The sequence below is a fragment of the Cervus canadensis genome, chromosome 3 (assembly GCF_019320065.1).
Source record: "Cervus canadensis isolate Bull #8, Minnesota chromosome 3, ASM1932006v1, whole genome shotgun sequence".
Taxonomy (NCBI): Eukaryota; Metazoa; Chordata; class Mammalia; order Artiodactyla; family Cervidae; genus Cervus; species Cervus canadensis.
This window is the reverse complement of record NC_057388.1, coordinates 48,067,313-48,171,207: the sequence shown is the minus strand read 5'-3', so window position 1 is coordinate 48,171,207 and position 103,895 is coordinate 48,067,313. Positions and strand designations below refer to the sequence as shown.

General features: G+C 36.2%; 1 protein-coding gene across 4 annotated transcripts; it reads right to left on the bottom strand.

The window, feature by feature from the left end:
• Positions 1-23,392: 23,392 nt before the first annotated feature.
• ASZ1 (ankyrin repeat, SAM and basic leucine zipper domain containing 1) lies at positions 23,393-96,247 on the bottom strand. Of its 4 annotated transcripts, none has more exons than XM_043463111.1 (13): positions 96,090-96,247; positions 95,567-95,666; positions 85,672-85,794; positions 83,727-83,838; positions 43,317-43,365; positions 42,579-42,713; positions 41,123-41,247; positions 39,188-39,263; positions 38,122-38,178; positions 36,846-36,955; positions 30,606-30,711; positions 29,674-29,787; positions 23,393-26,071 (listed from the first exon to the last, which is right to left on the bottom strand). In XM_043463111.1, exons 1-13 carry the CDS (start codon positions 96,192-96,194, stop codon positions 25,919-25,921), a joined length of 1,365 nt encoding a protein of 454 aa, XP_043319046.1. In that variant the 5' UTR covers positions 96,195-96,247; the 3' UTR covers positions 23,393-25,918. The 4 variants fall into 4 exon arrangements, with proteins under 4 accessions (XP_043319046.1, XP_043319047.1, XP_043319045.1 ...); XM_043463110.1 differs by having other exon boundaries at positions 23,396-26,071; positions 43,254-43,365; XM_043463112.1 differs by lacking the exon at positions 29,674-29,787 and having other exon boundaries at positions 23,394-26,071; positions 43,254-43,365.
• Between the last annotated feature and the right edge of the window lie 7,648 nt (positions 96,248-103,895).

Below are 103,895 nucleotides of genomic sequence, written 5' to 3'. Positions count from 1 at the left end.
AAAGGCTAAAAAAGTTCAAGAAAAGCTAAATCCAGATGTGAGAAAGGTTCACATAGACACTTCTTCCTGTCCTATCTAGAAGCAGTCTGGACCAGGTGACTTGCCCCTTCCAGGCCTGTGATTCTGTCTCTAACATTCTCCACCCCTATTCTCTTATGATCAACTGTTAGCCCTGTACAAATTCTCTTCCTGCCCAGCTGGTCTGACTTTCCTCCCACCTCCTCTGTACTGAGATGGAGTGCTCACTACTAGAAGCTGGGAAATGTTCAAGAAAATTAGGAGGAAAGAAAGTTATTACAAACCTCACCTCTCTTCCAATGAAAACTACCATTCTAAGGAGGAGTTAAGTAAATTGCACATGATTTCCACCTTGCTATAGCAGATGATGAGTTAGGAAAGACAGAGTTAAGAGTGCCTTTAGATCTGTGTATTTAGTATCCCATTTTTCACTTCTCATTGAATTGATTGTAAAATTCATTTACTGTATACAGAACCCGATTCTCTTTCTGGATATTAATGTTACTTTGCTTGTAACTTTAGTATAGCATTGTAGCCAAATGAGTCAGTCTATTTTCTTAGTTAGATCCATTGTTTGTCTAATCTCCCAGGGCAGAGAGAAAACTAATTTACTAGCAAACCATCTCCACCCATTAAAAATGGACAGTTACTTCTTTAACCAAATAGTCATTTGTGTTTCAGTCTGAACTGGCTTCTTCCTAAGGCAGTGACCCCGATTTAGCTACTCACTAACCAGTGATTCAAAAGTCTAGTATTTCCAACTTAGAATCAATGATCTTAAAAGAGAACATTGTGTATTAACAGAGCAGATCAAGGAGGGGAAAGAAAAACTGTATTTATTTTGCTTTCTAAATCTAGTATTATTGTATATATGTAATGATACAAATAATGTATCAAATAAAAACACAGAATATGTGTCATTAAACCTTTTTCCTTGCTAAATCTGTGCGTCTAAGAGAATCATATGCATAACAAATTTATTAATAAACTTTATTAATAAAGAATCTAGGAGTGACTAAAGGGAAAGGGAACAAGCCCTTAAGGGCAATGAAAACACTCTTCAAATTTCAAACTTAACCTTTATTTTTATGTATATGATTCTCTTAGATGGATACAGTTAGCAGGAAAAAAAAGTTTTAATGATATATATTCTTTGTTTTTATTTGATATACTCTCTGCATTCATAGGACTTCCCTGGTGGCTCAGACAGTAAAGAATCCACCTGCAGTGCAGGAGACCTGGGTTTGATCCCTGGGTCAGGAAGATCCCCTGGAGAAAGGAATGGCTACCCACTCCAGGATTGTTGCCTGGAGAATTCCACAGACAGAGGAGCCTAGCGAGCTCCAGACCATGGGGTCGCAAAGAGCTGGACACGACAGAGCGACTAACTTTCACTTTTACCTATTCTTTGTCAGAAATTGCTTTTATGAAAATTTCTAATATCAATCATTTAAATCTCAATGTGCATTTAAATTAATGGGCACCAAAGACTTGCCTATTACTTACCTATTACTTGCCTATTATTTAGAAAGTAATAGGTACCTGACTTGTTCTCCTACTGAAAAAAACTATAAGACCTGGACAAAATGATAAGGCAGATCTTTTCAAGCACTGGGTAATAGTCAGCACACAGCTATGATCTTTGACAGACAGAAAACACATGAAGTGTGCTCCATGAACATCTCATAACTGTCCTGGTTTTTGCTGAAGGACACTTTTGGGGGAGGGGGTGGTGCAAGTAGAGCAGTGGTCTTAGTAAGAAGGGTTTGGAGGTCTGGGCTGTTGAAGTGCCTGAAATGGGCAGGGTAGAATATCTGAAATATCTGAATATAGGTATCTATAGATATCTGAATATCTGAAAATATGTAGCTGTGAAAAAGAGGGCCCAAGAAATCTGCATGGAAATTAACCCCGAGTCCTTGGCCAAGAGCTGAGCTGAATGTAGCTGTGACAAGATGATGCAAGGCCTAGCAGAAATTGCTTGCTGCATGTCATGCAATGTTGTGAGGCATTGGAGTTCCAGCTCAGTGAGGTAGAGAGAACTAAACACTTCCTTGAGATGCGACAAAGACCATCCTTTAAGGGTCATACCTTAGTTAAAAAGTATGTTTTAGAACAAAACTCAAAATTTTGTTTCCCCGTATTACAAACAGTACAAAGAATAAAAGTCAGACAGGCCAAGGGGAATTTACAAGGACAGCACCGACACCCACTGAAGGAAGACAACAGTGATCTTACAATGTTAATACAATAAAAAAAAACAATAGGCAAGTGAAAAACCAGAAAAAACGTGATCCATACTTAAGAAAAACTAGTCAAAAGAAAATTCCTTTGAGATAGCCCAGTTGTACAAACTGACAGGAAAGAAATTTTACAGTAACTCTTAAAGCTATGTTGAAGTATTAAAGGTCACAATGAACAACTAATTGGAGAATCTCAGTAGAGAAATGGAAGCCATTAGAAATAAATGAAAATCTAGAACAAAAGTACAATGTTTGAAGTGAAAAAGTCACTGAATGGGCATCACAGTGGAATGGAATTGACAGAACAAAGGGACAGTAAACTTAGAGGTTGTTGTTTAGTTGCTAAGTCATGTCAGACTCCTTTGCTACCCCATGGACTGTAGCCCACCAGGCTCTTCTGTCCATGGGGTTTTTCCAGTGAAGAATACTGCTAGAAGTTACCTAATCTGAAAAACATAAAGAAAAGACATTGGAAATTAAAGCAATAAAACATTAAATAACTGTGGAATAAGACCAAGCAGTCTAAATACTTGGGCAAGTGGAGTTACAGAAAGAAAGGAGAGGAAAAAAATGTGACAAAAATATTTGAAGCTATGTTACATCAGATTTGTCTAGTATCATAAAACATATCAATTTACAGACCCCAAAACACCAAGCAACATAAGTATACAAAGCATATTACACCTTCGTACATCATGATCAAACAATTTAAACTCAAAAAAGGAGGACAAAAGTCTTTAAAGCAGCCAGAGGGGAAAGATACTTTAAATATAGAGGAACAAGAATACGTGTCATAAACTGACTTTTTACTAGCAATAATGGAAGCCAGAAGACAGTTCAGCAACATCTTTAAAATGCTGAAAACAAAAAATGGTTCACACTGAGTTCTATAATCAGTGAAAATATCTTTCAAAATTGAAAGAGGAGGTCTTCTTTTGTTCTTTCCCTTACCTTGGGAAGAGGCTACAATTCACGAGCAGAACTGAGACAGGGCAGCCCAGTGAGGTCTAAAACCAGCTTCTGACAGGACCAAACCGGTCATGGCTTCTCTGTTTGCAAGACAAAAGAAAATGCAGCCCTGCTCGGAGGAACATAATTTCATTCTGGGTCTCTACAAATTTTTATCTATTATATCTAGCATCAAATTTAAAAGTTACAAAAAGCAAAATAAAACCCCATAAGCAAATCAACAGGAAATAGGGATAGACCCACAAATAATTTAGTTTTGATTTATCTGGGGACTGCAAAATAACTAAAGTTTAAAAGTTCAAAAAATAACAGATAATTTTAACAGAGAGCTGGAACCCATGTTAGAAGACTTAAATGAAATATCCTAGAACTGAGGGTGGGGGTGGGGGGGAAGTTAAGACTGAAATTGAGAATGGGTGGGTTGAAGAACTATCTAGAACCAGCAGAACAGTGGACTGGTAAAGAAGAGAAATGAATAAAAAGTATTCAGGTTAATGCACAGAGAAAGAGAGTTAAAAGGGTATAAAAATACAGAACATAAGATATAGCATAAGAATGTCTAACCTAGTTGTAATTCAAGATCTAGAAGAGTAAGAGGAGAGAGAGAATAGGACTAAGAAAATATTTCCAAATAAGATTTTCCAAATTGCTGAAAGAAATCAAACCACATATTCAAGAAATCTATCAACTTCAAGCAGAATAAAGACAGGGAAAACCATATTTAAGCAAATCACACAAATGACTGACAAAGACAGGGAAAATATTAAAGCTGCATCAAAAGACAGACACAATGGCTTCATGAGAGAAATCCTAATATATGACTGGCTTTTCAACAGAACCTACTGAAATCAACAGAAATTAGAAGACGTAGAATGATATCATAAAAAGGAAAGATGAAGGACTGCCAAACTGGAATTCTATAATCATTGTAAAGATCCTTCAAAAATGAAGACAAAGATGGTTTCAAACAAAAGCTAAGGAAATAAGTATTAAGTCTGTTCTTTAAGCTGAAGGAAAATTATACCAGATGGTATTATGAAATTGCAGAAAAGAATGAACACCGGGAAGGGTAAGTCTATGGGAAAATATAAAATAATATTGACTATTGAAACAACTATAATATCTTACAATGTTTAAACCATGTAGAAGGAAAACATATAACATTATCACAAAACACAGGGAGGGACTCTTGATTCCAGGTAAGATGGAATAAGTACAATCTGTTCTGTTTCTCCCACTGAGTACTGCTAGAAAACGTGCAAGGAATGCAGAGGGAAGCTATTCGAGGACTCTGAAAAGTGAATGGTAGCAGTGAAGCATTCACTTTGAAAAGTGAATGGATTAAGAAACACTGCCATTTTAAGTTGACTAAGTGATGATAAGTTTCTTATTTTGTATCTCCTCTGGTATCATGCAGCCTGGACCCAAAGCACCCAAAAGCTGGAGTAGGATGGAGAGATCTACAGGGACAGTCTCTGGAATTTTGATTCAAGGAGCCTAAAAGGAACTCCTAACATACTCAGAGAGAGTGGGGGAAATCCCCTCATTTCCCCCCCAGCCCCCAATATCTCTCATACCTCATGCCCTAGAAAAGTTGATGTTGGCAGTAATGGCGTTAGCAGCAGTAAGGACCCACATGTGCCTAAAACTCTTAAGAGATGGGAAAATTCCTCTCCACACTGAAGAACTTGGTACCAAGAAGGTGGGACAAAACTTCTTTGCTTTTCTCCCCTTTTTCTTTCTCTCCTGCTGTGTGGCTCCAGAGGGTATAGTCATAGGAAGCATATGACAGAGTGAAACAACTAAAACCACAGTTTCTGGACAGAGGACCCAAAAGTATCTAGAAAATCACATACAGAATGAAGAAAGTAATCCCACAAAGTTATATGTGAACTCCTATGCTTACCTCCCAGGGTATGCACATGTGGATCTGACTCTAAAAATCATACTTTGAGAAAAGAAAAATGGGTTATACCCCCGTCAGGTCCCAGATAAACCACTGGGTTTTACACATGGGAGGCAGGCATGAAAACAGCATTACAAAACTTTGAAAACTGAAATGTTAATAATACCAGAGCAAGAACCCACAGAAAGGTAAGGTGGTCAGATTTTTGGCCTGAACCCAACTTGCTTGATTATGTGCTACAACAGGAATATCAACATTCTTCATAGGATTTAAACAAGACCTAGAGTCCCAACATTCTATTCAAAATGTCCAGGATGCCAAAAAATTACTTGACATACAAGGAACCTGTAACATTCCAACTTGACTAGAAAAGACAATGGACAGACACTGTTTCATAGGTGACACAGATGTTGAAGTTATCATAGACTTTTGAAGCAGCTATGATGAAAATGTTCCAAGAAGTAAAGATGAATACTTTGGAAACAAATGGACAATAGGAAACATCAGGAAAGAAACATAAAATGGAAAAAGGAACCACACAGAAGTTTTAGAACTGAAAAAATATGTACCGTCTTCCACAGTGAGACAGCGAAATATCTCACTGAATAAGGGCAGTAGCAATATTGGGATCCAGAAAAATGTGAGTGAACTTGAAGTCATATCAGTAGAAATAATCTAGTCCTAACAGAAGGGGGGGAAAAAAGTGAAAAGAAATGAATAAAGTTTCAGGAATGTCTGAAACAATTCAGAAAGGTATAATGTGTCATGGGTCCTAGAAGGAAATGAGAAACAGTCCATTGCAACAAAAAATATTTGCAGAACTAATGGCTAAAAATTTCATAAATTTGGTCACAGGCATAATAAACCTTGAGATTCAAAAACCCCAAACAGGACAAACCCAAAGAAATCCATGCCATGGCACATAACAACAAAGCTACCAAAACCTAAAGACAAAGACAAAATCTTGTATGACAATAGAGACAAGTGATAACATTACTTATGAGGAACAAAGGAAAATGATCATTTGAATGACTGTAGATTTCTCATGAAAAATTGTGAAAGCAGAAGGAAATGAAACAGTCTTTTTTTAAAGCTCTGAGAGAAAAGAGCTCAGTCCAGAATTCTATATCCAGTGAAAATACATTCATGAATGAAAATGAAATAAAGATACTCTCAAATGAAGGAAAACAGAAAATTGTCAGCAGACTTGTTTTTAAAAGAAATGGCCAAAGGAAATTTTTAAGTTAAAAGGAAAATGATCCAAGAAGGAAATTTGGAAAAACTGCTATGAAAAAAAAAAAGGCCAAGAAATGGTAAATAGATGGATATATATTATAAACTTCTGCTTCTCTCCACTTCTTTAAAATATGTTTGATGGTTGAAAGCAAAAATAATAACATTGTGTGATAGTGGTTTCACTATCACACAAATTTACGTGTGGGGTTATGTGTGGAATTTATGATAGGGATTTATGATATAAATTTATGTGTGGAAATTATGATAGGGATTGCATTGAATGTATTGATTTAGGTTTGTGTTGTTGTGTTCAGTTGCTCAACCGTATCAAACTCTTTGTGACTCCATGGACTGTAGTCCTCCAGGCTCCTCTGTCCATGAATTTCTTCAGGCAATAAAATTGGAGTGGGTTGCCATTTCCTTCTCCAGAGGATCTTCCTAACTCAGGGATTGAACCCACATCTCCTGTGTTTCCTGCATTGCAGGTGTATTCCTTACCACTGAGCAACCAGGGAAGCCTGTTTTGGGTAGTATAGGCATTATAACAACGTTATAACGCCCATTTATTTATGTTTTCCTCTAATTCATTCATCCGTGACAGCTTTCATTGTATATGTATCTCATCTCCTTTGTTAAATTTATTCCTAGGTATTTTATTATTTTATGCAATTTAAAATGTAACTTTTCTTATTTTCCCTTTTTGATATTTCATTATTAGTATTTAGAAATGCAACTAACTTTTGTATATTGATTTTATATCCTTCAAGTGCATGGAATTCATTTATTAGTTATAGTTCTTTTGGTGGAGTTTTTAGCTTTTTTAATATATGATATCATGTCATCTGCAAATAGATGCAAATTTCATCTTCCTTTTCAATTTGGATGGCATTTTTTTCTTTTTTTCTTGACTATTACTCTGGCTAGCACTTCCAATGTTGAATAAAAGTGGTGAGAGTGGGAATTTTTGTCTTTTTCCTGATCTTAGAAGAAAAGCTTTCTTTTTTAAAAAAAAAAAAACCCATTGAGTAAAGTGTTTGCTGTAGGCTTATAATATGTGGCCTTTATTGTGGTAAGGTATTATACATTGTGTCTAAACCCACTTGGTTGAGTATTTTTATGAGGGATGGATGTCAAATTTTGTCAAGTTCTTTTCCTGTGTCTGTTGAGAGGATTATATGATTTTATCCTTCATTTTGTTAATGCAGTATATCACACACTGGTTTGTAGGCATTGATTGAACCATCACTGCATGCCTGGAATAAATCCTACTTGATTATGGTATAAGTTTATGGTAACAATATGGTTAATCATGTATTGTTGAGTTTGGTTAGCTAGTATTTTGTTGAGGATTTTTGCCTCTGTGTTTATCAAGAATATTGGACTATAATTTCTTTTCTTGTCATGTTCTTGTCTAGTTTTAGACATTAGGTATCGGAGTAATACTGGTCTTATGCAATGAGTTTGGAAGTGTTCTTTCTTCTATCTTCTGGGAAAAGTTTGAGAGGGATTGTTATTAATTCTATTTAAAATGTTTCATAGAATTGACCAGTAAAGCCATCTGTCCCTGACTTTTGTTTGTTGGGAAATTTTTTTTTTTATTACTAATTCCATCTCCTTCCTAGTAATAGATCTGCTCAGATTTTCTGTTTCTTCATGTTTTAGCCTTGGTATGTTGTATGCTTCTAGGAATTTATGTATTTCTTCTAAGTTGTTCAATGTTTTGGTGTATGTGCGCTAAGTTGCTTTGGTCATTTCTGACTCTTTATGACCCCATGGACTGTAGCCCGCTGGGTTCCCCTGCTCATGGGGATTCTCCAGGCAAGAATATTGGATTGGGTAGCCATTCCCTTCTCCAGGGGATCCTCCTGACCCAGGGATTGAACCCATGTCTCCTGCGGCTCCTGTGTTACAGGTGGATTCTTTACCACTGAGCCATTGGGTAAGCCCATTTTGGTGTATAATTCTTCATAGTGGTTTTTATGATTTTTTGTATTTCTGTGGTATAAATTATGTTGTCTCCTCTTTCATTTCTGATTTTGTTTGAGTTCTCTCTTTTATTTTTGGTGAGTCCAGATGAAGGTTTGTCAATTTTGTTTATCTTTTCAAAAAACCATTTCTTAGATTCGTTGATCTTTTCTTCTTGTTGTTGTTGAGTCGCTCAGTCATGTCCACCTCTTTGCTACCCCATGGACTGCAGCACACCAGGCGTCTCACCATCTCCCAAAGTTTGCTCAAGTTTATGTCCATTGCATTGGTGATCTTTTATATTATCTTTTAAATCTTTAATTCATTTATTTCCACTTTGATCTTTGTTATTTCCTTCTACTAACTTTGCGTTTAATTTGTTCTATTTCTAGTTTCTTGAGGTATAAAATTATATTGTTTATTTGAGATCTTTATTGTTTCTTAATGTAGTCATTTATCACCATGAATTTTTCTCTCAGAACTGCTTTTGTTGCATCCCATTAGTTTTGATATATTTCCATTTTCATTTGTCTCAAAATGTAGATAGCTAGGTTGCTTCCACATCTTGGCTATTGTAACTGCTATGTAAATGCTGCTATGAACACTGAATGTTTTACAATTGAATGAATTACATGAATCTTTTCAAATTAGTGTTTTTGTTTTCTTCAGATGTATATGCAGGACTAGAATTCCTGAATCATATGATAGTTCTATTTTTCAGTTTTTTGAGAAACACCCATACTTCCTTTCCACAGTGGCTGTATCAATTTACATTTCTACCAACAGGGACCTAGGCCTCCTTTTTCTCCCCATACTCACCAACGTTGACTACTTGTTGTCTTTTGATTATAGTCATTCTGACAGGTGTTAGAGGATACCTCACTGTGGTTTTATCTGTATTTTCCTGATGTAGTGACGTGAAGCATCTTTTCCTGTGTCTTTTGGCCATCTAGCTGTAGGTCCTGGGGTCTCAGGTCTAACGACTGTGCCCTGGTGAGTGGGGCCAGGTCCTGGGCCACTGATGGCCAGGGCCATGTCCGGGCTCGGCTGTGAGCTCGGGTGGTGGGAAGGCAGCCTATCTGCTGATAGATGGGCCTGTGTCCCCACCCAGTTAATTGGTCTGAGATACCCTAGCACTGCTGCCTACAGGCTGGTGATCTGCAGCAGGACTGGGTCCTAGGGTTATAAGGTAGAGGAAGGGTTCCAAACTTGCCAGCCCCTGTGTCCATGTAGTAGAAGGAGCCCCCCAGAATGGCTGCTGCCACTGTCTGTGTCCCCAGGGTGAGCTTCAGTTGCCTACTGCCTTTTTGGAAAACTCTCTCAGTCATCAGGTTTCACCAAGCTCCTTTCAAATTAGTGCTTCTGCCCTGGGTCCCAGAGCATGTTAGGTACTGTGTGCTCTGCTTAAGAGTGGAGTCTCTATTTCCCACAGCCCCCTGGGTCTCCTGGAAGTAAGTCCCACTGGCCTTCAAAGCCAGGCATTCTGGGGGCTTGTCTTCCCAGCATGGGCTCTCCACTCTGAGGGTCCCAATGTGGGCTCGTACCCCGCACTCCTTGGGGAGAACCTATGCGATTGTAATGATTCTCTAGATGGTGCGTCACCCACCTGGGGTACAGGTCTTTACACTGTGCTTCTGAGACCCCTACCCATCCCCTACCCATTTCTTTGCAGTTCCTTCTTTTTCTCTTTAGTTGCATAAAATCTCTTCTGGAAGTTCTGGTCTTTTTCACTGATATTAGTTACGTAAATACTTGTAATTTTGGTGTGCCCACGAGAGGAGGTCAACCTCAGGGTCTTTCTACTCTGTTGCCTTGGCAGTGTCCCTCTTTTGCTGCTTTTAAGAATCTCTCCTTATCTTTTAACTTTTGACAGTTTAGTTATAATGTGTCTTGATGTGAGTCTTTTTGGATTCCATTTGAAATGTTCTTAGGCTTCCTTGATCTTGATGTCTGTTTCCATCCCGAGGTTAGGCAAATTTTCAGTAAATATTTCGTCAAAAAAACATTCTGTCCCTTCCTCATTTCTCCTTCTTGGTTTCCCATAATGTGAACATTGTTCCTCTTGATGTTGTCCCACAAGTCCTTTAAGCTGTCTCCATTCTCTTTCATTCTATTTTTCCTTTATGTTCCTCTCACTGGATAAGAAGCCTGTCCCTCAAGCTGAAGGTTTTAAAATAAGCAAATAAGCCTCTTTTCATGAAGGAATGGTGTTTCAGTCTACTGCCTGTGCTGTATGCTCTGAGAAGAAGCCAGTGAGTCTGTGTGAGCCTGTTAATAACTGTCTCTCCATTCACTATAGTCTTGTAGATATCATGGATGCAAACCTGTTGGCTTTCAAAGCTAGATGTTTCAAGGACCCATTTTGAGTGTAGGAAGGTAAAGCAGAAGAACATGTAATATAGGAGATACTGTTGTGGCTGTCGCTGAAAAATACAACCTTCCACACCCTTCTCTCTGGCAGAAGTATTTCACATTATTTTGCATGCACAAAACCTTCACTCTCTCCCACTCTTGTTGTATTGAAATATAGTATTGGTTTGAAGTCTAAGACCTTGTTATCTAAATTAGTTGTAGTACAGATAAGTCTCTTCAGGTAGTGATTCTAAAATGTATATGAAAATGCAGCAAGCTTAGAACAGTCTAATACATTTGAAGAAGGACCAAGTTGGGCTGTGGGCTCTCAAATTTACTTAATAAAAACTATAATAATTAGGGTCAAGTGATAATTGCAAGAATAGTCAAGTAGAAACAAATTAAAAATAACAGAGTCCCTAAATGGGGCCCTACATACAGAGTCAACTTGTTTTTCAGCAAAAGTGCAAAGCAATTTAATGGGAAAGAAAGTTTCTTTCAAAATTTGGCACTAGAGCAAATGGATAGCTGCATGAGAAAAATTAATCTTTAACCCTACCTCCTATAATACCAAAAATAAGTATTTTTTTACATGGATCATATTTATGACATGGATCATAAATCTTGATATGAAAACTAAACAACTAAACACAATCAAGCTTCAAGAATAAAACATAGGACAACACCTTAAAGACCTTTGTATGAGCAGATATTTCTTAAACAGAACATTAAAAGCAGTGTGAGGGAAAAGAGAAACATGTTGAACTTAATTAAGAACTTCTGTTCATCAAAATTCACCATTAAGAAAGTTTGAAAAGCAAACCTCAGACTAAGAGAAGATATTTGCAATATATATATATATATATATATATATATATATATATATATATATATATATATATATAGGACTTTTCCCTTGAATATTGTAAGAATTCCTGCCAGTCAAAAAGAAAAAGGTAGACGATCCAATTATAAAATGGGCAAAACCTTGGATAGTCATTTCACAAAGAACATATTCAAATGTCTAACAAATATAAGAACAAGAGCAAGTAAAACAAAAGGAGAATGGTCAGAGTTAAAGTTTTCTGGGTTATAATTTTAAGAGGAAGGCAGAGTTACTGGTTCTCCTTAGATTTTCGATCTGTTGTTATGTTAAAAATTTAAGGATAATCACTAAAAAGAATATGTAATTTACAATATGGTTGAAAAAAGAGGTGGACTTAAAAAACTCCACAGGGAATTCCCTGGTAGTCCAGTGGTTAGGATTCTGTGCTTTCACTGCCAAGGGCCCGAGTTCATTCCCTGGTCAAGAAACTAAGATCCCACAAGCCCTGCAGTGCAGCCAAAATAAACAAAAAAACAAACAACAAGAACAAAAAACACCAACTTCATAAATCAGTGAGAAGTAGGAAAGAAGAAAAGCTTAATAAAAGCCAACGGGATGGTGAAGATAAATATAAATACACCAATAATCACAAGAAATGTAAATTAACTAAACTTTCCATTTCTTCTTTTTTTTTTTTAATTCAGAACTGATTTCCTTTATTTTTTTTTTTTCCAGTGGGTTTTGTCATACATTGATATGAATCAGCCATAGATTTACACGTATTCCCCATCCCGATCCCCTCTCCCACCTCCCTCTCCACCCGATTCCTCTGGGTCTTCCCAGGGCACCAGGCCTGAGCACTTGTCTCATGCATCCCACCTGGGCTGGTGATCTGTTTCACCATAGATAGTATACATGCTGTTCTTTCCGACATTCCCACAGAGTTCAAAAGTTCTGTATTTCTGTGTCTCTTTTTCTGTTTTGCATATAGGGTTATCGTTACCATCTTTCTAAATTCCATATATATGTGTTAGTATGCTGTAATGTTCTTTATCTTTCTGGCTTACTTCACTCTGTATAATGGGCTCCAGTTTCATCCATCTCAGAACTGATTCAAATGAATTCTTTTTAACGGCTGAGTAATATGCCATGGTGTATATGTACCACAGCTTCCTTATCCATTCATCTGCTGATGGGCATCTAGGTTGCTTCCATGTCCTGGCTATTATAAACAGTGCTGCGATGAACATTGGGGTGCACGTGTCTCTTTCAGATCTGGTTTCCTCAGTGTGTATGCCCAGAAGTGGGATTGCTGGGTCATATGGCAGTTCTATTTCCAGTTTTTTAAGAAATCTCCACACTGTTCTCCATAGTGGCTGTACTAGTTTGCATTCCCACCAACAGTGTAAGAGGGTCCCCTTTTCTCCACACCCTCTCCAGCATTTATTGCTTGTAGACTTTTGGATAGCAGCCATCCTGACTGGTGTGTAATGGTACCTCATTGTGGTTTTGATTTGCATTTCTCTAATAATGAGTGATGTTGAGCATCTTTTCATGTGTTTGTTAGCCATCTGTATGTCTTCTTTGGAGAAATGTCTGTTTAGTTCTTTGGCCCATTTTTTGATTGGGTCATTTATTTTTCTGGAATTGAGCTGCAGGAGTTGCTTGTATATTTTTGAGATTAATCCTTTGTCTGTTGCTTCATTTGCTATTATTTTCTCCCAATCTGAGGGCTGTCTTTTCACCTTACTTATAGTTTCCTTTGTAGTGCAAAAGCTTTTAAGTTTCATTAGGTCCCATTTGTTTAGTTTTGCTTTTATCTCCAATATTCTGGGAGGTGGGTCATAGAGGATCTTGCTGTGATTTATGTCGGAGAGTGTTTTGCCTATGTTCTCCTCTAGGAGTTTTATAGTTTCTGGCCTTACATTTAGATCTTTAATCCATTTTGAGTTTATTTTTGTGTATGGTGTTAGAAAGTGTTCTAGTTTCATTCTTTTACAAGTGGCTGACCAGTTTTCCCAGCACCACTTGTTAAAGAGGTTGTCTTTTTTCCATTGTATATCCTTGCCTCCTTTGTCAAAGATAAGGTGTCCATAGGTTCGTGGATTTATCTCTGGGCTTTCTATTTCCATTTCTTTTTAAGGATAGGATTGGCAAATTTATTTCCTTTTAGGACACAGGAAAAAATGAAAGTATAAGAATAGTAAAGGACATATCAGGAAAATAATAGTTTCTTAAAAAGTATACCTTTACTAGTATCAGAAAAAAATAGATTTTAAGGCAGAAACATTAGTTAGGGATAAAAAAAAGTTGATCATGTGATGATAAAAGATAAAATCCACCTGTAAGACAAAAATAATTTCAAGTTTAATTCATGTAATATTACAGTCTCAAATCTTCATATAAAGATGATCAGAAATACTAGGTTAAATTTAAAATCTTAGTGAGAGATTTTTAACCCATTGCTGTCATTAACTGACTATATCATTTTTTTTTTTGCCATTTAACACATAATTTAAAACAACCAAAATTTTGATGCTTATGCTTAAAATAATAGCCATGTATTAGCTATTTTGTGAAGCAGAAACGTAAACAGGTTTGAGCTGGGCACTTTTTCTACCAATTTCAAATGGGGCCACGCGTTTGATGGCCTCACTGTCATGTCGGTGAGTTTGCTAGAGTGAAGGATAATGGGACCATGGTTATTTCATTATATTAAGCTATCCTGAACTTGATGTGATGGAGGATCAGAAAAGCAACAAGAGTGGAAAGCCTGAGGCACACCTAAAGCAAAGCCTGAAGCCTTTGTTTCCATCCTTTTTGCTAATGTCCCACTGGCCAAAAAAAGTCAAATGGCCAATGTGGATGCTGAGGGTTATGAAAGAGACTCCACATGCTGTCCCATTTCCAAGGCATAAATACAGGGAAGAAATACTAGGAAGTATTAGAAATAGTCCCCAAATTAACAAGAACATCCATTTTGACTGCTATTATTAACCCTGGGACTGAGGTTCTAAAATGTTCTAAGGTAAAGAAATAAGTATAAGAAATAGAAAGAGGTCAAAATTTCATTATTTGCAAATCTCTATATAGAAAACCTGAAGCAATCAGTGGACAAAATTATTAAGATGAGTAAGACAGTTCAGAATCTTGATTTGAATTTAAGATCAAGCACATAATTATGTTTCTCAGTCAGCAATAAACAAATTAAAATGCAGTAGTAAATTACTGTTGTGCTACTAGATATTAAGATATATTATAAAGTCTTGGTACTTAAAACAGTATGATATTGGCAGCAAACAGATGCATGGAATAAAATATAAAACTCAGATCCATAAGTCATTAGAAATTAGGCATAGAAATAAGTACTATTTCAAATCAAGGAGGAAAAGATTATTTTAAAATGGCGATGTGAAAATTAGCTCACTATAAGGAAAGAAATGTTACTGGATTTGTGTTTCACAGTGTGCACAAAAATAATTTTCAGCTCTGTTAAGGTCCAAAACATAAAAATTAAAACTTTAAAACACAAAAAATATAGGTAAGATTTTTTAAATGTTTGGGCCACAAAGAACATCATAAACAAAAGATAAGCAGTAGGTAGAAATCCAGTACATGTTACAGATAAATGACTGATATTTCAAATATTTGAAGGAGTAAAAGCCAGTAAGAAACAGTTCAGTAGAAAGATAAGCAAATGATAGTAGAAAACAATTTATAGGGAGAAAATGGCCTGTAAATCTAAGAAATGCTCTGTTACACTAGTAATCACAGCACAAAATAAAAAACAATGAATTTTATTGAATCCATCAGGTAGGAGAAAAGGAAGTTAATGTTAAGCATTGGTATGGCTGTGTGGGAAAGAACACTCTGGTGCATGCATGGCTGGTAGGTCTGTAAATTAACAGACTCCTGGAAGAGTGCAGAACAGCAGTGATGCAGTCAGGCTCTCACCTGGAAACAGATGGCATGATAATTCAAGGGGATTTGATTTGCAAAGAGACTATTTTTGAGAGTGTGGGCAGAGAAGCTGTTACCACCCCCAGACCAGAATGGATGTGGAAGGAAGAAAAGTTTCCAGGAACCCAGGAGTGAATCTTGAGGTTGTCTTGAGACAAAGCCTTCAGTTGAGGGCACAGGTAGTAATCTCGCAGGAAGTACTGCCAAGTGAATAAATATCTACACCTTACTCTCCTTCAGATATTCTGCCACTGGATAAATTCCATCAGGAGTTGAAGGGTCCTTTGATGTATTTCATAGATTCAGCTTTCCAGGGTGGAGTGAGGTGGAGAGAGGATCTCAAGGGGGCAAACAGAAACACCCAGCAATATCAACAATTAATGAAATAGAAATTGAAGATTTTTGTACCCGACAACTAGCTATTCCACTGTTAAATGTAGTTAAAGAAACTTTGTCATATTTACACAAGGACACATGTACAGTATATATGATATGATACTGTTGAGAAGAGTAAGTCCAAAATAACTCAAAATTTTATCAGTGGGGGAACAAGTAGGTAAAGTGTGGGATGGAATATTATATAATGGAATATTGTTGAGCAGTTAAAAGGAATTCATTAATCTTCACTTTTTAACATGGATGTATCTGAAAATAGTGTTTATGGAAAAAGCAAATTGGGGGATGAGGTACCATAGGTATAACCCTGTATCAGTTGGGATGCCTTTGACACCGTTAATAGAAAACCCCAAAAGCTGGGTTAACTTTTCTCATAATGTAGAGGTCAGCAATTCAGAGCTGGAGCAGCTGCTCCAGGATCTATATACTAGGACGGTTCCTGCGCTGTTCTTAGTGTGGGGCTCCATCTATGGCTTTCAGGTGTGTGGGAGCAGCCTCAGATCTGTGCTTAAAATGAGATCATTTCACATTATCATTTCAGTTGGCCCAGATTTTACCATGTCTTTTGTACTCATTTTCAAGTAGACATGAAGTAGGTAAACATTTTAAAAATCAAGTGAAGTTAATAAATAGCTGAAAAAATGTGTCCTCCTCAGGTGGACAAACTGGTGGTCCTCATGATGTGTAAATCATTTCTGGGAGAACAGGTCCTCTTTCTGGCTTGAGGTGAAAGTGTATTAGGGTGTTATTCTCAAGCTGACAGTCTGACCAGGACTGAATTACACACCTCAGTTTTCATCTATGGGATGATAAGAATGCAAATTCTAGCTCTCACCATCATCAAAAGAGGGCTTAATAAACTTGGCTTTATAGACAAATGGTTTCTGCTTTTGAGCATAGTACCACCTGTTAAAAGGGAAGAGGGGAAATGGAATCTTAAATAATTTATCTGCTTGGTTTATTAAATATTGTCTTGTGGATTGTGAATGTATCTGTGTTAGCTTAGATAATTTAAGTATTTTTAATTCTATGTCACTATTTTTAATTATATGTCACAAAAATCTGGTCCTGGCAATTATAAAGATCTGATTTTTGGTATAAATCACTTGTAGTGAATGCTTTGTGATAAATTTTAACAGAAATTATACTGGCTACCATTTATTTGGTGTATGCTATATACCATGCATTGTAGAAAACTCTTTATAGTGCCTTACTTCATTAGTCCTTATAACAACCTTATAGGTTTAGTTAAATATGTCTGTTAAAATATAGGTTTTTTAAAATTAGCCAAATGACTGGCATATAGTAAACACCCAATTAAATCAGTTATTTTTAATTTGATTATTACTGTTATTCTTATGTTATGGATGAGGATCAGAGAGTTGGAGATATTTGGTAGTGTTCTAAAAGTTGTACGGGTAGTAAGAGGCAGAGCTGAAACTGGAACTCACTGTTTAGCCACAAGTCTGCATTAACTATAAACTCTACAGTCACTTGTATGTTACTCCATTTAACATTTCAACAACAACTCTAGTTTAGAATGAGCTTTATTTTTCAGATTAGGAAACTATGTTCTGGAGAAGAAGTTATTAACAATGATCATACATTTCATGATTTATGCAAAGCTCTGCTGGTCAGTTGACAGAACTGGGTTCCCTGGAAAGCAAACACTGAAGTGAATGAAGATTAGCATACAGGACATTTATTAGGGAAAGCTCTGGAGAGGAAAACCTGTGCAAGAGAAGGGAAGGAAGCAGGACTGGGTAGAGGGAGAAGACGGATTATGATAATCTTTAAAAATAAATTATTTATTTAGGTGTGCTGTGTCTTGGTTGTTGCATGTGGGATCTAGTTCCCTGACCAGGAACTGAACCCAGGCCCCCTGCATTAGGAGCGCAGAGTCTTAGCCACTGGACCACCAGGCAAGTCCCTGTGATGTTGTGTTGATGAAGGCCTCAGCCAGCCCCACCAGGAGCTCTGAAAGTGGGATGGTACTTTGGAGTTCATCTTGATTGGGGCTGAGGGTCCTTGAAATTGGGGCTTTTAAAGCCCTATGTTAAAAAAAAAAAAAAGCCCTATGTTGATTAGTCTTTGCTGGGAGTAGGACATGCTTTTGGGAAGGCGTCTTTCATTAGCGGAGAAAACTTCTAAAGAGACCTTTCTGCTAGCTGCATTCCCAGCAGCTGTGGGAATAAGTTCTTTATTCCTAAAGAGCAATCTGGGAGTTATATCACAGCATATACTTCAGGAAACTAAACCTTATTAACAACAAAATACATAATTTTTCTTTCATTCTATGATGCTATTCCTATTTTATCTAAAACTGACTGAACTTTCTACTAACTCTTTCATTTCTACATTTTAAGTCCAATTTTCATTCGCCACAGCTAACCCCAGTGTTAATGTAATATTGCCACTAACATGACAATTGTAGTTCTACCACTAACTATAGTTAATTGTTATATTACCAGTAACTGGATAGTTAATAGTACTACTACTGAATATTCTAGGTGTCTGATTTTAATACTTCATACTGACGGCACAGGAAATTGTATATATGCAACTCCAAAAATTGGTTTAGCACAATGAATCTTGAATCCATGATAAGTAGAAGCTTACTTTATCAGTACTGTTATTTTAATATTTACTTATTTATTTGGCTGTGCTGGGTCTCAGCTGAGGCACACGGGATCTTTAGCTGTGGCACGTGAATTCTGAATTGCGGCATGTGGGATCTAGTTCCTGACCAGGGACTGAACCTGGGCCCCTTGCACTGGCAGCATGGAGTTTAGCCACTTAATGCTAGGGAAGTCCCGCTTGCTTTAAACATGGTCTAAATCTCTTCTAGAAGATTTCACACACTGGCACTTAACCAATTTTCCCTTTGTTGCTGTTTTTTTTTTTGTTTGTTTGTAGGAAAGCACTGATTGAGGTTGAGTGAGCCCTTCTCCCATAAGATAAGTGAATCTGTCACTGCATTCTCAACTGTGGAAATTAAAAACAAAATGCTCAACCATACCCTTTCCATGAAAGAGTTTACAAAGTGGCTTTTTATTTTTTTAAGTTTATGTCCTTAAGACAGTATCCTCATTGTCTCTCTTAATAATAGCAAAAGTATTTGAGTTTTCTATCTCATATAAAACATGTAATATATGGGTATATTAATGTCTTATACATACTAAGCACTCAATAATTGTTTAATGAATTGAAATGTAATTACTAGTAATTTCCCCCAAATTTATTATAAAATATTGGCAACAACCAAATGTTAAGATCAATTCTCTTATCAGATCTCTGGATGTGAAATCAAAAGCAAAACCACTTATGAGGGGTTCAGTGTGTCTAGGAAGCATTGATTCTCTTACATAAAGTCCCTATGATTTTATTCTAATTTCAGAACTCCAAACTGGCCCTATTAACAAGGAGGCATTATTCTTATTCATTTGGTCTTTAGAACCTATTTTACAGATGAGGAAACCAAGGCTGAGAATGTACAAGGTAATGCAACAGGGCTAGGAACCTAGGCTACCTTCTGCTTTACCTCCTTGTCAACAGAAAAGTGAAGGCTTGAGAGGAAAGAGGCGGCATGTAACAGTAGGCAGACTTCAAAAGGAAAGAAAAGAAAGATGGATAAAGTGTTAGAAAGATTCCAGGAAGGAAGAAAATTCATGGAAACAATTATGAAAGATTAGTTGCAAAGAGAAAAGGGGAATAATACTGCCTTCTAGAGATAAGTCCAGAGATGGTGACACTTTCAAAAATGGCATTTACTCTCTCCCCAAAATTGTTATGCAGTATTAAAAATTTGTTCACTTTGTTTAGACTATTGATAGGATAATATGAATTTATAGGTAGAGAAATATAATAGAGCATTGCTCAAATAGTTTAGAATTACTTTCTTTAATAACTAACAAATGTGTCACATAAGTCCAGTATAACATTTTTATTGGCACTTGAAATAAATGTATTACTCACTAGTGGATGTGCCAGAAAGAAAATCCCCACCCTATTTCCACCCCCACAGAGCTACAAATGATTATTTATTAAGCAGTGACAGAGTGACTTGGAGTGCAAATCAGAAGTCATCGTGGTTATCTGTGTTCTTAAAGATTAACTTTTGAATAATGTTAGGATAAATAAAAAAGGTTGTCAGTGTAAAAAGTCACATTAAAAAACAAACTCAATTCTGGTGCTTGAAATTGTAGCTGGCTTCATTAGACTTTTATATATCCTGTTTCCTATATTTAATGCATATAATTAATTTAGGTATTAGCTTAAATACCTTCCACAGGAAAGATTTCAAAATTGAGAGTTAGCCTTGCTTTACCCATCATTTATCTACTCATAATGTTTCCTAGTCAAACCAAAGTGGTCTCTTTCTTTTGCTTCCAACAGAAGTACTTTTTAGGTGCTCTTAGAATTTTAAGCATCCTGTGATACTAACCTGGAGGGAGGTAAAGCTTACATGAAAGTATTTAGCTGTTTCTGGCTTAAAAAAATTCTTTCATACTATTCTGGGCCAAGTACTATGTTAAAGGACGTAGCAGATACCCTAGAAATACCGGTGTAGGAGTTTCACTGCCAGGGCAGAAGTGTAAAGAGCAGCATGGACATACTCTCCAAAGAAGCAAAGCTAGAGAAAGCTATAAACACACAACTTTACTAAAAATCCTTGCAAAGAGTCCTAAGGGCTCAGAACAAATGGAAAAATATTTATTCAAAGAAACCTACTACAACTCTGTATGAACACTGATCTATTTTCTCCCTTACTACCTGCCTCCTGGCAACCCAGTCAGGTCAGCTTGGCAAAAGGTCCACCCTGAGTAGATGTGGCTAACAAGATGGGGTTCCGTCTCCCCTCAGCTCCCAAATAAGGGTTACCACATCTCATCTCATCTCAAGGGCAGTCCTCCAGCTTTTCTAAGGCCTTCTGACTCTAAGCTTAAGCAGCTAAATTCTGATGAGTGTGACTGAGAGGTGGAGGGCTCTCTCCTTTCATTGAGCTCATGGGATGAGGGCTTTACCCCAAGAATGGCAAGGCCAGACACTAAGGCCCCATCTTCCTTATGCCAGCTCACTCATAGGACTGGAAGAACAGAATCTAAGAAACAAACCCAAAAGACCAGAGGCTACTGCCCCACCCAGCACTCAGAGGAGTGGCTCAGAGATTTTGTCCAGGGAAAGAAGCAGTCCATATGAAAGGAGAGTTTCATTCTTCTCCCCAAAGGAACTGACTTCATTTGAAAGAGAATGTGGAGAAAATCAAGCCCAATGGCACTCTTGAAGAAAACATTTCCTCTTAATTAGGAGCAACAAGCTAAACTGTAGGCCAACTAGTTCACTGGAGAACCAGGGAGAGATAGCTGAGAAGGACTGTGCCCTGGTCAGAATATGCCTCAAAAGCTGGCCTCAAAAACTATCCCATCCAAATGTAATTCTATCAGACTGCTGAGCAATGCATGCTCCAGGGCATGTCAAAAACAATCAAGCAATCGACCAGTAGTTGGTGGAACCTAAGGGCTGGGTGTCCTGGCAGAGGGCATGACAACCCACTCCAGTATTCTTGCCTGGAGAATCATCGTGGACAGAGGAGCCTGCAGGGTTATAACCGAGTGGGTTATACAGAGGGTTGCAGAGTGCAATACGGCTGAGCGACTCCACACAGCACAGCAAAGCAAGCGCTGGGTGTGATACCAAATGAGGCAGCCAGCCTGTTAAGAGAGATTAGAAAAAGAGACAGTCAAAAAGAGCCCTGCTAAAACCACTGCCATACCAGGGTGAGTGTGTACATGCCTAAGACTGCACTCTCTGAAAAGTGACATCAGGGGCCACTTTGGGGGAAGCAGGTTCAGTAAAACAGACCAGCCAAGTCACTAAACAAAAAAGCAAAGAGCAACAACAGCAGCTCCTTGTGGGGAGGGAGAGAGGAATCCCTTTCCAAAATAGCCAGTCTTTAACAAAAAATTATGAGACATGCAAAGAAATGGGCAAGTGTGACCCATACATAGGAAAAAAGAGGAGGCAACAGAAACCGAGAGGGGCCAGATGTTATTTTTAATAAATACTTTCAAAGATGCCACTATAAATATGTTTAAAGAACTAAAGGAAGGTATGAAGAAAATGTTTCATCATAGAGAATGTCAATAAAGAGGCAGAAATCATAAAAAAAAGAACCAAACAAATTATGAAATTTAAAAAGCACAATAATTGCAATAAAAATTATAGTAACTAAACAGTCGACTTGAACTATAAAAAGAATCAGTGAAGATAAATGGATGAACATTATGCAACCTGAAGAAGACAGAAAAAAGAATGAAGAGAAACAGAAAAAAATGTTGGATACTTTTGGATCCACCAATATAGGTGCAATGGGAATACCAGAGACTGAGAAGAAAGAAAAAGAAATAGAAAAAACATTCAAAGAAATCACGGCTGAACATTTCCCAAATTTGATGAAAAACATTACACATCAAAGCTCAATGAACTCCCCCCAAGTACTATAAATAAAGAAACTCAAACACATACATATCATAGTAAGAATGCTAAAAGACAAAGAGGAAATCTTGAAAACTTATACAAGGAAGCCCCCAAAGTTCAAAAGCTGACTTATCATTTTAAAAAACGATGAAAACTAGAAAGCAGTGAGACAGCATATTCAAAGTTCTAAAAGAAAAAAAATCCCTGGCAGCCTAGAATCTTGTATCTAGAAAAACTTTCTTTTAAAAATAAAGGCAAAACTTAAAAGAGAACTGCTAGCAATCCACCTTATAAGAAATACTAAATAAAGTTCTTCAGAGTGAAAACAAGTAAACTCAAACAGGAATCTAAATCTTTAAGAAAAAACAAAATGCAGTAGTAAAGGTAATTATACAATTATAAAAGACAATATCCTTCTTCTCCTTTCTTTTATGATTTAAAAAGCAGTTGTTTGAAGAAATATGTACATAACTGTACCATTGGGTTTGTAACTTATAGAAATGTACTATATTTGACAATAACAGCACAAAGGAGGTGGGTGCGCAGAGCTGTAGTGGAGTAAGGAAGTAATACCAGATGGTAACTTGAACCCACAGGAACAAATGAAGAGAACCAGAAATAAGAAAGTTAATGACACATTCTATAAACTTGATGGTCTTCTTTTCTGTTTCTTTAGTAGACACAGAATTACATAAAACAATAATTAAACACTATATTGTTGGGTTTATGATATATATAGATGTAATATGCATAACAATAACAGTATAAAAATGGAAGACAATGAAATAGAGCTCTACAAGGATGTTTCCGTATCTCACTGAAATTAAGTTAGTGTAAATCAGAAGTAGATTCTTGTAGGTTAAAATGTATATGGTAAGCCCTAGAGAAACTGAAAAAATAACTCAAAAATGTGAAAAATCATTAATTTTTTAATGATATATAAAAAATTAAAATAACAGATATTTCTAATATTCTAATAATAAACCAGTAACACTGAATGTGAGTAAATGATTCAATCAAAAGGCAGATTGTCAGGCTTGATATTATTTTTATTTTTAATTCATATTTGTAACTGTATGACATTAGACTGAGGTTGGCAATCAATAGCTTGGTGGGCTAATTCCAGGAAATCACCTGTATTTGTAAAGTTTTATTGTAGCACAGCCACATCTATTAATTTATGTACTGTCTGCAATGCACTACAGTGGCGATGTTAAAAAGCTGTGACACAGACCATATGGCCTGCAAAAGCTAAAATATTTAGTATCTGGTCCTTTACAAAAAGAATTTGCTGACATAACTAAAGGAAACCCAGTGTGGAAGTTCCTCTTTAACTGATTCTGTTTCCCAGGACATTAAGAAGCAAGGCCATTATTTAAGAATGAGATCAAGAGAAAGAGGTCTTAGAAGTCTGATTGAGAAATAAAAAGGTGAGTGAATAGACCAGGGACGTGGAATAGAACTGCTGGAGGGCCCTAAGCATGGTGCTGGAGGAGAGTGGCAAGCAAGCATCCTTTTTTTTTTGAAAGATACCTGCATTCTAACCAGTGCTTATAATGAGTTATTTGAGCTTCAAAGTTGATTCCAAAGGTACAGGAACATTTTCTGATCCTAACTAACTACCAATTAATAAAAAATAAAGTTTTATTTTTTTCAAGTACGTAGAATTAAAATTAGGTTTACACCACTTCTGTCTGTGGTTTTAGGAAGGTTCTCCACTGAGTTTGTTCTATAAAAGGAAGATAAATGATTTTTACTGAGCTATCTTATAGAAGAATGAATATTCCAGAAGTTATACCGTGCCTCCCTCATAGTGAAGCACTGTAATTAAGTCAAATAATCAGAGTAAAAAGGGACTTAAACACAAGATAAAATAACTAACTTTAAACCAGGAGAAAAAGTTTATCTTACCCAGGAAGAAACAATTTAACTAATCACAACAAATGCTGCCCTACTTATTCTCAGTCTGTAATTTGAAAATTATATTTGTCAAGGAAATGAAAATACTCAGAAAATGCAGATACAATGGACTTTACAGTACTTCTTTTCCCTGAATGGCTAATTATATTTGACATATACTGGGACAGATTATTATTACCACCGCTACTACTAAAACATCAATATTTTAAGGAATTGTGCTATATATCCTTATGGAAAGCAAATATTTTATCAATCTGCATTTTCATAGTTTGTCTATTTAAGAGATGCATAGTTTGGTTTGGTTAGGGAAAAAATTTAGCAATGCATCTAGCCAACTGATGGTCTTTAAAGATGAACTGATGTAAGAGATACTGTAAATAAACAGGTAGTATGTCTGTCACTTTCCTACAGGTTTCTTTTTTTTTTTTTTAAAGGAAAGTAAAAGTAACATTTATTAAACACCTCTGTTTGCCTGAGCACTGGGCTGGTAGTGAAACATGATCTGTGTTAAAAGAAGTACCTATTATCCATTCTCTACTTTAGTTCTAAGACTTGAAGCCTTAAATTTAAATGAGGGATATCAGAAAAAAAATGTCTTGCTGTGGCACTTAGGTTAAAATGTCGGACACCAATTCCTTCCAAAAATGTATGGTTGAGTAATTCTCAGAAAAAAAAAATGACCTTGCTGCTTTGGTATAACCAAGAGCTACTAGTGCTACTAATAATATTCCTCATGCTGTTCTTTTCCACAATTTTCTTCTTCTTTGTTTGATGTTTACCTTTCAATAACTGTGTATAAACTGCATCTAAGTGGTACTAAATAAAGCTAGATTTAACTACTATACTTCTGCTAAATTAGGCCTGCCTTTTCACTTTTATAATCTGAATATTATTTTTGATTTTGAAAAAAAAACTCATAAAGAAATCATGCATTACTTCTTTAGATTGGTATGAGAAATTATATGCCAAATGCCATTCACTTTCATACCATCCCCAAGAATGTTACACGCAGTACATGTCATATGTTCCCAAAAGTACACTACATAAAAAATTCTAATGTGCTTTGGGCTTTCCACACTACTCTCTAAATTTTCTGCTTTTTAAAATTTACATTTAAAATATTTTTCCTGTTTTTAATAAATGATTAAAAATTTTCACCTTTTATCTATACTCTGCATTCTCTAAAATATTCTCAAATTAATAATTTCTACATAATGATATATAACTAAAAAAACTAAATAAGAAAGTCCTTACTACATAATAACGGAAAGGGAAGACACAGACTAAGAGAAAGCTACTGTTTATGAACACTTTACACATTCTGTAGATTCACTGTAACAAACGAACATACTTTTTTAAATGTCAAAGAATATTAGATAAAACTTTTATTTTGAATGTGATTTACAGTCATAGGATAGGATTAAACTTAAAAATCACTTATAATTTACTGCTTGATCAAAATGAACATAAAAATTTAACAAGTTATATTTTCAATTCAAACCGACAAACAGAAGACCATCCTGCTCTACACTATCATAATTCTTCCTACAGAGTTCCAGCAAAGAATGTAGTTACAGTGTGACAAATAGTTAAAAGCAACATTTTTAGGTAATTTAAATAACACATAAGTTATAAAAACAAATATTAGGGTTATTTTCTCTGAAAAGTTAGCTTGCAGATGAAAAGAAGAAACCCAAATCCGCATACTGTAATAGCTGTCCTCTTCAAAATTCTACTATTCCATGTAGATACTTCTTCCATTAACGGTATATGAGTTGGATCATTTTCTCGTTCATTTTGTAACTAATGTTTAGTATGGAAAAAAGAAGAGTTAATGTACAGTACACTGAAAATAAAAATATCTTTGATTTAAAAAGTATCAAAATATCCATGTTAATTCACTTGATTTAGATGTAACCTAAATGCAAGATTCCCGCGGAAGATTTAAAGTCTTAAAAGATAGTCTTTCCTTCAGCCAGGATCCGATTATAGTAGATTATTAGTTTTATATTAAAAATAAATGCTTCTACAGATGACTACATTTTAAAATCACATTTTTATGTCAGGAGATAAAGTTCCTTTAATGTCAAAGCTTCTACCTTTAAGGAATGACAATCATTTTTTTTCCTTCTGTATTAAATATCAACTGATTTCTTACAAAAAAAGCAAACCATTCTTATAGAATACCTACAATACATGAAGTTCAACAAAAACTAGAAGGTTCGATGCTAATGCTAGAAGTATAACTCTTTATTTAAATACAGTTGCAGGAACAAATGTTAACGAAAATTTCAGTGGTTCTTTTAGCACTTTCCAGCAATGAAATTACACGACTCAGTCAGTTTCTAAATCCCCATATTAGAACTTTCTTGCTAAAGAAGTCCCTCATCTTGAGTGTGTGTGTGGTGGGGGGGAGGGCAGTGAGGAGAAGATAGTTTAGTTGTTGGGGGAGAGGCAGAAGAGGGAGAACAAGCAGAAACCAGAAGATCCTTAAAAGATAAAAAGAATCAGGCACATTTATAGAGTGATATTTACTGGAAACATCCTGTGCCGGAGTGGTGACATAAATACTTTGAACCTTAGAAAAAATAACTACTTCTAAAATCTACAGTGTAAATATTTAATTAAAGAACCCTGCAAAATTAATTTTAAATTTATAGTAGAAGATGGACTTCAGTGCCAATCTCATTAATACTGTATTCTTGGTCTAGCTTCCAAATGGCTTCATTCAGCAACAGATTCCTTTTTGACACTGATGCTCCATTTACTGAATCCTGAGACAGTCATTCCTTTTATTAACCAATTACTTAGAATGACCCTTTCTGACAAGAGCCTGTCCGTGTGTTGGTTTGAAAGAGAATGATGTGGTGTGAGTCTGGCCTTGACCTCTCCCACCCTCTCTCTGTTACCTCCATATACTTATCTATGATAGCTCATATGTTTCTTTTTTTAAAAAAAATCCTTTGTTATTATTGGTAAACTCTTAAAATATTGTAAGTTTGACAGGCATGATAGCATACTCCCAAACCTGGAAGTCCTCACAGTTTTTTAAATAAAATCTTTCTTTGGTGATTATTGCTTGTTTAAGACTAATTAAAAAAAAACAACAATGCACTAGCTTGCTGCAGAATTAAGACTTTCCTGCCCAAATAATTACATCTATTGTTATTATGAACCAATAAATATGTTTTCAAGGCTAGTCCTTATATAGAAATGTATAGATTCAATGTAGAAAAGACCAAAGAAAAAGGACCTTCCATTTAGCTAAAGAAAGCTGAAAAAGCTCTCTATAGGTATACATTATTAAAATAAACATTATTGTACCTGACTCAATTGTTTGTGTTTTAGAATCAGAGTTACACTTGAAAGCAGTAACTTTTTCATCCCTTCAGGAAAAATTGGATCTCTCTCTCTAATTTCATCTTACTCCTCTATTTACTCTCCCTCCAAATGTTTTTAGTTCCTCTTGGAGAAATCAAATAATTACCAATCCTGAGACAAAGATGTCTTAGGGAATATCTTACACTAAACATGAAAAGTTGATGCTTTGCAGAAAGTTTTACATAAATCCTTCCAAACTTCCCTTGGACCCCATGAAAAACACCATGCTAATAAGTAAAATCAATACCATTTCTCTTCAATTTTTCTGGATGATGGATATAGTGAAGATGAATGGTGCTATAATTTTCATGTTGTCATCAAGTTCAGAAAGTATAAAATCATATTTTTGCATGAGAAAGTTTATTTGGGGAGTGGAGTGGATTAAAGAAACACAAAAGTTGAAGTAGAGAGCATGATTAGAAAAGTAATGTGTAGCACAGTTGCCCGACATACAACAGGCACTCAAGTTTGTTGAATGAATAATGTCAGAGATAACACAACTTCTAAGATGACTTTCTCTGGGCAGGAGTTATTGTCTACAAAAACTTTGAACTATATTTTTCATTTGCCCTATTTTACATGTCTTTATTCTCCTATAATTTTGCAGAATGTGCTTCAATTTTCTGCTCAGTTTTTAACTAGACTCCTTTTGACTGAACATATGTTAATAGCTAGAATGACAAATTATCTGGAATATATATAAAGTTATTTTGAGGAAAATAACCTTTTTGATAAAATATTAATGAAAATATTAAATGATTATGGGATGAAACTATTAAAATTTAATGCATAATCTGATGTTCACATCAAATATTTCACAAAAACTTTTTAGATACCAAATATATTTATTAGACTTAGAGAACTCAAAGTGAGTTCTTTAGTAAAGTGAAAGTGTTTTCCTTTATTATCTACCTTCAACAATTATCTATTTTACCAGCTTGGATTTTGTTATACTCAATTTTCTTAAACATGGGGAAAATCACCTGTCCTTAAACCAAGATATATACTTCTACATGAGTACAGAAACAAGAACCAAAAAAAGCCCATACTCTTTTAAAAAGTAAAATTTAAAAGATACTGGGTTGGCAAAAAAATCCGTGTGGGTTTTCAGTTACATCATATGGAAAAACATCATATGGAACGAGTCTTTCTGCCAACCCAATATTATAAAAAGTCTAGAAAATAGAAGGAATATTTCATCTACAACCCTACCTCATTAACAGAGCTAATGAACATTTAATTTTTGGTAATTTTTTTATATTTACACATAAATAAAAATTAGAAATACAACATTTTGTCTTTAACAAGTTGATATTTGCTTTTCATTATATTTTTCAACTGGCTGCATACCATTATGACAAATGGCCATACATACCATAATTTATTAAATCATTTTTATAGTATACTATACTTCCAGTACAAACAATTTTGCAATCATTAGACTAGTATTATTGAAAGATAAAAACATTTTTATAGTCCTTGCCACATCCTGCTAAATTGTTATTGAAAGCTGTTTTAACATCAGTCTTACATGAAAATATTAGTTTGGTGAACTATAACCAGTAATGAGTAGGGTAATACATTCCCTGCTAATTTATAGGATGAAAATGATATATCATTATTCTTTCAGTATGCATTTCATTAATGACCAACAAAGTGTCTTTCCTATGTAAATTTCTTTCTTTGGAAAGGGTCCTTTTCCCATCTGTCTAGTGAGAACTTAAGTTGCTCTTGTCAGAACTGCTTCATTGTCTAACATGTGCTTAGTTGCTCAGTGGTGTCTGACTCTTTGCAACCCCATGGACAGTAGCCCGCCAGGCTCCTCTGTCCATGGGGATTCTCCAGGAGAGAATACTGGAGTGGGTTGCCATGCTCTCCTCCAAGGGATCTTCCCAACCCAGGGATCAAACCCAGGTCTCCTGCACTGTAGGCATTCTTTACCATCTGAGCCATCATGGAAGCCCTCATTGTCTAACATACTGTGCTGTAAATAATTTTCCCCCTTTTAAATTTTAAATAGATACCTTCTGAATTAAGTCTTTTAGTTTGCAGACCTCTTCACTCAAATCTTCAACATTACTAACAAGTTCTTCACAAACTGAAGTAAAATTCCGGGGAGAAGCCCATTCTAGTACTATCTGTTAATATTTTCAAAAGTTACATTTTAAACAATAGGAAACAACTTTTCACAACTTTATATCCACAAAAGTTATACAATACTATGAAACATTAAATTATATAACTGAAAAGCATTTTTTTAATCAGGGTAAATCCTGACACCAAAAGAACTGAGTAATTTTATACAAATAATTGAATCAGTTTCCTGAATGCATTTATTAAATACATGTATATGTAACTATGGAAACTAATATTAGTGATAATATTTATGGTGAATAAATAAAGTCATGGAGGTTTGAAGAATGACATGATTTCCATATCAGTATTATACAAAAATCATTGGAAAACAAATGCATTAATTATTTTTGATTACATACAAATAGCTAAAATTAAATCACATGAAAAAAACAACAAGTTTGCTTTAACGGGTCACTTACACTTTCTCTATTTAAAATTTCTTTCATTAAAAAATCCTTATATTGATATGATTTTTAATAACACTCAACACACTGTTTTGTTTCAACTTTCACTTGGGTCTCCTGTCACTTTATATTTTAAACAATTAAATTCCCTTTAAGAACAAATGATGAGTTCAGTATACAAATCAGTTTAATTTTTGGTCTGACTCATTTTTTTTCTTGAGGGCTGGAACATTTGTTTTTCAATTATTTCATATAAAAAGAAGTAATATTAAATAAATTGACTTATTTAGGTCTTATGTGATTTTGTAGAATATACAGTTTTACTGGATCATTATTATTTACTGAATTATCATTAACTTATCTGTAATGTTATTTGCATTTATACTTTTCTTCACTTAATAATTTTTGTAGAATACCTTGTGAGAATTTACAGGCAACTCGGTAATAATGTTCTGTACAGCTGTTATTAAATGGCCACACTGTTTGTTTAATTTCAGAAGAAAGTTGAGGAACTCATCACCACTAAAGAGAGGAAATAAACAAACAGGAATCACTGATATGAACAATTTACTCCATTTTACTTAACTAGTTATTTACTGTTGAGTCATACGATTTATTATATTCTTTAAAAAATACCTGTAGAATAATAAATTTGTATTAGCAGATGAAGTAGACATTAAGCATACAAAGGAAACCAAGTATCCAATCTTGAAGATCTCAAAGTTCAGGATGAGAGGCAGACGTACTATTATAACCTAATTATTCACAGGGATATAGGAGGAACATAGGAACATATATAAGAAGGAACACAGAAGTCCCAGTATTTGAGTGTCTATTATGTGAAGTCACTGCATTTGATTTCACATTTATTATTTTAAAAATTCCTTCCAACAGCTCCTGTAAGGTATATGTTATTAACAGTAGTTTATAGTTGAGATATCTAAAACTCAAGAGATAATGAACCTAGCATAAGTTGGAGTGAGGCATCTTCCCTGGTGGTTCAATGGTAAAGAATCCGCCGGCCAATGCAGGAGATGTAGGATATGTGGGTTTGATCCTTGGGTCAGGAAGATCAGATCCCCTGGAGAAGGAAATGGTAGCCCACTCCAATACTCTTGCCTGAGAAATCCTGTGTACACAGGAGACCAGAGGGCTAAAGTCCACAGGGTTCCAACAACAACATAACTGGGAATAGGGATTTAGTAACGTTTCAGAGAGTTCATACTTGAACTGAGTCTGGAGCTTAAAAATAAGCTTGTCAAGTACATAGGAAGAGAAGAGATTCTGGATGGAGAGAATAGCAGGTGTGGAGGTACGGGGTTAGGAGGTCTCCAAAGTACAACTAAAGCACAATCGTGAAAGTTGTAAGAAAAGAGGTTATATGGATCATTTATTTAAGGAACTTTTGTGACATGCTAAGGAATGGAATATTATCTTCTGGATAATGTATAGTTACTAAGGGACTTTAAACAGGGAAGTAGAAAATCAGACTTTTGTATGAGAGTTTATTTGGGGTATGGTGTGGATTAAAAGGAAAACAAAAGTGGAAGTATAGAGAATAATTAGGAGATAGTTTAAGAAATGTTCAGGAGATTAAGCTGAAAAACTTGGTGATGGACTGCATTAATAGGAAAGGAAAGGTCTAGGGTGATTCTAACTTCGTTGGTTTCAGTGGAAAATGGCACTACCGAGCAGGGAAGTGAATTTGGGGGTGGGTGGTAAAGAAATAAGTGGGTAAAGAGAAAACAATATAGCATAATAATTAAGAAAATAGACTCTAGCATCAGGAAACCCTAAGTTTGAATTCAGTTTCCACAGCTTTATGATCTTAGGCAAACCTAAGCTTCAGCCGAATGTTGCCTTATCTCTAGAACTGAGATAACAGGACTGTCAGGAGGACTGAAAAGTGAAAGTCGCTCAGTTGTGTCTGACTCTTTGCAACCCCACGGACTATACAGTCCATGGAATGCTCCAGGCCAGAACATTGGAATGGGTAGTCTATTCCTTCTCCAGGGGATCTTCCCAATCCAGGAATTGAACCAGGGTCTCCTGCATTGCAGGTGGATTCTTTACTAGCTGAGCACCAGGGAAGGAGGACTTAGGAGATACTATATGAAAAGCACATAGTATTTAATCTAGTACATAGATGGCATTCAAACAAACATAATAATGTTGATGATGGCAACGATATGAGTCATGTAGGTGCACTGATCAGTAAGTAGTAGAAAATGTCAGTCTTGTAGGTACTTATCCTGGGGTCCACAGACTGACTCATGAGGCTGCAAAGAATTCAGGGATCTGGTGAACTTATATGGGGAAAAATTACATCTTTATTTTCACTAACCTCTAAAAGAATTTCAGTATTACCTTCAACAGTGAATATAGGCACAAACAACAGCAGTATTAGAAGTGCCTATAATTTGCTAACCAATAGAAATCAAAACAATGATCATGGAGAAGGCCACCAAGAAAAAAGATACATATTGTGAAGAGGGGCAAATTGATAGGGGTATAAGAAAGAAAGCTATCAAAGTAAAAGTAGCCTAAGAAAAAGAAAATCAGGAGCAATATCTTTTATGAAAGGTAAAGAATGGAATAGATTCAAGATGGAGGGAAAAAGTCAAGCATGTTAAATAATCAGAATTAATCCACTAATTCTGACAATGAAGAGACACTGATGATTAGTTTCAAAGACAGAAGCCAACTTATTGTGAAACCTACAAAGAAACTAACACAAGCTAACAGAAAGGATAATAGGTAACTCAAAGAAAAAGAAAAAATGAAAATTTAAATGGATAATAAACATGGAATTATAATAAAATAAGATGTTATGTTCCAGTGAAATGACAAAAATTAGGAAGATGATTAATATCAAGAGTTGACAAATTTGCAAGATGACCTTTCTGGAGTGTTACTTAGTGGTATCTGTTATGATAAAAACTCACACAAATTCTAATACAATAGGACCACAGTTCAAATAAGCAAATGCTATTATAAACAAAATTACATAGTCTTAATGAATGAAAGACAAATATATACCTTTCTTGTGATGTATACTTTTCAGGCTACTGAATATGGATAGGCAAGTTATAAAAACACAGCTCAAGAGTATGCCTTTTATCATCACTGTGTGAATGGATGCCCAGCCCTCACCCTAGAGCTGTAGAACCTACATACCTTTCCATGGAATGCCTGATAATTCTGTACTTATTTAAAGAGTTCCAGAGAAGCAGATATGGCATAGGTATGGTAGACTATATTATTTGATCAAATTGTCATGTCTCTTTCTACTGAGCCAGATACTACCAGGCCTCTCTCTGCCAGAGGATTACATTTCATGTCCCAAAGACATGAGGCTTGGCCAATGACTTGCTTTGGCAAATAAAATATGACTGGAAGTGATTGTGTCATTTTTGAACAGATGCTCTAAGAGCCACTGACTGGTTCTGCCACCTCTCTTTTCCCTTTGCCACAAGAGCGGCATGTCTGAGGTGGGGCTGTTTCTCCAGCCTATTCGCAGAATAATAAGGAAGAGATTCACTGCAGCTAATCCATGATATAGATGGATCATATCATATTTCTGATCAAGAAATAAATTTTGTTACTATAAGTCAATTCAGATTTAGAAGTTGTTTGTTACTGCAACACAAAAAGTGTAAGTTGACTGAAACAATAGGCCACATTTAAAAATTTTGAAGTTAAGGATGAGGACAAAATTTATATTTTATACATTTTATTTTGTATTTGGGTATAGTCGATTAACAAACAGTGTTGTGATAGTTTCAGATGAACAGTGAAGGGAATCAGCCATACATAAAACTTGTATCCATTTTCTCCCAAAATATAGGTACTCCAAATGGAAGAGCCCTGTGTTCACTGTAGACTGTCTGGAAAAATTAAGATAACCAATACTTTAGTCACACAGATATAATGACTGGTATTATTTTCTTCCAGAATATTATAAGGGAACTAAGTATTTCTCATACGCATACATACAACTGGCATTATAACACACTCCATTTTATACTTGCCTTTTCTATTACTATGAGTGTTTTTCCATGACATTAAGTCTCAAAATAATTTAAGTGACAGAATAAAATAATTATATTGATGTAATGTAATCCAACCATCCACTTAAAGTTAAATATTTGTAGTTTCCAAGTTTAGAATAGTTATAAATCGTAGATGTGAACAATATTTTTATGTGAAAATTTGTGTCTATACAGTTTTTTTTTTTTTGGAAGAAGAAATCAGTTTCTAAGTAGGCATAATTTTGAGATGCCTTTGATACATTCAAGTAGATATCAGGCTTGGAGAAAATGTTTGGGCAGAACGGCTGAAAATGTCAAGACATGGGTGAAACTTAGTTATTTCTGTTCAAAAAAATATCTCAAAGTAGTAATGAAATGATGATCACTATTTTTAAATTGCATTCTCTAATTCTGAAAACATACTAAGGCTAACTGTAGAAGAAAGTAAATGTACTGTGCATGGGTACTCTTGTAACAGACTATTTTATAAAATTGAACACATAGAAGAAAAGTATTTTAAAACAAATCAGTAGCTAAATTGTTGAAGTCACATTACCAGAAGATTATAATCAATCAGTTCAACTTTTCCTGCTGTTAGTTTTCTTATGACTTGATGACTAATTTCTTCTTTAAAGAATGACTTTGAACAAATGGAAAGTAAAACCTTTTCCATAACAGCATGTAAACAAAGTCTGTGATTTAATAACAAGGTCAAATTCCTGAAATATATGTCTGCTAGTTTTATTTTTTAAAAAATTTAGCAGCTGTAATAAGTGAACCATTCAGGATTCTATACATTCTTTAAATCTATTAAGCCTCACAGTGAAAATTCATAGAGGCAACTCTGACATCCTATAAACAAGTTATATTAAAAATTTAATTTGCAATTCAGTCATGTAGAACTTAAAACATTCCTTTATAGAAGCAATACATTAAAAAGTAAAGACAGTGAACAGAAAGATGCACGGTTTTCTGATTTAAGTCATCATCGCAACTGAAATCCTTTACAATGTACTTACATAGTTAAGAGTTGTGGTTATTTTGAAACAGTGATGAGACATTATTTTGAATATAGATCATCTTGTTATAAGGAGGTATAGTTAGAAAAAGGGAAACAATTTTGCAATAACATTTTTAAAGAAATCTGGATCATCTAAATTATTCCCTAGAAGACTTCTCTGAATTCTAAAATGGTATGGAAACTTACTATTCCTGTGTTTAATTAATGTTTCTCATAGTTACAATGTTAGTTTTAGGCAGGCTACACCAGTGATGCTACTTTTATGCATTTTTATGCATTTTATGCATTTGATGCACTTTTATGTGTTATATTTTATAGCATAGAATCTGGATGAACCTCAGGGACATTAGGCTGATAGAAAAAAAGACAAACAAAAATGGAAAAATACTCCAGGTGCGATGCATGAGGCAGGGTGCTCAGGGCTGGTGCACTGGGAATGCCCTGAGAGATGGGATGGGAAGGGAAGTGGGAGGGAGGGTCAGGATGGGGAACACATGTACACCCATGGCTAATTCATGTGAGTGTGTGGCAAAAACCACCACAATACTGTAAAGTAATTAGCCTCCAAATAAAATAAAAATTTTAAGAAAAATGGAAAAATACTATATGACTGCATTTACATTTATATAACATTTGTGATATAACATCTTTAGAAAGATAGATAAAAATTATTGATTGCTAGGAGTTTTAGGGATGGGGAGAGGTGGTGGGAGTTATGAAGAGGTAGTATGAGGTAGCCTTGTGGTGATGGTATGTTAAGTATATTGATTGCGGCAGTGGTTATGTGAAGCTACACACATGATAAAATTGCAGAGCTACACACACACACACACACACACATGAGCACAAGTATAACTAGTGAAATACAAATAAGCTGTGTAAATTATGTCAATGTCAGTTTTCTGGTTTTGTTAGTGTACTGTAGTTAGGCAAGATATTAGGACCAGGTAAGAAGGGTGAAGAAGGGTGCAGAGAACATTCCTATACTTCTCTGCAATTTCTTGTGAATCTATAATTAATTCAAATGGAAAGTTTAAAAAAATAATTTAATATTGTGCAATATGTTTAAAAAATCAAACACTATTATTTTCAAGGCAATTTTAATTACTAATATTACTAATAATCAGTGCTTCACAAGTTTATAATATTAAAAATGAACTTTATATATTGATAACCTAATTTCATGAATCATTAACGCTGAAAATAGAGCTGAGCTACATGAGAAACACTTCTTTACTGCCATAAGCAAAAATAGTACCTTTAAATTTTCAACTTGACACTTAAATGATTTAAAGGGAGTAAGAGCTACACTATGAAAAATGTGAGATCTTTTAAGTAACTTGTTTAACAAAATGCAATGAAAAAATAAGACAAAAATGTTTCTATGTGAATTAAGAAAATGCACTGTTTTGCTTCTTGGTATTGGTAAAACCTGCCTTGTAAAGTACTTTCTATCTCAGAACACAGTATACAGCAAAATGAACTACCCATATCTCTGGAAAAATGATGGTATCAAGTAAAATAACTCAGACATTATCAAAATTCAACTAAAAAGAAAAGGTGGTTCTAAACAGTATTAATGTAAACCAATAAGTTAACTTTACCTGATTTCCAACTTTGCCACTTCAGGTAATTCTCCAAATTTTATCTCTTCTACTTCCAGTTCTTTAAGGGCAGCCATAATTTTCTGCTGATCTCTACTGGTAATTCCATTCTAAGCAGAAATGATTTCAAGGTGCAGTAAGGTAGTCATGAAGAAGTGAAGTGAAAGTTGCTCAGTTGAGTCCGACTCTGCAACCCCATAGACTATATAGTCCATGGAATTCTCTAGGCCAGAATACTGGAGTGGGTAGCCTTTCCCTTCTCCAGGGGGATCTTCCCAACCCAGGGATCAAACCCAGGTCTCCAGCATTGCAGGCGGATTCTTTAACCAGCTGAGCCACAAGGGAAGCCTCAATGTAGTCATACTTGTATAAAATTTGAAATTACTGAACAAGATCTACCTGATTAATTCTCATCTTGAAAAAAATGCATATTGAAAAAAAATCATACTGAAAGATACACAAATTTGCTTGTAATTGGACTGACAAAGTTACATCAGTAAAATATTTAGATACATAGTGACTACAGTCAATTTTTTACATTACATAACAATGTGATGGATTCTAAAAACAAATGACTAGATTTTAATATATAATATAATCTTTCCAGAAAATCACAATAAAATAATTTTTCCTACAAAATATTATCAGTGATTAAGTAAGAATTAAGTCTTCCTTTTGCCTGTGTTCTACCTTTAGTACTAACTAAATTTTCTATCCTGGATTTAGCTATGTAGTATGGTTTGATTTTCAGTGATGCTGAAGATTTCAAGTTTCCAATGTGTTCATACAGGAAGATCATTCCTTTTTATTAGCCTATGTATTAAAGTGTCTTTGATGTTTCCCACAGCTACTTTCAAATTGTTACTAAGAATACTTGATGGCAAAATAACTGATCATTTGAGAAGCTAGCAAAAGGCAATATTTGAACAATACATTTTTATACCCACATGTATAAAAAAACCACCTCTTATTTCTGAGTAATTTGTTTTCTATGGTTTTATAAATCTATTTCATATTTAGAAACACAGCACCAGTTTTAGTTGAGATGTCATAACTAATATGAAGGAAAAAAATACCAACTTTATGTCTTCAAATATTGAGGCAACTTAATACTATAATAGAAAATTTTAGATATGGTTATCCATATCTAATGAGGAACCTAGCAAAAGAAAACTCACAGTCTACAGCTGTAAGATTTTTAAAATAGAAAATGAAAAGATCCAAAAGATGAAAACTATGAAAGATAATGTCTGGGGTTTTTGAAATTGATACTAACCTTTGCAAGCTCATCTTTCCTCATGGTCAAAAGGTGTCTTAAAGTTATTTCCCTTTCCTGTAGAAAAGGAAAAAAATGCCACCTTCAGTATAAATGAAATAGTGGCAGGGGAAGTAGGCAAGTATACACATGAGTTAGCCAGTTCTATGCTGCCCTCCAAACACCTTTCAACTTTCTAGAGGAGACAGCATATGCGGGTGTGCAGCTCTATTACTGGGGAGATAGTAGGAAGTGTGATAATACGTATAATGACCTAAAAAGCATACGTATAGCTAGTTTTCCAGAGTAAAAAAAACTGTTACAATGTTTACCTGCTTACATAAAAAACAGCTCTATAAAATTTGATAGAAATTGTGTTTTATGAGTAGTCAAAATTTATAATTGTATAAGATTTAACAATCAGTAACACTTATTTTATTAAATAATTCTCAAATAGGAAGTTTCAAGATTGTACAATGAAAACCAATTCTAAACAACAAACAACCTAATTGAATGTGCATATTCGTAGGGAAAGCCTATCTAAAACAGTGCTTTACTGCGGCAGCATCAGCTAAATGGCTGAGAACTGTTATCGACACAAACTCCATAATACATGCTTAAAATACCTACAAAAGTGCTTGTCATATGATCTAATTTAATATTTATGACACTCCTACACTAGGCATTACCATTCTTATGGGAAAAAAAGAGATTTAAGTAACATATTTTAGTTAATAATCATTAGAGCAAGAATCCCATACCAGGTTTATTTGGTTTAAAATCTTGCTGCTCCTAATATTCTATACAGGAAGATCGGCAATTTCAAAAACACACTAAGGGTGTAGAAGTACACGGAGTTCTGCAAAGCTACAAGCAGTGGGTAAGAGCCTGATACTAATTTCTGTAACTTTTTATAATAAATTTTCAAAATGCTTCCAAGTTTAAAATGGGATGTACTATAAGTTATGGAGAGAAGTGCATCTGTCACTCTTTCATAAGCATGCTTATGAATTAATGTTAATTTAATGTTATGTTAATCAATAAATAAACACGCATACAGTTCATTGTAGTTCATACAAAATCTTACCTTCAATAAATCTGTCATATGTTCAAGTCCAAGACCATGTAAAAATAATTCCAGATCTCCAAATGCTGTATATGAACTATACATATTGATAGCAATGTCAATTTCAGAACAGACTATAAGTGTACAAATAATAAACATATATTTTAATGCACAAAAGAGAGTAATAATGATTGAGTCTATGTAGAATATACAGGTACACCTTGTTTTATTGTGCTTTACTGCTTTACTTGCAAACATTTATTTTTTATAAATTGAAGGTTTATGGCAACCTTCTGTCAATCAAGTCTATTGGTGCCATTTCTTCAAAGACATTTGCTCATTTTGTGTATCTGTGTCACACTTTTGTAATACATGAAATATTTCAAACTTTCTCACTATTATTATGTTTGTTATGGTGATCTTTGATATTGCTATTACAACTTGCTGAAGGCTCAGATGATGGTTACCATTTTTTAGAAATAAAGCATTTTAAATTAATACATGTACATTGTTTTTGTGGGGCCCTGGTAGCTCAGATGGTAAAGAATCTGCTTGCACTGCAGGAAACCCGGGTTCAAACCCTGAGACAGGAAGATCCCCTGGAGAAGGGAATGGCTACCCACTCCAGTATTTCTGTCTGGAGAATTCCACGGACTGAGGAGCCTAGCAGGCTGCGGTCCACAGGGTCACAAAGAGTCAGACACCACTGAGTGACTGACACTTTCACTTTTTCACATTGTTTTTGTAGACAGAATGCTACTGCACACTTTAATAGGCTACGTGCATGTGTGCTAAGTCGCTTTAGTCGTGTCCAACTCTTTGCGACCCTATGGACTGTACCCGCCAGGCTCCCCGTCCATGGGATTCTCCAGGCAAGAGTACTGGAGTGGGTTGCTGTGCCGTGCCCTCCTCCAGGGGGTTTTCCCAACCCAGGGACTGAACCCACATCTCTTAGGTCTCCTGCGCTGGCAGGTGGATTCTTTACCACTGGTGCCACCTGGGCTACAGTATAGTGTAAACATGACTTGTAAATCTGTGTAACTCACTTTATTATGATATTTGCTTTATTGTGGTAGTCTGGAACTGTACACCAATATCTCTGAAATATGCCTATATTTGCAAATTTGATCTATGTTATACAAAGGAATAAGAAATGTTTCTTGAATGAAGATTTAAGTAAACAGAGAAAATGGTGATAGTAAAATGAAACTCATCTTTCCTAAGAAGGAAAATATTTGCCAATATTTATATGATGAACCCTGGAACAACACGGCTTGGACTGGGCAGGCCCATTTACACATGGATCTTTCTCAGCAGTAAACACTACAGCCGCATACAGTCCTGGATGTGAATTCATGGATGTGCAACTGCAGACACGGAGGAGCCTTGGATACAGACTTTCCAAGGGGGAGGGTCAGCATCCCCAACCCCCAGAATGTTCATGGGGAAACTGTATTCCTTATAAGAGCTCTGGACGTGAAAATCTCTTTAATTGCAGGAAGTAAAAATTTACTAACAATTTTAAAATGTAGGTAAGTAGAGAATAATGTTGTAGCCATGTATTGAACAACTGTGTTTGGGGGGGGTGGGGAACGTATTTTTATTTTTAGCTTATAAAATCAGAAATCTGCTGTAAAGAATTAGAAAGCAAAGTACAATCTAGTTTGAACACTAACAAAACTATAACCTTAGAGCCTTTTAGAAATAAACTGTATTGTTGATATTTTATTTAAAGTAAAAAATAATTCTCTTTGCTGTTAATACATAGATATAAAACTATTCTAAAATTCTGGAGAACCAAACATTTAAAATTTATACATTTCTAAGTAGTAGTTTAAAATACTCATAAAAGTTTAAAATATTGTACATTTTAAATGTCATCACATTTACTATAAGTAATAAAAACACACAATTTTTACTCATTTATAGGTATTGAACAAAAGCATGCTATGTTACCTAAATAAGTGATCTTTTTCTTTATCAGAATCTGTTCTCAATAGTTTACAAATAGACTCTTCTTTAGTTATCTGGTGAAACTTTCCTTCCAAAGAATTTAAAGTCAAGGAAAGCAAATTGAAGATCTGAAAAAGTTATAAGAATTAAAGCAAGATAGTAATTAATAATATTTTCAACAAAATATAAAACAAAACTAAAAGTTCAATCTTGGTAAGTAAGTCAGAAAGACTAAGTACTCAGGTAGTATTTTAAATATATTATTAAACAGAGAGAAAGTAAGAAGCATGACTAAGGTACATAAACCTCAACTGTACACCTAAAAGATGTGAAATTCCTTAGTTTTTGAAAACTTCTTAGTTCTAACTTTTTAGTAAGTCAAGGTTAAGTAATATTATCAGTCAAGATACAAAATCAAATCTCACTTCAGGAAACAATTTATGACTCAAAATAATCTTTGATATTCATAGATTTCTCAGTATGTCAAATTCAGTACCATCCACCCTAAATTTAATAATGCAGTATATTAATGAAAAGTTTTCAAATTTTCAAAGATTAGGAGAAAAACTGTAAATTTCTTTTTAAAGTCTCACAGGGCTTCAGTGATTAGCACTTACACCAGAATAATACTGGAAATGTAGATATGAATTATAAAATGATAGGCATGTTTATAGGCTGCTTAAAAATAGAGGAAATTATTTTACATGCAATAAAAATGATATGGTCTGATTACTGTATGGTGGCAACTTTGGAATATCATAAGCTTCCAAAATCAGAAACTCAGTTTTAGAAGATCTTGAACTATATAACTTAGATTTAGAGTTGTACTATATTTGATCCTTGCTTAGAAAGTACAGACCTTTGGCTGAAAGCTTTCATATTTAGACCAAAAGTTTATATCAATAAAATTATTTAATGTATGGCAAATATTTACTATTGACTTTATTATCTGAATGACAGTAAATCATACACCAAAATATGTTAATACTTTACTATATACCTTGTCAAATGTATAGGAGTAAATGTAGTTCAAAGGATTTAATTTTTAAATTGTCTAACATGTGTTAATTAAAATTTAAAAACAATAGTTTACATGTGCAAATTTTGAAATTTTACTAGCTATGTCAATACACTAATTTTTGAAAATTAATTACTTTTTGAAAATCAGCTGAACTGTTTAAATAAATAGTCTGTTACAATTTTATTTCTAGGGCCAGATAAGACTTTATCATCCCTTTATATAGCTTTAAAATTACCACATTATAAATGCCTCTTATTTAGTAAAAAGATAAATACTCTAGTAAACTAAAGTTTTCATTACCTGGCGGGGAGAAAATTACATACTGAAACATTTAATAATAGATAAATTATTATTATAGTAGTGAGTTCTAACAAAATCATACAAAAGTTTTACAAACAGTAATGTAAACTAAGAAAAATCAGCTAAATAACAGGATACCTCTAGATGTTTATTTCTTTTTGCAATTTCGCTTGGTGTCTTTCCATCTTTGGTTTGTATCATTTTATTAGCTCCAAGTTCAAGCAACTTCAAAACTACATTTTTATGACCCTGACGTGCTGCCCATGTTAAAGCCTGTAAGTGGGGGGAAGAAAAGATTGTTTAAAGAGAGGGAGTATATATGACATAGAGAAGAAAACTTCTCAACAGTATTTATGGCACAATAAAAAAGTGAACATGGTTAATTAATGGAATGATGCAATCTTATCATTTCACAATATAATGTAAACATATTTCCAATGTTGTAATTGCAAAGCAGACTGCCAGTGTTCACTGATTTTGTAAAACCAAATAATGTCTTACTCAGTCAAGTGGAGTTATAGAGTAAAATGATTTATCTCCCAATCAGAGAACTGTTTTCTATAAAAAGGAATTCTATTTGTATTCTAATAGAATCCAGGCTTTGCTATGTGTTACAGTTTCTTTTGTCAAGGGTGCCGACCAACAGGGGCAGATAATTTCTTTTTTCTCATTGAAACTGTTGCTTTTCTTTACTGAACAGCAATTACATCCCAGCCCTTCTGTAATTTTTACTTCTTAAAACCTTTCTGCGAACTACTGACAGTAAGATGTCAACGGCCTAGAGATAAAGAACACTGTAGGGTCGGGTCTCACGGTATAGCCGTTCTCATCCTGGGCATTAACGTCTGCCCCACGAGCAACAAGGAGAGCAGCCACCTGAGGACGGCCGTCACGGGCAGCGTACATGATCGGCGTCATACGTCTCCTGAGGGGGAAGGAAAGGAACACTGTGTCAGTGCTGCCCTTAACAGCTCTTCAAAGGCTGAACTTTACCATCAGTACTGTTCTGAGAGCAAAGAAATGGGAAAGCCTTTCACAAATCAGGGGGGAAAAAACCCAAAAGTCCAGTTTACCAGCAAATAAATAAAATATGAAGGAGATTACACTCTTAAAAAAGTATTGAATGCTTACATAGCACCCTCTAGTGAAGACATGTGTCTTCAAAAAAATCACTAAATGAGCCCATACTTTTTAATATAAGGCTTCATTAATTTACCTATTCACATAACAAGGTATCAGAGTGCCTCACTATGCTTATGCTGGGAAAATAGTGATGAATGACAGAAACAAGTCCCCCACGACCCCATGTTCTCAAAATTGCTCATTTTATTTATTTTTTTCATTTATTTTTATTAGTTGGAGGCTAATTACTTTACAATATTGTAGTGGTTTTTGCCATACAGTGACATGAATTAGCCATGGATTTACATGTGTTCCCCATCCCGATCCCCCCTCCCACCTCCCTCCCCATCCCATCCCTCTGGGTCATCCCAGTGCACCAGCCCCGAGCACTTGTCCCATGCTTCCAACCTGGACTGGTGATCTGTTTCACACTTGATAATATATATGTTTCAATGCTATTCTCTTAGATCATCCCACCCTTGCCTTCTCCCATAGAGTCCAAAAGTCTGTCCTATACATCTGTGTCTCTTTTTCTGTCTTGCATATAGGGTTATCATTACCATCTTTCTAAAATTCTAAAATTGCTCATTTTATTTATTTTTATTTTTTTATTTTTTATTAGTTGGAGACTAATTACTTCACAACATTTCAGTGGGTTTTGTCATACATTGATATGAATCAGCCATAGAGTTACACGCATTCCCCATCCCGATCCCCCCTCCCACCTCCCTCTCCACCCGATTCCTCTGGGTCTTCCCAGTGCACCAGGCCCGAGCACTTGTCTCATGCATCCCACCTGGGCTGGTGATCTGTTTCACCATAGATAGTATACATGCTGTTCTTTTGAAACATCCCACCCTCACCTTCTCCCACAGAGTTCAAAAGTCTGTTCTGTATTTCTGTGTCTCTTTTTCTGTTTTGCATATAGGGTTATCGTTACCATCTTTCTAAATTCCATATATATGTGTTAGTATGCTGTAATGTCTTTATCTTTCTGGCTTACTTCACTCTGTATAATGGGCTCCAGTTTCATCCATCTCATTAGAACTGATTCAAATGAATTCTTTTTAATGGCTGAGTAATATTCCATGGTGTATATGTACCACAGCTTCCTTATCCATTCATCTGCTGATGGGCATCTAGGTTGCTTCCATGTCCTGGCTATTATAAACAGTGCTGCGATGAACATTGGGGTGCACGTGTCTCTTTCAGATCTGGTTTCCTCAGTGTGTATGCCCAGAAGTGGGATTGCTGGGTCATATGGCAGTTCTATTTCCAGTTTTTTAAGAAATCTCCACACTGTTCTCCATAGCGGCTGTACTAGTTTGCATTCCCACCAACAGTGTAAGAGGGTTCCCTTTTCTCCACACCCTCTCCAGCATTTATTGCTTGTAGACTTTTGGATAGCAGCCATCCTGACTGGCGTGTAATGGTACCTCATTGTGGTTTTGATTTGCATTTCTCTAATAATGAGTGATGTTGAGCATCTTTTCATGTGTTTGTTAGCCATCTGTATGTCTTCTTTGGAGAAATGTCTGTTTAGTTCTTTGGCCCATTTTTTGATTGGGTCATTTATTTTTCTGGAATTGAGCTGCAGGAGTTGCTTGTATATTTTTGAAATTAATCCTTTGTCTGTTTCTTCATTTGCTATTATTTTCTCCCAATCTGAGGGCTGTCTTTTCACCTTACTTATAGTTTCCTTTGTAGTGCAAAAGCTTTTAAGTTTCATTAGGTCCCATTTGTTTAGTTTTGCTTTTATCTCCAGTATTCTGGGAGGTGGGTCATAGAGGATCCTGCTGTGATTCATGTCAGAGAGTGTTTTGCCTATGTTCTCCTCTAGGAGTTTTATAGTTTCTGGTCTTACATTTAGATCTTTAATCCATTTTGAGTTTATTTTTGTGTATGGTGTTAGAAAGTGTTCTAGTTTCATTCTTTTACAAGTGGCTGACCAGTTTTCCCAGCACCACTTGTTAAAGAGGTTGTCTTTTTTCCATTGTATATCCTTGCCTCCTTTGTCAAAGATAAGGTGTCCATAGGTTCGTGGATTTACCTCTGGGCTTTTTATTCTGTTCCGTTGATCTATATTTCTGTCTTTGTGCCAGTACCATACTGTCTTGATGACTGTGGCTTTGTAGTAGAGTCTGAAGTCAGGCAGGTTGATTCCTCCAGTTCCATTCTTCTTTCTCAAGATTACTTTGGCTATTCGAGGCTTTTTGTTAAAATTGCTCATTTTAAATGCTTATTACACTTTAAAAATTGTATTTTATTTAGTAAAAATGTTTAAATCTCTTACTTTTTAATGTGTTCTATTATAATTCTACTTGAAGACTAAGAGAATTTTACCCTGAGGCTTATTTTAATAAAGAAAGACATCAGTCCAACAGTTTTGCCAGACTCAGACTATGTTCTGGGAAAACACAGTAGTTTCCCTCTAGGGGATCATTTCCCCAAATTAGAGATTCAATCCCTCGACTCCTAGAAGTCATTCAGCTTCTGAACCTAATTACAAAGGATGCCAGAAAGGTTCTATTACTTCTACTTGGGTTGAACTTAGCATCAGAGTCTGTTGTAAGGAGATCTAGGGTTCTGGGCTCAATCTTCCTGAGTCACCACCAGTATCTGATCTACATACAAAGACCTTCACAAAAGAACAATAAATTAAATAATTTCGCAATGCTCGGTTTTGATCTCATTAAGGAAGTCCGTCTTGATTACTCACATTATATATACTACATATAAACAATATTTCTCTGTAAGATTTGCTGACATAGAGTAAACCCTTAATCTGGTCACTTCACACCAGTGTCTTCACACAGGAAGTTTCACGCACTTACCTGTCCCTTCTATTCTCTAGTATGCTACAGTTTCAGTTTTTTATTAGAACTACATGCTAAGGTAGTTTGTCAAGCACTGCCTTCTCTACCTTGAATTTCTCCTACATAGTGGCTTTATTAGACAATCTTTACAAAGTGAAGTGTGAATTTCTGGATAGCTTAAGCAAATAGGGAGAATATATACAGTAGAATGAGCTTGTTTGAGTAAACTGGTTATTCAAATTCTTTCCTAAGTCTAACTCAGACTGCTTGATGCTTCTCTTCCCACCTTCCTGACAAGAGCTCAAATCTGCTCCTTCCAAGGTTCCCTATTTCCCAGAGCTTCCATTAACCAAATAACTCAGCCTAAAACTAAGCATCATTCATGACTTTTCTCCAGCACTCCATATACAAGTCATCAGAAGGTCCTGTTCCCTATTTTCCTATCATATTTTGAATCAAATCATGTCTCATCAACTTGTTAGCCACTGTAAGCAGTCCAAGATTTGTATTTTTGCAGTAGCCTCATAACTGCTCTCCATGCTTCTATTCTAGCCACTTATTCTTTTTGAAAATGCCAAGTTCTTCCCCTTTTAGAGACTGTGCAAGTGCTGTTCCTTCCACCTTTCCCTTGACCTTCATACTGTACACTCCTTCATCTTTTCCAGGGAATGTAACATGAAAGTCTGAGGGTCCTATCTCCTTGAAACTTACTACTGAAATTTTCTGAATCTGTACTGAAATTGTATTGAAAATTGAGGTTCTTCTAAATATCAATTTTTCTTAAAATCTTGGAAACCAGCAGGGATATAATTTTCAGTCTGCAAATTAACAGACATAAAATGGCTTTTATAAATGCTTATGTCATCCTAGATAATAAAACTACTAGACTAGTGTAGTTTGCACACTAAGATGCTTCAGATCATAACTGAATATGTGTTATACTAAAACTTCATTGATTTCTAACTTCTAAGTTGAATTTACTGAATGGGATCGCAAACTCCTATAATGGAGTCTAGACTATCTAGAAGGTGTATTTGTTGTTCAGTCGCTAAGTCATGTCCAACCCTTTACGACCCCACAAACTGCAGCACATCAGGCTTCTCTGTCCATCACTATCTCCCTGAGTTTGCTCAAACTCATGTCCATTGAGTCAGTGATGCCATCCAACCACCTCATCCTCTGTTGCCCCCTTCTCCTCTTGCCCTCAATTTTCCCCAGCACAAGGGTCTTTTCCAGTGAGTCAGCTCTTCCCATCATGTGGCCAAAGTACTGGAGCATCCACTTCAATATTCAGTATTTCAGTGTGTTACTTAGCTTCTGAAAGTTATTAGAGTTATTGGTACTATCAATAATGTTGCATGACCATTTTGAGAGGGGACAGAACAATTCTTACAGTGGTTTTATATCTATAGAAACTTCTAACATCTATTGTTTCCTGCCTGTCACAGATTAATGAAATCTAAATTAAGTCTTCAATCTTACAGATACTTATGAACTTATAAATGGTCTTATTATAAACTCTTCAGGGAAGTTATAAAACTTTTAACTGGTTTAATCAAATGACATGATAACTATTTGTGCTGATAACCTTACTTTCAATATTAATTTCTATCTTATTTATTTCCTGAGATTTAATACTTTAATTCTTTACTTCCCCTTCTGTTTTGTTCTGCCTGCTCCTTTCAATACATAACTGCTTTGGCAAAGGTCAGCAGTTACTTGAACTCCTTTTTTTTCCTAGCATTTAAAGGTATGTATTTCAAGAGGTTACTGACCTCAACGTTCTTCCCTTTCCACTACCTACACAACATACCCGTATGGTCTCACCTACTCTCATGACTACTGTTAATGCGCTGGTGGCTGCTGAATCTCTATCTCTAGCCCAGGCTTTGCTCTTGTGCTCCAGATCATATCTGTCATTTCCACCTGGGTACCCCAACAAAATTCAGAATCAACATATACCTAAATTTGAAGTCACCACCTTCCCTCCAACACACAGGACTCTCTGTTATTACTTACCTCCGTGAACAGCATCACAGGTCAAGCATGACCCAACCCAGAAGCCTGAATGAATTTATCTATGACTCCTCATGTCCTCATAGCTAATCCAGCTTTCCTGCCAGTTTTACCTCCTTCCCATCATTTGTACCTGTACTTTACACTCACCTCCTTCCTTGTCTTCAAGTCCTCATCACTTCTTACAAGGATTACTTACTGCATGCAACAGAATCACAACTGGCCTCCTTGTCTCCAATCTTTCCTCTACATTTGTAAACCTCATCAAATAAATTCAGTTTCAGCTTTTCAGTGCTGCACCTATGAGGCTCTTCGGAAGTCCCCTGGCTACCTCTCTACCTTTCAGTACCCGTCACCCTATTCCATCCCAGGAGAAGGCTTCAGTTCTGCAGGCATGGATTCATCTCTCTCCTCTGCCTATTTTCAGAGCACTTCTGGTCGAAATGTCCCTTTGCTTTTCAATAAATGTATTTATAATCTACCTCCGGGGTTAATCTTAGAAGCCAGCATGCTCCACCCCCCCCCCCCAATTTTTTGATGATCTGCCTCATCTTAGATAGCAACCCCACTCTCCTCTATGTTCTCATAGCACTCTGTGCTTATTTTAATCAGGTCACCTTTCATGTCAAAGTATTTGTTCAATTCATCTGATTTCTCAACCAGAGTATCAGTTCTTTGAGGATAATGATCCTGAAAGTGTGAAAGTGAAAGTCGCTCAGCTGTGTCCGACTCGTTGTGACCCCATGGAATACAGTCCATTGACTTCTCCAGGCCAGAATACTGGAGTGGGTAGCCTTTCCCTTCTCCAGGGGATCTTCCCAACCCAGGGATTGAACTCAGGTCTCCCGCATTGCAGGCGGATTCCTTACCAGCTGAGCCACAAGGGAAGCCATGATGGCCCTGACTCGTCTCTGTATCCACCACCCGGCAAACCATGCAGTAACTAGTATAAGGGGCTGCTTCTCTGGTGTGTCGTGTGTATGCTTAACACAGGCAGGGTCTTCTTATCTATTACATCATCTCATGTCTACTGATTGTGTCAGTCAGCTCGTCTATATCCTTACTCAATTTACATATATTAGATTTGTGTAATGAGATAAACACTGAAATTTCTTCCTATCACTGTATTTTGATCTACTTCTTGAATTTTAATAGGTTTAAATTTATGGGTTTAGCAGTCATGTAGTGGTGTGTACAGGTCTGTGTTTGTTATATTTTCATTGATTTTTTTTTTACTATAGTACAAAATTTGTTCTGTTTACTGTATATAATATTAGTAATATCTGATATCGATAATCCTGATTTCCACAGGTTTACCTCCACCTGTAATGGGATATTTCATACCCATTTTCTTCTAATTTTCTTGTAATAGCATTTAGCCGTCTTTTGTTTTTAAGCCAATATTCAGTTGAAAAATTCAGTCCATCCTCATTTAGCATAATGACTGTTAGAACTGACAATACTTCTCTTCTGTTTTGTTGGTGCAACAAAACCACCATTCACTACATTTCGCCCCTTGAAAATCTGATTCTGCTTTTCCTTTTTAAAAAATGCCATTAAACATTATCCTAGTAAAACACTCTTATAGGTAAGCAAGATGAGACTTGTTTCTCCTAATAAGATTATGGTTTCCTCGTCCACCAGGACACATTCTCCCTACTTGTATTCAAACAGAATAAAGCCTCCTGCATACTCTTAATTCCCTTTCTTCTCCTGGGTACCCCCCAACTCACTGCAAACTATAGCTCTTACAATCTGTTGGCATAATCTAGTAATTATTAGAATTTTACTTGCATTTTGTCTTGCCATTCCCAGAATCCTTATTTAGCACTCACAGTTCACGTTCCCAGTCTAATACTATCTATTAAATACACATTTATCAAAATTCATCCCTCTTCAATGCTTTCTCTTTATCCTCCACCTTCATGAGGTCTCTGGTTCTTTTTGGTTTGGCTAGTTTTTTTACAGGCATTTTCCTTAGCTGGGGTGCTTAGGTAATGCATTTTCTGAGTTCTTGCATATCTTTGACAATCTTTTCTTTCGCCCTGAGAGGCACAGCTTGGTTGAGAATAAGATCTTTAGGCTGTATACCTTCATCTAAGTGAAAATGTAACTTCATTCTTTTCTAGTTTCAGCTGTGCTCATAAGAAGTCAGAAGCCACTCTAATCTTTCTACTTTCCATTGTTAAAAACCTAATTCTTTCTGCCTGGAAACTTGTAAAAATTTCTTCTTTGTCTTTAGAGTTTACACATTCTAATCAGAATTTATGCCTAGGAATGTCTTTTTTTCCCCCTCCTATCAGTCCAAACTAAAGCTTGAGAACTGTTCCAAAATGTAGGGTTTTTTTTTTCTGTTTGTTTGTCTTGATATGCATTTATGATAGTTTTTCAGCTTAAGAACAATTTCTTTTTACTAGAATGTGTTTTATTATTACCAGTCTTCCATGTTCCTTTTTCTTTCCTGAACTTTGAATTGAAATGCCACAATTTTTAAGTTTCAAGAGATCTGTCTTCATGCTGCATTTAGATCTCCTTATGTGCTCATAATTTTTAATTCAGGTTTTTGTCTTTTTCTGTCAGCAGTTTTATGGTACTAGGCAAATATTTTAATTGTCAGTCTTTTCACTAGCTGCTGGGAAATTTGTTTTTTTTGTATTGGCTCTTTAGGGCTCAGGTCTAGCAGTTGTAGTATTTTTAAAGGCAAAAATCCTTATAGATATTGAAAATCAAAGAAGTTTCTTATGCAGTGGGTCTATAGTTTAAGGTTGTTAGCTCCCTCCAGAAGTACCTACAATATTGCTCTGCTTTCCTATCTTCCAGAACGTTCCCAACCTCTGGGATAACTAAGCCCACTTGTTTAAGTGGCTAAGAGATAACTTAGCCCACTTGTCTAGCTCCAAGTCTTTAATAAGAGTCCGGAAACCTAAGACATTCATGCAGGATCAGCTCTACTCCAGGTCCCAGATGTCCTAACGTCAAACTTTTGTGAGGTCAGCTGCTCTCCATCTAAGCTTACGCATAATAACTTCCTGCCCTTGGGGAGTGGAGCTTTTATGTTTTGCAGGGATAGGAACATAAGCCTGAGTCCTCATCAGCACCCAGCTCCCTTAAGGTCTTATCAGCCCAAGGCCTGGGAAAGGCACAGCTTGGAGTTGAGAACATAGAGGAAGAGAACGACGTTCCGGTAGCCAAGTTTCCAGATATCCTGCGTCATGCTTATAAAGACCACTGCCAAACCAACATATGTTCACCCACATTTTCATCTAGTAATTTTATTAAGCATTTGTGTGACTTTGTTATTTTTTAATTTTTAAATACTTTGAGGCATATGAAACTACTCTGGCACGAGACTGGAGCCCTGCATTTTTTTTGGCCGTACCATATGGGATCTTAGTTCTCTGACCAGGTATTGGACCAATGTCCCCTGCACTGGAAGTGTGGGGTCTTAACCACTGGACCGCCAAAGAAGTCCTCTTGCATTTTTTTTTTTTATTCTTCTCCTACCCCCTTGGCAACCACCAATCTATTCTCTATATTTGTGATTCTTGTTACTGTTTCATAGATAGGTTCATTTGTGTCATACTTCAGATTCCACATATAAGTGATAATATATGGTATTTGTTTTTCTGATGTATTTCAATTAATATGATAATCTCTAGTTGCATCCATATTACTACAAATAGCATTATTCATTCCTTTTTATGGCTGAGTAGAATTCCATTGTATATATGCACCACATCTTTATCCATCCATCTGCTGATGGACTTTTGTTTTCATGTTTTGACTATTGTGAACAGTGCTGCTATGAACATCGGGGTGCATGTGTCTTTTTGGACTAGAGTTTTGTTTGGATATATGCCAAGGAGTGGAATTGTTGGTTCATATGGTAATTCTATTTTTACTTTTCTGAGGAACCTCCATACTCTTTTCCACAGTGGCTGTACCAACTTACATTCCCACCAACAGGTAGGAGGGAACGTAAGTTTTCCCCACATCCTCTCCGGCATTTGTTATTTGCAGACTTTTTAATGATGGCCATTCTGACCAGTGTGAGGTGGCAGCTCAGTGTAATCCAGACCTGCATTTCTCTAATAATTAGCACTGTTGAGCATCTTTGCATTCACCTATTGGCAATCTATATTTCTTCTTTGGAGAAATGTCTCTTTAGGTCTTCTGCTCATTTTCCAATCGCATTGGTTTTTTTTGCTTTTGTTTTGTTGTTGTTGAGTTATATGAACTGTTTGTATATTTTTGGAAATTAAGCCCTTGTCAGTCTTGGATCATTTTTTCTTCCATTCTGTAGGTTGTGTTTTCATTTTTGTTTATGGTTTCCTTTGCTGTGCAAAAGCTTGTACGATTGATTAGGTCCCATTTGTTTATATTTGTTTTTATTTCCATTATCTTGGGAGACTGACCTAAGAAAACATCAGTATGAGTTAAACTTACCAGAGAATGTTTTGATATCATATGATCTCTTATTGGAGTTTTACGGTGTCATGTCTTAAGTCTTTAAGCCATTTAGAGTTTAGTTTGTGTATGGTGTGAGGGTGTGTTCACATGCAGGTGTCCAACTTTCCCAACACCACTTGCTGAAAAGACTATCTTCTTCCCATTGTATAATCTTGCCTCCTTTATTGAAAATTAACTGACCAAAGGTATGTGAGTTTATTTCTGGGCTCTCTATTCTGTTCCACTGACCATATGTCTATTTTTGTGTCAGTACCATAAAGTTTTTGATTACTATAGTTTTGGAGTATTGTCTGAAGTCTGAGATGGGTTACTTCTCCTGCTTTGTTCTTCTTCTTCAGCATTGCTTCGGTAATTCTGAGTTTGTAATCATTCCATATGAATTTTAGGATTATTTGTTCTAGTTATGTGAAAAATGTCATGGGTAATTTGATAGGGATCATGTTAAATTTGTAGACTGCTTTGGACAGTGTGGCCATTTTAACAATATTAATTCTTCCAATTCAAGAACATGGGATATCTTTTCATTTCTTTGAATCATCTATCAGTTCAGTTCAGTTGAGTTGCTCAGTCGTGTCCGACTCTGCGACCCCATGAATCACAAACACGCTAGGCCTCCCTGTCCATCACCAACTCCCAGAGTTTACTCAAACTCATGTCCATCGAGTCAGTGATGCCATCTAGCCATTTCATCCTCTGTCGTCCCCTTCTTCTCCTGCCCCCAATCTATAGTTCCCTTTATTAATGTTTTATAGTTCTCAGTATATAAGTCTTTCATCTCCTTGGTCAGGTTTATCCTTAAGTATTTTATTTTGGGAGATAAGATTTTAAAACATATATATATATATATATATATGTTACATTCTCTTTCTGATATTTCATCACTGGTATAGAGAAATGCAACCAACTTCTGTATGTTAATCTTGTATCCTATTACCTTGCTGAATTCATTTATCAGTTCTGGTAGTTTTTGTGTGGAGTCTTTAGAATTTTCTCTATATAATTATCATATCATCTGCATATAATACAATTTTATCTCTTCCCTTCCAATTTGGATACCTTTTATTTCTTGTCTGATTTCTGTGACTAGAACTTCCAATACTATGTTGAATAGAAGAGGTAAGAACAGGCATCTTTTGTCTTGTCTCCTATTTCAGTGGGAAGGTTTTCAGTTTTTCACCATGAGTATGGTTATATTGGCAATGGGGAAACCAGCATTTTTCACTCCTTCAAATAGCTGTCTAAATCCCCAGCACCAAAATGATGATCCACTTTCTCCCCACTGGTCTGAATGCCACATTAATAATTTAATAATTTCATGTATTTGTGGATTTCATCCCAGATTTTCTTTACTGTTTTACTTTTAGGGATTAGCAATCGAGTTTTCCATTAATAACACACATTTTAATTATCGTGATTTAAAAATACAAGGCAAATTACATACTACTCTTCCTTTTTAAATGACATATTGATTTCTAAAAATTATTTAACTTACACATATGTACTTTTCCCTTAGAATACTAGAGATAATTACTGATAAGTGTTGGGTATCTTTCCAGATCTCAGCAAACAAAAAGAACAAATTTTACATATATAAATATGTGCAAGAAAAAAAGACATTTTAAAATATAAATAATATCATGCTGTTTATGTAGTGTTTTGACTTGCCAATAACTGATTTTAAAACTCTTAAGTTCCCTTTGAATTTGCTTTGTGTGACTCACACAGGTTTTGATATCAATGTGATATAATTGTTGTTCAATTATCACTTTTCTTTAAAGTCCTTCTTAATCTAGAAGTTATTAAAATATGTAATTTAAATACATGTTTTTATGCATTAAGGAGGCTTTTGGTTGTTAAATTCTAAGTTCGTTACATTTTGATTAGTGAAAGTGTTCTACATAACTTTTTAAAAGGGAATTTACTAAGGCTTCTTATATGGCCTGGGACACTACTATAAAAATAATCCATATGTATTTGAAAATAATCTATATAAATTATGTTGGAGTCAGAATTCTAGACAAATATGAATTAGACATGCTTGTTAAATGTTACCTGAATCTCCTATATCTTTACTTTTTGTCTTAATACATTTATACTAAAGACTCAAATACAGATTTTCTATTTCCTTTCCAGTTCTATAATTTTCATTTCATATATTTTAAAGCCATTTATATTAAAACTGTCTTGTTAAATTTTTTGCTTTTATCAAAATGAACACTTCCTCTTTGTTCCTGTAAATAATTTATTATCCCAGAGAGTTTCTGGTTTTTTTGGTCTTGGTATCCACCAGGGATAGGTACTTTCTAAATGAATATTTTTTTATCATTTTATTTTCAACCTTTATGTATTATTGTATTTTAGTTGTGATTTCATTGGCTTTTGGTTTTAGCCATGGGCTTCCCTGGTCGCTCAGCTGGTAAAGAATCTGCCTGCAATGCAGAAGACCCTGGCTTGATCTCTGCGTTGGAAAGATTCCTGGAGAAGGGAATGGCTACCCACTCTAGTATTCTTGCCTAGAGAATTCCATGGATAGAGGAGCCTGGCGGGCTATAGTCCTTAGGGTTACAAAGAGTCAGACATGACTAAACACAGCACAACAACCCAACACAGCACAACAACCAAATACAGCCAATTATCTTTGTTAAAGAGCCGGACACAACTGAGTGACTTTCACTTCACTTCACTTTAGGCATGTGTGAGTTAATATTATATTTTAATCAGTGAGCTTTACCAACTAGTCTTTTTATTAATAGAGTTAAACTTATTTTTGACATTATATTTTTGCACTTTTTATTTATCACGTTTCCATGATAAACATGTACATTTAAGTTTCCTTCTAAGTCTTGTTGGACTGAATCAAGTTCTGTATGTTCTATCCACCCTCTAGCGCCACTGCTGCCCCCTGATCTGAACACTTTTAACAATCCTTCTTTTCTTCTAGTACAAGAATCCCTCCTTATCCACAGGGGATACGCTCTAAAACCCCCAGTGGATACCTGAACAGTGGATAGTATCAAACCCTATATATACTATGTTTTTTTCTATACTAACGGGAGGGCAGCATACACAGTGTGGATATGCAGGACAAGGCGATGATTCATGTCCTGGGTGGGACAGTGAGATATTTAATCACATTACACGGAACGGCATGCAATTTAAAACTTATGAACTGTTATTACTGCAATCTTACATTTAATATTTTCAGACTGTAGTTGACTACAGGTAAGTGAAACTACACAAAGCAAAACAGCAGATAAGGGGGGAACTACTGTGCTTATTACTTTTAAATCCTTTTCACCTTTTTCCTAACACCCTTCACCTTACCATTTAACAACAACTAAAGTGAATAACTTTGGTCTCATCTGAAGGGAGAAGTTTACCTTTATTTTGCTTCATTCTTTTATCAGCCACCCACATTCCAAACTTGTTATTATGAAAATTTAGTATACCACATACTCTTTTTCTCTCTCTCTTTTTTTTTATGGTCAATAGCAATAGATTTACTAATATATTTACTGATATCTCTGTTCAACATTATATCTTATATCTCACTACCTCTGAGTTTATTTTCCTTTTTGTAATTAACTTTCAAGATTTATTTTTAAGAGTCAGTTGAACACAATTCTTGATTGGTAGCACTTTTCTTTGAAATATGTGGGAGGTATTTTAGTTTATCAAATGACTGGAATCACCTATTGGCATTTAATGAGTGAGGGCAAGGGTTACTAAATATCTTGTAATAAACAGTATAATCCCACTCAAAATGTCACTTGTCAGTTGTACCTTTGCTTAAGATGATAACTTTAAGTTTTTGTAGATAAGAAAATGTCTTTATTTTTTCCTTCACTCTTGAATGACAGAATGGCTAAACAAACAATTATAGTTCCAAGTTTATTCCTCAGACCATTTGTCTTCTCCCATATATAATTGTTATTAAGAATTCTAGTGTCAGATGGTCATTTCTTGATAAGAACTGTCTACTAACTGTCTTTTCTATAGAAAAGGCATTTTGCCTTTATTCTTGATATTTTAAAGTTTATTATGATGTGTCTCTGTGTGTGTGCTCAGTTGTGGCCGACTCTCTGTGAGCCCGTGGACTGTAGCCCACCAGACTCCTCTGTCCAAGCGATTTCCCAGGCAAGAGAGTTGGAGTGGGTTGCTACTGGAGTGGGTTGCCATGCCCTCTTCCAAAGGCTCTTCCCAATCCATGGATCAAAGCCATGTCTCTCCCATCTCCTGCATTGGTAGGCAGGTTCTTTACTACTGTACCATCTGGGAAGCCATGATGTGTGTCTATATATTTTAAGTTAAAATATAAGTTAAATATCTTCATCATTATGTGTATAAATTTTAGTTTGCACTTGGTAGATCTTTCAATCCTAAGGATTTGTGTGTTCAGTTTGGGAACATTCTAGGCCATGACTACTTCAAATATAGTTTATCTTCCATTTCCTCCTTCTGGAACTCTTATTAGGGTAGATGTTGTAATTTCTGGTGAGGTTCTCCATGTCTCTTACCTTTTCCTTTGTAACTTTTTGTGTTGTATAATGCTGGAGATTTCCTCACATCTATCTTCCAGTCTCCTCATTAGCTCTTCAGCTGAGTGTCATCTGCTATTCTTTACACATACTTAGGTTAATATTCAGTAACAGTTTGTTTTTCATAATTCACTCTATTTGTTTCATAATTCCTGTTTGTTATTTTGTGGAAGAAAATCCCTCTTTTATTCCTCAGAGGAATATAGTCCTTTTTAGATTCTCTTGTTTTTTCCACAGTATCTAATCTAAGTGAATCTTTTGTTAGATTCGTTGCCCTTGTTTTGCGATGCTTACATTCTCTAGGTTTTGATGCTTTGTGGTTATGATCTTCTCGGCTTCTGGGTGGTACAGTGGTAAAGAATCTGCGTGCCAATGCAGCAGATGCAAGAGATGCAGGTTGATCCCTGGGTCAGGAAGATTCCCTGGAGTAGGAAATGGCAACCCACTGCAGTATTTGTGCCTGGAAAATTCCATGGACAGAGAAGCCTGGCAGGCTATAGTCCATAGGGTCAAACATGACTGAGCAACTGAGCACACCCATCTTCTGGCCTAAAAAGACCCCTTCAGCATGGAAATTTCAAGCCAACAACCCTGGCCTGAGCTATCAGTAATGCAGTTCTTAGGGATTACCAGAGAGGGTTCCCATTTGTTTCTTTCTTTAGGGAGTGACTCCTTTTCCATTCCAGAGATAACTCCCTTTCTTGTTTCAAGCAGAAGTTTATTAAAACTTTAAGGATGTCTAAAGTTTGCCTTGGAAGGGCAAAACTTTAACATATGTTCAGTTTAACATCTTGAAGTCATAAAATTATTTTTCAGAAAATTCCTGGTCTTTTATTGGTCATGTTTTTCTTTCAGAATTTTTAGAATCATTTCATCAAGTTAAAACAATTCCCCTGGCACTCTGAATAAGATGTTTAATTTTATAAACTAATTTACATTTAAAAAATGTATTTTTTAATGCTGAATCACCCAGCCAAGGACATGACATGGCTGTTTATTCAATCTCTTTTTTTTTTAAAGTCAGTATAGTTTTAAACTTCTCTTCATTTGAATCCTTCACATTTCTTTTTACATTTACCTTTAGATATTTATGGTTTTTATTTTCTTTCTGCTTGTGAGACTTGGATCTATTCTCCAATTCTTCTAAAGCTGGCTCTTATTTGCAAATTGGAAGCTGATTGAATTTTGCATATTAGGTAAAAGAAAACTATCTGACTTTATGACTATTATTTCGAACAGTTTCTGAGTTCATGCTTGGGTTTACCAAGTATATATTCATATAATCTAAACTATAAATGTGTCTCCTCTTTCCTAATAAAAAAGACCCTCACAGTTTGATCAAAGGTAAGATAGTTCAATGGCTTAGAACAGTGGCTGGCAATTTTTCCTGTAAAGGGTATGAGAGTAAATTATTTTAGGCTTAATGGGGCATATAGGGCTGTGTCAAAACCACTCAACTGCTACTGCAGCACAAAAGTGGTCACAGACAATACATAAAGGAATGAGCATGGCTCTGTTCCAATCACACTTTAAAGGACTGCGGAAATCCTAGTTTAGAGTATAAGAAGTATATCTAAAAGTAAAGTCGATCAGCCAAAGTTAAAATCTAGTCTTCAGTATTTATTGGCCATGTATCCTTAGACAAATATCTTAAACTGTCATTGTCTCAGATTCTACAACCTTACATAGTATAAAAAATAGTTTCTACATTTGTGGCACCTATTGGTGATATTATCATAATCTGTGATAATGAAATAATAATGTTCAATAATCAGAACAGTACTAGGCATAAAATAAATGCTCTGTCATTATTAGCTATTTCTACTACTATTTGTATCTCTTGTTTTCTTCTCTTACATGGCTAAATTACCTTATAGTTCCCACAACACTGTAAGACAAAAAGCTTATAATAAGCATCCTCGAAGAACTATTCATCTAATCAAATTTTACTAAGGTTACAAAAATCTGAATAAGATTTTAAGTTTTATAAAAACACCATTCTGGCATCTATTATAATGATTACCTCCTTTTTAAAAAGCTCTTGACATATTTATAAAATTTATTTTCCTAATATTGAAACATTTTCCTATGAAATAGAAATTCTGACATGAATCCAACTTGATAATTATATATTAATTTATTGTGCAGATAACATTCACCTTGCTGACATTTCATTAAGGAATTCTTGTATTTATAATCATAAATGAGATTGATTTATAAAGTCTATTGGAGTGGATAATTTTTTTACTGGATTTCAAAATTAGAATTATGTTTGTTTTTTTAAAAAAACTGAAAGGCTTCTCTTTTTATACTCTGGAATTATTCAAGTTGTATTAGTGTAATCTATTCCTTAGAAGTTTAAGAAATGACCTGTTAAACTCTGAGTCCAGGACTTTTTTGGGAAGTTAGCTTTATGACAGTTTTTCTCAAAAGACAGATAAAAATCACAGCATAAAATCAGAAAAAACAGAAGCAGATAAAAAACCAAACTATAAATAGCACCTTCAACACATGTAATAAACTAAAAGATTCAATATACAAAAAGGTCTTATAAATCAATAACACATATGTGGACCATTAAATAGAAAAATGGTCAAAAAAGGTGAGACACAATTAATAGGAAAAGAAATACCTATAAGTCACTAACAAAAATGTGGAAGACTAATCAACTATTATTGAAAAGCATACAGATGATAATGAAGTATTATTTACAAATCATACTGGAAAATCTAGAATATCAAAATATCCAGTGATATCATTATGTAGGTTCTTTCAGATACTGTGGGAGGTAGTATGATTCCATTTTTCAGAAGACAATTTGGCAGTCTATCACAATTCTAAATATACATATATCTTTTAGTCAGAAATTCAATTTTAGGAATATATTCTATAGAAAACCTACCCGAGTTGACAAGAGATGTTCACTGTAGCGTTTTTATAATATTAAAAACCTGAAAATAACCCAAATGTTCTTCAATAAAATATTAGGTTAAGTAAGGATGTCACATCCATATAGTAAAATATAATGCAGTCATTATAAAGAGAACTATATCTATACATACTGGCAGGTATAGGGTCCATGAAACACTGTTTAAATAAACCAGTTGAAATATAGTACATAGGATAAAATCCCATTTAAAAACAAAGGAAAACAAAAGAAAAATGCTAACACATAGAAAAAGTTCTGTAAGAATATATAACAACCAACTACATTATATGGAAAACAGAAGACTTTTCACCTAAGTTAAATATTGTTTAAAAAATGTAATAGGGATCTTTTATGACCAGAATTTTAAATCAAAATAAAATTTGAGAACTATCTGGAGGTATACTGGAACTAATCTTCAAATTCAGGCAAAATTACTGGCTAATTTTAATTCTTTGGTAAGAGCAAGTCTTTTAGCTGGACCTCCTGGCTCCAATTCATCCTCAACTGCTGACAAAATAACCTTTATAAAATACTAATATGTTCAGTCTTAAAGTTGTTCAATAGCTTTCAGGATGAAATTCATATATTTCAGCATGGATCACACAGGTTACAGGTTATATCTAGCCACTGCTAAATTTTGATTTATTTTCTACTCTTATGTGGTCTGCTTACGTAACTTAAAATTGCCCAAATGAATTATGCTCTTGCGTCCTTCTGTCTGTACATGCACCGTCTTCTACAGTGAATATTCCATTCTACCATCTTCAGCTGGCCAAATCCCACTCATTCTTCAAATCTCAGTTCAAAAGATAAAGCTTCAGAGAGCTTTTACTTGTCTTCTACATCTCAGTTAAATTCTAATTTCTATTCTCAGAAACACTCTTAATCATCTCTAATCTTACAATGTTGTAAATTGCTATAGTATTATAATATCTTCTATTATATTATCAAATACAGTAGAGGCAGGGACTGAGTCTTTTATCTTGTATCTCCTAGTACTTAGCACATATTGCTTAACAAAACCTAGTTGAATTTACTAGTGATACAAAGTTTGTTAATTCAACTACCAAATGTCCTCAGAACTGTTAGTAATCAAGAGTTGGTTAAAAAGAATAAAAATTATGCAGAATTTTTTTAGTGGATGATAGAGCCTTTTATACATCTTTCTAGTTATTTCTTTTCAATAAAACCTCCACTAGAGGGCATACAAAGAAAAGCAGAACCAAAATGCTCAAGTCTGACAGCAGGAAAAAAGTACCTTCTTAGTGGTACCTTTATTACTTCTCTGCACCAAGGGAAAAACAGCTAGTTTGTCTTCCTGTCACATCTTTTACTGTACAGATCAATGTTACCTACTATTTTTAGTCCCAGCTTTTAGTTGGGAGATTAATGAAATAACTATGATAAAGGAGATTTTGAAAATCATAAAAATCTCTGAATTGAACATTCATTTCCAGTTATTACAGTAGTTTTATGGCATCAATGTTTCCACTAACCAAGGCTATTAAAGCTGATAAAATACAAAATATGTCTGAAGGCACTGTAGTAGATCGAGGCAGCTAAAATATGAAAAGTCAGGACCCTGGAGAGAAAAGAAGCATTTACTAAATTGAATCCTACATTCTCTGACAGGTTTTCCCTTGTGACATTTGCCAATTCCTGGGTGGCATAAGTAGGCCTTATTTTAGCTAGAGACAGTCTGGAATAAAGGGAATAGCAGAAAAGTGGCCCTGCAGAGAAGGGATCTTCTGCTGGGCTTTTACCTTCAAGGCATTTTGAGATTCTTAAACCACACAAAGTATGTGTAGGGAGGGAGAAAGGCAGACCACAAATGAGATGCTAAAAGGCTGAAAAGCTGAGAAGGGCTTTCAGAGAAGTCACTCAGTCTTGTCTGACTCTTTGCGATCCCACGGACTGTAGCCCATCAGGCTCCTCTGTCCATGGGATTTTCCAGGCAAGAGTACTGGAGTAGGTTGCCATTTCCTTCTCCAGAGGATCTTCCCGACCCAGGGATTGAACCCAGGTCTCCCGCATTGCAGGCAGACGCTTTACCATCTGAGCCACAGCACTCATAAAATTGAGGTGACAAAATCCAGCACTCATGACCCTCAAAGGGAGAGGGTGCTCGAGTAAACCCCTAAACTTGAGTTGAGACCACTGAAGGAGTATGGGAAAACAGACTAAACCCAATACCCAGACATGAACCAATGTGGAACCCTGATCTAATCAGGGATTAACTGCCAATCAGGAAAAAACTAAGTATTTTCTAGAAGCAGACAGACCTATACAAATATTCATACATTATTCAATCAAAAATAAACAGGCATATTAACAGACAACCAAGTGACCAAAAGAAAGAAATGATAAAAACAGACCCACAGAAATTATGAGAAACACACTTTAAAAATTAGTGTGATTAATAAGCTTCAGAAATAAAAGGCAAGTGAAAATTTTAATTGGAAACCCGAATTTCAGGGAAAAAAGAGAGGAGAGCAGAAATTTTGGACGGAAAATAGGATTACTGAAATTAAGAAGGTAACACATGGGTTTAATACAAGAAGAGCTATAGGAGAAGAGGATTAGTCACCTAGAAACTAGTCCAGGAGAAAATACCTAGGAAACTACTGTAGTAAATGGAGAGGAAAAAGATGGAAAGTAAGGAAGAGACACATACATGATATGGGTGTAATGGTCTAAATCCCAGAAAGAGAGGAGAGGGAGCATGAAACAAAAGCAGTTTCTTAATAATAAAAATATGATGAAATATACCAAGCAACAGATTCAAGTTCTATGAATCTCAAGCTAGACAAATTCAAAGGAAAAACCTAGGGATATCATACATAGCAAAGGTGCACAAAACAAGAGACAAATAGAAAATCTTAAAATCTATCCTAAAGTCAACACATTCAAAGCATCAATAAGACTAACAGCTAGCTGGCTTTTCAATGGAAACAATGGAGGCCAGGAGACAACTGTAATAGCTTTAAAATACCAAAAGGAAACTAACTCCTAACCTAGGAATCTATGCTCAATGAAAATAACTTTCCAAATTAAAGTGAAATAAAAAGGTTTTCAAACAAAAAGACTTTATCACCAGCAAATCAACTAAAGAAGGTTTTCAGAAGAAAATGACCCCTGATTAAAACGTGAAAATAAAGGGATGACATGAAGAGCACCAGAAAAGATGATTACGGGAGTAAATCTAAGTAAAAGTAGATAATAATGACAACACAGTTGAAAACAATAAAATGATGATAATAATATATTGTGAGGCTTAAAAATACAGATAGATTTGGAATACATGACAACAGCACAAAGCGGTGGGATGGGCAAATTATATGGAACAGATACATTAGTATGTACCTTAAATGCGAATGGACTAAATATTAAAAGTTAAAAGTAAACTATTATTAAGCAATCTGGATTTAAAATGAACTATACTGCTTACTTTATATAAAAATACATAGAAAGGATGAAAGCAAAACAGTGGAAGAAGATACATTATACACACACTAACTAAAAAAGCTGACATAACCACACTAGCATTACAGCACTAGATATTATAATAAAGAATTCCTAGACATACAGAGGAGTACACTTCAAAAGAGTAAAAATGTTAATGCATCAGGAATATGATGGCCTTAAGAACATAAAAGCAAAAGTTCAACAAAATACAAATCACAGTAACTGGTAGAGAAAGCAAGTAAAAATATCAGCAGTCATTTAGAAGATCTGAGCAATAAAACTAACAAATGTTGCCTAATTAATACACATAGACCATTTATATCCAACTATTACCAAATTACATTCTTTGCTAGTGTACACGAAACATTTGCAAAAACTTCCATAGGCTGGGCCATAAAGAAAGTCTCAACAGATTTCAAAGATCTGAAACCATACAGAATATGTTTTCTGACAACTGTGGAATTTGGCTAGAAATCAATTTAAAACATTAAAAAAAAAACCCAGGAGAATAAAAAAAGTGGATATATGAAATATTTCTCAGCAATAAAAACACATGAACTATTGTTAAGGGTATTAATTTTAACATGGATGTATCTAAAAACTGTTAAGCTGAGTTAAAGAATTCAGACACAAATGCAAAATTAAAAAAAATTTCTAAAAAGAATTCAGGTATTAAGAATTTATAATGTGTGAGGTACTAATCAAAAACACTAAACCAGCGCAGAGAAGAAAAAACAAGAGTGGGTGCCTCTAGGGTTCAGGAGACTCTCTCAGAAAGCACTTTAAGGAACTTCCGAGGGTGATGGAAAAATATTCTCCACTTGAAAGGGATGTGAGCTACACTGGTATATACATTCATCATAATTCAAATTTACACTTAAGATTTATGTATTTCACTTTGTAAATCAGATGTCAATCAAAAAATGGAATTAAAATTATGCAAAATTTTACTATATGATGTATACAGATGGATGGATGGATGGATGATTATATCTATATACATGTGGATAGATAATTTTATATTTTATCTATCTATATAATTTAACATGGGCAGGAAATATGCACACAAATTATAATACTGGTTGCCTCTGGGAAAGAAAGAAGAAGTGAGTATGACTGGGGAGGATACAAAGGGGCCTTTGTTGTTGTTCAGTCATTAGGTCATGTCCAACTCTTTGAAACACCATGGACAGCGGTACACCAGGCTCCTCTGTCCTCCACCAACTCCCAGAGTTTGTTCAAATTCATGTTCATTGAGTTGGTGATGCTATCTAACCATTTAGTCCTCTGCCATCCCCTTCTCCTTTTGCCTTCAGTCTTACCCAGCATCAGGTCTTTTCCTATGAGTCGGCTCTTTGCATCAGGTGGCCCAAGTATTGGAGCTTCAGTTTGAGCAAGTCCTTCCAACAGATATTCAGGGTTGATTTCCTTTCAGATTGACTGGTTTGATCTCCTTGCTTCCAAGGAACTCTCAAGAGTCTTCTCCAGAACCACAATTTGAAAGCATCAATTCTTTGGCACTCAATCTTCTTTATGGTCCAGTTCTCAAATCCGGACATGACTACTGAAAAAACCATATAGCTTTGACTACACAGACACCTGTCGGCAAAGTGATGTCACTGCTTTCTAACAGTCTGTCTACATTTGTCATAGCTTTCTTTCCAAGGAACAAGCATCTTTTATTTTCCTGGCTGCAATGACTGCCTTCAGTGACTTTGGAGCCCAAGAAAATAAAATTTGTCACTGTTTCCACTTCTTCCTCTTCTATTTGCCATAAAGTGATGAGACCAGATACCATGACCTTAACTTTTTAAATACTAAGTTTCAAGCCAGTTTTTTCACTCTCCTCTTTCACCCTCATCAAGAGGGTCATTTGTTCCTCTTCCCTTTCTGCCATGACATCTGCATATCTGAGGCTGATATTTCTCTCGTCAATCTTGACTCCAGCTTGTGTTTCATCCAGCCTGGCATTTTGCATGATGTACTCTCTGCACAGAAGGTAAATAAGCAGGGTGACAATATACAGTCTTGTTGTATTCCTTTCCAAAATTTGAATGTCAGCTGCTCCATGTCTGTTGACTGTTGCTTCTTGACCCACACAGGTTTCTCAGAAGACAGGTAAAATGGTCTGTTACTCTCATCTCTCTAAGAACTTTCTACAGTTTGTTGTGCTCCACAGAGTCACAAGCTTCAGTGTTAATGAAGCAGAAGTAGATTTTTTTTCTGGAACTCCCTTGCTTTCTCCATGATCCAAAGAATATTGGCAATTTGATTTCTGGTTCCTCTGCCTTTTCAAAACCCAGTTTGTACATGTAGAAATTCTCAGTTCACATACTACTGAAGCCTGGTTTGAAGGATTCTGAGCATAGCATTGCTAATGTGAAATGAGCTCAGTTGTGGGGTAGTTTGAACATTCTTTGGCATTGCCCTTTTTTGGGACTGGAATGGAAACTGACCTTTTCCAGTCTTGGGGCTACTGCTGAGTTTTCCAAATTTGCTGACATATTAAGTCTATACTTAACACTTTAACAGCACTTTAACAGCATCATCTAGAATTTGAAATAGCTCAGCTGGAATTCCATCACCTCCACTAGCTTTCTTTGTAGTAACGCTTCCTAAGGCCCACTTGACTTCGAACTCCAGGATGTCTGGTTCTAGGTGAGTGACCACACCATCATGGTTATCTGGGTCATGAAGATCTTTCTTGTACAGTTCTTCTGTGTAGTCTTGCCACCTCTTCTTAATATCTTCTGCTTCTGTTTGGTCCTTATTTCTTCTGTCCTTTATTGCGCCTATCTTTACCTGAAATGTTCTCTTGATATCTCTAATTTTTTTGAAGAGATCTCTAGTCTTTCCCATTCTATTGTTTTCCTCTATTTCTTTGCATTATTCACTTAAAAGGGTTTCTTATCTCTCTTTGCTATTCTCCGGAACTCTGCATTCAGATGGGTATATCTTTCCCTTTCTCCTTTGCCTTTCACTTCTCTTCTTTCCTCAGCTATTTGGAAGGCCTCCTCAGACAACCACTTTGCCGTCTTGCATTTCTTCCTTTGTAGAGTTCTGGTCACTGCCTCCTGTATAGTGTTATGGACCCCTGTCCATAGGTCGTCAGGCACTGTCTACCAGATCCAATTCCTTGAATCTACTTGTCACTACCACTGTATAATCATAAGGGGTTTGATTTAGGACATACCTGAATGATCTAGTGGTTTTCTCTACTTTCTTCAATTGAAGCCTAAATTTTGCAATGCTCTGAGTCACAGTTAGCTCCAGGTCTTGTTTTTGCTGACTGAACAGAGCTTCTCCATCTTCAGCTACAAATAACATAATGAATCTGATTTTAGTATTGACCATCTGGTGATGTCCATGTGTAGAGTCATCTCTTGGGTTGTTGGAAAAGGGTGTTTGCTGAGAGCAGTGTGTTCTTTTGACAAAATTCTGTTAGCTTTTTCCCTGCTTCATTTTGTACTCCAAGGACAAACTTGCCTGTTACTCTCTTGACTTCCTACTTTTTCATTACAATCCCCTATGATGAAAAGGACATCTTTTTTTGGTGCTAGTTCTAGAAGGTGTTGTTAAGTCATCACAAAACTGGGCAATTTGAGCTTTTTTGGCATCAGTGGTTAGAGGACAGATTTGGATTACTGTGATGCTGAACGCCTTGCCTTGGAAACAAACTGAGATTTAATTAATCTATATTATTTTATTTAAAACATACTTAAAGCAAAATTAGAATCACTGGGCAAAACATGGCTTTTCAGAGATGATATGAATTATAGTTTTGATATATAGAAGTTTTATATGATTTTTCTTAATTTTTAATGTCTATTAGCTTTAATAAGTACTACTGGATATTAAAAATGAATATCTTTAAAGATTAAGATCCAGTAAATTCTTCACTAAACAAAGGTCCTAATAATTGCACAGTTCCACACAGACACATTAAGAGCAGATATTAAGCTTTCCTGGCAAAAATGGACTTACTTCTGTGTATTTGTGGACTTACTGCTGTAACACTGGAATGTGGGAAGACTTTCCACATGAAAATAAAATCGTAGCACCGTTCTTTCCATTAATGAATATGTCATCTATATGTGTGTACAAGGTAGTATAATGAAAAATATATTAATTCTTTATGTCTTATGCTTCACTTGCATCAGCAACCATCCTTCTAACATTCTTTAGCACAGACCATTAACATACAAAGTTAACCTATTCTGCTGAGAAAATGCTGAAATGGAGTATATTTAAATAAAAAATTTTACTTTTTGAAAGCTAAGAAATATGAGAGTAAATTTTAAATGTTATTTTTATACCATTCACTTTTCCCAGGACTTCTAATATCACTGGCTATTCCTGAATACAAAAGTTCAAACTAAGATAAGACTACTAAAATAGGTGAGTAACAAGTTATTATATTTTATTAGATCTAAGACATCATCAATATTAGGATGCATACCAATTTCGGAAATGCTAATATGTGAAAAAAAGTGTCATAAAACATGAAATATGGTTGGGTTTTATTTCAAATTAATTTTTGTGAAAATATATCTGGTGACATAAGTACAATCATTACCAAGGTTCAAAAAGAGACTTCTGAAGAAGATGGATTAGAATTTCTACTTACAAAGCATCTGAAATAATTATATTCACTACTTGGGTAATCTTTTTGAGGCATGTGAGGCAAACTCCTGATTAACTTAATTCATTTTTTTTAACAGAACAGAGTTAAAAGACTGTTAAAATCAGTACCCATTTAGACAGTATCCTGTATCTCTTCACTCTCTCTCAGTCAGCTACCAGAAAGGTAGTTTACATTTGTTCTTTCCACATCCCCCACTCTCATTTATTGTCTTCCCTGGGCTTCCCTGGTGGCTCAGATGGTAAAGCGTCTGCCTGCAATGCGGGAGACCCGGGTTCAATCAGTCCATGGGGTCCCAAAGAGTCGGACATGACTGAGCAACTTCTCTTTCTTTACCTCGAAAAGACTCCAGATTTTTTTTTCACATCAAAATAATCATTTCAATGTTTTATCATAACAGATTGGAACACATGCGTTTATGTATATTTTATTAAAATAATAAATGTTTAAAGAAAAATAGTACTTATTTGTTTTAAAATCAATCAAAACAAACATCTTAGAAATCATGGTGCTTATAACACAAAATAGCAAGTACTCCCAACTTAGGTAAAAGTAACTTTTGGTAAGGGGCTTCCTGGAGACTAAGCAGTAAAGACTCCTCCTGCAATGCAGGAGACATGGGTTTGATCCCTGGGTGGAGAAGATCCCCTGGAGAAGGAAATGGCAACCACTCCAGTATGCTTACCTGGGAAATCCCATGGACAGAGGAGCCTGGTGGGCTATCGTCCACAGGGTCACAGAAGAGTTGAACGCGACTTAGTGACTAAATATTTGGTAAGCATCAGAACTATCAAATGGCAGCATGTTAATTTAAGTCCTTTCATATTTATTATCTTGTTTTAATTCTCACAGTCATCTTGCTAATTAGCTAGGTATCATCTCAATGACAGAGGAAATTGAGCCTCAAAGATTTCCAAACAACTTAATAGTCATATTAGCTTGGACAAGTCATTGAGGTAGTATTTGGACCAAGATTTTCAGGCTCTAAGTCATGCTTCAAACTTTCTGCAGTATAAATTAATTAATATATTAATTACTTCACAAATGATATGTTTTAGTCAAGTTTTATAAATATATAAATGACCATTCTATATCAAATATACTAATTCAATAAAGAACTTGATAAACATAACATGAAAGAATTAGGAAGGAAATAAAAAACACCATAGTAGTCAAGCAGCTTACAGTAAAATGAAGACTTTCACATATTAAATGATGCAAGAATGAAGAGAACAACACATGACATGTATAAAAATGTGCTAAACAAAATAATCACCTACCCAAAATCATAGCCTATGAACAAAAAGCACTCTTGTGGGCTGTAATAAAATAGAAAAGTAAACAAACTATTAATCTGGCCCTTGACGGCAAAATGTGAATGCACCATGAGGGGAGGAAAGGATGTTCCAAATTGAAGAATAACAAAAGGAAAAACAGAGGCAGAAATGATTATGTATCTGAAGAATATCACTAAAATTGTATAAATGAAATAAAAGTTAGACATTAGGGAGATTCAGTTTAAGATTTCACCTAACAGACAAAAGGAAGTGTGTTCTACAGGTAACAGCATATAGGACTGACTAAAGCACAGAAATAGTACAGTCAAAAATACCAATTAGGAGGCTGTTTAAGTTGCCCCTGGGTTCCCAGATAGCTCAGTGGTAAAGAATCTGCCTGCCAACGCAGGAGACACCGGATCAGTCTCTGGGCTGGGAAGATCCCCTCGAGAAGGAAATGGCAACCCACTCCAGTACGCTTGCCTGGAAAATCCCATGGACAGAGGAGCCTGGAGGGCTACAGTCCATGCGATCTCACAAGAGTTGGACATAACTTAGTGACTAAACAACAACAAAGTTCCCCCTAAAGTGGGATGATAAGTACCAAAACTGAAATGAATCTAAGAAACATTACAGAGAAAGAATAAATTATATATAAAAGTGAATGGAAAAGTTTGAGATAAGTATCTATTTTTCTTGGTATAAATTTATGTTCAATATTCAGAATTAACTATTGCTTTAAGCATACAGTAAATAGGAAATACAATTACTACAGCCATGAAGAAAATACATTTAGAATAACATGGTAAGTCATCAGGGCTGCCCACCCAATACTGCTGATTCTTCTTTTGTGAACACAGTAAGACTGAACTTCCTTACTCCCTTGAAATTAGATATGACTATGCAACCATAATTAAACAGAAGAAATGACATGGGTCTCTTCCAGGTGGGAGCTTTAGCAGCCAGCACACAATTTACCATCCGTGCTAGACATAAATAACACAAAGTCAAGTCAAAATTGAAAGGTTTCTGTCCTAGTTTTTTTTTAAGTCTTGGTTTCTGTGCATGTGTCTTGAGAGATGAGTGTCAAGGGCTTTCATTACCTAGCTTTCCTCACCTCTATCCTCTCCATTCTGTGCTTTCAAAAGGACCAAGCAGATTTACACATATATGGATAAGCAATATCAATCCTATACCTTATATATGCAAGGAACACTAAGATATTTGTCACTGTTTGCATGTGAAACTGATAACAAAAATCAGGTCCTAAATGCAGGTAAATAAAAGACAGGTAAATAAAAAAATAAGTAGAGGATGTTAACAGGCAATCTATAAAAAAAGAAAAAAGAAAAAAAAATCACAAAATAACAATTTTTGGTGATGTTTTCTAAATAAGCTAAATTTTTTTTTCTGAAAATATTTTTGTGACTAGTCTATGCTTTCAGAGCAAAAATAAGTCACATCATTACTTACAACTAGAAAACAAGTTAATATTGTAATCTAAAATTACACCTCAATCTACCAAACTGCTCCAGTGACATTTACAACCAAATTTATATTGTGATAAAGAAAGCAACATTTTTCCCAGAGTATTTCCTCTATCGGTAATAACATTCAACAAGTTAACAATCACACAAATGATTACGTCAAAACCTTGGACATTGGTTCATATGTACAGTCTTATCAATGGTAATAAAACATCTATTGAGATGAAAATGCCACATCATTTTACAAAACCCTTATCTCATGACTAAGCACAGCACTGTGATTGTAACAAACTCCTCTGCTAGAAAAGTTGCCTTCTGAATGTAAAGAAAATATATCTTTTTTTTTCCCTAATGTAAGAAAATGCTTTAGCAAACTAGGGGGAAAATACAATTTCTAAAAACAGAAATGTTAATTATATGCATTTTCAAAGGCTTATTATTATTCAAACAATAAAAATATCAATTGCAAATTTAAGGCTAGACTGAAAAGTGTTTAGAATTTCATTATATGTCCATACAGACCTTTAAGACTTTGATAATTTATATCATCTGTTACTGCATTATAGATATAAAAAAATAAGGAATAATAAAATCCATAGTATAACACAGCTGCCAAGTTCCAATTAATTTACTTGCAGGCTACCTTGTTTTCAGAGCTAAAAGCGATTACGCTGCTGAATTACAAGTGATAATATTTTCTGTTCATATATTTTCCTTTGCAATCTGTGGACTTTTCAAGTAAAAATATTCAAGTACCTACAATAATTTAGGGAAAGAGGAAAAAATATCCCAAAATACAACTCAATTTAAGATGTGTTTTGCAACAATTAGAAAAGACATGTTGTTTAAACTGGTTGTGCTGAAAAAATCCTCAACCTAAACAAGATGGGGAATATAAATACATTCTAAACAAGATGGGGAATATAAATACATTCCAATGGTGGAACCTACTCACATCAAACTTGCAAATTTCCTTACCAAACCTCTGCTACATTCAAAGGCTCAAATGTTTGATTGCCACCTTTCTGTTCTATAAAAATAATGGATACTATCTACCACTGAGCAGTAAGGATTACATTAAACAACAAATTTAAGAGCAAATAAGACAGTGCATGCTACACTGTGAATACACATGAAACAATGAATAAATGTTTCATTTTAAAAAAAATTAAAAAGCCTAACCCAGAAACAAATTCTAAAACTCCAAATAAATAAATCAGTATTAAAATATCATATTTGCTAGACATAGTACACTAAGTATTGTGCAGCAAGATCCAAGAGAAATATAAAACATAATTTGTATTAATTTAAAAATGGCTTTCAAGTTGTCAGATTTTTTTCCCATTAGTCCTACAGGATAGAAAATAAAATGAATTTTTAAAACTAAGAAAAACTAAAAAAAGATCAAGGTAGATCTATATGTACTCACACTGAGCTGATTATTTAATAATAAATCAATACTATTTCAACAAGATTTGATAAAGGAAGATACATAAATAAAAAACAATTAAGAAATCAAGAAGATGCTGATTTATGTTTCCAGTAATTGCAGGCTAAATTTGGATCAAAACTTTGAAGGCTTTAAAAATAGCTAGGTTTTTTTTTTTTAATTTCTTAAAGACTGAAGAACTAATATGATATCAAAGAACTACTGAACCAAAATCTATATGGCAAAAACATAGAGGTAAATAAACTCAGCATTAACAGTTAGCTTTTGCCTTGAGGGCATTTGCCAGTTCATAAGCACTGGTCATAGCAAACACCTTCTTCCAGCAACACAGAGAAGACTCTACACATGGACATCACTAGATGGTCAACATCAAAATCAGACTGATTATATTTTTTGCAGCCAAAGATGGAGAAGCTCTATACAGTCAGCAAAATCAAGACCGGGAGCTGACTGTGGCTCAGAACATGAACTCCTTATTGCCAAATTCAGACTTAAGTTGAAGAAAGTAGGGAAAACCACTAGACCATTCAGGTATGACCTAAATCAAATCCTTTACAATTATACAGTGGAAGTGAGAAATAGATTCAAAGGATTAGATCTGACAGACAGAGTGCCTGAAGAACTATGGACAGAGGTTCGTGACATTGTACAGGAGACAGGAATCAAGACCATTCCTAAGAAAAAAATGCAAAAAAGCAAAATGGCTGTGTGAGGAGGCCTTACAAATAGCTGTGAAAAGAAGAGAAATGAAAAGCAAAGGAGAAAAGGAAAGATATACCCATTTGAATGCAGAGTTCCAAAAAATAGCAAGGAGAGACAAGAAAGACTTTGTCAGTGATCAATGAAAAGAAATAGAGGAAAACAATACAATGGGAAAGACTAGAGATCTCTTCAAGAAAATTAGAGATACCAAGGGAACATATGCAGATGACACCATCCTTACGGCAGAAAATGAAGAAGAACTAAAGAGGCTCTTGATGAAAGTGAAAGAGGAGAGTGAAAAAGTTGACTTAAAGCTCAACATTCAGAAAACTAAGATCATGGCATCTGGTCCCATCACTTCATGGCAAATAGATGGGGAAACAGTGGAAACAGGGGCTGACTTTGTTTTTTTGGACTCCAAAATCACTGCAGATGGTGACTGCAGCCATGACATTAAAAGACGCTTGCTCCTTGGAAGGAAAGTTATGACCAAACTAGATAGCATATTAAAAAGCAGAGACATTACTTTAACAACAAAGGTCCGTCTAGTCAAAGCTACGGTTTTTCCAGTAGTCATGTATGGATGTGAGAGTTGGACTGTAAAGAAAGCTGAGCACCGAAGAATTGATGCTTTTGAACTGTGGTGTTGGAGGAGACTCTTGAGAGTCCCTTGGACTGCAAGGAGATCCAACCAATCCATCCTAAAGGAGATCAGTCCTGGGTGTTCATTGGAAGGACTGGTGTTGAAGCTGAAACTCCAATACTTTGGCCACCTGATGCAAAGAGCTGACTCACTGGAGAAGACCCTGATGCTGGTAAAGACTGAAGGTGGGAGGAGAAGGGGACGACGGGATGAGATGGTTGGATGGCATCACTGACTCAATGGACATGAGTTTGGGTAAGCTCCGGGAGTTGGTGATGGACAGGGAGGCCTGGCGTGCTGCGGTCCATGGGGTCAGAAAGAGTTGACACGACTGAACTACTGAACCGAACTGAAGGGAACATTTCACACAAAGGACAAAAAAGGACAGAATAAAGGACAGAAATAGCATGGACCTAACTCATTGGAAAAGACCCTGTTGCTGGGAGGGATTGGGGGCAGGAGGAGAAGGGGACGACAGACGATGAGATGGTTGGATGGCATCACCGACTCGATGGACATGGGTTTGAGTAAACTCTGGGAGTTGGTGATGGACAGGGAGGCCTGGTGTGCTGCGATTCATGGGGTCACAGAGTCGGACACAACTGAGCAATTGAACTGAACTGAACAGAAGCAGAAGATATTAAGAAGAGGTGGCAAGAATACACAGAAGAACTGTACAAAAAGATCTTCAAGACAAAGATAATCACAATGGTGTGATCACTCACTTAGAGCCAGACATCCTCGAATGTGAAGTCAAGTGGGCCTTAGGATGCATCACTACAAACAAAGCTAGTGGAGGTGATGGAATTCCAGTTGAGCAATTTCAAATCCTAAAAGATGATGCTGTGAAAGTGCTACACTCAATATGCCAGCAAATTTGGAAAACTCAGCAAAGGCCACAGGACCGGAAAAGGTCAAGTTTCATTCCAATCCCAAAGAAAGCAAATGCCAAAGAATGCTCAAACTACTGCACAATTGCATTCCTCTCACATGCTAGTAAAGTAATGCTCAAAATTCTCCAAACCAGGCTTCAACAATACATGAACCGTGAACTTCCATGTTCAAGCTGGTTTTAGAAAAGGCAGAGGAACCAGAGATCAAATTGCCAACATCCGCTGGATCATCAAAAAAGCAAGATCTCCAGAAAAACATCTATTTCTGCTTTATTGACTATGCCAAAGCCTTTGACTGTGTGGATCACCACAAACTATGGAAAATTCTTCTAGAGAAGGGAATACCAGACCACCTTACCTGCCTCCTATGAAATTTGTATGCAGGTCAGGAAGCAACAATTTTAACCGGACGTAGAACAACAGACTGGTTCCAAATTGGGAAAGGAATATGTCAAGGCTGTGTATTGTCACCCTGCTTATTTACCTAATATGCAGAGTACATCATGAGAAATGCTGGGCTGGATGAAGCACCAGCTGGAATGCAGAATGCCTGGAGAAATATCAATAACCTCAGATATGCAGATGACACCACTCTTATGGCAGAAAGTGAAGAAAAACTAAAGAGCCTCTTGATGAAAGTGAAAGAGGAGAGTGAAAAAGTTGACCTAAAGCTCAACATTCAGAAAACTAAGATCATGGCATCTGGTCCCATCACTTCATGGCAAATAGATGGGTAAACAGTGGAAACAGTGTCAGACTTTATTTTTGGGGGCTCCAAAATCACTGCAGATGGTGACTGCAGCCATGAAATTAAAAGATGCTTACTCCTTGGAAGGAATGTTATGACCAACCTAGACATAATATTAAAAAGCGAGACATTACTTTGCCAACAAGTCTGTCTAGTCGAAGCTATGGTTTTTCCAGTAGTCATGAATGGATGTGACTGAACGCTGAGCACCAAAGAATTGATGCTTTTGAACTGTGGTGTTGGAGAAGGCTCTTGAGAGTCCCTTGGACTGCAAGAAGATCCAACCAGTCCATTCTAAAGGAAATTAGTCCTGAATATTCATTGGAAGGACTGATGTTGAAGCTGAAAGTCCAATACTTTGGCTACCTGATGCGAAAAGCTGACCATTTAAAAAGACCCTGATGCTGGGAAAGACTGGAGGCAGAAGGAGAAGGGGATGACAGAGGATGAGATGGTTGGATGGCATCACTGATTCAACGGACATGAGTTTGAGTAAACTCTGGGAGTTGGTAATGGACAGGGAGGCCTGGTGTGCTGCAGTCCATGGGGCTGCAAAGAGTCAGACATGACTGAGCCACTCAACCGAACTGAACTGAAGAACCCAATGGGAAATTAAGCTGTGGCTTCGGCAGCTTCAAACTTCACGATGAACACAATTCAAAGCACTGGGCCTAAACAAAATAGGAAATTTACTAAATTATAATAAAGACACATTTTGCTGGGCCTCTAAGTATATTTAGGGTAAGGGTGAACCAGAAATAAACAAGGTGTTTAGGTTTAGGTTTAACTTACATCACCAAAATACTCCAGGGAGCTTCAACTCCTGAACTTAGATTACATGTATCCTGGGTTGATAAGTGCCCCAGACACCTTTAGAAATATACAAAATCCTCTCTGATGGATCATCCTAGGCCTCATATTATTCCAACAAGTTTTAAAATGTAATGACTAGCACCTAGTCATGAGTGAGAAGCATAAGAAACTATTGTAAACAGAGACAAACCCACAAAAACCTCAGATACCATAACTGTTACATCTAGACTATATGTTTACCATATTAAAGTTTTATTTGGAGCTTGATTTTTTCAGTGAACAAGAAGTTATAAAATCTTTATAATACTTTATAACTTCCTTATAATGCTGTCAATTTTAAAAAGAACCAAACAGAATTTCTAGAAATAAAAAACTAACTGAAATTATGAACCAAATTGAGGAGTTTAACAATAAATTAGAAGGAAGTGAAATGAGACTCAGTAAGCTAGAAGGCAGATCAGATGCTATTATCCAGAATGTTGCACGGTGAAACAAGATGATGGAAAATAAAGACAGGCATTGAGGTTACAGTGAGAAAGGTCTAACAGATATACATATAGTCACAGACCCCAAAAGAGAAAAGAACAGGGCACAGGTAATACCTAAAGTGACAATGGATGAGACTTCTTCAGAACTGCGGCACCATCCCCAAATTTAGAAGCTTTTCATAATAATGTTTGAAATGGCATATAGAGATGCCTTAATGACAGATATCTACCACATTAAATTGATGTTTTTCTTCATTAGCCATTTTCAAGATGAAACAGAGAAACATTAAAAGAAACTATGAAAATTTTGCCGAAATACATGTATTAGCAGATTTGAAAGTCTACACACAAAGTTTGGGAAGAATATAAAACTTCAAAGCAGATAAAACTTGCTCTTTTAAATAATATTTATCTAATAAATTTGAATATTATTAAGTGTTTACCATAATAATGAACCAGAATGGCTAAGGAAGTAAAATAAATGTTGAAAATTATATAAGAGCAATTAGTGATATTGATGTGCAGCACACATACCCAAATCAAACAACAAACACCAATACGTATATGCATTCAGCAGAACAAAGAAGCAGATAGTCATAGCTATCTGAAGAACTGACAAAACGCTCGTCTCTGTTTAGCTTAACTCAGAACTCAAGTCAGAAAAGCAGGCATTGCTCAAAAAGACTCCCAACTGTCGGTTGCCTCGGGCAAATGTTTTAGTCAAAGAAAACACTAACTGGTACACATAAAAAATGGTTAAAACAGCAAATTTCATATTATAAATGTTTTACCACAATTTTTAACTTAAAAAAAGGAGGGGGACAAGTAGGACTTAATAACTTTATGGAAACTTTAGAGGAAAAGACACAGGAATCTGGAGCGAGTTCAAGAAAGGAGTGACATGAAGAACACTGTGGAAGAGAAGCTAAGGGATGGTTACAGGTACTTGGGCCAAATACCAGGAGCTGCTAGGGATACAGAATCATGAATTACATCGTCAGCACTCATGCTGCCTTAGCACAGAGCAAGCCATTATATGCTGTCAATTCTGCCTATTGAAGCATTCTAACAGTTTCACAATCTTTTAAATACACTATTCAGTATTTTCTTTCAATTTCCAAGCGAATCAACTTTCTTCCTGATTGGGTCAGACATTTTGTTAGGCCACGAAGACTTTGTCATACTCTTATTAATACAGAATCTCTATACAATGGAATACTACTCAGCAATAAAAAGTAACAAATTTTTGACACATACAACTTGGATGAATCTTTAAAATATTATCCTGAGTGAAAAAATTCTGTATAATTACATTGACGTAACATTTCAGAATAGTAAAAAATAGTTTATAGTGATAGAAGTAAGTTCTACAGCACTGGGAAGGGGCATGAGGGAACTTTCTGGGATGACAAAAATATTCTGTGTTGAGATGTGAGTTATATGAACACGCATTTTTCAGAACTGATTCAACTGCACACTGAAAATCTGAATTTTTCTCACATTTATGTTAATTATACACAATAAAAAAACTTTAAACTATTAAAGAATTTCCTCAGTACATTCAGCAAGACCTCTATAATTAAGTTTAAGGCAAGATGACAGAAAGTAGGTGAAAGAAAGCAATTTGGCAAATGGCTAAGATTAAAATAACATCAATATATATAGGATGAGTGCTCATTTTCTGCAAGAACACCAAAATTGCAACTAGCTGAACAACCATAGATAGGCAAATGTTGGAACCCACCAAAAAAAAGATACCCCAACCAAGGGCAAAGGAGAAGCCACAACAAGATGGCCAGAGGGATAAAACCAAACCTCATACCCGCCAGAGACCCTTGGAGGGCACAAGCAAAACCTTGTGTGCACCAGGGCAGAGGAAAAGGAGCGGTGACCCCCACAAGAGACTGAGCCAAACCTACCTTTGAGTGTTTGAGGGTCTTCTGTGGAGGCGTGAATCAGCAGTGGCCTGCCGTGGGGACAGAGGCTCTGGCAACAGCAGTCCTGGGAGGCATGGCATATAGCCTCTTGGAGGAAATCGCCATTAACCCCACTATAGAGCTGCCGAGCAGGCAACTCACAAACTGGAGAACAAAGTTCTCACATTGCTGCAAAAGTTCTAGGCCCAACAACAGACTTCCCAACCTGGGGATCCATCAAAGGGACTGAGTATCCCCAGGGAATCTTACTTTGAAGGTCAGCAGGATTTGATTACAGAACTTACAAAGGACTGGGGAAACAGACTCTTGGGGGGCACAAACAAAATCTTGTGCACAGCAAGACTCAGGAGAAAGGAGCAGTGACCCAAGAAGACTGAGCCAGACTTGTCTGTGTGTGCTTGGGAGTCTCTGGCAGAGGCGTGGGTTGACGGTGGCCTACCAGAGGGTCAGGATACTGACTACAGTAGTCCTAGGAGGCCCGGTGTGCTGGCAAAAGTCCTCTTGAAGGAGGTTGCCATTATCGCCATTATTGCCATTACCCCTACCATGGTTTGGCCTCAACTACAGGGAGGGAATACAGCCCTACACCCATTAGCAGAACATTGGATTAAAGAGTTACTGAGCATGGATGGCTCTGCCTACCAGAACAAGATCCAGTTTTTCCCACAGCCAGTCCCCCCCACTAGGAAGCCTGCAGAAGCCTCTTATCCTCATCCATCAGAGGGCAGACAGAATGAAAACCACAATCACAGAAATCTAACCAAATGATCACATGAACCACAACCTTGCCCAACTCAATGAAACTATGAGCCATGCCGTTTAGGGCCACACAAGACGGATTGGTCACGGTGGAGATTTCTGACAAAATGTCCACTGGAGAAGGCAGTGACAAACCACTGCAGCCTTCTTGCCTTGAGAACCCCACGAACACTATGAAAAGGCAAAGAGATATGACATTGAAAGGTGGGCTCCCCAGGTTGGAAGGTGTCTAAGATGCCACTGGAGACGAGCAGAGAAAGCTCCAGAAGGAATGAAGAGGCTGAGCCAAAGTGGAAACAACGCCCAGCTGTGGATGTGTCTGATGGTCAAAGTCAAGTCTAATGCTGTAAAGAACACTACATGGGAACCTGGAATGTTAGGTCCATGCTGCTGCTGCTAAGTCACTTCAGTCGTGCCCGACTCTATGCAACCCCACAGACGGCAGCCCACCAGGCTCCCCTGTCCCTGGGAGTCTCCAGGCAAGAACACTGGGGTGGGTTGCCATTTCCTTCTCCAAGGCATGAAAGGAAAAGTGAAAGTGAAGTTGCTCAGTCATGTCTGACTCTTAGCGACCCCATGGACTGCAGCCTACCAGGCTCCTCCATCCATGGGATTTTCCAGGCAAAAGAGTACTGGAGTGGGGTGCCATTGCCTTCTCCCGTTAGGTCCATGAATCAAGATAAATTGGAAGTGGTCAAACAGGAGATGGCAAGAGTGAACATCGACCTTTTAGGAATCAGTAAACTAAAATGGACTAGAATGGGCAAATTTAATTCAGATGATCATTATATCTACTACTGTGGGCAAGAATCCCTGAGAAGAAATGGAGTAGCCCTTGCAGTCAACAAGAGTTCGACACGCAGTACATGGGTGTAAGCTCAAAAACAACAGAATGATCTTGGCTCATTTCCAAGGCAAACCATTCAACATTACAGTAATTCAAGTCTATGCCGCAACCACTAATGCTGAAAGAGCTAAAGTTGAATGGTCCTATGAAGACTTACAGGACCTTCTAGAATTAATACCAAAAAAAAAAAACAAAACAACCAAAACAGAAGATGTCCTTTTCATCATCTGGAATGCAAAAGCAGGATGTCAAGAGATACCTAGAGAAACAAGGCAAGTTTGGCCTTGGAGTACAAAATGAAGCAGGGAAATGCCTAACAAAGTTTTAGCAAGAGAACCCCCTGGTCACAGCAAACACCCTCTTCCAACATCACAAGAGACAACTGTACATGTGGACATCACCAGTTGTCAATACTGAAATCAGACTGATTATATTCTTTGTAGCCAAAGATGGAGAAACTCTATATAGTCAGCAAAAACAAGACTGGGAGCTGACTGTGGCTCAGATCATGAACTTCTTATTGCAAAATTCAGACTTAAATTGAATAAAGTAGGGAAAACCACAAGGTCATTCAGGTATGACCTAAATCAAATCAGTGATTATACAGTGGAAGTGACAAACAGATTCAAGGGATCAGATATGATAGACAAGAGTGCCAGACCAACTATGGACAGAGGTCTGTAACACTGTACAGGAGGCAGTGATCAAAACCATCCCCAAGAGAAATAAATACAAAAAGACAAAATGGTTGTTTGAGGAGGCCTTACAAATAGCTGAGAAAAGAAGAGAAGCAAAAAGCAAAGGAGAAAAGGAAAGACATACCAATCTGAATGCAGAGTTCCGGACAACAGCAAGGAGAGATAAGAAATCCTTTTAAGTGAACAATGCAAAGAAATAAAGGAAAACAATAGAATGGGAAAGACTAGAGATTTCTTCAAGAAAATTAAATATACAAAAGGAATATTTCATGTAAAGATGGGCAGAATAAAGGACAGAAATGCTAAGGACCTATCAGAAGCAGAAGATATTAAGAAGAGGTGACAAGAATAGACAGAACTATACAAAAAAGATCTTAATGACCTGGATAACCACAATGGTAGAATGGTTATCACTCACCTAGAGCCAGACATCCTGGAGTGTGAAGTCATGTGGGCCTTAGGAAACAGCACTATGAACAAAGTGAGTGGAGGTGATGGAATTCCAGCTGAGCTATTTCAAATTCTAAAAGATGCTGCTGTGAAAGAGCTGCATTCAATACGCCAGCAAATTTGGAAAACTCTGCCATGGCCACAGGACTGGAAAAGGTCAGTTTTCATTCCAGTCCCAAAGAAGCGCAATGCCAAAGAATGTTCAAACTACTGTACAACTAAGCTCATTTCACATGCTAGCAAAGTAATACTCAAAATCCTTCAAGCTAGGCTTCAATAGTATGTGAATGAAGAACTTCCCAATATACAAGCTGGATTTAGAAAAGGCAGAAGAATCAGATACCAAATTGCAAACATCTGCTGGATCATAGGAAAAGCTAGAGAATTCCAGAAAAACATCTACTTCTGCTTCACTGAATATGCTAAAGCCTTTGACTGTGTAAATCACAACAAACTGTAGAGGATTCTTAAAGAGGTGAGAATACCAGACCTGCCTCCTGAGAAGTCTGTATGCAGGTCAAGAAGCAACAGTTAGAACTGGACATGGAACAACAGACTGGTTCCAAATTGGGAAAGGAGTACATCAAGGCTGTATATTGTCACCCTGCTTATTTAACTTACATGCAGAGCACATATGTGAAATGCCGGGCCAGATAAAGCACTAGCTAGAATCAAGAATGCCAGGAGAAATATCAATAACCTCAGCTATGCAGATGACACCACCCTTATGGCAGAAAGCGAAGAGGAACTAAAGAGCCTCTTGATGAAGGTGAAAGAGGAGACTGAAAAAGCTGGCTTAAAACTCAACATTCAGAAAACTGAATTCAAATCATGGTATTTGGACCCATCATTTCATGGCAAATAGATGGGGAAACAATGAAAACAGTGACAGACTTTATTTTCTTGGGCTCCAAAATCACTGTTAACGGTGACTACTCATGAAATTAAAAACTTGCTAGCTCCTTGGAAGAAAAGCAATGACAAACCTACATAGCATAATAAAAAGCAGAGACATTACTTCCTGACAAAGGTTCATATAGTCAAAGCTATGGTTTTTCTAGTAGTCATGTATGGATGTGAAAGCTGGACAATAAAGAAGGCTGAGCACTGAAGAATTGATGCCTTCAAACTGTGGTGCTGGGGAAGACTCTTGAGAGTCCCTTGAACTGCAAGGAGATCAAACCAGTAAATCCTAAAGGAAATCAACCCTGAATATTCATTGGAAGGACTGAGGCTGAAGCTGAAGCTCCAATACTTTGGCTACCTGATGCGCAGAGCTGACTCTGACACTGGGAATGATTGAAGGCAGGAGGAGAAGGGGGCAACAGAGGATAAGATGCTTGGATGGCATCACTGGCTCAATGGATATGAGTTTGAGCAAACTCCAGGAGATGGTGAAAGATAGGGAAGCCTGGCATGCTGCAATTCATGGGGCTGGAAACCAGCAGGACTGAGTGACTGAACAACAAAGGGAACTCAACAGCTTCCTCTTAATTTTCATTCTTCTCTTCACCTTTAGTGCAACTAGAACCAAGTGGTACATTTGACTAGTGAATCACTTCCATTTTAAGATCTAGAATTATCTTCCTGTCTGTAATACAGGTAAAATTCTTTTTCTTTTTTTCATATTAAATACAGGCTAAGACTGTCATTTTCATTATATCCACAGAATACAGAAGGGCTTCCATGCTACTTTACACACCGAAACAGACTTCTGTTGATAAGTGTTTATAAAGAGAATGCTAAGAGGCTTTACTATTATAGCTCAATTATCATATTCTTTTGAGTGTGTAAGTCAAAGGAAAGTGATACAGTTAATAATTGTCTTTCTTCCTCTCTCATCAACTTCTTAGGACATTCTTTTAAAATTAAAATATAAAAGACTACTTTTGATGATATACCTGTCCTTTGATATTCTTATACAATTGGAATCATGACCTTATGACCTATTTTTACTCATCAGTTACATGGCCAAGTAAACACACATTGGTTATGATTTTTAAAAAATCATGCTGTCAAATGTTTAACAAAGAAAAGACTGATAATCAAAGAAAAGTATATCTTCATCATTTTTGAACAAACGGTAAGATTCTTACCTACAAGCGACATTTGGATCAGCATTTCTTGAAAGTAGTAGCTCTACACACTTCAAGATCTTTTCCTCTGAGCCACGAGCAGAACATGCAGTAATCAAAACAGTTTGCTTATCTATAATGAAAGGAAAAGTGAGGAAAACCCCGCACACATCAGAAATCGTAACTAGCTGACTTCTTTTATCATTCAAAACATTCTAAATATTTATCACATTCTTAAACTTCTGTAACTTATTCCCAAATCTCTTGTTCTTAACAGGTAATTTTGTATTCCTTCATCTAAAAATGAGATGAGGGATGAAATTTCCAAAGTATATCTACAATTCATTTACTAATTTCCTTTCCCTATTCTCATTTCTTCAAGAGAATAGGAAAGTGGTTCAGAGCATGGGCTCTGTGCAGATTTACCACCTGGAACTGAACAGTTTTTGGTTGATTAAAATTTGCCTTGAACACATGGATAAAAAACAATGATTGATATTCTCTGATTTCACTTCTTTGCTTCTCACTCATTTAACAACTCACTGAGCTCTGGCTTACGCCCAATCCCTCCTACTGAAGATGTCCCAACTGCTACACCTATTGGTTTCTTTTTAGTCCTTGCCTACTTGATCCCTCTCAGCTCATCCCATTTCCTAAAACTCTTCTTCCCTTGGCTCCTATGGCATCAATGGAGATCAGGGCTAATTAAAAGACAAAAAATAATTCTCAAGTAAGAACTGGGGAACTTAAACTAAGTCATGCCAGCCATGGTTTATATTTGTGGTTCATTATTGACCAAACATAGAAATCTAGATTCTGGTCCCAGTTCTGTCACTGATAAACTATGACTTCAGTGATATCTTAGTCTCTTAGTAGATTTAACTTACAGTTGAGAAGCTAATGTCTGCCCTCTACCTGAGTGGGCCTATGAGATACATAAAATAATTTATGTTGACATGCTGGGTAAAATATGTTTTATAACTGTAAGGTATTCTCTGTTTACAGAAAGCAAAGAAAGAAAACTACTGATCGATTTTTTGGGCAGAACATTTTACACTTTCAAAAATTTAAGTATAGGTTTCATTAAATGATATTTTAAATGACATAATAAAAAGAAAAACCTACCACAGCAACAGATTAAACATAAAACTATTGCTGACATGAAATTATATAAAATATATAAATGAGACAACAGACTAGAAATAATCTTACAAATATCAAATGCAGTACAAAGTTAATTTGAAAATTCTCACATGAAAACTATATCTGAATTAAAAAGTAAATCTATTATAAACATGTAAAAATATTCAATATAATAATTAAATAAGATTTGCACATACACTCTTATTCAAAGCAATAATGAGTAGAAATTATTCAATAACAAATAAAGAAATGGATTTATTAATTATCTTTGAAACAATTTTTAAGTGATATAATTCAGAATTGAGTTTTAAATTCAAAAGACTGATTTTCAAACAATTTTCCACTAAGTTATCAGTTTTTCAATGTTTTCTTTCACTGTGTTTTACTGTAAAAATAACCAAAACTCTCTAGCACAGATTTTAAAGGTACATATTAATAACACAACCAGTTATAATGGTAATATAAATGGAATCTACCTCTTTGGAAAGAAGGTTTTTCAAAATATCTATGGTTTCTAATTTGGTTTTCTGTTTATGTAACTAACAGGAAGATTTTTTTTTTAAAAACTCCTCTAAGTTTTTTTCACTTTGCATAATAGTTGTTTGGGGATCAAGAAAAACACAGTAAAAATAATCAGTTACCTCAAACATTTTACCCTTGTTATGATTTTTTAAGAGCCATGTTTTTATTTTGAAGCGAATATATGAAAATAGAGCATGGAAAAAGTATATATCACGACCCCAAAGAGAATATAATTTGGTTTCTAAACAGATAAGTATACAAAGTAAATGCTCACATATTTTAAATATTTAAGACATCTTACCCTTATCAAAGCTTGCATTAGCACCTCTGTCCAGAAGGACCCGAACCAGCTCCACGTTGGAAACACTTGCAGCATACATCAGGGAAGTCCACCCATACTGAAAGCTGGTGTCGACACTGATGCCTGTCAATTCAAAAACAAGCTTTTAAAAGCCTCCTTCACCAAAACAAGCAAACAAATCCCAGTCACATTAATATGTTAAAAGTACTGCACACAGTGACATACACCATGTACTTCACAATGGAAGGGAGTTTCTTGCTAATAATGGTTTAAGAAAAATAGAAAATAATTATATGTGAACTATAATAAAATAGCTAACTTCACTTTTGCTACAGTTCACTTCCATGTCACTATGTTTCAAGAGACTGGATCTGTCAAATATATTTTTCATATATTTGTTGTTCAGCTGCTCAGTGGTTTCTGACTCTTTGCAACCCCATGGACTGTAGCTTTCCAGGATCCTCTGTCCATGGGATTTTCCAGGCAAGAATATGGAGTGGGCTGCCATTTCCTTCTCCAGGGGATATTCCTGACCCAGAGATTGAACCCACGTCTCCCACATCTCCTGCATTAGTGGGTGGATTCTTTACCACTGAGCTACCAGGGAAGCGTGTTTTCATATAATATGTTATCTATATTAGGACAGGTTTTTACATGCTACCTTTTCCTTTCTATGGCAGTTGGGAAGTTTCACAGATGTAAAGTGTCTTTTTAGTTAGAATATTATCACACATGTCTATGGTGGCAAATATCAAAAATACTCCTTATTAAAACTCTCTTAACTTCCTTCCAAATGCAAAATTTAACCATGGGTTACTGGCCAAACATGAGGGTAAAAAGGTAGGTTAGGGTTTGATTATGAAAGCTCTGTTAAGAAATGTAGACTGTACTTTGTGATCCAGAGATTTACATTATTACAACTGTATTATAAAAAGACAATTTAGGTACCTCTGCTGAGAGTGGGATAGGAGGCAGGGAGACCTGGTAATGAGGCTAGAAGTCCAAGCAAAAGTCAGAGCAAGGGCAGTTGAGAAAGAGAAGGAATACAAAAGGATAATTCAAAGGCAGGGTTAGTGGAATGTAAAATTACTTTGAGGAAGAGGAGTGTTAGAAAAAAACAAATAGAAAATAACTATGAGATTCTTCGCTTAAAACTTTTGAGGAAGGGGTACATTTTTTCAGCTGTAATTGCTGAGAGGATGGAACATGAATCTAATGCTGTCAGAAGCCTTCTGTCCATCTAACTGGAACAACTATCATAACTGGAAACAACACAGTAAGAAGCAGAGCTAAGAGGTGGAAAGACTCTTGAGAAGGCCCAAGAACAGAATTTAAACCATGGAGCAGAACTTTTCAGAGATCAAGCCCTGAGTCTTTGGAGTAGGAGCACTGACTCCAAGACCCTAGACTACCAGAGAACTAACTCTATGGAGTATCAAATAGTTAGAATTCACACAGAGGAAACCATTTGAATACAACAGCCAGCATCACCCAACCACCCTGTGTAGGACACCTCATCTAAACAACAAACAAAACAAAAATACAAACCCAATCATCAGCAAACAGGATTAACACCTAACTCGGCCATGGCTATCAGAGGAAAAACAAACAAACAAAAAAACTCAGCACAAATCTCACCCTATACAAACTTACACAAACCACTGGACCGACCTTAGGAGGGCAGAAACCAAATGGAAGAAAGAATTCAGCCTTGAAGCCTGGGAAAAGGAGACCTCAAACACAATAGCTTTAAAAAAAATAATGAAAAGACAGAGAAATACTACACAAATGAAGGAACAAACTAGAAACACATAAGTCCAAATAAATGAAGAGGAAATAGGCAAACTACCTGAAGAAGAATTCAGAATAATGATAGTAAAGATGATCAAAAACCTTGAAAACATAATGGAGAAAATGCAAGAATCAATTAACAAAGACCTAGAAGAATTAAAGAATAAACATACAGAGACAAACAACACAATTACTGAAATTAAAAATACTCTAGAAGGAATGAATAGCAGAATATCAAAGCAGAAGAACAATCAGTGAGCTGGAAGATAAAATGGTGGAAATAACTTCTGAAGAGCAGAATAAAGTAAAAACAATGAAAAGAAGTGAGGACAGGCTCAGAGTCCTACGGGACAATATCAAATGCACCAACATCTCAATTATAGGAGTCCCAGAAGAAGAGGAGAAAAAGAAAGGGTATGGGAAATTTTTGAAGAGATTATAGTTGAAAATGTCCCCAACATGGAAAAGGAAATAATCAAGTTCAAGAGGCACAAAGTCCCATACAGGATAAACCCAAGGAGAAACATGCCAAGACACTTACTAATCAAATTAACAGAGACTAAACACAAAGAAAGAATATTAAAAGCAGCAAGGGAAAAGCAACAAGTAACATACAAGGGAAACCCCATACATTTAACAGCTGATCTTTCAGTAGAAACTCTGTAGGCCAGAAGAGAATGGCAGGATATATTTAAACTACTGAGAGGGAAAAATCTACAACCAAGATTACTGTACCCAGCAAGGATCTCATTCAAAATTGATCGAGAAATAAAAGGCTTTTCAGACAAGCAAAACTTAAGAGAATTCAGTACCACCAAACCAGCTTTATAACAAATGTTAAAGGGGCTTATATATAGTCAAGAAAAACAAGAGAAGAAAAAGATCTACAAAATCAACCCCAAACAATTAAAGAAAATTGCACTGGAACATATATATCAATAATTACTTTAAATGTAAATGGATTAAATGCTCCAACCAAAAGACAGAGACTGGATGAATGGATACAAAAACAAGACCCATATATATGCTGTCTACAAGAAACCCACTTCAGACTTCAAGACACATATAGACTGAAAGTGAGAGGACAGAAAAATATAGTCCATGCAAATGGCAAGCAAAAGAAAGCTGGAGTAGCAATCCTCATATCAGACAAAGTAGACCTTAAAATAAAGAATATTACAAGACATAAGGAAGGACATTGCATAATGATCAAGGGATCAATCCAAGAGGAAGACATAACAATTTTAAGTACCCGACCGAAGCGACTTAGCAGCAGCAGCAGCACGCACCCAGCATAGGAGCACCTAAATACATAAGACAAACACTAACAGACATAAAAGGAGAAACTGACAGTAACACAATAATAGTAGGAGACTTTAACACCCCACTCACACCAATGGACAGATCATCAAACAGAAAATTAATAAAGAAACACAAGTCTTAAATGATACATTAGATAAGCTGGATCTCATTGATATCTCAGGACATTCTATCCAAAAGCAGAAGAATACACCTTCTTCTCAAGTGCATATGGAACATTCTCCAGGATAAACCACATCTTGGGTCACAAACCAAACCTCAGTAAATTTAAGAAAATTGAAATCATATCAAGCATCTTCTCCAACCACAATGCTATGAGACTAGATATCAATTACAAGAAAAAAACTGTAAGAACACAAACACATGGAGATTAAACAGCACATTTCTAAATAATCAACAGGTTACTGAAGAAATCAAAAGGGAAATCAAAAAATTTCTAGAAACAAACAACAATGAAAACATGACAACTCAAAACCTATGGGATGCAGCAAAAGCAGTTCTAAGAAGGAAGTTTATAGTAATACAATCCTACCTCAAGAAACAACAACAACAAAAAACATCGAATAGATAACCTAACTTTGCACCTAAAACAACTGGAAAAAGAAGAACAAAAAAACCCCCAAAATTAGTAGAAAGAAATAAATCATAAAGATCCGAGCAGAAGTAAATTTTTTTAAAAAATGAAAGAAACAATAGTAAAGATTAATAAAACCAAAAGCTGGTTCTTTGAGAAGATAAACCAAATTTACAAGCCTTTAGCCAGACTCATCAAGAAAAAAGAGAAGAATCAAATCAACAAAATTAGAATTGAAACAGGAGAGGTTACAACAAACAATGCAGATATACAAAGGATTATAAGAGAGTATTATGAACAAGTATAAGGCAATAAAATGCATAACCTGGAAGAAATGGACAGATTCTTAGAAAAGTTCAATCTTCCAAGACTGAACCAGGAAGAAATACAAATTATGAACAACCCAATTACAAGCACTGAAACTGAAGTGTGATAAAATACATTCCAAAAATCAAAAGCCCAGGACCAGATGGCTTCACAAGAGAATTCTACCAAACACTTAGAGAAGAGCTAATGCTTATCCTTCTAAAACTCTTTCAAAAAATTACAGAGGAAGGAACACTTCCAAACTCATTCTATGAGGCCACCATCACCCTGATACCAAAACCAGACAAAGACAACACACAAAAAAGAAAATTACAGGTCAATATCACTGATGAACACAGATGCAAAACTCCTCAACAAAATTTTAGCAAACAGAATTCAGCAACACATCAAAAAGTTCATACACCATGATCAAGTTGGGTTTATTCCAGGGATGCAAGGATTCTTCAATATATGCAAATCAATCAATGTGATATACCATATTAACAAACTGAAAGATAAAAACCATATAATAATCTCAATAGATGCAGGAAAAGCCTTTGACAAAATTCGGCACCCATTTATGATTAAAACTCTTCAAAATATGGGCACAGAAGAAACCTACCTCAACATAGTAAAGGCCATATGTGATAAGCCTACAGCAAACATTATTCTCAATGATGAAAAACTGAAAGCATTCCCCCTAAGATCAGGTACAAGTCAAGTGTATCCACTTTCACCCCTATTATTCAACATAGTTCTGGAAGTCCTAGCTATAGCCACCAGAGAAGAAAAAGAAATAAAAGGAATCCAGCTCAGAAAAGAAGTAAAGCTCTCACTGTTTGAAGATGACATCATACTGTACACAGAAAACCCTAAGGAAAATATGAGGAAATTACTAGAGCTAATCAGTGAATTTAGCAATGTTGCAGGATACATAATCAATACACAGAAATCACTTGTATTTCTATATACTAACAATGAAAATCAGAAAGAGAAATTAAGGAATCAATCCCATTCACTATTGCAACAAAAAGAATAAAATAGCTAGGAATAAACTTACCTAAGGAGACAAAAGAACTGTACACAGAAATTTATAAGACACTACTGAAAGAGATCAAAGACAACATAAATAGATGGAGAGATATTCCATGTTCCTGGGTAGTAAGAATCAATATTGTGAAAACAACTATACTATCAAATACAATCTACAGATTCAATGCGATCCCTATCAAATTACCAATGACGTTTTTCACAGAACTAGACAAAAAATTTCACAATTCATATGGAAACACAAAAGACCCCAAATAGCCAAAGCAGTCTTGAGAAAGAAAAATGGAGCTGGGGGAATCAATGTCCCTGACATCAGATTAAGCTACAGTCATCAAGACAGTATGGTACTGACCCAAAAACAGAAATACAGACCAATGGAACAAGATAGAAAGCCCAGAAAAAAACCCATGCACCTATGGGTACCTTATTTTTGACAAAGGAGGCAAGAGTATACAAAGGGGCAAAGACAGCCTCTTCAATAAATGGTGCTGGGAAAACTGGACAGCTACATGTAAAAGAATGAAATTAGAACACTTCCTAACACCATACACAAAGATAAATTAAAAATGGATTAAAGGCCTAAATGTAACACCAGAAACTATAAAACTCTTAGAGGAAAACATAGGCAGAACACTCAATGACATAAATCAAAGAAAGATCCTCTATGACTCACCTCCTGGAGTAATGGAAATAAAAACAAAAGTAAACAAGTGGGACCTGATTAAACTTCAAAACTTTTGCACAACAAAGGAAACTATAAGCAAGGTGAAAAGACAACCCTTTGAATGGGAAAAAATAATAGCAAATGAAACAACTGACAAAGGATTTATTTCCAAAATATATAATCAGCTCATACAACTCAATGCCAGAGAAACAAACAACACAATCAAAAAGTGGGAAAAAGACTTAAATGTACATTTCTCCAAAGAAGACATACAAATGGCTAACAAACACATGAAAAGATGCTCAGCATTTCTAATTATTAGAGAAATGCAAATCAAAACTACAATGAGATATCACCTCACACAGGTCAGAATGGCCATCATCAAAAAGTCTACAAACAATAACTTCTGGAGAGGGTGTGGAGAAAAGGGAATGCTCTTGCACTGTTGGTGGGAATGTAAAGTGATACAATCACTACAGAAGATGGTATGGAGATTCCTTAAAAAACTAGGAATAAAGCCACCATATGGCCAACCAATCTCACTCCAAGGCATATACCCTGGGGAAACCAAAATTGAAAAAGACACATGTATCCCATTGTTCACTGCAGCACTATTTACAATACCTAGAACATGGAAGCAACCTAGCTGTCCATCGACAGATGAATGGGTAAAAAAGTTGTAGTAATATTCACAAAGGAATATTACTCAGCCATAAAAAGGAACAGATTTGAGTCAGTTCTAATGAAGTGGATGAACCTAGAACCTATTATACAGAGTGAAGTTAAGTCAGAAAGAGATAAATATCGTATTCTAACACATATACAGAATCTAGAAAAATGGTACTGAGGAATTAATTTACAGGGTACAAATGGAGAAACAGACATAGAGGATAGACTTACAGGCATGGGGAGAAGGGAGGAGAGGGTGAGATGTATGAAAAGAGTAACATGGAAACTTATATTACCATATGTAAAATAGACAGCCAACGGGAATTTGCCGTATGGCTCAGGAAACTCAAAAAGGGGCTCTGTATCAACTGAGAGGGGCAGGATGGGGAGAGATGGGAGAGGGGTTCAAAAGGGAGAGGATATATGTATACCCATGGCTGATTCATGTTGAGGTTTGACAAAAAACAACAAAATTCTATAAAGCAATTATCTTCAATTAAAAAATAAATTAATTAAAAAATATTAAAACCTTGGATACAACTCATAATATGAAAGTTAATGCCTTAATAAAATATTAAAATTGCATCAGGAATACTTTTCTGGCATTAAAAATAAACAGTGACATAAAAAAAAGAAAATAACTATCAAGTTTGCTTTGGACAAATGAATGAAAGAATGAGCTAGAGTAAGAAGAAGCACAGATGAGATATCAGGCCTGAGAAGTAGCATAAAGTTTTAGATAGCCACCATCCAGAGTGAGACAGGAAGAGATGGAGGATAACTGTTAAGAAAGGATGAGAGAGAGCCAGCTGCCCTTAAAACCCTCAAATCAGTCATTAATGGTACACGTCCATGAAGTCATCTAATTTTCCCCAATATCACTGATTGGTTTAGTCACATAAAAAAACTGGTGAACTAATCTAGGTTTGGATCTAAGACTGGGGAGGAGCATAGAAGACATGACACAAAGACAAAGTTATAATGAGGTAGTGAACATAATCTATTAAATTTATGTAAAGCCTTTGCTATATGAAGAGATCAATATTTAAATGGTGAAGTCTCTCTTGAACCTAAGAAATATCTGCTAATTTTTAAGAAAAGAAAGAAAGTAGAATATCTTTCTATTTCAAAGAAGGAAAACTTGCATATGAAACACCACTGAATACAGCCTTCCCTTAATACCTTATATTTGACAGGTTTTGTAGTCTGGCTATAAAGTGTTTCATCTGCAAAAGGTCATATCACTGAAGAAAGCAAACTTGTTAGGGAGGACTCACTTTATTTCTGTGAAGACTCAGTATTTTTCTGTAGGAACACTAAGGTGCTGAAAGATTATTTGTCAAATTCCCAGTTGTCTAACTTCAACTGATACAAGGTACATGATAATTCCTTGGAGAAAACATCAGAGAACTGTCTAAGTATTCTATAAACAATATACTGCTGTCCCAACTTGTCTTCTCTAACAAATTTTTCTCTTTAAACTGCTGCAACTGAAAGCATATGAATAAGATCAGAGAAAAGATCATGTTGTTTTCTCATTATTCTTTCCTTATTGACATTACTGCTCAAACTGTGACAGCAAGAGTAAAAAGGAAAAGATGTGAAGATAAAGATAAGCAAATGTGGCATTTTAGAATAAAAATTCTTAGTAATCATCACCTCTAAACTCAAAAAAGTAAATTATTAAACACATGATGTTCTAAGCATAAGTGCAAAAAGGTAAGTTTAAAAGAATTGACACAAGATATTTGTATATAGCTCACAAAAAAACATTCAAAATAACACTATATAGTTTGTGGATATATACACATATGGTAAAAGTATAAAGACATGCATAGGAATAAAAAATACCAACTATAGGAGAATGCTAATCTCCAGGGGGAAAAAGTTAAGTCTCCATACATTTTTGAGTGTCCAAAATACTTAATAATTTAAAGAGAAGTAAAAATGTTAGTGCGTAGCAGAAAAGCAAAAACCAGAGGTATCTTTGGACTACTAAAAATGGTTGACTCAAAAGGAGCTTTCATTTTTTATTAAGATTTCCAACTCGTACAGAAATATGTATGACTATGGCAAAAAATTAAAAATATTTTTTAAAGTGTTAAATGATGACCTCTGTGAGGAAATCAGGAGATACTAAAACAGGAGTTACACGTTAAAGTGAGTGAGACTTCTTCATGTATACCTATGGCTGATTCATGTTGAGGATAGTAGGGGTGAAAGTGGGGACAAAGGTATTCTTCTACTTATACCTATTTGTTATTGGTGTTTTAGAAGGAACTTAAAATTTTTTGTAATTAAAGACAAATTTTAAAAGGTTGACAAGGCTCTTTTCAAGTCCTTTCAAGAGACTCCTTCACTTCACTGCATCTAGTCCCACTACTCCCAAGACAAGCTCTCTTTTCTAAAAGAAATTTCTGCCTATTCCATCCCATCCAACACTATGCACACTCCTGCATGTGTTCATATCCTAGTAATAGACCTCTTTCAATTATTCAAATTTTATTTAATTCTTTACCTATGAACTCAAATTCCACTGTCCATAAAGTCACACAATCTTTACTCGTTACAACAGTTAATATTTATATAATGCCTATATGTTCTAAGACTTGTATATACTCTCTCATTTTAATCTCTCCTCCCCCACAAAAAAATAAAAACCCTTTGATACAATGCATCTTGCTTTTGAATATGGGGACATTGAAGCTTAGAAGTTTTCCTAACTTGGTCAGGATTACAGAGCCAAGTGGCAGGCTAGTAATCAAACCCAGAACTGTACTGTTTCCCAAATGATTTACTTTCCATTAAACCATGCATCTCTAGCATAGAAGAAAAACATTTTGCTATATACAATTTTGTGTGGGAATGTTTTACATTTACAAGCAGACAATGGATGCTTATTACTCCTTTGATTAATTTCAGTCAATATCAACAATTCACACTTCCATGTCAAGGTAATTAAAAAAAAATATTTAGCAAACAGAAAAATGTCATGGGACCCAAGACATAATTAAGTTTTATAGAGAAACAGATGCTCTGGAAGTTTAAATGACTTTCCCAAAGAAGCACACCGAACAGGCGCTAGGCAGGAAAAGGTATCCAGATAGATTCCTACTTTGTTCTCATTCACACACTGACACAACCAACACAGGCCAAGACTTTAACTAAAATGTACATAACTGGGAACAACTCTTGAGAAACACACAATCAAAATTATAGACAGATAAATGTTGAGAAAAAGTGAGTCAAGATTATCAAAGAGGGGTAGGATTAGTCAGAGTAGACCTTTCGAAGGAAGTGGAAGAACTGATGGAAGGTAATCAGCAGTAGCATTCCAAATTTGTATTAGAGAAAAAAAAAAAGGCATAGAGAACTCAGAGTCAAGTAAGATATGCAGGACACTTGATATGACTAACATTCACTGTGCTTCCATTATAAAACCAACTCAAATCTTTTAAAACACGGAATCCCTGTGAATTGAAACAACTGTGCGACGTTTGAAACCATCCCTTGACTCTCACCAGAATCTAGGAGCTCCTCGACCAATGAAATATTGCCTGTGGTCAAAGCCTTCTTAAATGTTTCCTGCCTTTCTTCAACAGGTAACGGTCCTTTTAATTTCTAAGAAAGCAAAAATTAAAAAAAAAAATTTCTTGTTATACATATTTTCATTCCCACTGCATTGGGAAACAATAACGATTGGTTTTAGGTACATCACTTTAGAGGCGGGGCGGCAGGGGGGGTAGGCAAAATACAAAATTTGTGTCTAATTCATAACTAAAAAGGGATCTTTAGAGGGAATGGGTAATGAGGGGTTCAAACCCAAGTGAAGAGCCATATTGACAACCTAAAAAGGCATATTTGATGGAAAACACAGTAGGGAAATGAGAGGGAAACTGCGAGTCTGTTTGGAGTCCAAAAGCCTGTATTCATGCTGGAAAAAAAAAAAAAGAAAGTTTAGGGAAACACAGGCAAGGAAGTAAGAGGTTTCATGGCCAGGGAAGGCCGATCGAGGTGCGGCCAAGACAAGGCCTCCTTTGCTACCTGAGCTGTCCGGTCGAGATACCCAATCTCCCAGCCGTCATCCTCACTCTCGCTACTCTCGCCTCCACCGGCCACTGCTAGAGCGCGTAGGGGGGCCGCCGCCATGCCACCCGGCCCTCTCCGCACGGCACTGGCCGACTGCCTGCCTACCGGCTCCATCTGCGCCTGCGCACTGGGAAGTGCGTAGGCCTGCGCGGGAAAGGCTGTGCAGGCAGGCGCGACGCGCAAGCGCTGGGGCCGTGGACCCTCCAGCGCAGGCGCGTGAGCGCGCGCCGCGGCCCTGAGCCCGTTCTGTCAGTCATAAAACCCTCGGGAGAGGAAAACTGGCCAGCGTGACGGGCTGGCAGACCTGACCTTCTGGCCAGTGCTGCTAATATTTTTCCAGGGCGGGAGTCTTACCATTCTTTCTTCTTAGGGTATTTGCCTGATGAAGTTCTTACAGTTTAAAGAATGCCCCACTTGTGGCAGGAGCGGAGTGGGGTTTCAATGTCACGAAAAGTAGGCTTTTGCTCCCATTCCTTTCACCAGTACCCGCGCCCCCCCCCCCCAAATCCGCTGTCAAATGTGCGTCCCTTGGCCAATGCTGTTGGCCACAATATTTCCTCAAGGAGCGTCACCCTCCCATTCAAGTAGCGAGCAGATAAATGGGAGCCGACAAAGGAATCAGGAGAATTCTTCCTTTGAATTTCTTGTGATCGCGATATCGTCGTAAATTTAGAAACTTCAGGACATCAGAACACTTTCACAGATAAATAATATAGAACCCTGAAAGGAATTGATCAAGAAAGGGGACGTCAAGAGAGTGGAACAGACAAGCTGGGAAGAAGAAATGATTTAAACTTTCAGAAAGTAAGCAGTACAAACAACTGCAGGTGAAAGCAGCCCAAACTCACTTTTCTGCATCTACTCTAATTTCTAGATGAAATATTTGTAACACAGTGATTATCTTTGCCAAAATAGACCTATCAATGAATAGGGCACATGCATGTACCCAAAGAAAATTTTAAAAGAATGTAGCCAGGCAGCAGGGCTTCCCTGGTTGCTCAGCTGGTAAGGAATCTGCCCGCAACGAGGGAGATATGGGTTCGATCCTTTCAGGGTTGGGAAGATCCCCTGAAGGAGGGCATGGCAAGCCACTCCAGTACTGGAGTGGGAGAACCCCCATGGACAAAGGAGCCTGGGGGCTACAGTCCCTGGGCCTGCGAAGTGTCTGACAAGACTGAGCGACTGAGCACAGCACAGCCACGCGCCATTCTTAGGACGCGTTACAATCCATGTGGATTTTTCGTTAGGGAGTCTTTGGTGTTAAGATTTTTAAATTACTTACTTCAGAGATTTTCACAGAAAAGTATTTTTAAGTAGTGTGGTTATTTGGGGACAAGATCAGCCTTTCTAAGTGAATTCATTCCATAAATGTTCTGGATCATTGAGCACAGTCAGGCATAACCAAGTTTGGGGAGACAACATGGAAGACAAACTAAGCTGCCTCATGGAACTCACATTCTATGAAGAAAGACAGAAAGCAAGTAAACAAGCAGGACCGTTGCAGATTGTAAGTGAGTCAAAGAAATAAACAAGTGCTCCGTTTTTGAAATCAAGTTATTTAGGTTGTTTCCCAGCCGAGACACTTTTTACCGGGAGCTGTGTGCTCCTGGGCAGTTATTTAACCTCTTTCTTCTTCTGTCAGTTCTCTTATCTGTAAAATGGGGATTATGATAGTACTCATCATATAGGGTTGTTTGGAGGATTAAATAAAGTAATGAGCTTGGAATAGAGTCAGGCTCAATGTAAGAGATTAATAAATCTTAGCTACTATTTTTATTATTTTATTTTTATTTATTTATTTATTTTCATTTATTTTTATTAGTTGGAGGCTAATTACTTTACAATATTGTAGTGGTTTTTGCCATACATTCATGCCATTGACATGAACCAGCCATGGATTTACATATGTTCCCCATCCCGATCCCCGCTCCCGCCTCCCTCCCATCCCATTTTTAAATGGAGTAGTTGACCAGAGCAGAGTCATAAATGACAAGGAAGGAGCTAACCATAAGAATTGGGAGAGCAGAGCTTTCTTGATGGAGATGACTAGTACAAAGTCCCTAAGGCAGGAAAAGCTGGGACCCAGGACTGGACTAGGGTGGGGCAGTTGAAGGCTCTAGGAAGCAAAATTTAAGACACTCACTCTCAGGGCCCTGTAAGTTCTGTTTTGCACTCTCGGTGTCTCATTCACTTTCCTTATTCATTGCCTTTGGACCAGAAAGCCCTGAAGCTGGAGCTTCTTTGAAGGAAGGGGTATGTGATGAGAGGACCTTGTTGGCCTTAAGCAAGAATTTTTTAGATTTTACTCTAACAGCAATTGAACACTGAAATATTTAAATTGATAAAAGACATGTTCTGGTGTGTGTGTGTGTGTGTGTGTATGTTTCTATATAAAGGTACTCAAACTCTTGTAAAGAAGGTTTTTGGTGCCATTGACTAAGATAAGAGAAGATCAAAGGATCAACTTGACATGAGCATCCCAAAATTAACATAGTCAAAATAAATACTATTTGTAGCTGTCAGATTGGTAGTTGTGTGTTTAGCTGTGGAGCTCAAAAGAAAGGCTGGTCTTACAGATATAAATTTTGGAGTCATCTACACATAATTGATTTTTAAAATGAGAATTTATCTGGCAAGATTTCTTTGTAAATATAAATGCTATAGACTAAATGTTTGTGTCCCCCAGGACCACCTGCTTCCCAAAATTCATATGTTGAAACCTGATCCCCAAATTATGCTATTTGGAGGTGGGGCCTTTGGGAGGTGATTAGGTCATGAGGGCAGAGCTGGCACAAATGGGATTTCTGCCTTTATGAAAGAGACCCCGGAGAATGCTCTTGCCCCTTCTGTCATGTGAGGACACAGCAAGAAGATTCTTTATGAACCAGGGAGTGCATTCTCACCAGACACTGCAACTGGCAGCAGCTTGGTCTTGGACTTCCCAGCCTCCAGAACTGTGAGAACTAAATTTCTGTTATATTAAACCACCCAGTCTATGGTGCTCTATTATAGCAGCCTGAACAGACTATAACAATAGATAAGATTAATCTAAAACTTACGTGGAAAGGCAAAGGAACTAGATAGCTCAAACAATTCTGAGAAAGAAGTATAGAGTAAGAGTAATTCTACATGGTTTTAAGACTTATTGTGTAACTAACATAATCAGATTGTGTCATATTGGAGAAGGAATAGAACAGAACAGAACACAGAACCTAGAAATAGGCCTATGTAAGTAAGACCAAATGTTTTTTGACAAAGGTGTAAGAGGAATTCAATGGAGGAAGGATTGTCTTCAACAAATGATGCTGGATCAACAGAATATTCACATGTTAAAAAACAAACAAACCAAAAAAACCCAAAAAACTAGGCCTAATTTTGAAAATCTCATGTCTCTTCAAAAATTAACTCAAAATAGGGCTTCCCTGGTGGCTCTGTGGTAAAGAATCCACCTGCCAATATGGAGACACAGGTTCAATCCCTGATCCAGGATGATCCCAAATGCCGTGGAGGAAATAAGTCCGTTCACAACTATTGAGCCTGTGCTCTGGAGTTCAGGATCCACAACTACTGAGTCCTCTTGCTGCAACTACAGGCTTTAGAGCCTGTGCTCTGCAACAAGATAAGCCACCTTGACGAGAAACCTGTGGACTGCAACTAGAGGATAGTCTGGGCAGCAACAAAGACCAAGCACAGACAAAAATAAATAAATAAAATTATTTTAAAATAAATCTTCTAAAAAATTAATTCAAAATAGATCATAGATGTACACAAATGTTCATAGCAGCATTGTTCCTATTACCCAAAAAGTGTAAACAACCCAAAAGTTCTTCAACTGATGAATGGATAAACAAAATGTGGTATATCCACACTATATATGTTAGTTTCTCAGGACAACCATAACAAATTTCTACAAATTGAGTGGTTTATAACAACAGAAATTTATTCTCTGACCATCCTGGAGGTTAAAGTCTGGAATCAAAGTATCAGCAGTACCAATTCCCTCAGAAGTCTGTGGGGAAAATCCTTCCCTGTCTTCTTATAACTTCTGGTGGTTTCTAGCAATTCTTGGCATTCCTTGGCTTGCAGTAGATACATCAGTTTAATCTCTGCCTTTGTGTTTACAAGGTATTCTCTTCTGTGTGTCCGTGTCTCTGAATGTCTCTGTCTCTAAATTCCCTTCTTCTTGTAAGGACATCAATTGTATTGGATTAGGGCTCACCCAAATTCCCTGTGACCTCACCTTAACTTGATTATATTTTCAAAGACCTTATTTCCAAACATGGTCACATTAATGGGTTTTGGGTGGACATGAATTGGAGGGGAGCACAATTTATCCTGATATAGCATATATATCACTTAGCATAATGTTTTCAAGATCCACATTGTAAAAAAATCTGTACTTCATTCCCTTTTATGCTGAATAAGCTATGGTATTGATTTCAGAAGTTTTTAGGAGGTGGCAGGACCCATTATAAGACTGCTATAACTGTGAGTTGGAGAAGTGGCAGGAAAGATGGAGAGAAGAGGATGCATTCAAAATTTATTGTGAATTAGAATCAGTAGGATTTGGTGACTGTATATGAAGGACAAGGGGACAGAGGAGTCAAAGATACTGTGACAAGAGCTTTAGAAGAGGAAGACATTTTGAGGGAATAGAGATAAGTTTTGTTTTGCATGAAGTCTGAAATGTCTGAGGAACATCCATGTCCAGATAAGGTGGAAAGCTCCCAGAGAGTCCTAAGCTATCAGTTCAGCTTTAGAAACCATCTTCCTAAGAGGTGATAATGAATATATTAAAGGCATGATATTGCCACTCTTGCCAAAAAGTGAGGTGGGTCTGGCTGCTTGCCGCTGAAAAGACAATAAGCAGGCCAGGTTGGTGGAAAGGAAGGTTTACTGTATTTTAGATGCCAGCAACTGGTGGGGATGGGGGGAGGGCACATCTGTCCAAAGGCTGACTCCCCCCAGCTGGCAACCAGTGGAGCAAGAGTCTTTACAGACAGAAGGAGGGGGCTACATGCAGAAATAGCATTCATCTCTAACAGTCATCTTCCAATTGGTCATAGATGGTCTGACCAGTGTCATCTTGATTGTTTTAGGTACTGTTAATCTTCAGTTCCAGGGTCGGTTTGTTTCATTTCTTTGAGGCCAGTTCTCAGAATTGTGGCTGCTCATGTCCTGGGTACAGTCTGGACATCATGTAGTTAACTTCTCCACCTGGGGTTTCAGTATCTGTAAGATAGCTTACAGGATATGGCTCAAAATATTATCTATAGCCCTCGAGAAGGAACTTAAGGTCCTTGACTTGGCTTAATGACTATACTATTATTATTTGGTTGCCTTTGACTGTTTTCCTTTGTTTCTACGTTTCTCATTTCTCTGATTAAACTTATTCTTTGACTAAAGTTTTCCAAGGACAAAAGATAGGCAGAGTACATGGGGTTGGGGGTGGGGACAAAGGACCATAGAGTCTTGCTCCATTTTACCACGGAAAATGAATAGGCTGATGAGATCAGTTGGTCAATAATACATCCTTGTGGAATGACTGTTCTTTTGGAAAGCCACCAAAAAAAGGAAGCAATCAAGGGGCCTGAGAAATAATGTCAAAGAAGCAGGAGACTTGGAAGGGATCAATGTCTCAAAAATCTTGCACTGAATTATAACCTAAGATAACATTAATAGTAACAGCAATAATAATGAAACTAAATTCATTTTATAGTGCTTCCTATATGCCAGTCACTGTTCTCAGGACTTTACCTATATGAAGACACTTAATACTTATACAACCCTATTGAGGTAAATCTGATCTCAATTTTTCAGAAGAGAAAATGGAGACACAGAAAGTAAAGTCACCTGCTCAAAGTCACCTACCTTGGCAGGGCTGGAATTCAAATGCTGGAAACAGCCCTGAAATTCATGCTTTTAGTCATTACTTTTTAACACTTATGCAGAAGTTTCCTGTGCCCTGACACTTTTCTAAGTACCTTACATCATGTACTCCTCACTATAACTTTTTGAGGTAAGTACTATTGTCTCCATTTTACAGGTGAGGAAACTGAAGTACAGAAAGTTTAGGTAAACAGTCCAAGATTATACAGCCACTAGATGGGTGGTCAGAATTCACAGTAGACTCTCTGGCTCTGGAATGGGGCTCAGGTTTAACTCAGGGAAGTGTGACACCCACAGAAGCACTCACTCCCTAGATGGATACTTGTTTCTCCCGTGTATTTCACACTGTCACCCTCTCTCTAAAGCACTCTTTTGCAGAGCAGATTTCGTCTTCTGATTAGTAAACCAGACTTGGAAAAAAACCTCGATTCGTTTTTACAGGTTAATCACAAGCTTCACTTCATTCCTGTCCAGATAAGAAATGGGTCATTTGATTTTGTCTGAAAAGATTTGGGAATTCCCCCAGGGTGACTTCCTGGAGTGGGTCAGAAAGCCACCTACCTTCTTTGTTAATGACCACAGTGTTCTGCTTGGTTCAGTGATGACAGGAGACTGCTAAAACAAAGGGCAGGAAACCAGCAGTATCCGAGAAATAAATATTACTCAAATTTAGGCTCCCCTTAGTTCCTGGGTGGTTTTTTTTTTTGTTTGTTTTGCTTTGCTTTGTTTTAACTTTTAAACTTTGATTCAGACGTTAGTGATGATTAACTAATACAGTTTATTTTGCCAGTACCTCTGATGATGCTATATTTGTGGGGAACTTGTTTTAAATCTAATGTTATCACATCATTATAATTCTTGCTTATTTTCTATAGCATAATATTGGGTTGGCCAAAAAGTTCCTTTGGCTTTTAAGTAAAAATAAGAGACACATTTTTCATTTTCACCAAGAATTTTATTGAACAACATAGTCATCATTTTGTTCCACTAACTTCTGCCATCTTCCAGGCAACTTCATAATTCCATCTTCCCAAAAGTTTTCATCTTTTTGAGCAAAGAACTGTACCAGGTTTCTTTTATGGTATTCCAGGGTATTGAAATTTTTTCCATTAAGAGAATTTTGTAAAGAACAAAATAAACAGATATCTGAAAGTGCAATGTCTGGTGAACAAAGCAAAGCAAAGCTGCTCAGTCATGTCCGACTCTTTGCCTCCAGGCAAGAATACTGGAGTGCGTTGCTGTTTCCTTCCCCAGGGGCTCTTCCTGACCCAGGGATCGAACCCAGGTCTCCCACATTGCAGGCAGACACTTTACTCTCTGAGCCACCAGGGTCTGGTGAATACAGCTGATGAATCAGAACTTCCCAGCCAACCTGTAACTGTTTTTACCTGGTCATCAAAGAAACATGCCGAGTTGCATTATCCTGATGGAAGATAATGCATTTTCTGTGACTAATTCTGGACACTTTTCACTGAGTGTTCATTCATTGCTTTCAGTTGGTCAAATTGGGAACACTACTTACTGGAATTAATCATTTGGTTCTCCGGAAGGAGCTCACAATAAAGGATTCCTTTCCAGTCCCATCATATATACACCATATCTCTGGATGAAGACTGGCCTAGTAGTGGTTATTTGTCTTTAACTTCATTCGAAACAGTTTTTTAGATTGTATTGTGACAGCTATCGTTTCAGCGTGCATTAAAAAATTTATCAAAAGTGATGAATTTTTACATAGCCGTTTTAATATTGAAGATGGAAGAAAAATAACATTTTTGGCATGTTACACTTCATCATTTCAAGAAAGGAAAAGCACAGCTGAAACACACAAAAAAATTTATGCAGTGTGCGGAGAAGGTGCTGTGACTGATGGAA

Bases quoted from the DNA above. Each gene is read 5' to 3' on its own strand.
- ASZ1 (XM_043463110.1), bottom strand. From the start codon at position 96,194: ATGGCGGCGGCCCCCCTACGCGCTCTAGCAGTGGCCGGTGGAGGCGAG. The intron at 83,839-85,671 runs GTAAGATGTCTT...CTTTCATTATAG, and splicing joins TAATGCAAGCTTTGATAAGG to ATAAGCAAACTGTTTTGATT. The intron at 38,179-39,187 runs GTAAGATTTTGT...CCTTTTCTACAG, and splicing joins ATATGACAGATTTATTGAAG to GAAAGGGAAATAACTTTAAG.